The sequence below is a fragment of the Notamacropus eugenii genome, chromosome 2 (assembly GCF_028372415.1).
Source record: "Notamacropus eugenii isolate mMacEug1 chromosome 2, mMacEug1.pri_v2, whole genome shotgun sequence".
NCBI lineage: Eukaryota > Metazoa > Chordata > Mammalia > Diprotodontia > Macropodidae > Notamacropus > Notamacropus eugenii.
Window position 1 is genome coordinate 258,201,446 of NC_092873.1, and position 125,906 is coordinate 258,327,351.

A 125,906-nucleotide genomic window follows, 5' to 3' on the forward strand; every position below is an offset into this window, starting at 1 on the left:
GTTTGGTCATGTAAAGAGTCAAATGAAGTTTAGAATTTTTGAGGGTAAATAAAAAAAGTTTTTTTTTCCAGGTCTTAAATTCAGGAATTCTGTGATATATCATTAAAGCACCAGTCCCTGAGTCAGGATACCTGTGTTCTAGCTCTACAAGTAGCTAGTTGTCTGGGCTTCAGCATCTCCATCTGGGAAAGGGGAAAGAGATGTTTGACTAGATTACTTCAAGATTCCTTTTACCTCTAGTATTTGTAAAATAATATTTGTAATGGGCTTAGCATAGTGCCTGGCACATAGCAGTTGCTTAATAATTGCTTTTCCCCTATCCTCCCCTTCCCTCACCCTTCCATTTCTGCCTTTATTCTATGATATTAGAAAATTACACATTGACTCCTTTTTGCAGGTGATAGGTGGTGCAGTGGATAGAGCACCAGTGCAGAGTCAGGAGGACCTGAGTTCAAATATCACCTCAGGCACTTGACACTCACTAGCTGTGTGACCTTGGGCAAATCACTTAACCCCAATTATCTCATCCTGGGTCATCTCCAGTCATCCTGATAAATATCTAGTCACTGGATTCAGATGGCTCTGGAGGAGAAGAGAGGCTGGTGACCTGCACAGCCCTCCCTCACTCAAAACAAAGTCAAGTGCAAGTCATGTCATCATTTCTCTGATGACATGGTCTTCTTTGGCAATGAAGGATGAACATGCACTATATCTTCATATTATTACAAATGAGATCTATGTTAACTAAAGAGCATTTAGATATAGGTAGGTGTGTATACATATACATGTGTGTATACATATATATTTATATACATAAAATCACACATGTGTGGATATACACATATATACTATTTATATATGCACATAGACACATGCATACAATATATATGTACATGTGTACACATATGTGTGTATATGTGTAATTATGTACACATCGGTGTATGTACATAGCCCCATCTAGGATAGTTAATTGACATGGAGTTTGTACATCAGTACACATATCTAGAATTGTCAGAATAGACAATCAGTGGGGAGCAGAACTGAAAAGAAAGAAGAAAGTCAGCTGACCTAGCATTCATGAAATTGTAGAGAATTTAAATAAACTCACACTGCTTTCTCTCTCTCTCTCTCTCTCTCTCTCTCTCTCTCTCTCTCTCTCTCTCTCTCTCTCCCTCTCTCTCTCTCACACACACACACAGAGATTCATCTTCTTTCTACTCATTTGGGTGGGAAAGCCATCCCAGTGTCATGGATAGAATGGTGTTCTTGAAATAAGGGAGACCTAGCTGAAAGCCTGCCTTTGGCACTGTGGAAAAACCATTTAATTTCTCTGAGCCCCCGGCACCTCTGTAAGAGAGTTATTTGCTAAATTTTCCATGTGCTGCACATATCTGTTAGTGGAGGGAATTTCCATGTCAATCAACAATTCATCAATAAACAACCATTTATGTAGTTCCTATGATACACTCAGTACACTATATTTTGAACCAGGGATACAAAGATCAAAACTGGAACAATTCCTACTCATAAGGACCTTTCTATTGGAGGAGAAAATGTACATATTTGAGTGTATACAGAAAAATACAAATAAGTACAAAGTAATTAAATATAAGGTCCTTAAAGGGAGAGGACACTAGCAGGTATGGAATGGGAGATCAGAATAAGTTTTCATGTATGATGAGAATAACAGACACTTGATTTATTGCCTCACTTCTTTAAGTGATGTTGTGTGATTGTAAATATTGAAACGTTATAATCTAAAGAATCCGAGTTGTGGGTGACCCAAAGGATTAAAAAGATGCATGATTTGTGTAAGTAAGGCACAAATATTTCTAACAATGATGTACATTAAACATGGGTCATGAGGGAGATTATAGAAGAAAGCATAATCAGAAGAGGTGGGCCAGTCATATAATGAAAGTGAGGGATAGCAGGTAGGTAGCCCAATTGCTCAGCTTCCCATGAAATGCGAAGAAGACTTAGAGGAAAGCCCTTTTGCATATTAAAGAGGATCTATAGAAGCATGTGGTTAAGAGTCACATGAGATAAGAACACACACTTGGATTGCAGTCTATATCAATGGAGGGTACACCCACATCAATAAATGGAAAAAACTCTTTGGAGGAAGTTAGCTATTATATCAGTCACAATGGGGAGTCAAATAGAAAATCAGCAGAAATACAGGTCATCAACATGGTCTCATTCTGGCTTCCATTTTCCTAACCATTTTTGATCATCCAGTTAAGGGAAAGTTCCTAGAGGTTGCTTTCTAAGAGGCATTAAAAACCAAGCATATGGTCGAAATCAGTAGTTCAGCTGGTTTGTTAGGAGGAAATACCAAAGCTGGAACTGAATTTCTTTGGAAAATTTTAACACTTGAGATTAGCTCCATAAAACAGATTTGAAAATGTACCTCTTTCCTTTCTTTGCAGAGATGGGGGACTATACATGTACAACATTGTCTTATACTATCATACTTGGTTGATATGTTGATCACGGCTCTAACACCTACCAGAGAAAACAGAAGTACTACCTTCTGTCACCATGGAGTACTTATGGATTTGTTGTATTCAAAGACCTCCTCACCCCAGAACTCTGCTGCCACATGTGGAGGCACTATCCACCTTATTCTAATTAACTAAACCATCTGAGACTGACAATAATGCCTCAGCCTTCTACTGCTATCAAGTGCCTAAATGCCAGGTCTCTTGTCACTAGGAGCCTACCCAAGAGCCAAAGCATTGGATACCAGGCCTCTAGCTCTCAGGATCTCATCCAGGACCAGGGTCTCAGACACCAAGTTGAATTAGGAGCTAAGTAGTTCTTGAATGTGCTTTTCTGGTCATCTTAGGAGGAAGAGATTGTAAATGAATGCTTGTTGAACTGAACTGAATTTTATTGAAATTGAAGAGTTTTGAGATTTACAAAGTGCTTTCCTGACAAGTCACAAAGTAGGTAGTACAAATGGTCTTATCTCCATTTTTATACAAAGGAAACCTAGGTCTAGAAAGAGGAAATGCCTTGCAAATAACCTCACATAGGTAGTAAGCATTAGAGCCAATGTTTGAATATAAGTCTCCTGACTTTTTTATAACAATAGAATGAAGCAAAAAATCCTCACAAACAACAACAATGCATTTTTTGTGACTCCCCATTTTAGAGACAGAGAGGAGCTACTTAACATCAGATTTAATTCCTGTTATGAACACCACAATGTACTAGAAACCTTGTAAAAACCTATAGTCTCATGAGGTGATGAGTTCTAAAGGACCTGACTCATTTTGAACTCATGCAGCACCTTTGCACATTGTAACCTATAATGTTAATTATGTTAATGAGAGTTACAGATCTTCCCCACCCATTAATGGGTCTGCCCATTAAGGGAAGTTTGGTTAGGGGAGATTTGTTTTGTAGGAAAGTCCATATCTTTTGTTAATTTCTAATGAGGCTCTGGGTCATGAGGGTCCAGATGCCTTCTGGCTCTAAAAAGTGTATATGTACTCTTAGGTGAGGTTTCGTTTTGGGGCTTACTCATTGGAAGTACTTACTGTTTGGCCAGATGAGACTCTGGGTAGCCACTAAGGAGCCCCCTGACTTTGAAAACCCAGATGCTGATGCTTCTTTCTCTGGTAACTACATATGTATGTAATGGTCAGAGAGTTCGATCTTTCTGTTGATCTGTGATTTATATATTGGTTATGGTCAGACAGTTGGAATCCTTGTCTTTTGGTCTTTATTTCTCTGTGTTTTCTCTGAAGTTCAGGATTTTGAGTTTTTTTCCCCTGAACTAAGTGAATGAAATATGTGCTTGATTAAAGTATATTGTTGACCTCTCAAAAGTTGCTTTCCTTTTAGAAAAGCAGATCTAAGAACATTTACAGCAGGCTCTGCTGTGAATGCCAGAGTCCTTGATATTATAGAACCCTATTCATTCTATACCGGGAAGTGGGAGATCTCCTAGACTCTAAGGAATTACTTATGTCTTTCAAAAGCATGAAAATATCTCTAGTATACTTCAATGAAATACACGTCAGTTTTTGAAAAGGTTCTTCCAGACTAGTGAAATCAATCCTTCACAAGTTTGCTTTATTGACCAGTGACCAGCCTCAGTATACAACATGTTACTGAGCTAGCAGAGAGCTTTTGACACAACAGAATCAGCTCTATCTTATAGATTACTTCATATTATAAAGAAGGAAAGGCAGATTGATTGAGTACAGATTGAATTGTCTTGGGAGGTTGAACACTGGGGTATTAGACTTTCTTCTACAATATGCTTTCATTTTGATCAAATTTCTTTATCTCTTTTGGTTTTCTCATTTGTAAAATGAAGGGGTTGTACTATCAGACCTTCATCTGGGTCCATAAATGTTTTTTTAACTGTGCTTTGATAATTGTATTTCAACATAATTGGTCTGCTTTGTCCTTGGGATACCCTCCCTGTGAAACTCCAACAAACATTCTGAATAGTGAAAAGGGGTCACAGGTGGAAAAAGGTTAAGAAACCTTGATCTAGACCAACTGTCATTTCACTGAAATAACAAGAGACTAAGGAACAGAGAGGCTGAGAGACTTGCCTAAGGTTACACATGCAACACCTGGCATAGTCAGGATTTGAACTCAGATCCTCTGACTCTGTACTAGTGAGGAAGCATGACATTGTGTTAAGGTCAGATAACATGTTGGACTTGAAGTCAGGAAGCCTTGGAATCAAATCCAGCTTTGGACTTGTGTACTCATAAGTCATGTGAACCTGTGCAAATCACCACCTCTGTTTGCCTCAGTTTGCTCATCTGTAAAGTGAGAATAATAATAGCCTCTACCTCCCATGATTTTTGTGAGTATTAAACCAATTTCTAACACTAATAAAGGGATAAGTTACTTATCTCCTCTGAGTCTGGGCTTCCTTATCTGTAAAATGGAGATAATACCTGTATGATCTACTTCAGAGGGTGTGGAGAGATTCAAATGACAGTGTGGTTGTAAAGTGCCTTGTCAACTTTAAAATGCTATATAAATATTCATTATTACTATGATCTTTCAAAGTAAGGAATAAAAAGCTTCTGAAAACTGCTGCATGTTACATACGGAAGATAGAAATTGGACAGCTGAACGCTAATCAATCAAGCAAGCAATATTTATCAAGTACTTTTTATGTGCCAGGCATTGTGCTAAGTGATAAGGATACAAAGAAAAAGCAAAAACAAAAAACAAAAAACAAAACAAAAACAAAAAACAGAAAAAAAAAAACCCAAACCCCAAAACCCAGCATTAGTGTAAAAGTAATCACCCTTCTAAAACTCCCCCCACCATCCATTTCAGTTTTCAATCAGATATAGTTTTTTTCTTATACGATGTCTAATGAGATGCCACTCCAGTTTGTTTTGTAGTTTCGTTCTTCATAGAAGGATCATAAAATGCTTTGCCTGATTTCAGACCTAGACTTTTTAAAATCAGAAGAAGGCTAATGAAAGCACGACAACTGATTCTCCTACGCAGCCCTCCAGACAGTTTTATAACCCTGTGGCTGATGATTCTTTCCACCATGTCAGCTCTGTTTGTTGGGCAGAAAATAAAAGTGCCTGCTTCCATTTCACAAACTCGTCCTGTTCTCCTCCCTTCCAGAGAAATACCAAATGACTGTATACATAGCCTTCTGTAGACAAATGCTCAGTGTGGCTGATTAAAATGCGGCCTTGTTTCATATAATGTGGCTTTAAGTGGGGCTGCTTCTAAATATATTCACATACCCATATAAGTGAATGCCTAATCATATACACTCATTTTTTTGCTGCTATTTGTAAATAGGAAATGAAGTTACATTTCTCAGAATTATAATGGCAGGCACACAAAGACACAGTTGCTGGCATGGAATTCAATTAACAGATAGCAATCACCCTTGGGTTACTGTGTGAGGTAGAAATATACAGGCATGCTAATAAGTAATATCTTAAAGCCAAAACGTTTATCAGCCAGCAGCCAGACATGGGCATGAGTGTGGGCAGACAGAGCTGCTCTGGGATATTTAATAAAAACCAGCTCTCTTCATTTAAGGATTTGTGTTTAATCATTTGGTAACATTTTAAAACATCCCGTCTGGCTGGTTTTTCAAATGGAACCGCTTAGGTCAGAACACGGAAAGTGTTTATTTCCCAATATGCAAATATCCAAAGTAACAGGGGCAGGAAAGGAGGCTGGTGGAGAGGGGAGGGTAAAGGTGGGAGTATGATGAAGTTTGGGGAAAGTTTATCTGAGTATGATTATTATCATGATTATGGTTTTTTTAGAAATTTCCTTTGCCATCTTTTTGACCTTTGAGCCTTTATGGTACATCTGTTCGATGAATCACAGCTTTATCTGAGGAAACATGCAGAAGGCACTCATTAATACTGGATAGCCAGATGACTGGATTTCTGTTAAATAACATTTTTACTGTTTTCAGCTCAGCATTGCCTATAGCAATCCCCGTCTTCCTTCCCTCCCTGCCCCACTTCCTGAACATTAGCTTAAAGACAAACTCTGGGTGTTCAAAAGCTGGAGGCAGACTGATGCTTTGATATGTTTCCAGTCATTCGTACATGAGGCCAATGGAGTTCTTTGAATGACCTTCAGGATACAGTCACATGTTTATACTTTACATGGAGGACAATAGAGAAGAAACAAAAGTCTACATCCAAAAATGGAAGGATTCTTAGAAGCAAGAGGAACTCAGTGCTATATAAACTAGATGATTGCCTTGAAGGGAATCTTAGGTGGGCTTCCATGATGGTGGTCAAAGAGATTTAAACATTCATCAAACAGAAATGGCTTGAGGGAAGACAAACTGAGGCCAATACACTTTCTAGTATCTGCATATAGACTTGTGATTTGCCTAGAGGTAGTATGTTAAAAGTTAACAACCATAGCAAAAGATGCCTGTGGGAATCTTAGTTAGCAGATGGCATCAGTGGGACAATGTCTCTCATAGTGTTGTTTCAGACCTGTCAGGCTCTCCGTGTTCTGGTAAGCTTAAAGAAAAGGGTAGAAAGGCAGAGAGACAAACAAATGTGTTTGCTCTAGTTCAAAGCTGGACAAAGTCAGAAAAAGAATTTCTATCGTAACTGCCATCCCAAAAGCTGAGGTCTTACTGAAAAAAAGTCTTTTGGCGCTAAACTCTATTTCCTTAAAAAAAAATTAAGTTGTTTTTGTATGGCTAGGAATTTGGATAAGTAGAAAGACAATCCATTTTGCAATTTAGAATTATCAGAATACTATGCATATTTTCCACTAAATTATGAAAACTATGTTGTTTTTAAGATTGTTTGCATGTTTCATGTTTTCATCATTAATTAAAAACCAAAGAGATACTGTATTTGGGGGTCCGTTTATGTAGTTGAGGAGTTCTGTGGCAGTCTCCTTTTCTTTTCTTTTAAATATTATTAATTTTTTTTGCGAGTGGAGGCAGAGAGGTGGAGAGGCGGCGGGCCCTGACCCTGAGGAGAAGTGGAGACTCCCAGGTGGCACTAGGGATCTTCCCTGGTCTGTGAGGCGGCCGCAGGCCCCTTATTTTGGCAGCCGTCAGCGCACAGGTGATCTAAGACAGGGCAGACGCCGGTGCCATCTTTTCCTCCTCTTCCTCTTCCTCCTGGGTCGGGCCAATCCCTTTCCCCAACAGCCTCCGAGGTGCCTCGTCTCCTCCCCATGCCATTCTTTCAGCCGTCTCAGCTAATCCTCTACATCCATCCTCATGCACCAGAGGCAGTAACAGGTTCCACGATGTCCAGCAGGGTAATCTGCGGGAAAGGCAGTCACACCTGGAGTTGGTACACAGCCTCAGGTCCTCAACTGAATGCACCATTAGAAGGCTGGCTTTCACAAGGACAATCCACAAAAAGGCCTGCTAGAGCCATTACTGCTCACCATGCAGGATATACTTACTGTGGGTCTGGCGCTGCTCCTGCTTACAAACAAGTGGATCCATTACCCTGACAATATTCATCCTTGGGGCCTTCTCATCATGTGCTGCTATCTCAATGTGCACTTTCCAGTGTGTGTGCGTGTGTGTGTATAATATATGTGTGTGTGTGTGTGTGTGTGTGTGCGTGTGTGTGTATAATATATGTGTGTGTGTGTGTGTGTGTGTGTGTGTGTGTGTGTGTGTATAAAACACCTCTGTATGACCTTCATATTCATCAAAAGATTTATGGAAAGCTATGGAGGACCGGAATTTTTAAGTGCATGTCTCTGCAGACAGATGAAGTTGAACACAATATTTTACAGGGTATTGAAATATATTGCCTTATGCTGCTTAAAACCATGGAAAGCCGTAAGGAGTTTACCATTATTCCTGTATTGTTTGGAGCTCTGAGTCAAAAGAACAGGAATTTGGAAAACTCTTCAGTAAATATCTAGTGCATCATAGTAGTCTCTTTGTGGTTTCTTTTGATTTCTGCCACTGGGGTCAAAGGTTCTATTACAGTTACTATGGTGAATCCCAGGGGGAGATTTATAGATCCATTGAACATCTAGATAAAATGGGCATGAGTATTATAGAACAACTAGATCCCGGATCTTTTAGCAATTAATTGAAGAAATATCCCCAATATGAGGAAGACATTCCATTTGGGGTGTTACTAAATGTTATCACAGAGCTCCAGAAGAATGCAATAAATATGAGCTTTTCATTTTTGAATTATGCCCAGTCAAGCCAGTGTAGAAACTGGCAAGAGAGTTCAGTGAGTTATGTAGCTGGAGCACTTACAGTCCACTGAAGTTCTGAATACTCAGGGATACCACCTGTATATGCTCATTGTCTAAATGAGGTCCTAGACTAACCCTTACAAAGATACAGTTCCTGGTCTTTGGGATACTGAAACCTCAAAATTAATAGAACTTTCTTCCCTTCTTGTTTAGTAGCTGTAGTCCTTTCTTAATTAAAACTCATTATAAAATGCTTTCTTGTTTAGGACAATAGAAGGAAGGAAGGAAGGCTAGCATCAAAATATTTTATGATTTTAAAAAGTGGTGATGGATGTAAAGTCATGGTGGCAGATGGTTTTTCAAATACATTCTCTTAAGCATTTACCATATTTTAAATTTACTCTCTTTGCAGACCTGTGCACATATATTTAGCATTCAGAATAATTTTGAAAACTGTAAACAAGCAAAAAAGGGTGGAACCTTTTTAATAATGAGAATTGCATTTATAAATGATATTTGTTAGAATATAATGAATCTCCAATATAGTCAACTACTTACTGTGCTATACAACAGATACCTTCTATTTTAGTTGCTAATAAAGGGCTATATAACAAAAAATTTATTAATTTTTATATCATTTTCATCTCAGAATACATCCTTTATATGTTTTCATGTAACAAAAATGTAGAAAAGAAAGGAGAAAAATCACTTCAGTAAAGTTAATCAACAAGTCAACCAAGTTGGATCATATATTCAATGTTCTATACCTTAAGTCTCCCTCCTCTAAAATGAAAAACAAGGAGGCTCATTTTCTCACATTGCTTTTGGGACCAAGCTCAATCATTGTAATTATACAATATTCAGTTTTGATTTTTCTACTATGTCTTTTAGTTATTGTTGTATATTGTTTTCCTTATTTTTATTACATTTTGTATCAGTGTTCTCTGACTTCTTAATATTCATTATTTCAGGTAATGTTATAATTTTCAATTATATTTATGTATGACAGTTTAGTCATTCTCTAATCAGTGTCCACCTTATTTATCAGTTGATGAATGGGCATTTATTGCTTATTCTGTTCCAGAATGACTGGGGATGCAAAGAAAGGGGAAAAATCTATCTGTCTGTCTGTCTGTCTGTCTCTCTCTCTCTCTATCATCTATCTATCTATCAACCCTCCCTCACTCAAAACAAAGTCAAATGCAAGTCATGTCATCTTTTCTTTGTTAGCATGGTCTTCTTCGGCAACAAAGGACAAACACAGCAATATCTATCTATCTATCTATCTATCTATCTATCTATCTATCTATCTATCTATCTATCTATCTATCTATCTATCCTTTTATCTACCTATCTATCCTTTTATCTACCTATCTATCTGTCTAAACTGTAACTTGAAGGAGGTCATATTCTAATGAAAGAGACAACATACAAATCTCTCTGTACATATAGGCTATCTATGATGCAAATACAATGTACTTCTGGAAGAAAGCATTTGGGAAAGGAGAAGGTAGAAAAAGACATCCTAAAGAAGACAGGATTTGACTTGAGTTTACAAAAAGAGAATGACATGAACTAACATGGCCATTCACATTAGAAGGCTGGGATTGCTGTCCTGAATCTCTGTCCAAGAAATAGACCCCAAACTTCTGCTGGGACTTTTCTTAATCTTGCATTTCATGCCTGTGACTATGCTAGTTGATTTGGAGGCATTGGAACTTCTAGAGTTTTTTCCCCAAGGTCATACCTTGCAATAAAATCTGGGGACAATTGATTGTATTTCAATGCATATTAGGGGCCAACATGGTACATCAGAAGGAGCACTGGATTTATAGTTAGAAGTTGTGAATAAATGTTGGCTTGGATACTTATGGACTTGTATGACCTTTGGCCTTACACAAGTTACATAATCACATTACATAATTACTTTAGGTCTCAGTTTTCTCAACTGTAAAAAATGAAGAGGCTATATGACATGATCTCATACATGTTGTATGAGGCAGTTTGGTGGTGCAAGGCATTAGGTTTTCTAGCTACAAAGAGTGTCTAACTATGTGACCCTAGGCAATGTCACTTACCCTCTGCTTGCCTCAGTTTCCTCATGTGTAAATGAGAATCATAATATCAGTCACTTCCCAGGATTGTTGTAAATATCAAGTGAGATAATTTTTGTAAAGCATTTAGCACAGTGCTTTGTACATAGTAGGCATTTATTAAATGCTTATTTTCTTTCTTCCTTTGAGTTCTGGTCCAGCACTAAACCTATGATTGTGTTACAGTGATATCATTCAGAATCCTTACAGCAAAATGTATATATATATATATATATGTATATATATATATATATACATATGTATATACATATACATATACATATATGTGTGTCCATAATATTAATGAATTTGTATGTTTCTGTACGTGAATCAGGAATTTAGAATATTTATAACAAATGAGTAAGAGGTTCCATCTGGCCTGTGTCCAATTTCTTCAAAGTTCAATTATATTAGTTACGTCAAGAAATGTGTGTTCTTTAAAAGTATTATTGTGGTACAGTGTTTATAAAACTCCCAATAGCTCTTCCAGGAAATAGCTACTCATGTGGTCTTCCTAGTATTTGAAATTACTTCTTAGGCCATTAAAATGAACATACAGTGTAGACACAATAAGTAACACGTGGATATCAGTGAATGAGTATGGTCACATTTCCTGATTTTAAGGGAGTAATATTTGCAAGCTTAGGTTTGCACCATCCCTTGTTTTTGAAACAGTGGTGTCTAATGTTTAAAATTTTGAACTATAGTTGAAATAAACTCATATTGATTTTTCTGTAGCTATTTAGGTTTTTCTTTTGCTGTAAACAGAGATTTGGAATATTATTGTATATGTCTGTATTAGTACCTTTTTCACATTGTTAATCGTACTTTGACCCATTGAGATCCATAGTGAAATATAGATGGGGAACAACATTTAATGCAGCATCATAATATGGTGAATGTAAATCTATCTATCTATCTATCTATCTATCTATCTATCTATCTATCTATCTATCTATCTATCTATCTATCTACTTATCTGAAATGCTAAATTTATCTAGACATTAGCAAAATATAACTATAGTTCCTATCTTCAAGGAGCTTATATTCTACTTGGGGAAGCAAAATTGTAGTTAGTTCTGGATGCCAGTTATTTATTTTTTTCCCTAAGACTGTGTATCCCATCTCATCCAGGTTGGAAGTACAGCAGCCTCTCACAGGGTCAATACCACGATTTACATGAAGACAGTAAGTAAGTAACTCATGGGTACTGATGAATGGATGTGATCACATGTCCTGATTTTAAGGGAATAATATTTGCAAGTTTGAAAGTATTGGTCAGTATGGAAGCTTTGACCTTTTCTGTTTCTGATCTAATCTGTTTCTGATCTGATCCTTAGGCAACCTAATGTCTCCCTCTAACATGCCCTCCTCTCCTCCTTCCCAACATATTGGTGTCAGAGAATGTGGAAAATCAATAGCCCTATTGAAATCCTAATTTTCTTAGCCCTATTGCAGCTCAGAACTCCAGAGTTCAAGAGATCCTCTAGTCTCAGTCTCTATGCAAGCAAAAATTAAAATCAGGCACCGCCATACCAAATTTGGATGCTACCTTTTAGATAAGACATGAAAGAACTGGTATATGAGCACCAAGCTTAAGAGGTAATTTGCAGTCATTCCATGTGACAATCAATTAAAGTAATGGATCCTCAAAATAGGAAACTTAGAGGCAACATAATAGTAATATTAAAATATTTGAAGGGTGATCATGTAGAAGAGATGTTAGACTCATTTGATTGGTCCCAGAGAGCAGGAAAAAAAAGAGAAATTGGTTAAGATTTTAGAAAGAAAGAATGATTTGGCTAGTCACTTGGCTGGTAGAATGAGCCCAGATCTAAACTCAACTGTAGGACTTTGGCTCAAAGAAAGTATTTAAAAAATGCTTGTTGACTGATTGACTTTCCAGTATTTCAAACTGTTTCATGCCAATCCCTTGCTCAAAGACCTTCCAGGTTTTCTCATTGACTACAAAGGTAGAATCCAAATTCATTAATTTGAAATTCAAAGTCTTCTATAGCATAGCTTTAATTTATCTTTCCAGCCTAATATCCTCTTCCACAAGTCCCATGTGTCATCCAAATTGGTTTACTCATTGTCCTCCAAATATGCTCTTTGCTTTTCTGTCTCATTCCCCACCATTTCTATGTATTATTTTCTTTCCTTCTCTCTACCTCAAAGACAGAAGTCCTTAAAATCTAGAGCAAATGTAACTTTCCCTTTAAATCTTACAAAACTTAAATGCCCTTTCTCTGCTTTCTTGTATCAATTACTGCTAGGAAAAATTATGTGGCAAATGAAAATGTACTACCTTGTGACAACTCTTCTGTGGTTTTCTTGAAATCTGATTTACATATCTTGTCCTTTAAATTGTCAGGTAATAAGATCATAGATTTAAGAGCTCAGAAGGACCATCAAATCTAACCCTGTCATTTTACAAATGAAGAAGCCAACACCAATGTGGCTAAGTGATTATCTCATGGTCACAAATATGGTCACACATGGAAGTGAGATTCCAACCCACGTTTTCTTGATTCCAAATCTAGAACTCTATTCTTCATATCATGCTTCCTTTTTATGAATTTGGGCCTTATTTCCTCAGCCTAGAATGAAAGCTCACTGAAGCCAGTGAGCTTGGCATAAATTCTTTTGAATTCTTCATAGGACCTTTAATGTAATAAACACCCACATGGTAGTTGTTGACTTGACTTGTAGACAAAATAGCTCCTTTAATGGCATTATCTTCAAAAATACCAAAAAATAAATAATGCATGTGCCTGTACAATGAAGAATCTCAAAATAGACAACTTGCATGGGCTGGAAAAAGAGTTAGTGGAATGTGATATAATATGACTTGGGTTTGAAAACTTAAAAAAAAATCAATTCAACTGCAACATACCTATCTTTATATATTTAACTGATAGTATGATGACTTGCCTATAGTAGATACCTCATAATATTTTGAGGATTTGATTAGAGTCTCTCAGTCGTTGAGAACAGCAAGTTCCTGGCACAAATGAGACCAGAACTTCCTTCTCCTGACCCTCAGCAGTTTGATCTTTCTACATTGCACAGTACAATTGTGGGAGTGATGCTGACCTATGGACTCATAGATGATGCTGAGAAAAATGTTCTTGAAGTTGGAAGTACCATCTATGTCAGACTCCTGCGACATAGCTCATCTTTATGCTAATGTGCCTCACTTTAAGTAAGTCCAATGTATGAAAATCTGTTTTGAAAGGATATAAATTATTCGAATGACAAAGTAATTTTGTCTTTACAAAATTATGCATGATAAAATTTCTTCAATATAAAATTTCCTCGGAACATTGAAAATATCATTTGATGAATTTGTAAAATGTCTCATCAAGAAATTCTGTGATAGAAAAAGGAGATAGGCTTGTCATGTGGCAAGAGTCAGGATTGACAGGCGGAATGTCTGAGCGCTGCCTCAACTGGTACACTTAGGAGGTCAGAAGAAATTGAGGGAAACCTCAAAAACCTTGGGTGCAACCCTTGTGGTGACCTTTTGAGAGGTCATGGACAAGAATTTCCTAGGATAGGCCACTAGACATGTCTAGATTGCTGTCTGCGTCATTGGAGGGAACCCTCAAATGAATGAGATCACAGACCCATCATAGCATCATAATGATTTATACCTAATATTTAAGTACACAATTATTACATAAAGAGACAACATGGCATAGTGGATAGAGGACTAACCTCAGAAGGACCTGGGTTCAGTTCTTCCCTTTGACATATACTAGCTGGACACATAATTCAACCAGGCAACTTTTTAAGACTATAAGTTGCAGGGAAGGTGCCCATCTGAATTGGCATTCTCATGCCAATTGAAATCAGAAAAGCCCTCAAAAAAGGAAATCTATCACATAAAGTGAACTATACTATACTTCAAGCAACCCTTCTTACATCTCCCATTACTACATAGTGATAGTCAAAAATATCTCATGTCAAATGAAAATAATAATGTGATTTGCCTGAATCTTAGTATCACAACCAAATAAATGCTTAAACCTCCTTAATAGTCATACACGTATTAGGTAGTATTTTGCTGCTTTTTAAATCTTTGATTATTTGAGTGACTCTTGAATAGTCTCCTATAGTTCTTGTTAGAAAAAAAAAAACATTTTCTTGAATAATTGCATGGGCATGGGATGGACTAGTATATTGTTAGGAGGGAAAGGTCATTTCTTGCATTTTTTAATATTGTTGTCAATACTGGAAATAGGTGAATGTATTTGCTGATCTCACTCCTATCTTCCATCTCTACTTACGGTCATTCATCCCATGGTGCAGAGAAGGTGTCAGGCATTTCTGAGACTAGCAGCAACATCAGCCTTCATTCACTGAATTAATTTCCTCCAGGCATTATCACTGGGGAATGTTGAGGTAAGTATCAAAGGTTAAGTGCATTTACAGAAAAATCAATGGAGAAACCTCCCACAGTAATGCCAATACCACAAAAATATTAGAATGAATGTCATTTGAACAAATATTTGATTGAAAGAGATTTTTGCCCCTCCCACTCAGATGGATTCCTTGCTATGCCATTGATAAGGACTTGTTACATTGCTTCTAATTAGGTCAGTGATATTAGATTAAACAGCTAGATGTCCAAGAGTAGTTGGGCATCAATTGACATAGGAGCAACTATCTAGATAGATATATTCTAGATTGTAATTACTGGCAGAAATCATAGGATCATAGACTGAAAGTTGAAGAAGACTATAGAAGCCATTGAGTCCAGCCTATTCATTATTTTATTTGAAGAAACCAAAGCCAAGAAAGGTGAAGTCAGATGATCAATTTGTTGTTATTGCTTAGTCATTTCAGTTTTTTTTGACTCTCGACCTCATTTTGAGGATTTCTTGGCAAAGATACTGGAATAGTTTGCCATTTCCTTCTCCAGCCTATTTTACACATGAGGCAAACAGGATTAAGTGATTTGCCCAGGATCACACAGCTAGCAAGTATCTGAGGCTAGATTTGAACTCATGAAAATGAATCTTCCTGATTGTAAGCTCAATGCTCTGTCCATTGTACCACTTAGCTGCCCGTATTCAATTTAGTGGGAGTTCATTAATAATCAAGATGGAAGATCAGAAAACAACAACAAAAAATATTTTGTATATGGCTTGTATTTCAGATTGGGCAAGTTCAAGGTTCAAGACAGGTTTTTGGAAGTGAAAGAGATGATGGGTGCTTGGCAGAGGAGGATGACACCATGGGTGAAACCAATAAGGACAACTTTCACAGACATTAATTTGAGGCAAAAAACTCTTTTAACTTGAGGCAGTCTAGCATAGTAGAAAGAAAACTACCTTGCAGTTAAATCTCTATTTTGACTCTAGCTTCAGTTCTCTCTGGAGAAGTCACTTAACCTCTCAGTACCAAATTTCAGAGAAAGCACTGTTCTGAATTGGTAGATGGGGTTCTGTCATTGGGTGTTGCTTTATATCATTTATGTCTGGTTTTACAAAAGCAAAAATATCTAATAACCTACTCAGGTGAAGCATATATTTTAAGAACTCAGACAGTGGTGGAGTGTATGTGTCTGTGTACGAAGTGGGCTGTGCAGTGGGGAGGGAGTGGTATCCATATTAGGTAGTTCCTATAAATAACAAAGGGCACTAACATCCAGAGGGAGTTGTCTCTAGATCTTGGAAATTTCGGAAGGCCACAAAACTTCTTTATCAGTTGGAAAGGTCCAAATTTCCCTTGCTCAGGCAGACCCTTCTTTAGCTGGAAACAGCCACAGCCTGGAAATGTCAAGTAAATGACTCATTTTCCGTGAGCTTTAGAAGGAAGGGTTTGAAGCCTTTGGAAATGCTGTGGGTGTGGCCTCTTATGAGTGATCCTCTCCATTCTGCTTTAAATTTCTAGGCCTGAGACATAAAATCCCTGAAATTTATTCTTTAAACATTCAACAATGTGCAGGTTTGTAGAAGTGAAGGAAAGAAAATCCTCTTACCCCATGTCTGCAGGATATTTTTCCTAATTTGGGCTCACACCTAGTTCCAATTTAAACACTGGCACTAGTAGTTTTTGAAATGGGTACTGCACCTTCCCTTCAACTTAAGTAGGAGGTCTAAAGTGAGGTTTATGGTTGGCCCTACCACTGCCTTTGTCCATATCCTTTCCCCAGAAATGACAAAGCTCAGCATATTCCCCAAACCCTACGGGATCTCTCTAGATGAAGGAGAGACATATAATTACTCTCCTAGCCTCTCTCAGCCTAGACATGCAGCTTACTTGGCTAATCTTCTCAGTTATGTAGGTTCCTTTGCTCTCTGCCCTGAAACCTATTTCCTCTTGGCCTTCCTGAAATGTGTATAACTCACAGTACAGTCACATATACATTCATAAGTTTTATTCTGCTATGTGACCTGTGATTATAAAACCCTTAGAAGATAGAGACCAGAGTTGTCTTTGAATGGTGCCTGCCTGGTACAATCATGCAATTTAGGTATTAGATGCAATTAAGAGCATCATCTTTTAAAATTCCTAATGATTATGAAAATGCTAAAGGAATAACCAGGCAAATGTAGTTTGAATATCTAATGAACTCACACATGTCAAGTGCTCTATAAATGCTAAGTTAGCTACCATTAGTGTGGAATAGGAATGCTTATTGGTACAAACCCATAGATGACTTTTCTCTATATGTTTATAGGAGCTCACAAATGGATTTGCAACTCAACCAGTCCCTCAACTTTCATGTCTTCTTTGATCCCCCTCCTGTAATTACCCTGTATATCTAATGTATTGGTAAGTCTCCTTATTTCTGTTTTTATGATATACTTTGTGTACCCCCTTCTTTCCAGTTACATAGCTACCATCTTGATATAGGCTTTCATCATCATAGTCAGGCCTAAACTATTGCAATAGCCTTTTGGCTGATCTCCCTTACTCAAGTATCTTTCCACTCTAATCCATTCTTCACTCAGATCCAAAAGTGATTTTCCTAATGCATGGGTATGACCATGTCTCTGCCCTTGACTTTTCTCCCTGCACTCCATTCAGTAATTCCCAATAGCTCCCTATTACATCCAGAATCAAATATAAAATTTTTGGTATTTGAAGTTCTTCACAACCTATCCCTTTCCCATATTTTCAGTCTTATGCTTAACTCCCCTCTATCCTCCTCTATGATTGGACCGTACTGAACTACTTGCTGTTATCTCTCTCATACAACATTCTCTCTACTATCTTTGTACCTTTTAATTAGTTCTCTGCCAAGCTTGGGAGGCCTATCACCCTCATCTCAATCTGCCTTTAAGATTTAGCTTAAATCTTATCTTCTGCAAGAGGCCTTTCTCAGTCTCAAATCCCACTGTCCCCCACCTCCCAATTATGCTGTATATAGCTAATATATCCATAATTGTTTACATATTATTTCTTCTATGAGATTAGGGACATTCTGAGGGCAAGGACACCATTTTGGTCTTTTTTTGCATCCTACAATGCCTGGAACATAGCAAGTACTTAATAAATGTTTGCTAATTGAATGGTGGAAAATCTGAATCAATAATAATTATTCTAACTTTTCTGTCCCTTTTTACGGTGTTTATGTAGAACAGAAGAGAGTGGTACAGTATCAGAAGCAAGTCTACTTATTAGAAGCAGGGCTAGAATGCCTCCAAACTCCCATTTAATTCTAAAATTTTATGTTTCTATAAAAAGAGTAAATCAGTTTATGAAATTTTAATGTCTCTATTTTCATTGCTTTTCAAGCACCTTGCTGTCTCAAGATTTTTGCTCTCAAGATTTATTCCTAGGCTTTTTGTTATTTTTCCTGAGAGCATGAATTACTTTACTTGCATCAATTTTTTATTTTTTAAAAATATGTTTTTATTTATTTATTTACATATTTTATTTATAGAAACAATCAATAACTTCATCCAAGAGAATGGTACTAATGAGACAACTACCTAAACTTATGGGTTGCACTAAAAGCCATTCTTAGGGAAAGTTTTATATCACTGAATACTTATATGAATAAAATAGAGAATGAGGAGACCAATGAATTGGGCATGCAACTGAAAAAGCTAGAGAAAGAACAGATTGAAAATCCCCAATTAAATAACAAGTTAGAAATACTGAAAACTAAAGGAGAGATTAATAAAATTGAAATTAAGAAAAGTATTGAACTAATAAATAAAACTAAGAGTTGGTTTTATGAAAAAAAACAATAAAATTGATAAATCTTTGGTTGATTTGATTTTTTTAAAAAAGAAGAAAACCAAATTACCAATATCAAAAATGAAAAGGGTGAACTTACCTTCAATGAAGAGGAAATTAAAACAAAAATTAGAAATTACTTTGCCCATAAATTTGACAATCTAAGTGAAATGGATGAATATTTAGAAAGATATAAATTACCCAGATTAACATAAGAAGAAGTAACATACTTAAATAACCCCATCTCAGAAAAGGAAATTGAGTAAGCCAACAATGAACTCCCTAGGAAAAAATCTTCAGGGTCAGATGGATTTAGAAGTGAATTCTATCAAACATTTAAAGAACAGTTAATTCCAATACTATGTAGACTATTTGGGAAAACTGGCAAATAAGGAGTCCTATGAAATTCTCTTTATGATACAAATATGGTTCTGATATCTAAACTGGGAACAACAAAAAGAGAGCAAGAAAATTATAGAGCAATTTCTCTAATGAATATGGATGCAAAAATTTTAGATAAGATATTATCAAAAAGATTACAGCAACTTATTATGAGAATACACCATGATCAAGTAGGAATTTGATCAACCAGGAATGCAAGGCTGGTTCAATATTAGGAAAACTATCAGGATTATTGATCATATCTACAATAAAACTAATGGAAACCATATGATTATGTAAATAGATTCAGAAAAAGCTTTTGACAAAGTACAATACCCATTCCTATTGAAAACACTGGAGAGCACAGGAATAAATGAAGTCTTCCTTAAAATAATAAGTAGTATCTACCTTAAACCATCATCTAGTTTTATATGTAATGGGGATAAGCTAGAAGTATTTCCAATAAGATCAGGGGTGAAACAAGGATGTCTGTTATCACCATTGTTATTTAATATGGTATAGAAATGTTAGCTTTAGCAAGAAGAGAAGAAAAAGAAATGGAAAGAATTAGAATAGGCAAAGTAGAAACTAAGTTAGCACTCTTTGAGATGATATGATGATATACTTAGAAAATCTTAGAGAATGAAGTAAAAAACTACTTGAAATAATAAACAACTTTGGAAAAGTTGCAGGATACAAAATAAACCCACATAAATCATCTGCATTTCTATATATTACTAACAAAGTCCAACAGCAAGAGATAGAAAGAGAAATTCCATTTAAAGCTACAGTAGACACTATAAAATATCTGAGAGTCTACCTGCCAAAACAAACCCAGGGACTATATGAAAACAATTACAAAATGCTTTTCATACAAATAAAGTCAGATCTAAGTAATTGGAAAAGCATCACTTGCTCATGGGTAGGCTGGGCTAATACAATAAAAATGACAATTCAGCCTAAATTAATTTACTTATTTAGTGCCATACAAATCAAACTACCAGAAAATAATTTTCTAGAGTTAGAGAAAATAATGTCAAAATTCATCTGAAGAACAAAAGATCCATAATACCAAGGGTATTAATGAAACGAAATGCTAGGGAAGGTGGCCTAGCTATACCAGATCTCCAATTCTATTACAAAGCAACAATCAACAAAACCTCTTGGCAGTGACTAAGAAATAGAGGAGTAGATTAGTGGATAGGTTAGGTACACAAGACACAGTAGTCAATGACTGTAGAAGTTTACTGTTTGATAAACCCAAGGACTTCAGTTTCTCAGATAGGAACTCACTGTTTGACAAAAATTGCTGGGAAAACTGGGTAACAGTGTGATGGAAACTAGGCATAGACACCGTACACCAGAATAAAGTCCAAATAGGTACATGATCTAAGTATAGAGGCTGATACTATAAACAAATTAGAGGAGCAAGGAATAGTTAATTTGTGAGATTTATGGAGAATGGATAAATTTATGAGTAAACAAGAGATAGAGAACATTATGAAATGCAAAATGGATAGTTTTGATTACATTAAACTGAAAAGTTTTTGCACAAACAAACCCAATGCAACCAAGATTATGAGAGAAGCAGAAAACTGGGAAAGAATTTTTATAACTAAAATCTATGAAAAAAGCCTCATTTCTCAAGTATATAAAAATTGAGTTAAATTTTCAAGAATACAAGCCATTTCCCAATTGATAAATGGTCAAAGAATATGAATACACAGTTTTCAGAGGAAGAAATAAAGTTATCTATGATTATATGAAAAAATGCTCTAAATCACTACTGATTAGAGAGATGCAAATCAAAACAACTCTGAGGTACCACATCACACCTATCAGATTGGCTAACATGACAAAATAGGAAGATGATAAATGTTGGAGAAGATGTGGGAGAGTGTGATGGCAAGCAAAATAGAACCTTTTGCTGTTTTTGTTTTAGTATAATCAAGTGCCTCTGATTGAACCTTGCCTTTATCAATCAAGTGTCTTTACTAGGAGTAAAGTACAGAAAGGAGTTTCTTTAACTGGAAACAGTATATGTATTTGTATTATTAATGTGATTAAAGATCTTCCCCACTCATTAATGAGCCTGTCCATTAAGGGGAGCTTGATTGGGGAAGATTTGTAGGAACACCCACAGCTTTTGTTAATGAAGCACTGGTTTTCAAGGGCTGGGATGCTCTCTGGCTCTAAAAAAGGTTTAAATACTCTGATGGTGAGGTTTTACTTTGGAGCTTAGTTTTTGGTAAGAAGGTTTGAGTGCAGATGAGGACTCTGGGAAGTTGCTAAGGAGCTTCCTTCTATCCACCCCTGGCTTTGAGAACCCAGATGTCATGTTTCCCTCTCTGGTAACAGTGATCAGACCTATCTGTTGAGTTATGGTCAGGCAGAGGAAACCATGTCTGTTGATTACCTTGGGGCTTACTGACTGTAAGTATTTGTTTGGCCAGATGAGGACTCTGGGAGGCTACTAAGGAGCACCCCAGCTTTGAGAATGCAGATGTCATGCTTCCCTCTCTGGTAATGATGGTCAGATAGTTGGGGTCCAATTGTCTGTTGAATTCAGGCAGAGGAAGCTATGTCTGTTGATCTTTTGACTTCTCTGTATTTTCTTTGAAATTCAGGGTGCTGACTCCCTGAACTAACTGAATGATATATGTACTTGGTTAAAGGAATGATACATGTGCTTGATTAAAGTGATTGTTAACCCCTCAAAAGTTGCCTTTCCTTTTATGAATGCAGATCTAAGAACCTGTGATAGCAGGCCCCCCCTGTGTATGTTGGGGTGCTTACTGATACAGAGAGTTGGAACACTAATTCATTGTTGGTGGAACTGTGAGCTGATCCATCCATTCTGGAGAAAAATTTGGAATTATGTGTAAAGAACTGTAAAAATGTGTATACCCTTTGACCCAGCAATGTTGCTTCTAGGGCTGTATCCCAAAGAGATCGTAAAAATGGGAAAAGGAGCCACATGTACAAAAGTATTTATAGCAGCTCTTTTTGTGGTGGCCAAGAACTGGAAATTGAGGAAATGCCCATTAATTGGGGAATGGCTGAACAAGTTGTGGTATATGAATGTAATAGAATACTATTGTGCTATAAGAAATGATGAAAAGGTGGACTTCAGAAGAAACCTGGAAAGGCTTATATGAACTGATGCTGAATGAAATGAGCAAAACCAGGAGAACATTATATATAGTAAGAGCCACAGTGTACAAGGACTATTTCTGATAGATTTAGCCCTTCACTGAGATGCAAGGACCCAAAACATTTCCAAAGGACTCTTGATGCAAAATGCCATACACATTCACAGAAAGAACTATAGAAACAGAACACAGAATGAAGCAGACTATTTTCTCTTTTGTTATGTTTTGTTTTGTTTTTTCTCATGATATCTCCAGTTTGTTTTAATTCTTTTATGCAACATGATTAACGTGAAAATGTGTTTAATAGGAATGTATGTGAAGAACCCATATAAGATTGGAAGTTATTGTTGAAAACTGAAAACAAATAAATTAATAAAAACAAAAATAAAAATATGTTATTTATTTAAACATTTCCTAATTATATTAAAAATAAACCTTCATTTTTTCAAGATTTTGAATATCAAATTCTCTTCCTCTGTCCTACCCATTCATCACCCCTTAAAAAGACCAGTAATGTCATGATTATACGTGTGAAGCTGTGTAAAACATATTTCCATATTAACCATGTTGCAAAAGAAACACATAAAATAAGTAAAAAATAAAAAGTGAGAAGGGTATGCCTCAATCTGCACTCAGAGTTCTTCAGTTCTCTCTGTGAAGGTGGATAATATTTTTCAACATAAGTCCTTCAGAATTGTCTTGAGTCACGTCTTGATTAGAGTAGCTAAATCTATTGCTGTAACTATGTACAATGTTATCCTGCTCTTCTTGTTTCACTTTGTATCAGTTCATATAAAAGTTCTCAGGTTTTTCTGAAACCATCCTGCTCAATAGTATTCCATCACAATCATATAACCCTACTTTTTCAGCCATTCCCTGATTGATGGCCCTCCTCTCAATTTCCAATTCTTTTTCACCAAAAAAAGAGCAACTATAAATATTTTTTGGTACAAATAGATCCTTTCCCTTTTTCTTTGATCTCTTTGTACTTCTCACATAGTGCCATAGAATTGCAAAATTATATCTTAAAGGATCTTAAGAACCATCTAGTCAAATCTCTCATATAACAGATGAACAACCTGAAACTCAGAAAGGTTAGCAGACTTACCCATATTTAGACAGTTAATAATATAAGGAGCTGGGTCAGGATTTGAATCCAGGTTCTCTGCCTTTAAATACAGTACTCTCTCCATTGTACCATGCTATTTCAAGGACATCTCTTTGATTCTACAAGTCTGAAAACTTTGATACCTGGTCCCAATCTAAACTTATTTTTTCCTCAAATTCCATAGTAGATGCTTAGTAAATACTGACTGAAAAGTGTCTGCTATTGAAATAGAATATAATACGATGATGAGATGACTTCAAACCACTTTATGAAGCAAAGAGAAAACCAGCAAGTCTAGGACTGCCCTGGAATTCTAGGTTTCCTAGACGAAATTATTTGTATCAGATATAAGATGTGATCGATTTTCCTTTCATGTAAAAGTTGTAGATAACACTGTGCCAAAGTTCCTACTTTGAACCAGCTACCTGGGGAATAATTTTGGAATCACTCGTAGCTCAAACATTTTTGCTGGAAGGATGATAATGTGGAACTAACTCTGAAATAGAGATGCACTAGAAATAAGAGAAGGAAAACTCAGAGGAATATTACAAGCTTGTTTTTCTGTAGTGTTTCCTTAAATGGGCAGATGGGAGGCTTGTGTGTATTTAATTTCAGGGCCCTAAGCTTTGTGCTTACTGCCCACAGGCCCAATGTCCCATCCAATTATTACATACTTACTGGCTTTCAGCAAAATTTGGAAATGTACACCACTTTTCACTGTTTCTAATTAATTGGGATTCTCAAAAGTACCAGCCTTTTTAAGAAATTGATTTAGAAGAAAATAGGATTACTACAGTTTCCTTCCATAATGTACAAAGAAGCTAATGAGGCTTTTTAGACCTGATGCCACAGAATGTACCCATTTTTAGTTAATTATGCTTTGCATGAGAGGACCACAGGGCCTTAAGACAATGCCATTAAGAGATTAAGGAGGAAAATGTTATGTCCTCTTGGTAGGCAATTACCTTTTATTTTAAATGACAAATATTGACGGGTTGTAATCAATCAACTGCGTATTTATTAAGGACTTATTTATGTATTAGGCTGTCTGCTAGGTACTGGTGATACAAGTACAAAGAGTGAAACAAATATTATTCACAGTGAGCTTATATTCTAATAATAAGTTCTCTCTCTCGCTCTCCCTCTCACTCTCTCTCCCCTACCCCACCTTCTCTCTGTATCTACCTTTTTCTGTCTCTTGGTCTCTTTTTCTCTGTTTCTCTCTCACACAATATGTCACAAATATAAAGGTAATGCTTATACATACACCGAAAATAGTTCTGTGCAAGTAGAGGCAATACTCATATCAATGAGATTAGAGTTATGGATGTGTTATACTTAAATAAGTGATTTAAATGACTTCTTTTATAGTATGTAGAAAATCAGCAGTCATGAATGAGAAGAAATGAAGAATCTTGTATCCATTTCTAATCTTACTATTTTAATATTATATCAAATATAGAAGTATATCTATATCCTTTCTATAGTGATGCTTTATAGTATCATAGACACTGAAAGAATCCTAAAAGCTGGAATACAACTTTCTTACTTTACAGATGAAGGAACTAAAGAGAAATTAAGTCACTTGTTCAGGGATACAGAGTATTTACATGTCTGAGTTGGGATTAAAATCTTCATACTGTATTCATCTAAATTTTTTCTCTTGTTGATTTAATTTTTTTTTTTTTTGCTCATGTTCACATAGACCTCAGTAGCAAACCTCAGTGTCTGTCCTTGGGTAATTCAAAATGTCTGGTTCTCAAGAATACATTATCTGCTAATTAGTCTCTGCTTTTATTTTTCCTCCAGATCACAAATATTAGCCCAGACTTCCTTGTTAAAATAATAAAGCTTAGAGAAAAAAAGAGTTATAAACTGTGACCAGCTTTGAAACATGCCTGGTCCTGAAGCACTGCTCAGCAATGGCAGAGTTCTGTGTGATACAGAATGTTTATAGTGAGGTTGCTTATTCAGCATTATTGATGAAGGGAAAAGGGAGGGAAAGGTGAACGAGAAAAGAAATTATTCTAATTCTAGTTAGTGTGGTTGATAGAAGAGTTGTCTCTTCTCTCTATGCTGTGAAAAGCTCAGCTTCTCTCCTCCCTTTGTTTCAAATGTATTCATGTCCTATTCTATCTTCAAAGCAGTGGATACCCTCTGCCAACTCTCTGTGGGTGTATAGTCCTTCCTTGGGAACATGTCATTGCTTCCCAGTTCCTGTGCTTGTGATATCATAGTACTTTTGCTCTGTAAGGCCATGAATGGAGTCTTTGTAAAGGGCTGCTAGATACTTAAGATGCTAAGAGGGCCACACTGCAAAAAAAAAAAAAAGTTCTTAAAGAGGAAAATTAAATGACCAATAAAAAAAGGGAATTTTCACAAGTTTCTATTGTATCTTTTGAAAAAAAGAAATGCTGATGTATTTAGGTCTAACTCTTCAAGGCCTTTAGGATCCTGCCAAGGATTTTTCATCTCTCCTCCCCCTCCCACCCCCACTCCCTTCTTCCATGGGAGCTGAAGCTGAAATCTAAGTCCCAGTTAATGAAGCTGCTGCAGAGTTGAGAAAGGAAGTAAGTAGAATCACAGCTGTGAGTCTCAGACCACTGGGGACTTGTGCTGTAAACCCAGCAAGTATGGAATCTCTGGAATTATTTGATTTGGGAGCAGGATAAAAACCGATACTCTGATTTGCAGATTAGCCATGGGGAGAAAAATTAAAGAAATGCTAATTTCAAACATCATTCATCTCTCTTTTAAAAAAAATCTCCTTTTTTCAAGTTGTAATGAAATTAATTGAAAACTGAATCCAGTTTGGAGAACACTCAAGAGAGATTACACATTGACTGGCAAATTAATCTGTAAATGGACTACAGTTCAGCACTTACTCTGTTTTGTCAATATTCAGGGAACAATGAAGGTTAAGAATGCTTTTTTCATTTTTTCATTAAAAATTTTCAATCAAGATAGCACTTTAAGTTTGTTTTTCATTCCCAAAATAGTGACCATCCAGCCTAGTTGTTTTTTGTGTGTGTTGTTTCTGAAACCCAAACTATTTGAGAAAAGGTATTTATAGGTTAAATTTAAGCAAGACATATTTGGAAAGAGAATTAGAAGAGGATTTAGGAGATGAGAGAGCAGCTGACCCTATCTCAGTGTGGTAGTCTATCATGAAATAATTTTTTATGGAATTATATAGTATGGGACATGCAATAAGTTGTAAGGGAGGCTCTTTTTTAACATATACATTAAAAAATTTGGTTTTGTATGTGTAGATTGATATACATGAATATGTCTATATGTAGATATATAAACGTATATATGGGGGAGAGAGAGAGAGGAATTAAAAGAGACGAAGATGAGGGGTGGGGAAAACTATGTTATTAAATGGAAACTCCCTTCATTCCTGAAGGTCAGCAATTCATGCAATCAAAAAAAAAAGCATATATTACGATGTACCAGGCACTGTAATTCATAGTCTGAATATTGCCTGGGGGTACTGAAAGGTTACATAAGTGATTTGCCCCCAACACACTGGAGTATTGTGGAGCTCAAATGAGATAATGTATCTAAAACAATGTGCAAACCTTGAAGCACTAAATAAATGCCAATTATCATCATCATCATCATCAGTATTATTATTATTAAGCCTCCAGTCACTTCTAGTCTTGTGATGACTTCATTCCATAAGCTTTCCACTGTGCTCCTGCCTAGCTCAAGTCAGTTTATAGAGCAAAATGGGGATGTGGTTAGCCTGCTGTCTGTCTCTCCACTGTAAAAATACGTATGGACAAAATATATAATTATAAAACTTGGAGTACATCTATTTCACATACATAGTTATTTGCACACAGCAGCAAATTATTAATTTGTCAAATGATCTAACACTCCTGTGAGATCAGTGGAAGTTATCGTCATCAAAGACAGAGTAATCCTTTCCCTCATTTTCCCAATGGGCAAATACTGCCTGCAACTGTACTAACAATTTATATTTTTATAGCACATTAACCTTTGCAAAGGGTTTTACATATATCATCTCATTTGAACTTCATAAAAGCCCTATGGTAAAGGTCTTTCAGGTATTCACAGATTAAGAAAATGAACCTTAGGTTAAGTGACTTGCCCAGAGTCACACAATTTGTCAATATCTGAGGCCGTTTTGATCAAAAGACTTCCTGACTCCCAAGTCAAGTATCTATCCACTATACCATGCTGCCTTCTTTCTTGAGACTTTATAACCAAGAGAAAGGACCAGCTAATGAGCTAATGGGAAGAAGAAAGAACAATGAGTATCTTAATTTGATAGTGGTGTGAATTCCTGCTCAGGAGAGGCCTAATTTCAGGGTTGTGCTACAGCCAGTTCTAACTAGTTCCTCAGATAGTCTATTGTTAAATTTTCAGTGTAGTTATACCTCAGAATTTGAAAGCACTACAAATCAGGACTTGATTTACTGTTTTGTAGATCATCTAGACTTAAAGTGAAGAAAAAAATGCAGATTAAACTTAAAAGTGTGTCCTGGATCCATTTCCCCTCTCCCCAGAGTCAGTTGTTAAACATTTATCAGCATATTCCTGCCTAATTAAGAAGGAAAAGGCACCTAATGGGATATAAATAGTTGTGAAATTAAAAGCATCAGCATGGGAGGTAGGTAATAGAAAAGATGGTTGAATTTTCAGGGGATAATGAAGAAATGTTTCAAAGAAATGAAGAGAGTAGATGTTTCAGGACAAGGATCATTGCTTTAGGTTTAAAAGGGATCTCAGCAGTCATCCAGTCTGACCCTCTCGTTTTTAAATATGAGGAAAATGAAGCCCAGAGAAGTTAAACAAAAAGTCATGACAGGCAAGTGAGTGGCCCAACCTGAATTTGAACATTTTCTGGCTCCAAGTCTACATCCTTCCCAGTAATGCTATGCAACTTTTATATTTGAGAAACAGTTTTTTTGACGAGTTGAACAATAAACCCAGGACCTCACAAGATGTTTTTTTGCAACAAAATTTTTTGTGTTACATTTATAATAAATCACACCATTAATGCCACACTTCTCTGCGATAGCCAACAAAATGCATCTCCTAAATTGTTCTGCTATGCTTTTTTTTTTTCTTTTCCTAGGATCTGTTTCTTAGAGATGTTAAATTCGAGAATTGGTTAAGCATCTTTCAAAGTGACCCTGACCTTTGGTCTTAATTCTAATTAGGGTTGCTGGTTCCTGTGGTGTGATTTGGAGAAGCCCTTGAAACTTCCCTCTTCCCCCACTGTTTTTTTTTTTTTTTAATAAGTACCCCTATGATGAATCAGGAATAGCAGGGGAGAGCAGGGGTCAGGTGATGCACTTATTCTTATATCCTTTTAGGAGCTTCATAAAAATTCTCTTCCATGTTCCTGGGTGTTGTTTGGAACTCAGTAACACCCAGGTCAGAACTCTTCTAATTATAGTAAGCAAAGAGTGCCCTCTACAGCCTTTGCTTTTACTTCTCTAGGGAGCATCTGACCAGAAAAGATGTCAGAAAACAGTGAACTTCAGGAGTCTGAATTTGGGACCTGCCACAGGACAAAATGAAACTGGCTGTTCACCCACTTAGACTCTCAAGAATAACCATTTCACAGCTAAGGCCTATAGACCTGCTCTTGCTCCCAGACAAGGAAGTCTTTCCCCTCCTCCAATTGCCTAAGCATGTCAACCTGTGTTGAAAGAAGATTGAGAAAGGGAAAGTTGCATCCTGTCTCTTAGAAATGATGAGCGTTCTTTCCCACTGTGGCTTACAGTTGGCAGTGGGTCTTAGAGCTGATGAAGGAAAAATCAGGGAGGGAGTCACTGGGCAATGACTCCCCAAACCCCCATCTGTAAATTCCAAGTCAGTGTTAAATCTCTGCTGTAGTGTACAATCTTCCTATGTTAGCTCCCCAATGTACAGTTGGCACCAAGAATGACACTGGCTCGTGGGACTGACTTTCCCCAGAAGGTTCATGGTTGCAATTTTTTATTGTTGTTGTTGCCATCTGGATGTAATTTTAGAGCGTGACACAAGTCTGCAAATGGAGACATTCACTTGTTCCCCTTTGGAAGAAATGGATTCTTTTTGTCTTGTTCACTTTTTTAGCATTTTCTTAATTCTTTATTACTTTTAGAAATTATATATCAATTTTGATTATTCTTTTTGTGAATCTGAGGCTTTGAGAATTGTGACTAAAAGGACTAAAAATAATATCTATGCTTTACTGTATTTTTATTTATTTTCTTACACATTTTCCAATTACAGTTTAATCTATTGAGACTAAAGATTGCCCAATCCATAAGTGGGATACTTCTGGTGTAGGGATTAGAAGAAAATTGCATTTGGATTTTTTAAAAGGCCTTTTAAGGTAACTTGAGAAACTCATTCATTCCAGGCCAGCATATACTCTTTCTACTTTCTGAGGGAAAAAAAAAATGGCAGCGATTTTGTGATTTGTTAGGCTTAACCGGCTTTGGCTTTTATTGGCCTCCTGTTCATAGAATGCACTTTTCTGTGAGTAGATACAGTGCGAAAGTAGCACAAATGAGGTGAAAACGTATTTATGAGAGACCTTTATAGCTAGAGTAAGTCTCTGACCAATGGCATTATTTTTCTGTCCTTTAATTTGAATGATGTAATTGACTTTTTGTTGTTGTTGTTCAGGGTTGATGAGCAGGAAAATACACCGAGCAAGTAGATTCTTTGAAATATGCTTAACTCACAGGTTTGTTAATCTATGAATTTTTGAAGCAGGCATAATGTGCGGAAGCCATAGAATCAAACCACTTAATCAACAGATATTTAGACGGTAATTTATCAAATCCTTCCCTTCCTTTGAGTGCCACTTCAAATGCATGTCCATGAGAAAGCATTTTCTGTTCTCCAACTATAAGTAGTGGCATGGAATCATTAGACCAAAGGATTCAAGTGAGGAAGGGACCTTCTAGCCTCATCCATCCTCCTCTATTTTTGTAAGAGTAAAATAAGACCAAGAAAAGTTAGGTGACTTTTTTCAGTCACCTAGTAAACCAAGGTTCAAACTTATAGATCCTCATGACCTCTTCTATGCACTTATCACCCTCTTCCTTGTTTTTAGGTTTTGCATATATATATCCTATTTTCTTACAGATTGTAAACTCCATGAGGGCAGGGATCATATCTAAGTTAACCTTTGTATCTGCTTTAGGATTTCACACAATGGTCTGCCTGTAGTAGGCACTTAACAAATGCTTGTTTAATTTGATCAAATTGAAGCAGCTACCATATTTGTTCATACATATATATGTGTATATATATATACATATACACACATACATATGCACATATATATATACATATACACATACATTTATATTATGCGTGTGTATTTAGCACTTTGTTCAAATCAATGTATCTCCTTGTCAATGTACTTGGTAGATGCTGTCCTTTCACAATATGACAGATCACATATAATGTTTTATATTGCTAGACTTCCCAAAATTGACACTTACTCTCTATGTGACTTGGTACAAATCATTTCATTTCTCTTACAGTTTCCTTAACTATAAAATTGAGACAGTAAGTTTTAGCGTCTAGGGTAGTTGTGAGGAAAGAGTCTCCAAAAGCATAAATTCATGTAGAAATAAGAACTGTTATTGTTGTTTTATCATGGCCTACAGTAGTTGGATCTCCAGATTGGAGTGATCCCTAGTTGTTATCCCTTATCGCAGCAGCCTTAGAAACACTAGCATCCTCATTATGTTCAAGCCACCCATGAAGGTTGCCCTAATCTAGCATAATTCTTATGGTAAAGTGGAAAGCAAAACAGCTGACACTTTGTAGAAAGAGGAAAACCATTATCTGTCAGGTACGTATGTCATACACAGATGACCAAAACAGTTGTCCTTTTATACCTCAGCCTACCCTGAAGCAGAAACCTAATCAAGGGTAATGACCTGAAGTTACAGAGAGGCCAATTTCTTTTTTATCCTTTCTAAAAATCAGTGATTTCCAACCTCTTACTGACAATCCCTTTTTAACATTAAAAACAACAATAATAACAAAAACTCCAAGTCCTACATAACACTAGTTCTAAAATTAGCATCTATTGATAAAGAAAACATAATGAAAGACAAAGAGAAAAGTTAGCAAGAAGTTAACAATGTTTTCAAATCAGTTTGAGTAATCATTATAGCATTTACATATGTCTGAAAAAATTGTATGTGTATATGTAAGATATTAAGTCTATAGAAGATATATTTGCTTATTTATATATTCACAGACCATTTGCAACAATTACTTCCTGACCTTTACCACTTCCATTCAACCCATGAGTGAAGAACCACTGAATTAGAGGGTTTGATAATGGAATAGCCCTCAGTGAGCTAAAAATACCTAAAAATATTTATGTAGATTCTGGATGGTCACCCACTGGGAATGTTGCAGGGAAAATTTCTCTTTGGTCAGAAAGTTGGAATGAGTGATAGCCCTTTTCCTAGATCCCTTACAATTCCAAGATTCTATGTTCTAATAAACTGGGGACTCTTGAAGAATAAAAAGATGATATGGCACTATAGTTAGTAACATAGAAAACATAGATACACCAGTCACCTATGTTATATTCTTTTCTTGTGGGTTGGTTGCAAATGGTTAATCTCTGATATCACTGGATCTTGAAGATTTAAAATAAATATATGTATATGTATATGTATATATACAGGCACATTTGGACATATACATATGTCCATGTAGGTATATATTGGTATATATGTATATATTTGTACATCTCTCTCTCTCTCTCTCTCTCTCTATATATATATATATATATACATATACATATATAATTTAATAGAAGCATGGTGTAGCATTAGAATAGGAAATATTGAATCAAAGACATGAGTTTGAATCCTAGCTCTATCACTTTTGGCTCTATTGAGCTGTGAGGTTCAAATAAGATATGGTATATAAAATATTTTGCAGATCTTGAAACTCTGCATAAATGTGTTATAATTATTCCTAATAATAATAATACTGATAATTGGATTAGAGGTAACATAGAGAAATGGGTAGAGAACCGGCCTCAGGAGAAGGAAGACCTGTTTTCAAGAAGAACTTTGATTTATATTCCCTGTGTGACCTTAGGAACTCACTTAACCTCTTGGTTTCCTAGGCAACACTCTAGGATTATAAATAGAAGAGAAAGTGCCTATCTCTACGAATACAGGGAGTTTCTTATCTGGGAGTCCATTATTCCAAAGAAATCATAGGTCCAGGCCTCAGCCACTACTATCTGAAGTTGGAAAAGTCATTTCCCAATCTGAACATCAAGTTTTCCCATGTGTAAAATAGGGATGACAGTTTCGGTGTGTGTAACCTGCCTCATAGAGTTATTTAGCCATTTTTCAGTTGTGTCTGACTCTTCGTGACCCCTTTAGGGGTTTTCTTGGCAAAGATACTGGGGCAGTTTGCCACTTCCTTTTCCAGTTCATTTTACAGATGAGGAACTGAGGCAAACAGGGTTAAGTGACTAGCCCAGGGTCACACAGATAGTAAAATGTCTGAGGCCAGATTTGAACTCAGGAAGATGAGTCTTCTTGACTCTAGGCCTAGACCTCTACCTATTGTACCTCCTAGCTGCTTCACTTCACAGTGTTGATGTAAGGTAAATATAGGTATCCCAGAAGTGTTAGTGTAGTAGACTGCACTATTGCACTATGACTTTTGGGATGCCCTTCACTGTATAACTGTTAATCTTTATGGAAAATTAGCTATCCTGAATGGCTTCTTTTCTGGCACCGTCACTTCATATTTATACAGGTTGCCTCCTAATTGGAATAATTCTGACCCTTTCCCAGCAAATACAACATGTAATCTGAAGGTCTTTTCTTATCAGCAGGAAAGACATAAGGCTTTGGCTATAGTACAAGATGCATAGTTTGACCACAATATGCTCAGATCCTGATCTCAAAGGACTTCCCCTAAGAGTCGCAAAGGAAATGATGACCTGGTGACTCTCCCATCTTTGTTAGCTGTTCTTGCTAAGAAGACTATGTATGATGTTGATAGAATATTTATCTCTCCTTCCCCCTGAAATTGTTCTCTGTTTTCAAATCTGAAAAATGTTTCAGGCACTGATCTAAACATGCCCTGTTTGTTGTCTTTCTTCTCAAGGACATGAGCTATGGGTCATTTGTTCTGCCTAGGAAATTTTTCTTGCTGCTAGTTTGAAGTCTTGGACACTGGTTTTCCTGATTTCTATATATCCAGGAAAGGCAACAACAAAAATAACCCAAAATAACGCTTATCTCTTTAATTTCTTGGTAAAAAAAACCAAACTGGAAATAAGCCTGCTATGAGTTAGTTCACTAATATCTTCAGATTTACATACTTAATAGCCTCGCGAATAGGTGGTAATTTTCAAGTTTCTGAAAAATAACTTGATTAATAATTGCCTGCTTATAGAAATGAGGATCAAGTTTCTTTGAACCAAAATTACGTTGTCCTCTGTTACTCCAAAGAGTTGACGACAGAGTTAATTGTGGGTGTGGATGTTCTCCCAGTAATCTCAGAAACAAGAAAACTAATGGAAAAACTCTGAAGTAAATTCTGAATGAATGTTTATAATTCCATTGACTTGGCTTTCCAGACAAGAGCTGAGCCCCACCTAGGACATTCCACAGCATTCAAAAATGTCTGTATGTACTGTGCAGTTCCCTGGGCATGGCCCTAGGAATATTGTTTGCATGACAACTTCACCAAATTAGAATGAAGTGTTATTCTTTGAAGAATTAGTACTAGTAATAACTAGAGCAACATTAATAAGTGTTGTAATTATTATTAATTTTGAAGTAACACAACTGAGCGACTCATCAGGAAGTTTCAATGAATAGAAGCAGAGAATTCTGAGGAGAGACTTGCTTTTAAGGCCCCTAAAATACACCATGTAACAAGCTGGACAGCCTACAAGGTTTCTATGGGTGAACACCCAGCCCTTCGCTGCTGGTTAGTTTATGTATAATCATTGACCCCAATCTGAGGATAGACCTCTCTAACACAATCAATACAGGTGCAATCAGATAAGAACATTCCACTGTTTTATTAAAGTGCATTTAATTCAAAACTCAATAACCCTCAAAAATCCTTAATCAGAGAAGACATCCTGGGAGGTATTTAGATGAGTGATCTTCAAAATGCTGGCTTTCAGCTTGTTAGTAGGGTATTTGACGAAAAAACGCGTTTCAGGATCTTATTTTCTCCTTTCCTGTGAGATTTTGGACAGTACTGCTTCTGTTAAGAATCATTCCCCAGCCCCACTTTCCTCTCTCCTTTATTTTTGCCTTTTTGTTTATCTTCCTTCCTATTCTTCCCTCTATTTCTTTTTCTCTCCTTTTCTTTTTCCCCTGTCTTTTCTTCCTGCCTTCCTGCCTTCCTTTCTCTTTTTTTCTCTTTCTCTCCTACCCTTCCTCATCCCTCTCCTCCCTGAGGTTAAACATTCTCTGGAGTCCCCATTGTCAGGATCACACTTGGAAAAGCTAGTCTTTTCCTGAGGACTTCTGCATGCAGAACTGAGGACATGAGTAGGAATTTGGAAGTGTGGTATGCCAGGGACGCCTCTTTTTTTCCCTCCACAAAAAGGGTAATCCTGGGTGCTGTGTGCACAATCTCCTTATCTAGGGCATTTGGAACAGATGAAGAGGAAAGACACCGAGGATAAAGAAATGATCTAGTTTCCAGACTTTATTTAGAATTTAACCAATAGCTACTGAACAAGTAGGGGATACTTTACCAGCTGTTGATGCCTAGGTAGTTAGGTTCTTTCTCAGGTGATCCTTATCAGGCAATGTTGAGAAATTGTAATTTGGAGCAGTTGAGTGGAGCCCCTGATTTAGAGTCATTTCAGTTCAAGTGAAGCTTGTTGACAACATGAGGCTTAGGGTTTAAGTACACCTCCAGGTATTTCTTGGCTCACTGTTTTATGGGCTCTATTCCCTGGACACGGACTGTTCCTTTAACCTTGGAGAGGTTATCCTGGAAATATATGCCGCTGTGGGGGTAGGGAGACAGGAGACAAGATAAGGGTGAGCATTTCTGACTCAAATCTATCACCATTACTACTATAGAACCCCAGAGGCTGTCTAATCTAACCATCTTATTTTACAGGTGAGGAAACTGAGGGCTAGAGAGTTCAAATGACTTTTCCCAATGTTCAGATTGGCAATGTTGGAGACAGGATTCAAACCCTGGTTCTCTGACTCCAGAGTCAATGTTCTTTGCATCGTACCATGGTGCCTCTACTAATCAAAAGAGACAGGAAATATGTGTATTGGAAAAAGCACTACCCTTAAAGTTAGAAACACTAGACACCTATTTTTTAAAAAAAATATAGAATTCCCCATCTGTCGCTCTCTCAGGCTTTTTGGGAAGACCAAATGGGATGATGTATGTGAAAGTAATTATTTATAACATGCTATACTTTTGTCATTATCATCTTTGCAGCTAAGCAATATTGTATACTTATAATTATTCTTCCATCAAGCAAGTGCTCTGTTTTCCAGACCTAAGAGTTATTCCATTGATTTTTTTTCTTAAGCATAAAATAATCTCCTATTTAATGGTGAAAAGACCCCCATCAGTGTCTCTTTAGAATCCTCTCTTGGTTTATATAAACTGATTTCATTCAAGGAATAGCCTTTATTATTATTTGCTGGGTGGGTGGGGGGGGTTGCTTTGCAGTGTTTTGGGGGTTTTTTGGCCAGAGCGTTGTGGTTTGGCCACTTTTACTTTGATTAGAAATAGCTTAAAAGCACTGATTTATATTCCTTATTCATATTATGTGAGTTATTTCCATTTTAATTTTATTCATTAAGTAGTTCTATAGAGAAAGCACATTAATTGTCCAAGATTATTCCACAAAGAAGTTAGATAACTGAAAACTGATAGGAACTACTGATTCTTTAAAATGTATACATACACACAGTAGGTGCTCATTAATTAGTATCCTGATAGACATGCAAGGGATGAGGTGCTATGCAATAGAAAAAGTCATTTAAAATATATGCTGTCTATTCTCAGGGAGTCTAAATATCTAGGAAGACAACATATGATGGAATTCCATTCCACAGAATATGTATTTCTTGAGCACAGAGTAGAGAAAGATGCTTCTTCTCCTTCTTCTTGAGCGACCCACCCACCCATCTACCGACCTTACCTAGTAATTGTCATTTTGAGTAACAAAGAGAATTACCGTAATAGAGGGAGAAGAGAGTGACAGCTAAGCTTCTAGAATAGCCTTAGGAGCAAGGCGACAAGATTGCAAGGGCATCCTCAGGTGGGTTCAGGACTGAGACTAGGTTAAATCACAGAGTGGGGCTCTCTCGGACACCCCTTCTCCCACTGAATGTATATGGGTGGAGTCTGATTAACAGTGACTATTAAGAACATCCTGAAAAGGGAAGAAATTGTCAAAACGAAGGGACATAGTATGACAGATGTAAAAGAAGGAAGGAAGTTAGAATGGAAGGCTGAGGCTGTTCTTTACCAACAGGTAGATCTAATTTCTCCTTTTTCTGCTGATTATATGCATATGAGCCTCCTGCTTTTCCTTATTCCCCTAGCACCAGCTGTTCACTTACACCATCTCCTTCTTCCCATATGCTCCCTCTCTGGAGCACTAGAAACTTGTTGTTCTCAGCAACAGTCAGGGGGCTTCGTCTAGAAGGATATATTGGAGTTCACAGTCTGAACCCAAAGGAAATATGGGGGAAGGGTGATGGCACCATGGAGCCAAGGAGGACAAAACAAAACAAAACAAAAATAACTTCTTTGTCTGGTACACAGGTTTTCATGAGTCCAGTCTCTGTGACTAGCAATTTATTCATCCATCCATTTATCTAAACAACATTTATTAAATATTTACCACACAGAGAATTGTATCTCCACCATCAAATCCTGGACTATGAGAGTTCCAAGGGAACTGGGTAGTTATCTAGTCCAGGATTTATACAAAGGGAATCCCTGGTATAATACACCTGATGATTGGCCATCCAAACTCTGTTCTAAATCTTCCCAGGAGAGGGAGTTTTTCCTGGCATCAAGACCAAACTGTTCTTTCTACACCCACCCGCTACTTCTGGGGCTGAGCAGGACAAGGCTAATGACTAGTTCTTTCAACAGATCCTTGAATGTCATGAACTGAAGGCCCTTGGCTATCCTTGTTGCTCCTCTATGTTCACTCTTTACAATATCCCTCCATGATCAACTGCTCAACTGCTTCATCTCCATCATCCTATATGTCCCCCCTCCACCTGCAGCTCCAGCAACTTAGTCATCTCACTAACAGTCAAAGGGCACAAAGCAAAAAATAAAGTAGTCCTTGTTCTTGAGGAGCTTACAGTGTAGGAGAGGAGTTTGGAGAAAATGAAATATGTAATGAACTACGTCTGAAACCCTTCTCTTAAGTTTCATAGTTAGACCATGGCCAACAAAGCCAGTCACATGTTACTCGTGTTAGGCTGCTTGCAGAGAGACACACCCTGGATCTAAAGGAGAGAACTGGAGCACGAGGCAAAATGGGCAGAAATGCCAGAGCTGTGTTCTAATTTTAGCATAAAGAATCCAGTGTTTGAGTACTGGGTGGGGCTGGAATGCCTCTCCTCATTAGCTAGAGCACCACTGAGGCTTCCCCCTGCCAATGTTTAAAAAAAAAAAAAAGAAAAATAAGAAAATGGTAATACTGCCATCTATTCCTCTGGAACCCTGTCTTTACAACAATAAAGTCATTTTTTCCCCAACAAAAAGCTTTTAACAATCCACTCAAATACCTTCTAGTGACCAAAAATTGTTCTTCATAAACACCGCTCCCTGAAATCCTTTTCCAAAACTGTGCTGATAGATATAGAGGAGCACAGGTAGAGACATTAACTTAGCTGAAGAGCACTTTGGCAGCTGGGTGACAGGGTTCACCAAAGGAAATGGGAAAACACAGGTGCATAGTCTTAGTTTAGCCCAATAGCGAATTAAAATCTATTTTTAATCAGGGCTATAGCATTAAACTATGGAGTGCATGCTTACTATGAACAGTTGTAGCTGACTGGGGCCTGGCAGCTTTTTTTTTTTTTAATCCTGTACTGTTCTCTGGTTTAAAAAGAATTTTTTAAAAAAATAATCCTTAAGTCCTCATAGCTCAAAATAACCTGAAGGCAGCATGTCAAACTCTTTAACATTCTCAAAATAGGAATTTCTCTATCTTAGGTGGGGACATACCTTCAGAGATGTGATTGAATCCTCTGTGGAGTCAGTCCCAGAGGAAAAACAGACTAGCAAAGGTAGCTAGAAATTTGGAAATTAGAGAACATGAACTCGTATAGAACTGGGACCTCTGCCTTTACAAGAGGCATCCTTTTAGCAAGGCAGACAGCATATGAGTTTCTTTGATAGTACAATCCACCATAAAGTTATCTCTCAATGAAAGGGGGCCCGTTTCTTACCTCAGCACCATTCCGGGAAAACATTAGCTTAGAGCAGTATGTTACAGTGAAGGGAGAATTGAATAAATTAAGGAGAAAAAGCCCAAGTTTCTAGTGAAGGGGAAAAGGGACAAGCAAATAACGATCAAAATGAAGTTCCAGAAATTCATATGAAATACATAAACTGAATGTAGGGAGTACCAAGGTCTGAATGTTTTTTTTTTTTCCCATTTCATCCCCATGTATGTGCATTTATGTGTCTATTCACATATATGTCCAGAGCTGTAACTACCACAGGCAGAGAGATTATTAAATCCTTGCTACATGCTGGGCACTGTGCTAAGTGCTGGTAACACAAATATAAGCAAACAAGATAGAACTTGTCCTTGAGGAGTAAATATGCTAATGGGGAAAGGTGAATTATAACAGTGGGGGATGGGTCACAGTGAGGAGTGACTAGAAGACCTGGGCTCTAGGGAAAAATCGTATCGAAAAAGGTTTCGGTGGAAGGAAGGTGAGTATAGTAAGCTTTTTTCCTCTATGGTGTCATGTGGGAAGGAGCTTCCTCAGTATGGGTGCTGTTTTTCCCTTTAATCACCTCTCCTCTCCTCTCAGCTCATGCACCCATACTGTACAATTAGCCCTAGGCCACTGTGCCTTGGAGTCCTACCACCTTCTGTATGGCTTGTCTCCTACCCCATCTTTCAACCCTTGTAAGAGTGAGAGGTCAGCTAAAACTAGGAATATTTGCACCTGGGAAAAATCAGCAGGAAGGGGATGAAGACATGGGGAGGCAGCAGTACTAGAGGCCAGTCTGACCATAGGTATACGCCACGGTAAATGTTATTCCACAGTAATCTATCGTTATATTGTTGTTATTCAGTTGTTTTTCCAATCATGTCTGCCTCTGTGACCCCTTTTTGGGGTTGTCTTGGAAAAGATACTGGACTGACTTGCCATTTCCTTCTCCAGCTCATTTTACAGAGAAGAAAACTGAGACAAGCAGGGTTAAGTGACTTGCCCAGGGTCACACAGCTAGAAAGGGTCTGAGGCCAGATTTTAATTCATATCCTCCTGACTCCAGGCCTGGTGGGCCACACCATGGTTGGACTGGCATCTGGTTCTGTTGCACCTCTATGTCTCTATCCTAGCACCCCTCCCTTACCGCCCCCATCCCCTTGATTCTTTCCTAGGTGCAAATATTCTTAGTTTTAGCTCTGTATGCATAAGTGTGATTGTGTGTGTGCACATGTTAAATGCTTCATATGTGGCTCATGTGAAATCCAATAAACAAAAGCAGATTTAAATCCCTTAGCCTCTGGTTGCTGTCAATTAACTGCTTTCTCCTAATAGGAATCACCTGCTTTTCAGGTTTCAGTGGTTACTTTCTTGGCATGCCTACAATCTGTACCACCTGGAACAACAACTATGTTGTTATGGATACGACTAGCAGCTTCCCTCCCTCTGCTAGGGCATTCCCTTTCTTTTCAGGGAACTTTTGGAGGTCAGGCATGTGTGTTTTAAGAGAACTAGCCTTTAAACCAAATGCATCATTAGTCCTACCTGCAACCTGCAAAAGATAGAGAATGCTTTGTTTCCTGGAGGCTAGAGGCTTGGTCTAATGGCATTCTGAGCATCCCTAGGCCTTGCAGTTCTATACAAGAAAGAAAGTTTTGAAGTACCAGTTTCGATATTTCTCAATGGTATAGCTATCAGCAAGGCCAATGATGGCTCAGTCTGTTCCCCTATCTTTAAAACAGAGAGAATAACACCTAGACTTCCTACTTTGAAGGGTTGTTACAGGAGGCAAAAAGCAACAGAGAGTAGTAAAATGATGGACCAGTAGTTGGGAAACTTTGAGTTCAGACACTTACTAGCTACGTGCCCTGGGAATGTCTCTTTAACTTCTGTCTGCCTCAGTTTCCTCATCTTTAAAATGGGGATAATAATAGCACCTTACCTCCCAGGGTTACAGGGAGGATAAAATGAAAGACCATTTATGAAGTGCCTTTTCAACTTTAAATGCTACATAAATGCCTGCTTTCATTAAAAAAGCACTTGTAAATCTTAAGGCACTTTGTGGAAGCTTTCAATTTGTTGTTAATAACATATGGCAGCTGTGACCATTCATGCCCTTGACTTAGAACCCTTACCCTAGTCATCCTCCCAGGACACAGAAGGTGGGAGCTGCTGCTGGCTAAGAGATAAGGCACTTCTATAATTTCCATTAATCCTTGCCTGAAGGCAAAGGCTAACTATGAGGTTGTGGGGGAGATATTTGGGTTCACTTTGTGGAGAATGTTACCATAGGAAATTTATACCATTTTCAGAGCAGATGCTGGAGGGTGGTTGTATAAAAATGACTCACTCCTCTCCAGAAAGGGAATATCCAGCGTTGCTGGGGAAGGGGGTGCAAAGGAGAGATACAAAAGAAAGATAAAACATAATTCTGTTCTTGAGATTACTATCTCTATTATCTAGTTTGAAAGAAAAAAAAACTATAATCATTAATAGCTTGCATTTAGATAGTCTACAATGTGCCAGGCTATGCTTTGCAAGTATCTCATTTTGATCCTCACAACAACCCTGGTATATAGGTTGTTGTTATCCCCATTTTACAGATGGGGAAAATGAGGCCAACAGAGGTTTAAGTGACCTGCCCAGGGTCACACAGATAGCAAGTGTCTGAGGCTGGATTTGAACTTGAGTCTTCCTGAATTCAGGCCTAATGTTCTACTTAACACCTAGTTGCCTCATATATAAAATATATAAATGTATGAATATATAATATATAAGAATGATAAATAATTCAAAAAATATGAACATTCATGTGGTATAATACAAAGTATTCAAAAGCTCCACAGAAATCAAGTGCTTCACTTCAAATCCTTCCTGTCTTGGAAAGTTTTCACAATATAGGGGATATAGAGCTGGACTTGAGAGTTGAAAAGACACTGATTCAAATGCTGCCTCAAATGCTTTCTGGCTGAATAACCTTAGATAAGTCATTTAACCCTTTCTGAATCTCAGTTTCTGGATCTGTATAATGGAAATAAAAACAGCCCACCTCTTAACTGTTGAGAGAAGCAAAAACATCCTGCCTATAAGGCCCTTTGCCAACTTTAAGGTACTGTGTAAAAGTCAGATATCAATACTATTACCCAGTCTGCTGAGATCTTTCTTCTTTTTGGATCGGACACATGATTTGTATTCCTAAGGTAATTTTTTCATGTTATAAATTATTTGTGTTCAGCACAATGTTATTCACAAACATAAGTCTCTGAAGGACCTCATCTGCAAGGTATGCTTCCTCAATTTGAACCCACTTTGGTCCACAATGATGGTGAATTTCATTGGTGAACCTTCTTGTTTGTTTTTTGTGTTCAGGAGGGAGCGAACACAGTCATCTCTATTGTACTGGTTATCAAGGAATCTTGTATATGTTTGACATATTGAAAGAGAGGTTTTGGGGGTGGGGTAGGATTTGTTTTAATTTTTTTTAACTCTCTTTTTAATAGTCCTTCCAAAAAAAAAGGATATACCTTCTATACCTTTCAGTAAGTAGTGTCATGGTAAGGATATGATGCATTGTGAATTATCACCTACAAAAGACTACATGTTCCCTAATGATATCCAAATTATCCTTATAAAAAATCTATATCTGTATGAAAGTAAGAATGTGGGCTGGTAATTATTTATATCCTCTTGGTTACCTTTTGGGGCAACTAGGTGGTACTGTGCTGGACTTGGAGTCAGGAAGACCTGAATACAAATTCAGAAATATCTCTCTGTGCCTCAGTTTCCTCATCTATAAAACTGGGATAATAATAATACCTATCTCGCAGTGTTGTGAAAATCAAATGAAATAATGCATATGATGCTTTGTAAACCTTAGAGCTATATAAATGCTATCTCTTAATAATGAGGTCCATATTCCCCCTATGACCTTAATATTTCATCTTCTCTTAGCACTTTGAGATTCTGTCCCTTCATGGACTGGGTCATCACCATCCTGAAGCTCTTCCTAATCATCAAGCATTTATTAAGGATCAACTGTGTACTAGACATTGTAATAAATACTGGGAATACAAAGGTAAAAAAGAAAACAATTCCTATTCTCAAGAAGTTTACAGTCTAGAGACATGCTCATATGTAGGTGTATAAAATTTATGGAAAATACAAGTATGGTACAGTGTGATTTTGAGGGGAAGACACTAGTGATTGGAGGCAATGGACAAGGCCTCTAATAGAAGATGGTGCTTACACTAAGCCTCAAGGTTAAGCTAGAGATTCTAAAGATGGAGAGAAGAAAAGAATTCTAGATATGTAGGGGACAACAAATTTAAAAGCATACAGGCAGAAGAAGATGAAGTTCTGGGTATGAAGAACTGTAAGAAAGTCAGTTCTACTGCTGTAGGGGTGGGGAACCTACAGGCTTGAGGCCACATGTGGCCCTCTAGGTCCTCAAGTGCAGCCCTTTGACTGAATCCAAACTTCACAGAAGAAATCACCTTAATAAAAGGATTTTTTTTGTAAAACTTGGACTTGGTCAAAAGCCTTGTTCTCAAGGACCTAGAAGGCCACTTGTGGTCTTGACCAATGTCAACATTGGAAAGGTAAGTTGAGAACAGGTTGCAAAAGGTTCTCCAGCTGCTTTCTCTAGCTCTGTTTCCCAGTTGTCATGTAATGAGGGTGAGCAATGATTGATTGATGACTCATATGTCCTACTGGCATTCTTACAATGTAAAGAGAACTGGAGGATGGCTACCATCAGCGTGTTGTGTGAACCAACTGTAGCAAACTTAGGGGAGGATGTGGGGAAATGTAACATAGGAAGGCATGGTAGGTTGTAATCTCTGTCATGAAAGAGCAGAGTATCTACACCAATGAGATCATTGATCAACTGGAATACTATAGAACTGGAGTCATGTGAGCATGTGTCCCTACTCTCCATTTTATTCAGTCATTTCAATCATGTCCGACTCTTCATGACCCCACTTGGGGTCTTCTTGGCAAAGATACTGGAGTGGTTTGCCTTCAACTCATTTTACAGATGAGGAAACTGACGCAAATGGGGTTAAGTGACCTGTCCAGAATCACACAGCTAGTAAGTGTCTGAGACCAGGTTTGAACTCAAGTCTTCCTGACTCCAGGCCTCTATCCACTGTACCACCTAGCTTCCCCCTTTCTCTCTAGTTTAACTACAGACTTCATATAGATAGGGACTGTCCATTATCTATATTTTTTGTCTCCTCACTCAGCACTCTGGACATAGTAAGGATTTAACAAACATTTGTTAAATTGAAATGAATTATATCAATTTGTTCTCTTTTGACCAAAACAGAAAATAGACAATGCTGTCATCGGATCACAATCAGATCCTTTGTAGATAGAAGGACTTAGTTCATTTATTTGTGGAATAATGTGATACATGACTGTGAAGAATGTGAATGTTAGATATCAAGAAGTAACATTAAAACTATTGTGCAGAAATCACTATATTTTGTATTTCTGATGTGTGTTGGTAGTGCTAAGACTTTGACAACAAGAATTTCTTCCATCAAACTCTCTGTGGCTACTTGGCTAAATATATTATCATTGAGACAGTAATTGGATATTATCCAGGAAATTAGCCAAGTCAAAGGATTTGGGTGGATGTCATCCAGACACATTGCATGTCAAGGGCAGTGGAATGAGAAGAGGGCTTGATGAGACCGTCCTCAGTTTTATCCTTACTCTCATCTCCTGTTTAACCTTGGCTTATGCTCACGACTTGAGTCAAGCACACTTTTATACTGTTCCCCTTATGTAACCCAATGCTGCTCATCTACTTTCTCTTTTCATAACTAATTTTTTCAGAAATTTTAGAATTTAAGAACTGTGGAAGAAATAGATATAAAGGAGCCAAGTAATTTGTTTGAAGTCAGATAGTAGGGGAAAGTGGGGTGGTAGCAGACTGGATAGAGTGCTGGCCCTGGAGTCAAGAGGACCTGAGTTCAAATCCAGCCTCAGATATTTACTAGCTGCATGACCCTGGGCAAGTTGCTTAACTGTGATTGCCTCTAAAAAGTAAAAATAAAGGTAGTGACTAAATAGTGGAAGCAGAATTTGAACTCAGGTTTTCTGATACCACAATCCGATTTTCTTTCCAGATAGGTGGTACAGTGGATAGAGACAAGACTGTGACCCCTGTACAAGCCATTTAGCCTCTGTTTTCCTTAGTTTCCTCACCTGTAAAATGGGGAAAATAATAGAGCCTACCTCCCAGGGTTGTTGTGAGGATCACATGACATAATATTTGTAAGATGTTTGGCACATAGTAAGCACTATATAAATATCATTGTCATCAATCATCATCTCCACCATTCATCATCATCATCATCCATTATGCCATGATGTTTCATGACATACCTTTCCCCATTTTCTCTGCCAGCTTTTATTCCTTGACTCTTTCACAGTTCGCTTTGTGGTCTACCAAATGGGACATTTTTGTTGGTAGACACTACCTACAATCCTACCAGCATGTTAAAATCCGAGAACATGGGCATCTGTATTAAAAAAGACCATGGATTTGGTGGATCAAGATGATTTATTGAGTCTTTATCACCAATTGCCTCTTGGACATCTCAAACTCATTGCATTCAAATCAAAACTCGTGATCTTTCCCCCTAAACCCTTCCTTTTAAACTTCTCTCTTATTGTCAAGGAGCATGTTGGTCACTCCAGGTACTAACCTCAGTGTTGTCTTCCAATCTCCCTATCTCTAATCCATTGCCAAATCTCTTCATTTCTACTTTTACAATGCTTGATATACATATCATCTTCTCTCCACATATACCACCACTTAGTAAGTGCTTACTGAATGCTTCTTGACTGAGTCAGATAAATGGTCAGTTCTCTGGCATTCCCTTCATTTAGTTTCATAATCTGATCTCAGGGCAGCTAGGTGGTGCAGTGGACAGAGAGATGGGCCTAGGGTCAGGAAGACCTAAATTCAAATCTGTCCTTAGATACTTGCTAGCTGTGTGAACCTGGGCAAGTAGTTTAATTGCCATTTGCCTCAGTTTCCTCATTGGTAAAATGAACTATGGCAAACTACTTCAGTATCTTTGCCAGGAAAACCCCAAATGGGCTCATGAGAGTTGGACATGACTGAAAACAACATATGTGCCAGGAGCTGTGCCAAGTATTGAGGATGTAAAGAAAGGAAAAAACCCAACAGTCCTTATTCTGTGGAACTCACAGTCTAATGGGGGCAACAACAGTTTACCAATTATGTACAAAGAAGATATATACAGGAAAAATTGGAAGTAGTCTCAGAGAGAATGCACTAAGGACAAAGAAGACTAGGAAAGGCTTCTTGTGGAAGGTGAGATTTTAGCTAAGACTTAAAGGAAGCCATGGAAGTGAGGAGGGAAAATGTTCCAGGCACTGGTCAAGACTCAGTAAATAAATGTGCCCAGAATTGGGAGATTGGAGTTTCTAGTTTAGGGAACCACAAAATGGCCAGCTTATCTGGATCACAGAGTACGTCATAGAGAACAAAGTGTAAGAAGAAAGGAAAGATAGGAAAGGACCAAATTATGGAGGAATTTCTATTTCATCCTGGAGGTAATAGGGAGCCATTGAAATTTATTGAATAGAGGGATGATGTAGTCAGACGTTTGTTTCAGGAAAATCAATTTTTTAAAAAAATTTTATTTTTCATTTTTAACACAGTTTATAACAGATAAAACAATTCAAACTTTTGGTCAGGTAATACTTCTTTTTAAACCATTTACAATATGGACCACAAAAGAATTCTTTTTTTTTAAACATTAACCAATTGAGACACAAATAATATTTATGTTGCTAACTTCACAAGCTCTTGACCTAATTGTCTCCACAGTATTACTAAGAATTAACAAGAATTAAATTATTGTTGTTGGTCTAAAGTTCTACGCCTAATAGCTTAATTTTAGACTTAACCTCGGATGTTCCCCTACCAATAATCTGTAATTTAATACATCTGGTATTAAGCTTATAAACCTTTTGACTATAGGAAATTGCCACCAAGAGTAGGGACATTGCAGGGATACAATATCTCCCCAATTTCATGTCAGTTCCAGGCAGGATTAGATTGCCCACTTGCATTCAGTCAGGCTTAAAGTCTGTCAGGTGTTGCCAAGCCTAGAGGCCTGTATTGGGCTACCCGAGTCTTCCTTACCTCACCTCCCGAGGTCTTCGGCTGGCCACGCCGGATGCACGTATGAGAGAAAGGACGTTCCAGAGTCAAACAGGGGTTGAGCTTTATTACAGGGTTTCGGTTACAAGTGCAGGGGGTCTTCTTTCTTAGGACGAAGAGGGGGAGATTTCCTAAGAAGGCTAAGCTTAAGGGATTGGAAGTAGAAGTACAAGCGGGGAGAGAGGGGGAGGGGAGAGAGGAAAGAAAAGAAGCGGAGCCCTACTTTTCTCTTTGGCTCCACACGTGCTAAGAGAGCTTTTAGGCTTCCTCAATCCTACTTAATCTTCAGCTACACAGTTTGCATCTCAATACCATGCTGTTAGGTAACTAGGTGTGCTCCAATCCGGGATGACCTCGAGCGCAGGGAGACTCCACCCATCAGGTATCTCCGGGGGAGAGGCGGAAATACCCGAGCTAGCTAGCTAGGTCTGACCTTCTCGAACCCCCGCTGTTCATGGAGGGCCTCGTAAGACTCTAAGATTTAGAAGTCCCACTTTTACCTGCCCGAGACTGTCCACACGGAATTGAGCTTCCAGTCCCAACAAGGTGTCAGTGGGGAAATAGAGTCAGGAGAATCCTACCTCAGCCCAGGCTGAACAGCCGCTCTTACTCCCTTCCCATGAGATCACCTTTTGCAGTTCATACCAGCATCTCACAGGCTTATTGGCATCATGGATTGGAGGCTCAGACCGAGTTTCTTGCTATCCATACCTGGAGCTAGACTCAGAAGAATAGTCATTTACTAGTCCCATAGCATCTAAAAATGGCAAATTCCAATAACCAGGTTTCAAATATGATTATAATTTCACTTTGACTAAGGAACATCTTTTGAGGCAAGTCGTAAGTGGCTTACACACCTTTCTATACATGTTCTAGTTCCTGATTAAATAGCAATCATAAAATCAAATTTACCTTTAAAACCTTAACTTTTCCATCAATGCCAAATTTTATCTGAGGTTACCTTCCTCTAGGAAATTTAGACTAAAATTCTTTTCCCCAAACTAAAGTTGTCATTGATTTGTTCTCAGTAATTAATTCAGTCAATTGTTTTAATACTAATTGCTTTCACCTCACTTTGTAACATATCCAGTTTTTCTCCCCATCATTCCCCTCTCGCTGCTTCCTAATATCTTGCATTCTGATTGTTCCTTCCCTCAGTGTACCCTCCCTTCTATCACACCCCACCTTTCCCGTATCCATATCTTGTCTCTTTTCTTGTAGGGCAAGATAAATTTATATACCCCATTTCCTGTAGTTCTTATTTCCTGATTATATGCAAAAAAAATTCTCAACATTCATTGCTAATACTTTGAATTCCAACTTCTCTCCCTCCTCCCTCCCCCCCTCCCCAGCCCCACTGAGAAGGCAAGCAATTCAATGCAGACTAAATATGTGTCATTTTGCGAAAGACTTCCATAATAATCATGTTGTGTAATACTACTTATATTGCCCTCTGTCCTACTCTATTCCCCCTTATTTTTTTCCCTACAATTGACCTTGTCCCTTCTCAAAATTGTTTATTTCTAGTGATTCCCTTCTCCCATTTTCCCTGCCTTCTACCATTCCCCTCACCCCACTTGTCACCTCCTCTCCTACTTTCCTGTGGTGTGATATAAATTTTCATATCAAATTTAGTGAGCATGTTATTCCCTCCTTCAGCCACATGTGGAGAGAGTAGCTTCATTTTTCCCCTCTCCCGTTCTCCCTTTTCTCCTCCATTGAACAAGATTTTTCTTATCTCTTTTATGAGTTATAGCCTGCCCTGTTCCATTTCTCCCTTTCTCTTCCCACTATTTTCCTCCCTCACCCTTAAATTTTTATTTTATTTTATTTTTTGTGTGGATATCATCTCTTCTGATTCAACACACCCTGTACTCTCTATTTATATGTGTGTGTGTACATGTGTGTGTGTGTATGTATGTATGTACAATCTCTCCATCTACCCAAATACTGAGAAAAGATTCAAGAGTTATAAATATTTTCTTTCCATGTAGTAATGTAAACAGTTCAGCTTTAGAGAGTCTTTTATGATTTTTCTTTCCTGTTTATCTTTTCATGCTTCTCTTGATTCTTGTCTTGAGAAGTCAAATTTTCAATACAGATCTGGTCTTTCCCTCAATATGAATGATTGAAAGTCCTCTATATCATTGAATGACCATTTATTTCCTTGAAGTATTATACTCAGATTTGCTGGGTAGGTGATTCCTGGTTTCAATCCCAGTTTCATTAACCTCTGAAATATCCCATTCCAAGCCCTTTGATCCCCCAAAGTTGAAGCTGCCGGATCCTGTGTTACCCTGATTGTACTTCCACAATACTCGAAATTGTTTCTTTCTAGCTGCCTGTAGTATTTTCTCCTTGATCTGGGAACTCTGAAATTTGGCCACAATATTCCTAGGAGTTTCTCTCTTTGAGTCTCTTTCAGGAGGTGATTGGTGGACTCCCCCAACATTTACTTTGTCCTCTGTTTGTAGAATATTACAGCAACCTTCCCCGATAATCCCATGGAAGGTAATGTCCAGGCTCCTTTTCTGATCATGCCTTTCAGGTAGTCCCACAATTTTTAAATTGTTTCTCCTAGATCTATTTTTCAGATCAGTTGTTCTTCCAAGGAGATGTTTCACATTATCTTCTATTTTTTCAAACTTTTGGTTTTGTTTACTAACTGCTTGGTTTAACTCATAGTCATTCATTTCCCTGAACTCAGTTCTCTCTTTCAATGAATTATTTTGTTCAGTGACCTTTTGGACCTTCTCCTCCATTTGGCTAATTCTGCTTTTTAAAGCCTCTTTCTTCTCATTGGCTTTTTGGACCTCTTTTCCAATTGAGTTAGCCTCTTTTAATTTTCTATTTATTTATTTTCTATTTATTTATTTTCTATTTATTTATTTTCTTCAGCATTTTTTTGGTTCTCCTAAATTTAATAAGCTGCTAACTTATTTTTTAAGATCTTCTATTGCCTGAGCCCAGTTTAAGTTCCCTTTGGAGGCCCTGGAGGCAGAGGTCTTGACTTCTTCTGACAGTATGCCTTGTTCTTCCTCATCTGGAAGAATGGGAGAAGACACCTGTTCCCCCAGAAAGTAACCTTCTATGGTCTTATTTTTTTTCCCCTTTTTTGGGCATTTTCCCAGCTAGTTACTTGATTTCTAAGTTTCCTTTCCACAACTATCTCGCCTCCAGTTCTGCCAAGCCAGCACTGGGGCTGAGATTCAGATGAGCTGCTCCAAACCCTCAGGGGCTTTAGGCTGGGGCAGGGCTGCTATTCAGTGTGAGATTAAGATCAGCTGCTCAAGTGGGGGCAGGGCCACCACACAAGGCTCAGATCCCTCCAGGGCTTTTGCCTCCACTGCTGCTACCTGAGGAAGCCCGAGTTATGGGGACACCCTGCTCCCTTCTCAGCCAGCTGAAAAGACCCTCTCACTGACCTTTGGCACCTGTGAGTTGAGGGATCTGTGATGCCACTGGATATTCTGTCCCTGAAGCCTGCTTGGATCTGCTCCTCTCAGTGCCCTGTGCCCAAGGCTGGGCTGGGATCTACTCTGGGTCTGGTGGGACAAACCTTTCCTATCAGTCTTTCAGGTCACTCTGGGCTAGAAATCTCCTCCACTCTGTTGTTGTGTGGCTTCTGCTGCTCTAGAACTTCTTTATAGGTATTTTATGGGCTGTGGGGTAAGAGTTAGTGTATGTGCATCTTTCTACTCTGCCACCTTGGCTCCGCCTCCCAGGAAAATCAATTTAAAAAGTGAATAGAGGATGGATTAGAGTAGGGTAGACTTGTGGCAGGGAGACTAACCATCAGGGTATTGCAATAGTCCAGGTATGTAGTAATGAGCGTCAGCACCAGGGTGATTTCAGTATCAGTCCCAGCTGATTCTTCAAAAGGCCAAATTTCACCAGTGCCTTCAAATGATCTTTGTATAGCATAGTTTCCAGTCACTTCATCATCCTATATCTCATGAACACTACATTGTTTTTAAGGAGAAAAATTGTCTTCTTAAAACCCTGTCAGTGTTAGACAAGTCATCTTTTATGACCTATGTGAAATTCCTTTGGATGTCAAATCCTGTGGAGATATACTTATTTTCTTCTTTATTTTAATATCCTTCAAGGTTCATTTCAGGCATGACCTCTTCCATGAAGTTTTCTCTGATCCTCCCAACCAGAGGTAATCTATCTTTCCTTATCTCAAAACACTTTGTTTTTCCCCTATGTACTTATTATTTCTATATTTATTGTTACTTATGCTGCCATTTTGTCTTTCCTATTAGACTGCAAATTCCTTAAGAATAAGGAGCATGCCTTAGTCATTTTTGTATTACCATTATCTAGTACAGTGCCTTGAAAAAGGTAGCTGCTTATTGTGGGAGCTGTAACCTAAGTCCTGCCCTGTGACAGCTAGGATCAGCCTATTCACATCATTTCCTTATCACTCAGATAAGCATATAAGAGCCATGAGAAACTCCACACCTGCTCTGTAGCTAGGTTGGTAGACCATGATGGGGCAACTCTAGAAGTGGGGGAGCTTTGCTAGACTGAATCAACTCCAGGTATCCTCAATGCCTATTATTATTGAGTATCTCCCACTATGGCTATGCAAATTTGTTAACTGTTGAATGACTTATGAGTGTCTCCTCTCATTTCCATACTGAACATAAAATACAAGGGGACTGTCCTCAGTCAGGCCCAGTTTAGAACAGTGTTTACCATAAATATTTGTAAAATTGAACTGAATAGCTTAAACATTCAAAGGATTGGAGATGAAATGAAAATTGTTACAGGAAAGTTTAATAGTGATAGTTATTAATAATAATAGTTAGCATTTATAGAGCACCTTAAGGTTTGTAAAGTGCTTTACAAATACTATCTAGTTTGATCCTTACAACCAACCTGGGAAGTAGGTGCTATTATTATCCTCATTTTACAAATGAGTAAACTGAGGCAGACAGAGGTTAAGTGACTTGCACAGGGTCAAACAGCTAGATAGCATTTAAGATAAGATTTGAGCTCATGACTTCTTGACTCCAGCTCCAGGGCTCTATTTGCTGTGCCACCTAGTTGTCTCAATAGTATGGAAGTAGAGGTCCTTCTATCCAGTGGAAAAAAAGGAAAAATGTGTGTGTGTACATGTACACACACACAAACACACACACATATATGGGGAGAGAGAGAGAAATATTTGTAATGGAACAGACATTTTAAAAAATACAAACAATTCCAAATCTTTCCTCTTTCTTCAATCCCATGCATCATTATAAAGTTCTCTTCAAACAAACTAGTAATCATGTTCTGTTCTAAGGCCAAACGGGGATTTCCAAAGGATTTCCACACTCATTTGATATTAAAGCTGCCAAAGATCTAAATACTCATAACATTTTGAGCTTGAGATTTGCAACAACAAGGCTTTAAATTCTTTTGACATTTAACGGAATTTGCTGTAGTGATAGAAGAGCATTTCCCCCCTGTCATTTTAACACATGATACATTATGGAACATTTGATTTTTTTCTTTACCCCCTGTGGAAAAGAAGATAGTAATAATGAACCCTTGAAAAGGGAAAACCAGTTCAATTGGACTTAAAATGTGCATATTAAAAATAGACTGTGTATGCATGAAATGTTGGATGATACTTAATCACGAATAATTGTGTTTTCAGCAACGTATGCCCTTTCAATTCAGTGCTTGACAGTTCTTAACACTAGCCTAGGATGTGTCTTGAATGGGGATTCTGATATCTCTGAAAAGCCAGTCTTAAGCTTCTCTTACACTCTTTGGAGTGAAAGGTCATGCCACAAGCCATTAGAAAGGTTATTTTCCTTGGTTGTCAATAAACTCTGTTGTGATTTATTACTTTGATGTCAGGTGTTAATTGGTTCACAGATGAACTTGAATAGGTATTCTTTCCTTTATCTTATTCCTGACAGACAGAAATGGAGATAATATTGAATGAAAGAAAGGAAATAGTTTTACCCTCCAGTGGAAGACTGGTTTTCTTTAATTGTTCAGGCTTTGCAGTTTTTTTTCCCAGAATTTGGTTGGTTCAGAGATGGAAAAATAATCTCATATTGTATCAGAAACATCTTTGTTTTGTCTGTAATTGTTACCATAATACTATTGTAATTGGGCTTCTTTAGTAAGGTGTGTGTGTGTGTGTGTGTGTGTGTGTGTGTGTGTGTGTGTGTGTGTGTGTGTGTGTGTGTGTGTGTGTGTGTGTGAAGAAGTGAAAGGCAAGCCACACCCCAGGCATAACTGAAGAAAGGTGAAGTTAGGTTTCATTACCTACAGCCTCCTCATTAAGAATTTTTCTTCCTCCAGTAGTATCTAGTTACTTCCCTTGGGGGGGAATTATTGCCTTAATCCAAGCTTTCATATGCATTAAGGTATAAATGACTTATAAAAATTAATCAGTTATTGCTTCCAGGGATATCCATCTTAGTCCGATAGAACTTAAACTTAAACAAATTGCTAAATGTAAAAATCCAGGAATCAAGTTATTAGTTGATCAAGCATTTATTAATCATCTATTATATGCAGAGCAAAATGTTTGGCTCTGAGGATACAAAGACAGAAGTAAACCAGTCTCTCTCTTCTAGGACTTAACATATTAATGGAGAAGACTGCAAGTACATATGTAGTTGCTGACAAAATACACATATAGGTATACTCAAAACACATATGAAGGATATACAAAGTCACCTTAGATTAGAAAGTACTAACAGGTAGAGAAAGAGCAGTGGTGTTTAGAAAAGGTTTGAAGAAAGCTCTTGAGGTGAGAGTTGAAGGGAAAATGGGATTCTTAGAGGTAAAATTGAGGGGGAGAGCTTTCCAACGATGGTGGAGGACACAGAGAGAAAGAGATACAGATGGACACAGAGACAGAGAAACACAAGAACAAATTGGAGCTCAAGTCAACACAATTCAAAAATCACTCAGTAATTGGTTTTTTAAGTTATCTTTAAAAAAGGGAAGACCTAAAAAATAAAAATATCTCAGGTACTCCTTTTTTTTTTTTTTAAAAGAGACATTCGTCACATTTCAACTTCATACTACTTCTATATCATTTTATGAGGCTTGTCTATGGTATCATAGTCCAGAATACAGTTGATGAAAAAGAGAGGTTATTTTATAAAGTAAACATTATCTCCCCAGTCAAAAAATGGTGGTACATCTGCATAAATGTATAGAGAGTCTAAGATAAGTTTTTCATTGATTTCATAAAAGTGTTTTGGACAAATTAAAGACTCTTCTCCCAAAAGCTATCTCCTATACATTTCAAAATTATGTAAGATTCTATGAGATGTGTTCATGCATGTAACTTTGTCCAACAAGTCTTTCAGTATCAAAATTAAACCAGTTATAAACAAGGAGACATACATAAGTATTTACTAGAATCATGGTGGATATCCTGTGTAGAAGCAAATAAAAGCAATATTTTCTTTCTTTGGCAAGGTTCTTCAGGTGTTTCTACTTGTAAATCTGTGCTTATTCTACCAAGCCCTCAGATTATAACAGGGCCCCAACAAAGTAAGCTATGGTTATTCAAAAAGGATCATCATGTCCATCTCCAGAGAGAAAACAAAATAAATAAGAAATGTATATTGTCCATATTATATCATGCAATTAGATAGTCCATTGAATTAGCCATTATTATACATATCTTGGATAGGCATAGTCAATAGATAGTGAACTGAATTATGAATTGATTAGGGGAATGAATTTGGGTTGCATTCCTTTTGGAAAACTTCATAACGAATTCAGTGATACCCAGGGACTTGCTGCATCTAAAGCTTTGCAGTAAAGGCCAGATGTTATCTAGTGATATATAAAAACTTAAAGGAGAGCAGAGATTCAAAGCTATGTATAAATGTTAGTCATTTTCTTGGCTGGGGGCTTTGCACTGTTGTGATTACATTAGTAACTTTTTAGCTTGTCAAGACAGTAATGAAAAAGACTATATAGATCTAAGGGCCATTATATTGCACTTAGGCTACAAATAAGCTATTTGTTGTGAGATAGTGTGGCTGGTTAAAATCTGAGGGAGGATTAAAGGAGAAGAAGGTGGTGGCCAAAAATAGAAGTATACACTGAATTACTCCACAGGGGAAAAAAAAGTCAAGAGCTCATCCTCTGTCATCAAGGAGGATAAAGAAGAAAGGATTAAATTCTGGCTGATCAAATCCAGTGATACCCACTGATGTTATGGAAGGAAAAAGGGGATTTGTCAAAAGGGATTAATATAGATTCACAGGATGATCATCAACCACATTATTGTAGATAGAAGATACAAGCAAGGCCAGATGATGGCAGATGAATAGCAAAACATGCCAATGTCCTATGTAGATAGGGTCTTGAGTGTTAAATCTCAGGATGAGCTGAGGGTGGAGATAAAAGCTAAGGACAACAAAATGATTTTTTAGAAAAAACTTTATTGGAGAAAAAAAGGGGATCAAAGAAGGAATAGAACCCCTGTTTAGGCTAGATAAGAAAATGATAACTAACAATAAATAGAAGAAAAAGCTACACAATCCTTATTTTAATATCTGTGCTAAGGATTATTAGGGCAGAAAAAGTGGCTAATAGGGAATTGATATACATTAAAAGCAGGTTGATAGTAAGAAAGTATCTAACTGTTCTTGATGAGTTTCTCATCAGGTCCAGGTGAACAGCATGAATCAACTGATGAAATATTTTATTAAGTGACTGTTATGAGCCAGTCACATTGTTAAGTACAAGTGATAGAGATACAAAAGTGACAGCAGCTGACCTCAAGTAACTTACATTTCATTAGGACAGGGTTTCTGAACCTCAGGGTTGTAAACTTTTTTAAAGATATTTTGATAACTGCATTGTAATATAACTGGTTTCCTTGGTAATCCTATGAATTCAATTTTATTCATTTTAAAACATAATTCTGAGAATGTGTTCATAAGTTTCACCAGATTGCCAAAGTGATCCATGAGAAAAATTGAGCACCTCTGTACTAGGCAACGTACAGGATGTATCCCTATACATATGATACAAATGATTTTACAATTAAATTTATAACACAAACTTATAATAAAATACAAAATTCTTGCATTTGCAATACAATATTTTCAAGGAAGAGTGAAGGCAGCAAAGGTCTCTTTAGCTGAGCCTTATTGGATATAAGAGTGCTAAAGGGGAGGTGAGGAGAGGAATGTCAGAATTTTAGGTATTGGAAGCTAACTAGGGAAAAGAGGCAGGAGATGAAATTATGGGGACATGAAAGGCCAGTGTGCTTAAAATGTAGCATTTGTGAGGGAGAGTAATGAGAAATTAACCTGAAAAATTAAGATGAAACTAGATTTTGAAGGATGTTGAATTCCAAACCAAGGAGGTTATATTTACTTCTGAGAGTGATAGAGGGTCATTAGAGCTGTTTGAATGGGGGAGTGACCAGGCCAGACTTTTACTTTGGCAAGAACAATTTGATAATTATGTGACCTGGAGAGAGTAGAATTGGATTTAGACAAGCCAATTAGGAAGCTATTCCAGTAAATGAGGCAAGAGGTGATAAGGGCCTGAGTTGTGGTGGTTCTTGTACTTCCATTTTAGGATGCTCCAATAACTTGCAGAAAAGATCCCTAAACCACTGTCACTAAGCTTTGAAAGATCATCAGTGCAAAACTAGAGAGGAAGCAAAAGATTCGAGAAGGGCTCACTTTATTCTGTTTAGTAAAAGAAAAGACAAAAGGGGAGAGAATGGTTCCTGTAAACTATATGCCAATGAGCTTCAATTTCTGGAAAAAAAAAAGAATTTGAAGATGGGCTGGTTAGTAAGACTCTAGATAAGTTCATTGTTTTCATGGGGCACAATAAACTGGCATGATTTCATTAAGAACATTTCATGGTGGACAAATTGTATTTACTTTTTGGATAGGATTAGCAACCTGGTAAACTAAATTATGACTATAATTTATGTAGATTTTTATTTTGTTGACACATTTTATTTTGATACAGTAATTGCTTCCCCAAAAATGTCTCCAATAGTAACTTTCCTTAAAAAAACCCATAAAGTCAAACTGCTCAATGTAGAAGTTATGGTTAATAGTATATTCAACTTTGAATTTGACAGTTTATCATTTCTTAACAAAGAGGAAGAAGTGTGCTTTAAAATCAGTCATCTAAATGAACATTGACCATTGCAGATAATGTAAACATTTCATCTTTTACTACTGCCTTCATTTACAATACTCTAGGTATATTGATTTTTTTTCTCTATTTTTTCCCTTAAGGATCAATTTATAGAAGTTTCTTCATATTTTTCTGAATTCTCCATATTTATTTCTGAAACATAATATTCTGTTAAAATCATACATTACTTGTTTAATCATTCATAAACCAATGAACACAAATCTGTTTCCAACTTTTTGTTAATGTGAATAGTGTTGTTACTCATATTTTCTTATACCTGGTGAATTTTCTCATTGAATTCCATGAAATATAAAACCAAAACCCAAGATTACTAGATTAGAAGAGTATAATGAATTTAGTAACTTTTGTTTAAAATACCTTAATTATTGACTGTATCAGTAACAAGACATCAAAATTCACACTATTTTCTCAATATATGCAGAAAAAAAACCTTTTGACAAAATACAGCCTTCATTCCTATTAAAAGAATGAGCAAGCATAGGAATAAATGGAGCTTTCCTTAAAATGATAAGTATTATCGTATCCAAATCAAGATCAAGCAACTGCAATTTGGATAAACTAGAAGCTTTCCCACAAAGGTCAGGGTTGAAGCAGGAATGTTCATTATTCCCACTATTATTCAATATTGTACAAAAACACTATCAATAAGACAAGAAAAACTGAAGGAATTAAAACAGGTAATGAGGAAATAAAACTATCACTCTTTGTAGATGATATGACGTTATACTTAGAAAATCATAGCGAATCACCTAAAATGCAAGTAGATACAGAATTAGAAATTTAGAAGATACCCATCAACTGTGGAATGCCTGAGCTAGTTGTGGTATATAATTAAGGTGGAATAATATTGTGTTATGAGAAATCTACCATTGCTATAAGCAAGATGGTTTCAGAAAAAACCTGAGAAGACTTACATGAACTGATGCGAAGTGAAGTGAACAGAACCAAAAGCACATTGTACATAGTATCATAAATATTATACAATGAACAACTCGGAATGATTTAACTATTTTAGTGAATATAATCATTCAAGACAATTCTGAAGGACTGAAAAATGCTATCTGGCTCCAGCAAGAGAATTGATAGAGTCAGAGTGCAGATTGAAGCATAATTTTTTTTACTTTCTTTTTTTATTTTTTGCAACATGGCTAACATGGAAATGTTTTGCAAGATTTCGCATATGTAATTAATATCACATTTCTTGCTTTCTCAGTGGGTAAAAAAGGGTGGGAGGGAGAGAATTTGAAACTCAAAATTTAAAAAAAAATGAAATTTAAAGAGAAATAAATAATAAATTTAGAAAAATAACAACAACAACAAAAAAACCCCATAAAGTCAACCTGACATCCCATTTCAAATTTATGGCATTCCCAAAGATGAAAATATAATTCTAAAATGACAGTTGTTAAAGCCCCCGTGGAGAAGATGGGGCACACTAATGCATTGTTGGTAGAGCTGTGGTTTTGTTCAGGCATTTTGGGAAGTAATTTGGAATTACTTCAAATAAATAGTACAATGTGTATAGCCTTTAATACCATAACTATTGGGACCAATAGAGACTAAACAAACAGGAAGAGATCCCAAATATTTATCATCATTTATAGTAGTATATTTTTATTGCAAAGACATGGAAATGTAGTTGTTATAAATCTTTAGGGGAACAACTCAAAAAATATAAGTGAAATGTAATGGAAAATTATTGCTCCATGAGAAATCACAAGCAAAATGGATTCAGAGTAACCTAGGAAAACTTGTGTGAACTAATATGGTACAAAGCAAGCAGAACCAGCAGCATGATTTATACAGTGACTAAAACAGTATAAAGGGGAAAAAGTTATGAAATATTTCAGAACTATGATCAAAATAATGACCAATCAGAACTCCAGGAGACTAATGAATCGTGCTATCCACATCTTGGCAGAGATATGATTGACTAGAGGTGCAGAACAAGGCATGCATTTCCAGACATGACCAACGTGTGGATTTGTTTCAAGTGGAGACTTTTATAGGGGCAGGTGGGTTGCAGAGATGGAGATGTATGTGGGTGATTTATGATAGTGATACTAAAAAAAAGAAAAGAAAAGAAATAGCATCAATGAATCATTGAAAAATAAACCAATGAGAGAAGGATATTCAGAAGAGAACACTAAAAAGCAGAGCAGTGTTGGAAATGCCACATTAAATATGCAAAAAATCCTAAGCTATACATAGTGGAAGATTCATGGTTTCACATGTAATCCTCTTTTTCTGTTCTTGGTATAGGGAAATGTTCATGTTTGCTGCCTTGTCAAGTTCAGAGTGACAGAAAGGAAGCATTTTTTTTTTTTTTACAGAATTTGATAAGATATCCAACTAAGTAAAGTTATGCCAAAGGGTATTGAAGTATGAAAGTGAAAGAAGAACAATGAAAAAAACAGAAAAAGTGAGGAACATTTGTCCTTAATATAGGACAGTAGAACCACTATACTTATATTTTTGATATGCTTTTAGGGTAAGTGGAAATGGCAGTATAAAGAGAATAGTGGCAGGAAAACAGGAAAAATAGTGACAGTAAGTAGAGAAGATCCATGCTGGAATGATACAATTGTGGGGGTGGTGAGGGATTGATAATACAATATATCTGAAAGGGGAGAAGATACTGAAGTTATAGAAACAAAATCTCATTATGTATTTTTACCACAAAAAGGCAAGCAAGAGAATATCAATAGCTATTGATCCATTTTTCTACTCTTTGATTTATTCAAAATCTTTGTATCATCTATACACAGATGATCTATACGCAATCAATTTTCAATTTAGGTATGGATAGAGCAAATGCTATTTGACAATGAACCAATTGACTGAAAGAAAGCATGCACTATGCTTATTGTTTCTTGATTATGAAAAATCACTTAATTGAGTAACCCAAAACATTACCTTAAAGCTCCTTCTTAGTAAGGTGTCTCTTAAAATAATTTAAGAGTCCTGGAAAGGACAGAACCAAATATGTTCAATGAACCTTTGATCATTAACACCAGCACGTAAAACAAGATGTATGTTTACCTCTGTGTTCTAGGAGATTCAACATAGAGTCCAAGTTTAAAAGGAATTCTCTATTAATGGTAAGGTTCTCAGTATTTTCCTGTATGCAGAAGACATTGTAGAGCTTCCTGGAAGACATGTATTATCCCTCCAAAGATTTTGCCCGAACTACCATCACAAGAAAAATCAAGTGGTCTATTGTCCAAATTACAACATGCATTTAAATGAGAAATCTACAGAGCTTGTCCATCTACTGATACATGTGGATGGATAATAGAGATATGCAATGAATTGGGTCCAACTTTGTACACAAGGAGAATAGCCAGTTAGATTGCCTTCAAGGAATTGCAAAGTTCTTTAACAACTCCAACTTTTCCATGAAAGCAAAGGCTCATATTTTAAACATTCTACTAGTATTGCTGCATCGCAATAGAACATGGAATGTGACAGATTCTGAAGAAACAAAAATGAATCTCACAGAAGAAAATGGAAAGGGGAATGGTGGGTGTGAATAAGGTGCAACGTGTTTCCAATGAGGAGCTTTTGAAAAAAAGAGAATTTTTTTTAAAAATCAAGAAATTGTATGATAGGAACATAATGTGAGTTGAGAACATGCTAAGGGCAAAGAATAGCAGGTGAATACACTGTGCATAGACACTCTGATAGCCTAACTATGTTAGGTGAAAGCAAGAAAATTCCTAAGCAAATTGGGTGGATAACCTGGGTTCTTCCACAGGAAGGCATGGGCAAGTGTTACCAAGAATGGGCACGCATGGAGGTTTGTTTTCTGTAGTGTTAACCTCAAAACTGATGAGATCATATATCCATGTGAGTATTTTAAGAGGAACTTTGGTAACAGGGTCAGCTTTTTGTTTGGAGATTATTGTGAAATATAGTATAAGATCCTCAACCAAACCTATTTTCTATCAAATTGATCTTATCTTCCTTGCAGTTCTTATCTTTTTCCTAGTAGTTTTGGTTTGGGGATTTGTTGAATTCTAAATTGTTGTTTTTGTTTGCGGACATCTGGGTATTACTTAATCTCTTTAATCTTTATTTCAATTTTTGATGAATACTAAATATTTATATTGATTACTGTTTTATGATTTAATCTGATATCTGATCAAGCTAAGTTCTCTTCCTTTATATTTTTATTTTAATTATTTCTCTTGAATGGAATTTTTTTTTTTTGTCAAATGAGTTTTGCTATTTAGTTTCATAAAGTAGTTCTTTGGTAGTCTTATTGAAATAGTATTAAACTATAAATTTATTTAGGTCACCATATCATTTTAGTTATATTAGCATAACTATGAGCAAGAAATACCTCCTTTTTTAAAGGTATTTGGTAGATATATTTAGGTAGTTCTTATGTGTATCTTGGTAGATTTGCTACTGGATATTTTATGATTTTGGATGAAATTTCTCTTTCTTTCTGTTCTTCCTGGGTTTTATTAACACTATGTAGAAATATTGATGATATTTAATAAGGTATTTTATGTTGTGCTACTTTGTTGAAGCTATTAGTCATCTCATTTTCTTTACCTATTCTTGGTACTCTCATAAGTGACATTATGTAGTCTTTGGATAGGGATAATTTTTCATTTCTTTAACTAGCATTTCTAGTACTAGGTAAAATAATAAAGGGAAATAATTGCATCTTTGCTTTTTCCCTGGATTTTCCTGGAAAGTTTCTAGTGTTTCTCCATTAAAGAGACATACTATCAATCAATATAAATAATAAATGTAATAATTAGCAAAATAATTAATAATCCTAGCTATTAGTTTTAGATAAATAGTTTTGATCACATTCATGAGACACTGAAGCCATTTAAATTTAAAGTGAGTGTTTTATTTTGTCAAAGACCATTTCTGCATCTATTGACGTAGTAATGTGGTTTTTAATTATATAATTATTAGTATGTTAAGTATTTTAGTGGTTTACTAAAATGTCATTAATTCTATGCTGTTTTAAAATAAAAGCATTTTCTGTTGAACTTTTTGCTAATGTGTGATAAAAGAAAATATCAAATGTTTTCAATAACCACTCACAATGGGATTTTTAAAATCAAAAGATATTTAAGAAATCTCAGTCCAAATCATTTCTATGTCAGTAAATAAAATATTGATTAAGTGAATGTATAATTAACTATACAAAGTCTTAGACTTAATATTGGTGATTTAGTCTAGAATGATTTCATCTAGTTTTCAATTCAAGAACTCATTACTTTCAAAGATTTAGGGTAATTATAAAAGTTTTGCAGAAGAAACTTTCATTATGAACTTCATTAATATTTTATTTTTAGAAGTTCAACAGTGAATTCAAAGACCTAGTCTCTCCCTTAAGTCAGATAATGGGAAACTATCCAATATAAGGGGGATCAAGGACTCAATTTGCATTTCTCTTTCTTCCCGCTAATTCACTTCTTCACTTAAAGGGATAATATGTTGATTAAGCTCCTGAGCAGAGAAGATCTCTACATTAGATTTTCATTGGAATAAAACTTTACCTGGGTGTTAAGTTGTTCTTTAATCATGAGTCTATTCCTTCAGCAAATATAGAACAGCAACAAAGGATCAGTTACCACTCCTACCTTTGTAACTAACCAGAATTTAATATGGATAAGAGAGATGGCAGATATGTGATGGCCTCTACTTGGAAAAACATTTGGTTTGTTCCAAAGCAAAAGGCATTTACCATCTGTATTCACTGAGTTCAGCAGCACTTAATTACATGCTGTTTTGTTGTTTAATCATTTTCCTTTGTATGTCATGCTCTTTTCCATTATACTATATTTATGTACATGAAATGCAAATCAATATCAATATTTCAAAGCAGAATATAGTAACTGACATTAGAAAATTGGAACAAAGTGCTTTGGGAGTTCAGAGGAGGGAGCAATCACGTTTGACTGGATAGATCAGTGAAGTCATCATGGAAGTACATTTGAGCTAGTACCTTAAAGGATGAATAGGATTTCAACAGGTAGAAATTAGTGCAGAGGTGGTACAGTCATTGTATGTAGAGGGAACAGGATTACCGAAGAACAGATCAGAGAACTCTAATATGCTTTTGGGGGATGGAAAGTAATCTTGTTTGATGGGAACAAATGGTATGAGAAGTTCAGTATTTTGAGGAAAAAAAAAAACAAACCTCAGCTGGTAGATCAAGACCAGGTTGTTGGTGGAATAGAGTATGAAATCCCAACTGTAGGATCCTCCAGATTTCTACCTGAGCCTGTTTCACTTTATACACATTTATTCTTTCAGTGACATTTTCAGCTCCCATGGATGATGTCATGTTATGTTATGTTGTGTTGTGTTGCGTTATATCATCATATCAGATCATTGCAGATCATGCACAGTTCTACATATTCAGACCAGGTCTCTCTTCTAAGCTCCAGTCTCATGTCACCAACTGCCCATGAGACATTTCAAACTGAGATTGTGAGAGACATCTTAAACTTAACTTATGTTTCTTCCGCAAGCTCCACCTCCCCTAAACCTTCTTATTTTAGTCGTGTATTACCATTCTTATAGTTTCCCAAATTTATAACCTTCAGAACCAAGTTCAATGCTTGGCCCCCACTCAACTTCATACCACATATCCAACCAGTTGCTAAATCTTTCCATTTCTGTCTCCTCAAAACCTTTTACATGTATCCACTCTTCTTTACTCACACAGACAGATTTAGTTCAGATCATTGTTACCTTTCCTCTTGATTACTATAGCAGTCTCCCTATTACATCACTTCCCTGTCTGCTTCAAGTCTCTTCTCTCTCTGATGCATCTTCAAAACAGCTGCCAAAGTCATTTCCCTTGAACATAGATCTCACCATGTTATTCCTGTTGCCTCTAGGAAAAAATAGAAACTCCTTTCTTAAAGGGCTTCAGAGCCCTTTAAACTTGGCCCTGACCTATCTTTCCAATTTCATTATATGTTATCCCATCCCCTCTTTCATCATTCTAAAATCCAGTCCAACTAGACATTTCTCTGTTCTCACATATAGAATTTCATATCCCAACACCGTGCCTTTGTAATGACCATCTTCCATGAACTTTTCTCTCACAAAATCTCTAATTTTTTTCAAGACATCTCAAACATTGTTTTCTACCTGAATCCTTTCCTTACCCCACAAATGTTAGTGCCCTCCTTTACCTTCTTTTTAACTGCCATGTACATGTATATACATATACACACTATTATATATAAATACACATATGTGTGTAAATATATGCACACATTTATACATATACCTACATATATATCTACCTATCTATATCTATATAATTTATTTATAACAAATATACATATGTATATATATATATATATATATATATATATATATATATATATATATATATATATATATATATATATACATGTAGAGAGACAGAGACAGACAGAGAGACATAAAGATTGAGTGATTTGTTCAGAGTCATATAGCTACTAAGTGTCTGAGGTTGAATCTGAATTCTGGTCCTTCTGACTCCAGGATCAGTGCTCTATTCACTGCATCACCTAACTGCCCTAACTACCTTATATTTCAAAAAAAAAGTTGTTCTTTATATATTACATATTATTCCCCTTAATAGGATAAAAATTCCTTAAAACTACCTGCATATGTTTCATTTTTGTCTTTATTTCCCCAGAAACTAGTATAACATAATCATTAATGGATAGAGTCCCTGTGCTGATGCCAAGAAGACCTGCATTCAAATTTCTCTTCAGATACTAGCTGTGTAGTCCTGGGCAAGTCACTTAACCCATTTGCCTCAGTTTCCTTATCTGTAAAATGGAGATAATAATAATAGCACCTACCTCCTAAGGTTGTTATGAAGATCAAATGGGATAATATATGTGAAGTGCTTAGCACAGTACCTGGCACATCTTAAATTCTACATAAATATTAGCTACTATTAATATTATTATTATCAACTGCTTGAGTGATTGATAGTCATCTAGAGTTCTTTTGAAAACTTCTGATGATGAGAGTGTCTACCATCTTTCAAGACAGTCCACACTATCTTGGTGGATGGACTTAGCCAATTTCCCTTGATTTAACTTGATTCCTTGATTTGACTATTTGAATGCATCTATGGGCTCAAATATGTAGGGGCTCTCTCTATTAGTGTTGAATGCAGCTGATCCTTTCCTTCTTATTCTGTGAGATTCAATAGTTACCAGCCTCTTTCATAAAATTTTGCAATGCTGTCACTTAAATAAATTTCCTGATAGTCTGACTCCTATAAAATTGATGTATGTATAAATTATATATAAATTTGAGATATCTATATTAATTATGTATACACACCTAATTATATAATTCTGTAATTGCTTCATTACCATTTGTTTCAAATCTGCAATAAAAACATAAATTTCTTATAGGAAATCTAACCTATGCCTTCCCTACAATGCGTAGTTTGATCAGGATGCGAATTGCTTTTTCAATAAATGTAACCATTTTGAACCATCTTCAGAAAGATAGTTTAATTTTACCATAGAGAATGACTTAAAAACAAAGTTGTCAGCATATATTCTTTACACAGATTTGGCAGAGTGGAAGGTATGTTCTACTTTGTTCTTTTTGAAAAGCCACAGATGATATTAATTGCATTGTCAATGCAACCTGACTTATACAATTGACATTCCTGAATCATTTTCCGCAAATGACATTATGGTTCAGATGCACAAGGAGAGCTTTGTCTGAAATGAATCCTTCTGTGAAGTGGATAATCTTGTAATATGAACAACTATTCCCTCAACTAATTGTCTTATAAAATTAGCCAGAGTACTGTGCTATCAACCTCATCTACCAAGATAAAACCAAGGTGAAGAACTTTTCTTGTCTATGTATATTCATAGTTTCACAAAATTCTTGGAGTTTGGAGGTGATGAAACACATTTTTAAGGAATGTTTCGTAAGAGGAAAGGTGCCAATTCTATTGTTAGTTACCTGCATCCTTCTCTCTATTTAAACTTTTGTCTTATACGTTTTTGGGACCAAGTTTCATCATTAATGACCAAATAGTGCTGGCTGATTCAGCTGAAGAGAAACTCTTCTCACCTGGCTTAATACACTTAAAACAAATGGCTTTTCCCAGTAAAACCTTGTGTGTTTCTGTGAACACAAATAGGCCAAATGCAAATTTATCTCTCTGAATCTCAATTTCTTTAGACGCAAATAAGGAGGCTAGAATAGATGGCTTCTAATGTCCCCTTCTAGCTCTAAATCCAATAATCAATGATTTGAGGTCAGAAGAAAGATTGTACAGGAGGATGGGGGAGGAACTTCTACAAATGAGTTCTTAACTTGGAGCCTGTGATTTGGTTTGATTGATATCTGTATTTCAATAAATTGGTTTCTTTCTAATCCTATGTATTTTATTTTATTTTTTTAAAAAGCATTATTCTGAGAAGAGTTTCACCAGACTGCCAAGGGACTTCACAATACAAAAAAGGTTGAGAGGCCCTAACCTATTAGTTCTTCACTGATATTTAGGACATATCCTTATTGACTCAAAGATATACCCAGGGGATATGTAAAAATCTGTACTCCACCGGATTAGTGTGTAGAAATATGTTAAAGTGCTAAACTGTTTACAGATTATATTAGCAAATCCTACCCAGGGTAGAAAGGGAGGCTGTGTTTTTTGGTTGGGAGAGTCTGAGACTCTAAAAGTGGGGCACTGAATTGTCCTACTAGAGCTATCCCAAAATGGAATTTTCTGACTTAGTTTGTTAATTTCCCATTTCTGCAGTTGTTGTTGCAAAAGCTAGATGATTGTTTGTTGTAAATATTGTGGAGTGGATTTCTGCATGGGTACTGGTTGTATTGGGCTGCCTTTTGAGGTCCCTTCCAATTATGAGATTCTTTGAACACCTTCACCAGAACCAATGGACTACTCTGTCAACCAGTTTGCTTCTTAGAATTTTTTTGGGTGCACTAGTCAAATGATAAATAGCATGAAGTTTTCTGGATTTTCACCTGGTGTTTTCCCAGTGTTGATTTTGACTATTCTATTTTTTTTGGTATGCTGTATGTTGCTATTAGAAATCCCATTATCTTTGTCAAATTGTCTTTGAGGGCAGAAAGTTACCTTTGATTATGTAACCTATAGTCCAGCACTCCAAATTCTGGAATGGAATGAGTTTAGTCTTATAGGTCTTTGAAAAGGCTTCTCCTTGGTTTATTTTTTGTAGTATTTAGAATTTCTTCTTGGAGCCCTGAAATCTAACTTGTCTTTAGATGCAGGTAAAATGGTCCCCAAATCACATGCAAGAATTTATAGTTACATTTCCCATCAAATACAGGACAGCAAAAGGAGAAATGCAAGGTTGCCCTCTCTTAAGAAAAATAGATCCTTGGGTATATTGCTGGTTCCAATCATGAACAAGATTTCTTCAAGGCAGATAGGTGGGGGGAGAAAAACCCAATTTAACTCCTCCCCCAAACTTGTCTTTCAGTAATAGATAAAACCCCAACCTGAATAATATGGTGTGGCTGGAAGAATCTCTTGGTGCCCTCCTTAAATGGAAATTCTGGGAGGAACTCTCTACCCTCCAATCAGATGGAGGGGCCCCAGAGGCAGAGAGTATTGGTAGAAAAGATCTTCTAGTATAAAGAGGTTCTTGGGGTCTTTTTGGAGAAGTCCAGAGGAATGAGTCTTGAATGGGTCAAAAAAAGTGCCCAGCACCAGGAAATGTCTATAATTCTCTTAAGGTAATGGATGTCCATATCCTCTATAGCACGTATAATCACACTTCACAAGGCCCATGTCCATCAGGATAGTTACACCTCTCATTAAAATAGGCTCACCTGACCAGACCTCTACAGTAAAGTCAAAAGTTTACTGATGATTTGAACCCTCTGTGGTTGGTAAGAGAAGTATTTCATCTCTCCCCAGGGTAACCTGAGGAAGCTAAACCTAAGAGTTGGAAGTAGTTTAAAAGTGATCTAATTTAGATCCTTCAGTTTATAAATAAGAAAACTGAGGTTCAGTGAAATTCAAATGGCTTAACTAAAGGCACACATGAAATAAATGGCAGAACTTCGAATTGGTCCCACATCTCAGAATCACAGAATCTCGGGACTGTAAGGAATCCACGATCTGAATTCAAATCCTGCTTCTGGCCCTTAACAATTGTATGACTTTGGGAAATCATTTGATTCTCAGCCTCAGTTTCCCCATGCAAAAAATGAGGATAATAATCACACATACTTAGCAGGGTTGTTATGAGAATTCATTGAGATAACATACACAAATCGCTTTGTAAACCTTAAAGTAGCTATTACAATGATTATTGCTTATTATTATTAAAGATCTTTACAATATATCTGATAAATGGACTATCTGACCTTTGCTTTGATGATCTTTAGTGAAAGGTAATGTATGAAGTAGAGGAATATTTGGGATGACTAATTGTTGCCAGTTTCTGCACCCCTTACTTTTAGCCTAAATCTGCTTCTTAATAACTTCTATTTATGGCTCCCAGTTATTCCAGTGGAGGTTAAGAATAGGAATAAGGGACTGCATCTGTGATTTTATTGCTATAGGGAACTCCCCAGTGAGGACAAGTTCCTCCACCAGTGAAGGTCAACACTTTCTCTATAAATTATAGTCATAGGTTGGGCCCCAGAGCACTGAAGCTAAGCATCTTGCCCAGGGCCACATAGCCACTATGTGTGAGGGAAAGAATTTGAACGCAAGTCCTTCTGAGTTCTAGCCAAACTCTATTTACTGTGTTGCTAGTGTCAAACTCAAGTTGAAATAGGGGCAACTAAACAGTATATAAGGATCCCTTTGAGAGCATATTGACTTAGAAAACCAAATATTAGCATTATCTATATTTTATTATATTTTTTTGTTAATGTTATTAAATATTTCCCAGTTACATTTTAATCTGGTTTGGGTCACACTCAGGAGTGTTGAGGGCTGCCATGATACTTCTGCACTGTGCCATATCATCTTTGAATAACAATTATAATTCCTCTTCTATTTGATAATCCCTCTTCTATATGATAAACCTTCAAAGAATTAGAGACGTTTACCATATCTTTCTTAAGTCTTCTTTCCTTTCCTGAGTTCAAATCCAATTCTACCATACAGTGCTATTTAAGTATGAATATGGGAGGGAGGGATGGAGGAGAGGGAGAGAGTATGAGAACATGAACACAGCACGCGCACACACACAGATCATTTTTGGGGGTGTGTGGGGTACATTAGCTGAGCCTTAAAGGAAAAGGTTATTCAGATGGAGTAAGGAAATCCAACACTGTCTCCAAGACTGGATTTTTGCATCCACTCGATGTATCTATAGCTGCCTAACTAATAAATAGCTTAGGACTCTCCTGTCTTAACTGTCTGGAACAAAGTAATTAGTTGTTACTGCATTCTCTAAGACTTGTCTGGGTGTGTGGCTCTGTGGGATGACTTACTATGAGTCACAGGGTGGGGAGTGGAGGGGGGGTAGGGTTGGCGATTGAGAGCTTCGTTCCCAAGGAGATTAGAGGAGGAGGGAGTTTTATGTTGCCAAGGCCCAGCTGCAAAGCATGTGGGGGGGGGGGGGGGGGGGGAGAGGAGAGAGGACAACCAGCCAGCTGCCACACAATAGGCGTATAGTATAGTTAGACTTTATTTTTTGGTCAAACCCAGGCTACAAGTAATAATCAAAGATGCCACGATTTTAGAAGGTAACCAAGTGTCCAAAAATATGTATTTAATGCAGTCTTTCTGTGCAATATAATCAGGGAGTCTGAGGAACATTTTTTCTACTATTAGTCAACAATCAAAGCTGGTTAAAGACAGTCAAATTGTTTTACCCCACGTAACTGTTCAGACTTGGTGAAATCTTCTGAAAGGATGTGTGTGAATTTAATGACTCAGAGAGTTTATTACCTGCCCAACAGGTATTTTAAAGTGTTCTTGCTTTTCCTTTCATGTCAAATGTGGAGTGAAATAAATGGCTTTGAAAGTCATTAGTGGGGGGAGGGTAAGAAAAAGCAGTGATGTCAGCCTTTAAATTGGTCTAAAGAGATACTGAAGGCAAACACAGGAACTTCCAAAAATCCCAGGAGAACAAAAAGGAATGAGGCTGTAGGACAAATGTCATTCCATGTAGGACAGAATTCAGATTACAGGGCAAGGTGCTGGATGAGCAAGTAATCGCACTCTCATTCTTTATCAGGAAGTTGAATGGTGGCCTTTAAAAGTGTAGTCTTTTTAATGGGTTCCCAAGAGAAATTCTTCTGGGTTGACTAAAAGCTAAAGGTAGTGTGAATCCTCTCGGGACTTTGTTTAATCTCCCTGTGTGATGCAGAGAAATCCATAGCCATCACCAGGGAAACCAAGATATTTGCAAGTTTCTAGAGACAGCTGGATTTGGGAGAAAACTAATTGGCATTTCTGAATAAGGTTGAGGGAAGAGAACAATCCTGAGGAATGTGGTGAATTTCTTTGTCAAAGCAAACGTCAAAGCCTGGAGAAAGTTGATATTTCATTTTCAGCATTGATTAAAAACTCCAAACTCCTCTTTGAAGAAAGGGAATGGAAACCCTAGGGAGGCATTCCAGTTTCTATTAAGAGTGCTTGCAGGACATATTATTACCATAATAATAATAATTACCATAAAAACTCACCTGTGCATTTGTGTAGGTCCTTGCCATCCCCAAACCCATTATAAAATTTGAAAATATGGAATGACTCCATGCAAGGCTGAAAGGCAGGCCCTTCAGGTGGAAAAAAAAAAAAAAGGAGATAACTTCGGTTTAAGTGTTCAATAATGCTGAATGGCAGCCTAGGACACAGAGGAGAATGAGTGGAAGAGGGAGGTGAATTTCAGGTCATTGAAGGCAATTAGCTAAAATAGAATGTAGACAAGGCATCGGGGCTAAACCTGCCATCTCTTATGAAAAATGCCAAGGGATCTTTAATAATCACAAATAACCAGAACTTCAGTATGCAAGGTGAATTTCAAATGTTTCCTTTATTCCTTTGGCATCACTGTACTGTCCTTTTATGCTCTGAAAGAGTAATTCAGGGTTGATTTGAGTAGTGAGACCTTTGCTGAATAAACTGATCTGGTTCTATAAAATCCCAAGTGTTCTCCTGCTATTCACATCTACCTGTCCTTAGACAGATCGGGATGGATTCACTTCCCATTTGTAATAATGGCTTAAGCTGTCATAGCTGTATGTTAATCAGATGGAGCAAGGTTTTCAGGTGGGAGACTACTTGTATTTGAGATCAAAAGAAAACACACACCAAAAATGCATTGACTTTTGGTAGAGTTTACTCTAAAGCAAAGCTGAGGGGTTTGCTTAAACCCAGAAAAGGCAGGAACACTGAAATATGACTTTGGCTCACATCCACTTTTACAGATTAACTCAGGATCTGATAATGATCTTGACATCCTTCATATCATTTTAATAGAATCTCTCTGTACTGATAAAGCTAGATGAGGAGTTTAAGGTTAAAATGGGCCAAAATCCCATAGTAAACTTTGTTATGACACATCAAAAGCTTCAACAGTCCCTTGATAGCCTGTAAGTAAGGGGAAATTGAAACTGTAAAGACCCAGGGGTTTATCTCCTGCTTTCTAGAATGACAGATGGGCATTTTAAAGTGGGGGAAATATATCTTACAGTAGAATCCATAAGATAGGAAAAATAGGAAAAATTTAGTCACTAAGATTCTCATAGGTGAAGAGTTCAATGTCATTCCCAGGCAGGAACTCATCAATTGGAGGAAAGAACTCTCTGGAAGAAGGTATTTCCAGGATGAACAAGCTACTAATGTAGAAGCAGAAAAGTCTGGAGATTCAGAAGCAGAGAGGAGAGAAGTAAGGCTTATCTATCAACAGGTGGGAGGGGAAAACAAGACATAAAATGAATCAGGAAAGAAAAGGGAGGGTGGAGGGGCAAAATAGGAAAAGCCCAGAGTCAGAGGTGGATCTGAGAGAGAAGTGAGTATAGTTGGCCTGGATACTTCCTTGATGTTGTATTCCATGCTTTTATACTTCTGGTATAAATCCTGTGACTCCCTGCATCTTCAATCATCCAAGAATAGATCTTGGCCTAAAGGCGTCAAGGTCTCCTAGTGCATCCTGGGTCATCTCCAGTCATCCTGATGAATATCTGGTCACTGGATTCAGATGGCTCTGGAGGAGAAGTGAGGCTGATGACCTTGCACAGCCCTCCTTCACTCAAACAAAATCAAATGCTAGTCATGTCATCATTTCTCTGATGGCATCGTTTTCTTTGGTAATGGAGGATGAATACAACACAACCAGGAGGGTAGAAGGGTTTCTGGCAACTACTATTAGTCTTGGCAATAGACTGTATGGGAGACCTGAACTGTCAGACAGTCAGTCAACAAGCATTTATTAAATACTTCATATATGCCAGGGATTCAATTGCTATAGAAACTGCAGCTGCTACTACTTTGGCTGATTCAAGTATGCTTGACAAGTGTCTAGTGATTTGTGTCCTTCCATCACACTGTAGGCAGAAAGTTGTATGAGGAACCAGCCATAACTCGGGATTGCTGACCTCAATTTTTGGGAGAAATAGGAATTATGTTTCAAATAAAGGAAATTGGCAAGGGTAAAGAAGACTGATATTTGTGAAATCTCAGCTAGAAGAGAGATGCTAGAAATCTCAGCTAGAAGAGAGGGCTTAAAAGGGAAAGTCAAAATCTTAAAACCAATCTGATATGTTATTCATGGCAGGTTATTGAATGGAAAATTGCAGTGACATAATCTTTATCATTCACAGGGTTCTGATACTAGGTTTATAGCTAGGAAAACTTCAGAAAATGATGGCTAATGATACGCTTCTGTATTCCCTTCTTGGACTTCATTTCCTCTGCCCAGTTCATCACCTAAAGCCTTAATTTTGACTTTGTCATGACCAGATATACATACCTTGTGGGTTGGTTTGATTCTGATATTCCTCATGTTATCACCTCCCCCCCCCATTTCTCTCTCTCTCTCTCTCTGTCCCCTCTCTCCCTCTACCCTCCCCTCTCTCTTTCTTTCTTTCCCTCTCTCTCTCTCCCTCTCATGATTCGTTCTCTCTCTTACCTACTTCTTGTAGGTGACCTCCAGACCCTCTAGCTGAGACTGCATTGGAGTTCTCATCCTCCTTCTGTAGGACTGGTCCTGCCTCATTGCCTCTAATCTTCATGAATGTTTTCACTTTACTTCAGTCAAATGAACCTTTTCTTGACTTGTTGTTTCTCCTTTGCCTGATTTTGAACTAATATTTGTGACCTAGAAAAAATAAGTCTTTTTATTCCTACTAATGCATTTCCCTCTTATCATTACATCAAAACCCATACAGTCCAAGTCACTTTCCTTGTTTAAGAAACAAACATTTTTGAAAGAAAAGTATGTTCTCTTTCCTAGCTCATCCTTTTTAAGTCCCAAACCAAGGATTACCTTCTCTAAAGGACCTTTTTTGATGCCCCAAATAAATCATGACCTTCCCCTTTTGATTTCATATGGCCCTTGTTTTGCAACTAGCTAATGCACTATCACATAATATTTTGCATTATAATCATATATACACACATATACACATGGACACATATATACATACATATATACAATACATGTACCTGTATATATGTGTACACATGTGTATAACAGTGTGGGTATATAGATAGATGCACATACACACTCACTATTAAGATTATAAGCTCAATGAGGTCAATGACTTGGTCTTATTCAAACTTTCTATCAACCCTAGTGTCTAGACAGTGTTCTGCTCACAGGAGGCACTTAAAAAATGTTTGTTAAATGAATTCCTTAAGATGTGAGTTCTCACTGTAGAGCTCTTGTTTCTTTTCTGTACAATGCCAAGAATATTTGTCCAAAAAAGTAATAAGCCATAATCACACAAAAGTGTTGATTGACACAAATAGGTCACCAAAAAACATTCGTGATACACTTACTACATGCTAGACATTGTATAAGGGCTATAGATACAGAGTAAAGAAAAAGACAGTTCCTGCCCCTAAGGGGCTAGCCATCTAATGGTGAAGATAATATTTAAACAACTATGTACAAGCAATGTACAAGATAAATTAGAGATAATTAATAGAGGGAAGGAACTAATATCATGGGTGATCAAGAAAGACTTTTAGCTCGGCGTTTTAGGGTGGGGGGAGGGGAGAAAGGGGAGAAAATTTGGAACCCAAAATTTTGTGGAAATGAATGTTGAAAAGTTAAATAAAAAAGTAAATGCAAAAGAAAGAAAGAAAGAGAGAAAGAAAGAAAGAGAGAAAGAAAGAAAGAGAGAAAGAGAGAGAGAAAGAAAGAAAGAAAGAAAGAAAGAAAGAAAGAAAGAAAGAAAGAAAGAAAGAAAGAAAGACTTCTATAGAAGGTAGAATTTTAGCTGAGACTTAAAAAAAGAAGCCAGGAAAGCTAAGAGGCAGAGATGAGGAGGGAGAGTATTCCAGGCATGGAGATAGTAAATACACCCAGAGTAGGGAGATGGAGTATCTAGTTTGAGGACCTGGCACAGGATCACAGAACACTTGGCAGTGAGGGGTGTAAGTTGGGAGGAGGCAAAGTGTAAGGAGTTTGAAAAAACAGGAATGTGCCAGGCTATGAAGAGCCTTAAAAGCCAAACAGAAAATTTTATATGAAATATGTAAAAGAAATATGACTCTTGAAACTGGAAGCTGGTTTGAATGTAACGAGGTGAACATATCATTGACTACAGCTGGCAAATGTACTTGTTAAATCTCAAGATAAATGAGATTATTAGGTAATCTTGGTACTTTCAGTCCCCTTTTTGGGAATGTGGAAAAGAAGTGGATCTCCATGGGATAGTGTGAAAAAAGTCCATTACTGTCACAAGAAGTGCAATCCATAACTTGAAGGAAATGAATCAGCCAAGAAACGAGAGCATGCAGGTGAGCCAGGATTTTTCTACATGCTCTTTTCATGGAAATTGTTTCCTAGCACAGTTTCTCCTCTTATATCAACTTTGGCTAAGTTAAGTCATGTTTTTAGTTTTTTTTTTTTTAATGCTGTTTGCCACCATATTTATTAAAACTCTATTTTAAAACTCTGGAGGAGGAGGAAACTTTTGGTTGTCTATTTTGACCAAAGTTCATGAATTGGTCCAGGTAAATTTCTATATGTGTCTATTGGAAGCTTTACTTTTACTTCATCAATATAGGTAAGGAGGGTGGGGGAGAAGATCCAAATATTACATACCTAATGTTGGGGAAGAGAAAGATAAGGAATGAAGATCCTATTCAGTTGTCCTTAGCTACATCACAGGATGCTGAACTGATATTGTGTGTGAGGATTATAGGTGTGAAGGTTAGTTGTTTTGGCCTGGTCATTAATTTTGTTTAAAGTGTCTGATTGGCTGTTAGCATTTAGTATTTTTAACTTATTTCTCAGATGAAGTTTCTGCATTACTGATGCCCCGCCTCTCATTTAGTGCTAACAACTCAATGTGTCTTACAAGATAGACTGTAGACAAAAGCTTCATTACTTTGAGAATCTGGGGTTGATTCAAAAGTGCACTTTTCCTAAGTATTTTTTTTCCATAAAAAAAGTTGAAAAGTTGCTTTTAAGAGATGAAAATAAAAAGAAAATAAATTCATGTAGGATCGTTTTACTATTGACATATTCATAGTAAATTTTTCCCATAGTCAATAAGTAGATTGTAAACAGAATTTTATTTTTTAAGGTTTCTGTCACCAAAAGTTATTAGAAATAGAAAACTGAGATACTGTTAAGTAATATTTGTAGGCTTCAAGAAAAGTGGAATTCTGGAAGAAAAATCAATTATATTTCTGATTTTCTGCATTGTTGGACAGAGTTGCTTAAAGGGCCATGAGTCTGTTTTTTTTTCTTCCTAATTGACAGACAAGATATCCCCAAAGAAATGTCTTAATATCTTAGACAGGAACTGTAGCCAGAGAAGCCCAACTAAAAATAAGAAACACAAAGTCAAAGTTCTTTGGGGAACTACACCCAGCAGAATATTATGAGCTCACTTGTTAGAGAAAATGGAGATCTGGGATATAGGATGAAAAGTACTTAGGATAAAATAGATATAAAAAAAGCTGCAGAGGTGTTGCAAAGGGTTTTGATATACTCTTGTCTTGAACTTTTGGCTGAAGTCATAATAGAAGCAGGAAAAAATTGGGGGCATATAAATTCAATTAAGAGGTTCACTCACGATTTGTGGGACTTTGTTATCTTTGACTCCTCAAATATTCTCACCTCTCATTTTCATTTCAATAGACAGTTCTGAAGTACCTACTATGTGTAGGACATTATGCTAAGCAAAGACAAAATGAAAAATAATCCATGCTCTCAAGGGAGCACCAAGATCCCCTGAAGTTCCCAACTAATAGACCTCCCCCCATATCCTTTATCACTGTGAGTAGAGGTTTTTTGCTGACATTTGTTCAGGTTTTTTGGAATGAATCTTGCCATCTGCATTATCTCCACCATTTAAACAATTTGTCACATCTATCTTTGTCAGGCATAGCCCTGAATGTATTGTTTCTATGCTCAAAATTCTTCACAGCCTCTCCATTTCCAGTAAACTCAGTAAAGTTCAAACTCATTCCTGCATTACTGATGTGGTTAAGGTTTTCCTCAATTTGGTGTCACTTTATTTTTTTCTCCAAAAAACATAATTGATTTTTTTCAATTAACAAGAATTTCTCTCTCCCTCTTGTTCCTCCACACCCAAGCCAAAATAGATTGTTCACTTTCTCCCATCATCCCAAATCCTTATATAACCTGTACCTTTTTTTTTGTCTTCTCATCTTTGTTTTCCCTATGTGTAGAATTTCCCCCATTTTCTTCTTCTTCTGCCCACACTCTAAAATCCAGCTTGTATCATCTGTTTCAGGGAATAGTTCTTGTACCTCTTAGTCAAGATGACCTTTCTCCTTTTAGCCATTATTTACTTTTTTTGATCTTTATACAATGTCCCAAATGTCTGGGTCACCCTACATGCTTATATACCTAAATATGCAAAGATTCTGTGATTTTATCAGTCTAGGGAATTCCCACTGTGGGAGTTTCATCCACCCAGGACAGTGCAAATTCCAATTTACTGTATAAGTCCAAGGGAGTTTCTAGAACCACACAGAAGCAGTCAGATAGGCAGCAAGCACTTACTATCTATTCTATTTATGAAGTACTTACTACATGCCAGGCACTAAGTACTTGGGACACAAATACAAGCAAATAAACAGTCCCTGACCTCAAGGGGCTTATATTTTAATGATAAAAGGAAGAATGACCAAAGGTACATTTTGTGTCTTGTACCCAGGCAGGGGGTAGGGAGTGGTGGATGGGGGCAAAATCCAGAGATTAAGAAGCACCTCTGGGGAAAGGAAGGAAATATGGCTGGTCTCACCCTTTCTGCAAAATGGCAGCATTGGAAGGAACTCATCAGTGGAAGAAAGGGAACTAAGCAACTCCCCTAGGGTCACTCACTTCATAAGTGTAAGAGATAGAATTTTAACTCAGACTTCTCTGAATTCAAGTATAACCCTCAATGCTCTGCTGCTTCCCAAATACTTAGATGAACATATCATTGTAATAGGGTACAAGCCCAAGCCAAGACCTTTTCCCGTTGGATCAGGAGGGCTTTTGTCCCATTGTTCTGAAGGGCCCCTGGAAAGTGTGGGCTTTGGGGGACTCCTTGGATTCCCCTTCCATTTCTCCCAGGCCAGATACTCCCTATCTTCTATTTAGCATTCTTTTGATATTCCTCCCTTTGATCCTATTAAGAGCCAATCCCATCAGGATCTTCCCTGGGTTTGATCTATAGAGACAATTCCTGGGACCCCAGACTATCTGGTGACACCTGTTTCCCTCCCAAGCCCTCCATTGTCTGATATCTCCTGATTGCCTCCAGCTGTGACCAAACCTTGACCAGTCACCCCAGTCCCACTGAGGTTCTCCTTGGGGATACCCTCCCTGAACCCCTTCTCCCATCACCCTAGCCCTTCCAGATCACCCCCAAATCCCTCCTATAGTCTTTTCTATATTTAAGTGCCATCTTGCCTCCATGAAGGCGCTCAGATTCAGTCCAGCTCATACTTTGTCTAGCTGAGATTCTATCTGGCCTGCTTGTTAACACAAGCGTTACAAATGTTTAGGCTCCATAAGAGTCAACCCAATATGGCAAATCTTTAATAAACTTTGCCTTTCTTTGGCTTTAAGAAAGTTTGTGTCAAATTCATTCGAGTAGGACCCAGCTTGTTGGTATTTCTAGGTCCCCCAGTGCCCAACCCTCAACAATTGTGCTTGGGTCACATCTCTTTACTAACTTGAAATGTCCATGAAAACATGGAGTGCATCTTCTCTAAACTGTGCATCACCCCCAAATGCCTAGCATGATGTTTTGTATCCAACAGAATAAATACTTTTAGATTATTTACTGTAATAATTCTTTATTTATGCATTAATTTAAGGGAGCCCAGAAGCTTGTTTTTTTAATTAAAAAAATTTTGTAGATAAATACTAAAACTCTGTCAGAAACTCATTTAAAAACAAAATGAAGATCACAGCAAAACCAATCAAGTCTACAAAATTTGAACATCTTGTCAGGACTTGACAAGGTCCTGGCTTTCTTTGCTTCCATTACTAGTAATAATAAATATTAATTAATAGATAATTAAGTATAATTAAATTAATTATAATTAATATAAAAATTAAATATTAAATGCAGAATATGTTGAAGAGACTTAGTTGGGTCAGGAAGTGAAGACAGCTTACTTCATCCATCTGATTTATTTTACTAACCCAATTGTGGATTCTGAAAGTTGGAAAGATACTTCTAGTAAGAATGACAAAAGGCTGAGGACCTTGTTTCTGTTCTTACTTCCTTATAATAGAGGACAAAAATACTTTTCTTTTGAGATGTATGTGTACATCTATACATCATGGATATTCATAGATTTTTAAAATATAATCTGATAAAACAGTGGAGCTGAAACCTTTATTAAAACCCTTTGCAAGATGGGATGTATTTTATTTTTCTCTCCTCTGTGACAGCTTTTATTACTACTGTATACTCGGAGAATAAACTATAGGAAAAGTTCAGGCATTGAAACATTCTTACCCAGAAAGCTTGAAACTGATAATGCCTGTACTTTTCCTGGCCTTCTTTGAGGACTTCATTATAAGTGGTATTAAGTAAATTATGCCACTTGCTAGACCTCTTTGGCTGAATAAACCCTGTGTGATCAGTCACTGTTGTCAAGCCCTCTTAGAAAGAAGGATATGTTTACCTGATCTTGGCAATTACACTTTCTGTCAGCCAGATGCCACCAAACATTACAAATCTAAAAAAAGACTTTTCAAAAACAATCTCTGTCTAGCTGAGAGGACTCATAGCTTCAATACACACAAGTCCAGTGTATTGGTATCATCATGTGTTGGTATGGGCTACATTGTCTGAGGTCCCCAGAATTCTTACCTGGTACCTTTTTAGACCTTTCCTTTCCTAAGGAAAATTAAAAGTTCCTGACAAGATTTACCTTTCCAGTTCATAAGCTCATTGAGTTACTGTGATGGTGATCCAGGCTTTGTGCCAAGATTAGGTTCAATATACTGTAGAGTTCAGAGTTCCTAATGAGGTCCATGTTTTCAATCTTCAGACATCTTCACAGCATTGCAGTTGGTCAAATATCCTCAATGCATCATTGCTAATGTTTTGTCAGGTGACCTTCCATGAGAGACAGCCAATGCTAGCCCAGGTGGATCACTCACCCAGGTGGACTTCAGTTTCAATTAGCCTACTTGGTTTTTGCATTCCACTTCTTAACAGACTTAGAAGCCTAAAGGTGCTCAATGACAGCAGATGTGATCAAGTGTTTTAAATAGGGAGTTTTTTCCTGAAAAAGAAAGAAGCTTCCATTGTAGGTTTCAGAAACACTTCCCAAGAGCACGGAAGTTTTGAGGAATTAGAGACAATAGTGGGAAAAGGATGGGTAGAATTGTTCATCACTTTGAACTGCAACCCTCTTGTTTAGGAACTCATGTGAAATGCTGATGTAGTATTTCATTTTAAAGGAATAAATTAACTGAAGAAGAGAAAGTGTTTCCTGTTTAAGAAAGAGAATCTGGGTCTGATTTTACTGAACGAAAATTTCCATTTGTTAAATAATAGTGAAGAAAAAGGCAAGAATGAGTTTGAAACTGAGCACACAGAAAGAAGTGGGGTTTGTAAGTAGGATATTTACTAAGTTCAGGCTAAACTGCAGTTCTTTGATGCTTAATTTCCTGTGTCAGAGAATTATGTGAAATCAGAAACAGAGTTCTTCAGAAGGTGACCAGTTTCAATATAGAGATTACCTCACCAACATTTCTGACAAGTTTTTATATGACCTGCACTTAAAGCCCTCAAGTGATGAGGAACTCTCCCTCCAAAAGCTTCCTATTCCCCTTTCAGACAACTCTAATTCTTAGCTCTTAAATCAAGAGTGAAGTGAAATAAAGTCAAGGAAGTACTGGAAAAGGGGGAAATGAGCTGGGTAAAAGATATAATTGGAGCATATCTTGTTTATTACAGAGAATTTCACCATGCTAATCTTGCAGAAAGAAAGGCCTGAGACAAGTTTCTGCTTCCATTAGAATGGGCAGAAAAGTGATAATAACCAATCAGGAGAATTAATATTGTTGAATTGAGTAGGAAGTCCTTGATCAATAGGGTACATTAAGACCTGAGCCCCTAGTACAGCAAATAGGTAAGACTTGTTCTGTTTGACACCACCGGGTATAATAAAAAACATGTAGCAGCTCTAGGGATATTTGACTTAAGAGAAAACTTCTTAACATTTAGAGCTATCTGAAAGGTCCAAAGTTGACTGGACTGCTTTGGGAAAGAGCCAGTTACCTTTCTTTGGCAGTTTTCAAGTTGATTGTTATTGTATATTATTTGCCTTTGCACACCCTGTACTATGGTCCAGTCAAATTCACTATTTTTCACATGTGATGTTCATTTCCTGTCTCTGAAGCTGTTCCTCAAGCCTGGAATACATTTTCTCCAGAACTCTAACTTTTTAAGATCTGAGATTTACCTCAAAATATAGCTCATCACCCACCTTCTACATATTTTTCCTGATCTCCACCAAAATTATCTTGAGTTTATGTTGTGAATGTTTGTATATGCTTACACACGTATTTGTCATGTTCTCCTCATAAACACACTGACAGAATTTAAGTTTCTTGAGGGGAAGGACTTTCATTTTTGTGTTTATATCATTAACCTCTAACACAATACTTAGCACATAGTAGGTAATTAATAAATGTTTGTTGTTATTAATCAAGGTTTGTGAAAGCAAGCACCCTGACACATCAAGGAGGGCTTGGTATCACAGGTTCTTTGATCTGCTTTACTAAAAGGAAAGGCAACTTTTGAGTGGTCACCAATCACTTTAATCAAGTATATGTGTCATTCACTTAGTTCAGGAGAAAATGTCAGCGCTGTGAACTTCAGTTTAAATACAAAGAAATAATAATCAACAGACAACAAATACAAAGAAATAATAATCAACAGACAAGGCTTCCAGCTGTCTGACTATAGGCAACACGTACATCACAGATCAATACAGATCCAACTGTCTGACCATACATACATAGTTACCAGATAGATAAACACTAACATCTGAGTTTTCAAAGCTGGGAGGCTTCTTAGCAGCTGCCCAGAGTCTCATCTGACAAAACAAATACTTCCAATGAGTAAGCTCCAAAAACTTGACCTCAGAGTATTTATACATTTTTCAGAGCCAGAGGGAATCACAACCAGTGCATTGAGAACCAGTGCATTAGAAATTAACAAAAGGTAAGGGCATCCTTAATCAAGTTTCCCTTAATGGGCATGCCCATTAATTGGTGGGGAAAATCTTTAATCTCATTAGTATTACAAAGTTCCATAACCATATGTCTAAGAAGGTGTAGAAAGTAACATTTTTTTTTTCATTTTTTTGAGTTGGGCAAGATGACTCCTAAAATACATTTCAACACTATTATTTCATGATTCTATAAATATATCTCAATATCTTTCTGGTTGGTAGAGAAACACATAATGCTTTAAAGGGTCCATGACCTCATCCATATGGGTATTCCTTTCATTGGCACAGATCACAACACACACTTGCCCTCTCTGTTTGGTTTTTGTCCTGGAATTTTCACAAATTTTGCAATGATCACAGGTCCAAGATATCTTCTTCTGGACTTTTTCATACTTTTTGATCACAAAGTAACATTTGGGGTGTCCATCTACTTTACCTCATTCTTGAAGCATGCTGATTCTCCTCCTTTTCTGCTCCTGCTTATCCTTGATGACATCTTTTATGCTATTCCTTCTGAGTAAGTCATCATTGTTAATGTTATAGCCAATATACATCTCTTCATTTTCTGTATTTCATGACTTGTTTAAACAAATTGTAAGTTTGACTCTTTGGGGTACTTACTGATTTGCAGTCATATGGCACAACCATGCAGTCATTGGTATTTTTTTTTTAAGGGAGGAGGCTTTGAACAAAAGTGAGCAGCTTGGTATTAATGAAAGTATTATGCAAATTCTCTCTCCAGTCTTTCCCCTATCCATTGAGAAAGCAAACAATACCCGTTATACATGTGAAGTCATGAAATATATATATATATTAACGTTATTAGCCACATTAAAAAAAAAAAAAGAAAAATAAAGTAAAAAAAACCTATACCTCAGACTGAACTCAGAATTTATTGGTACTCTCTCAGGAAGAAGATAATATTTTTCATCATGAGTTCTTTGGAATTGTTTTAGATATTTGTATTCATCAAAGTAGCTAAGTCTTTCAAGTTGATCATCATTATAATAGGCTATTACTATGCACAGTACAATGTTTTCCTGGTTCTGCCTATTGCATCACATTGTATTAGTTCATATGAGTCTTCTCAGTTTTTTTTTTTCTGATATCATTCTGCTTGTCATTTTATATAGAACAACAGTATTTCCATCACAACCATATATCACAACTGTTCAGTCATTCCCACGATGGTGGGCATCCCCTCAGTTTTCAATTCTTTGCCATTACAAAAAGAGTTGCTACAAAATGTTTTGTACATGTAGGTCTTTTCCTCTTCTCTTTGATTTCTGATGATATGGACCTAGTAGTGGTTTGCTGGGGCAAAGAATATACACAATTTTATAGCCTTTCGGGTATAATTTCAAATGTTTTCCAGAATGATTGAACCAGTTCACAGTACCTGAGTGTACCTATTTTTCTACAATCCCTCCAACATTTGCTTGCTTTTTTGTCATTTTAACCAATTTGATAGGTGTGAGGTGATATCTCACAATTGTTTTAATTTTCATTTCTCTAATTATTAGTGTGATTTCCAGTTTTTTCCTATGACTAATGATAGCTTTATTTTTTTCTTCTGAAAACTGCCTGTTCTTATCATTGACCATTTGTCAATTACGGGATATGTCTTATTTTTATAAATTTGACTTAGTTCCCTATATATTTGAGTAGTGATGCCATTACCAGAGAAACTTTTTCCCTCAGTTTCTTCCTTTCCTTCTAATTTTGATTCCGTTGGTTTTATTTGTACAAAAGTTTCTTAATTTCATATAAAATGCTCATTTTATTTCCCATGATCCTCTCTCTCTATTTTTTTGGCCATAAATTCTTTCCTAATCCATAGATCTGACATCTGAAGTTTTCCATGTTCTCATAATTTGACTATTATCCATCATGTCTAAATCATGTATTCCTTTTTACCCTGTCTTTGTATATGGTGTGAGAATATAGGTCTCTGCCTAGTTTCTACCAGTTTGTTTTCCAGTTTTCCCAGAAATTTTTGTCAAAGAGTGAATTCTTGACCTCAAAGTTTGGATCTTTGGGTTTATCAAAGCTAGATTACTATAGTCATTTACTACTGTGCACCTAATTCATTCTACTGCTCCACCACTCTCAACCAGTACTAAATTATTTTGATAACTACTGCTTTCAATTATTGATTGAAATATACTACCAGGTCACCTTCCTACACATTTAAAAAAAAATAGATTCTATTGATAATCTTGACCTTTTATTCTTTCAGATGAATTTTATCATTTTTTCTAGCTCTATCAAATAATTCTTTTATAGTTGTATTGGTATGGCATTAAATAAGTAAATTAATTTAGGTAGAATTGTCATTTAGATTGTACGGTCTCAGCCTACCTATGAGTAATTAATATTTCTCCGGTTGTTTAGATACAATTTTATTTGTGTCAAATGTGTTTTTGTAATTGTTTTCACATAGTTCCTTGGTTTGTCTTGCCAGGTAGACTCTCAAAGATTTTAGATCATCTGCAATTACTTTAAATGAAATTTCCAGATCTCTTCCTACTGAGTTTTGTTGGTAATATATGCAAAAGCCAATAATTTATATGGAGTAATTTATTTATTTATTTACTAACAACTTTGTTAAAGTTGTTAATTGTTTCAACTAGTTTTTTGGTTGGTTGGCTGGGATTCTCTAAGAATACAATCATATTGCATTTAATGAGTTATGATTTTGTCTTCTTATTGCTTATTCTGTTAATTTCTTTTTCTTTTCTTATTGCCATAGGTAGTATTTCTAGTCTGATGTTAAATAATAGTGGCAATAATGGACATAGTTTCTCCCTGACCTTATGAAGCCTTCTGGTTTATCCTCATTACAGACAATGCTTGCTCTTGATATTAGATAGCTACTACCATTCATTTTAAGAAAAGCTCTATTTAGTTTATGTTTCCTAGAGTTTTTCTTAGGAATGGGTGTAGTATTTTGTCAAAGCTTTTTCTGTGTCTATTGATGTAATTACATGATTTTTGCTGTTTTTCTTATTGACATGGTCAATTATACTTTTAATTTTCCTCATAAAAAGCACTAAATTCCTGGAATAAATCCCACCTGGTCATAGTATATATGCTTTGTGATATATTGCTGTAACCTCTTTGTTAGTATGCTATTTTAGATTTTTTGCATTGATATTTATTAGGGAAATTGGTCTATAGTTATCTTTCTCTGTTTTTGCTTTCCCTGGTTTAAGGGTCAAAACTATATTTGTGTCACAGAAGAGTTTGGTCTATTTTTTCAAACAATTTATGTTGTATTAGAATTGTTATTTAAATGTTTTCTAGAATTCACTTGTAAATGCAACTGATCCTAGGGAATTTTTTCTTAGGGATCTCATTTCCATCGCTCAACTTCTTTTTTCTAAGATAGGACTTTAAATATTTTGTTTCCTATTTTGTTAATCTGAGAAATTTATATTTTTAAAATATTCATCTATTTCACTGAGATTTGTCTGCTTTATTGTTATATAACTAGGAAAAAAGCTACTAAATTTTTTTAAATTTCATTTTACTTGGTGGTACATTTACCTTTTTCATTTTTAATTCTGGTAATTTGGTTTTCTTCTTTCTTTTTTTAAATTGAGTTAACCAATGGTTTACAAATTTTATTTTTTTCTCATAGAACCAGCTTCTAATTTTATTTATCAATTGATTAATTTTTGTTTTTCCATTTTTATTAATCTCTCCCTTTATTTTTAGGATTTCTTTTTTGGTGCTTAATTGGAGATTTTTAATTTTTTCTTTTTCTAGTTATTTTTGAAGTTAAATTCCCAATTCATTAATCTCCTCTTTTCCTGTTTTATTGATGTTGAATGTTTACAAATATGAATTTTCCCAAAGTACTTCTTTTCTGTAAGTACTTCCCTAAATGTTGATGCATCCCATGAATTTGATATACTATTCATTGTTGTCATGATTTTTAATGAAATTATTCATTTTTTTCTATGATTTGTTCTTAGATCCATTCATTCTCTAGAATTAGATTAGTTTCTAATAATTTTTAATTTGTGCTTCCAAGGCCCTTCATTGAATTTAATTTTTTACTGCATTATGGTCCCAGAATTGGTGCATTTAATAGTTCTGCTTTTCTGCATTTCTTGTGAGGTTTTTATGTTCTAATATATAAGGAATTTTTTGAAGTTGCCATGTACTGTTAAGAAAAGGGTATACTTCTTTCTGCTCTCATTCACTTCTCTCAAGAGGTCTATCATGTGTAACTTTTTAAATCTATTCGTCTATTTAACTTCTTTCTTGTTTATTTCATCTAGCACTGAGAGAAGAAAATTGAGGTCCTCTACTAGTATAGTATACTGTCTAGTTCCTCCTATAACTCATTTAACTTTTCCTTTAAGAATTTGGATGCTATGACATTTCGTGAATATATGTTTTATATTGATATTATTTCTCTATGTTATCTGTCAGCAAAATGCAATTTCTGTCATTCATTTTTCCTCTCTCTCTTTCTCTCTCTCTCTTCCCCTCTCTCCAAGATGGAGGAAACATTTGGGGTTAAGTGACTTGCCCAGGGTCACACAGTTACTAAGTGTCTGAGGCCAGATTTGAATTCAGGTCCTCCTAACTCCAGGGCCAGTTCTCTATCTTCTGTAGCACCTAGATACAGCTGATTATCTCTTTAATTAGCTCTATTTTCTCTTTTGCTTTGACTTAGATAATGACTGCTAATGCCTATTTTTTTTTCTTTTTTACTTCAGCAGAAGAATAATACATTCTGCTCCAGCCTTCTATTTCAACTCAGTGTGTGTCTTTCTCCTTCTAGTTTCTTTTATTATAAACAACAAATAGTTGGGTTCTAATTTCTAATCCATTCTGCAATCACTTCAGTTTTATGGGTGAGTTCATCCCATTTATATTTATTTCTATGATCACTGTGTAATTCTCTCCATCCTATTTTCTTATGTTTATCTTTCCCTCTCTTTTTCTTGCTTTATTTTACTTTTTACTTACCCTTTACAAAATTTTGTTTTGACTCTGACTACTACTTCCATTAATCTATCCTCCTTTTGATCACTCTCCCCTTCTCTTATTCCCTTCCTCTCGTACTTCCTTATTGGGTAAGCTATATTTCTATATCCAACTGAGTGTGTGTGTGTGTGTGTATGTATGTATGTATGTATGTATGTATACACTTTAACCTTATTAAGCGTCATGATTTGCTATGTTTGTTTACATTTTTATGCTTCTCTTGAGTCTATTCAGTTCTGATCTTTTCATCAGAAATTCTTAAAAGTTCTCTATTTTATTGTCTCCATTTTCCCCCTGAAGAATTATGCTTATTTTCTCTTGTTTGGTTATTCTTGTTTGTAATCCTAGCTCCTTTGCCCTCCAGAATATCATATTCTAAACTCACTGCTTAATGTAGTAGCTGCTAAATCTTCTGTGATCCTGGATGTGGCTCTACTGTATTTGAATGCTTTCTTCCTGGCTACTTGCAGTATGACATTCTTCACCTGGGAGCTCTGGAATTTGGTCATAATATTCTTGGGAGTTTTCACTTTGGGATCTCTTTCAGTATGTGACTGATTGACCTTTTCAATTTCTATTTTACCCATACATTCTAAAATATTATGATTGTTTACATGTATAATTTCTTGAAATATGATGTCTAAGCTCTTTTTTATTTTGATCCTGGCTTCTGTATAGTCCAGTAATTCTTAAATTATATTTTCTTGATCTATTTTCCGTATCAGTTGTTCTTCCAATGAAATATTTCACATTTTCTTCTATTTTTCATTCTTTTGACTTTGATTGATTGTTTTTTAATGTTTCATGTCATCATTAACTTCAACTTGCCCAATTATAATTTTTATGAAATTGATTTCTTCATTGAGCTTTTGTACTTTTTCCCTGTTTGACCAATTCTGCTTTTCATGATGTTCTTTTCTACAGTGAGGTTTTGGCTAATCTTGTTTTTAAGGTACTATTTTCTTCAGTATTTCTTTTTGCCTCTTTTACCAATCTGCTATTTTTCTTTTCATAATTTTCTTATTTTGCTGCCATTTCTTTTGATAACTTTCCTTACCTCTCATAATTTATTTTTTAAGTCTTTTTTTTTTTTTGCTTTTCCTTTACCTCTTCCAGGAAATCATGTTGGTTTTGTGTGTCTAATCTGCATTTTTCTTTGAAAGTCTGCTTTCATGTTGTTGTCTTCTTCTGCGTTAGTATCTTTATCTTTCTTCTCTGTCATCATATTAGCTTTTTATGATCAGGTTCTCTTTTTGTTGTTTGCTCCTTTTCCCACTCTATTTTTTTACTTCCAACTTTATGTTAAATATTGGGTTCAGATCCAAGGGAAGGGTGAAAATGGCACTGTCACCCCATCAGGTTTTTTGGCCCTGCTATTTTTATGGGTATCTACATTTTCAGTGCTTTCAAGGTGATGTGATCTGGGAAGAGGGGTAGTCACTACTCTTTCAGGTTGGTGCTCTGATCATTATCAAGTAAAGCACCTGCTTTTTTTTTTTTTATATATATATATATATCCATGTACTGGTACTCCTCTCTGCCCTGAAAATATGATCAATGCCCCTGCTTCCTTATGACCATAAGCACTTTTCTCTGCCCTAGAACCATTACCTGGGCCTGGGTATGGGCAATGGAATTGCCAAACAGCACGTGGTTCTAGGCTCAGTGCTAGTACAGGGTCCCTTGTAATTTCTTTTTGATCAGTTGTCCAATCCCTTTACTGTTTCTGGGCTGAGAATTCCTGAAGCTGCTGTTGCTCTTGTAGCTACCTGCAAGGCCCACAGCTGGTGTTGCCACAGTGTGTGCTCTGGGTTAGTCTACACCCCAGTGTCACGGACATCTCTTTCTGACATTTTAAGTTGCCTTTGGCTGGAAAAATTTCATAGTTCAACCTTTTGTTGGTTCTGTCATTCCAGAATTCAATTTGTTATGTTACTTTAAAATTGTTAGGAGGGGTATGTTGGGATAGGTCGAATGAAATGCTGTCTCTACTCCACCATCTTAACTCTATTTCAAAATAAGCTCTTTATATGTCTTTTGAAGGAGAACCTTTGAGTCATTCTCACATTTAGCTTTAATTTCTTTATGTCTTCTAATTTCACTCAAAATGGGAACGTCACTTTGGTTGTGATTCCTCTAGTAAGATGTTAATTAACTTATAGGTAATTGAACAGGTCAGATTTATAATAATAGTGCATTTAATATGCCTAGTTGGTCTAAGAACTCTGCCCATTTTCTGCCAGTCTATACCATCATCAATGTGGAAGCACAGGGGGCCACAGTAATGAGAATTGTTTTGTATTTCTTCTGTTGGGCTTTATCAAAAATCAGTTACTTTTTGGACAATTGCCATTGACTAAGCTGATAATCAGACAGCAAATAAATTCTCCTAGGAATATATTCAAGAGTTTCCTTATTGGTAAAAACAACTAGAGCTCGTGCTGTACTTAAATAGTCTTTGAGCATCTAGGGTCATTTCTATACTTCACTGAAGCACTGGAATATAACAGTTAGTAGAGAATATTGACAAAATAGAAGTTGAATTGTTTTGTCTTTTCTTGGTGATCTATCATCAAGTTCCTATTCACATAAAGTAGTAGCACTATTCCTTCTTAGATTTTCCATTTTATATCTATTGTTCTTCCTCTGAAGGTATCTGGAGCATAATTCTAATAACTGTTTTAAAGATTATTTGGGATGTTTTTCCTATCATTATTTGTTATTTTATACAATATACTTTCCTGTTATTTTTGCAAGAGTATGCCATACAAAAGCATTTAAGCAGGCAATGTTACATATAGTGTAAAATTGTTATAGATGTAATCATTATACAGAATTTTATTCAAATATTTGATTGTTAACAATGCAGTTAATATTTATTTACCTGTTTTACATGATGCTGAAAAAAGTGATCCTATTGTATTTGTCTTTGAACCAATCTAGAAATAGAAAAGAAATCAAAGTGTCAAATGATAAAAGACCAGCTGCCAAAAAATAAAGAACCAGCTGTTAGTCCCTATTTTTCATTTAGACTGATGGCTATATTGAATTTCTCATTTTGAAGTGATTTTCTATCGTGTCAGTTCATACAATTTGCACTGAAAGAACTCAGAATTCATGCCAAGAAATATCTAAGGCAAGGAGTGTTATAATCAATTATACAAAATTAAATGGCTTGAAATTATATTTGGTTTGCTCCTAGATGATTCTACCTACCAAATTTCATTTTATAAGTCTTGAGGATTAACTCTTTTCTAAAATTTTATCTAGTAAATTGGTTTCCCTTCCTATCCATTTCAAGTCTCTCAGGTTTAATTTTACCTACATCTTCTTCAATCAACCAATCAACCAACAAGTATTAATCAAGGACCTACTATGTGCCAGGTACCTTGCTAGCTCTGGGAATACAAAAGCCACATTGAAGGTGTTTGCCCCTGTATAGCTGATAGTCTTACTAGAAAAGATAATTTATATACATGTAGTTATATATGCACATGTATGAATGTATATGGGTTACTACATGTGTCTGTGTACACATACACAAGTTTGGGGTAAGGAGAAAGGCATTAGAAACTAGAAATATGAGGAAGGAAGAAGTCTGCATTTATTAAGTGCCTACTATATACCAGGAAATATGCTAAGTGCTTTACAAATATTATGTCATTTGATTCTCATAGCAAGCCTGGGAGGGAAATGCTATTATTAATAATAATAATTATTATTATTATCCTTCTTTTGTAGAAAACAGAAGGAAATAGATGTTAAGTGACTTGTCCAGGGTTACACAGTGTCTGAGGTTAAATATGAAGGTAGGTCTCCTTGACTTCAGGTCTAGAACTCTATCTGCTATGCAATCTTTGCTATGCAAAGGTTTCATACAGGGAAATTTTCATGTAGAAGTTGGCATTTGAGATGAGCATTGAAAGAAATTGTGAGACACAACCTTGGAATAATGAATAGAATCTGGCCTTGTATCTAGGAAGACCTGGGTTCAAATCCTGCCTCTCATGCATACTGGATATGTCAACATAGTCAAATCATTTAACTTAAGAGATCTCAATCATTTTCTGAGTTACAGAGAAAGTGATTACCTGCCCAGCTAGAGGGAGTTTTTTAATCTGTAGATTCCCTATTCCAATTCAAAAACAGGTGCAGTCCCTACCCCTTTTCTTGAAGGAAACTAGGGATTCTGATAAATGGAGGAAGAAAGAATTCACTTCAGACTTGAAGAACAGCTAGTAGAAAGGCATAGAAATGGGAGATGAGACATCATTGATGACAGATAGTTAGGAGGCTACTTTTTGTTGATCTCAGCATGGATAGAGAGGAATAATGCATAATAAGGCTGGAAAATAAGGTTAGGAACATGAGTATATATGATAATGCCCCCTAGTATAAAGAAAAGAAGGAGCTGGGGTAGAGAGGATGACTGTGAGCTAGGCAATAGACTCCTTGAGATATGAGTGAATGAAATGTTTAAAAAGGGTTCACTAGGTACAAAACACCATGCTAAGTTCTGGGAATATGCAGAAAATTCGGATAGTCCCTGCTTTCAAGAAGCTTACATTCTAATGGGGGAGAAGACACATGGAAGATTCAGCTGCAAGTCAGATGGAAAGGTCTCACGGTCCTTAGAGTACAGCAACAAAACAAATAATAATGCCTCTTCTTCGATGTCATTTCTGCTGATAAAATCATATCAGTTTTCTGATGCTGAACCATTTGATAGAGTCAAACACTTTGGTGACAGCAACAACTTTAATAGTTGTGGCTGTGGTACCTGTAGAGATAGTTGCCAAGCTGCATCTCTACAGGGGTTGCTTCCCAGGATGTTTGCTGAAGGACAATGGATATTGCAATTTCCATAGCTGTTGGATTCAGGGTCCTGGATCGTTTCTGTCATCATCTGAGGAAATATATTCAAGGTTTGACCTGCCTGGCACATGGTTCAGAACAACAACAACAACAAAAAAACCACAACTATTTTCTCTCTCAATACTATTTCTTAAAAGGAGAGGGAACCCCAAGCTTATACCCACTGTTTTAGCCTCTTTACATCAAATTCTGATTTACATAAAAGGCCATCAACAATAGTGACTAGTGAGTAAAACCATTTATCCAAGACAGTCAACTAAAATCAAGTGCCTACTATATACCAGGCACTGTGCTAAGCCCTGAGAATAAGACAAGCAAAAGATACACACTGTCATCAAGAATTTCACAATTTAATGGGAGAAACAATAACCAAATAGCTATAAACAAGTTATATGCCACATAAACAGGAAATAAAGAAGCTATGGAAGGTGCTAGAGTTAAGAGAGAGTTGGAAAGGGAAAAGGATCTATATGTACAAAAATATTTATAGCAGCTCTTTTTGTAGTGGTGTAGCATTAAGCATCTCTGCATACATAGGAGGACCTGCTGCACAGGTTCTTAGATCTGCTTTTCTAAAAGGAAAGCAACTTTTGAGGAATCAACAATCTTCTTTAATCATATATACCAAGACAGACATATACAAGCAGAGAAATAAAGACCAACAGTCAGGGCTTCTTACTGTCTGACCGTAAGCAATATAAGCATTAGAGATCAACTGACTGATCCAACTGTCTGACCATTACCTACATACATAGTTATCGGAGAGAGAAACCCCAACATTTGAGGTTTCAAAGCAGATGGGGGGGCTCCTTAACAGCAATCTGGAGTGTCATCTGGCACACAAACCGTCTTCCAAAAGTAAACCCCTGAAGCAAAACCTCACCTCAGAGTATATATACACTTTTCAGAGTCAGAGGACAGAACCCTTGTGACCCAGTGCCTCATTAATTAACTAAATGTGTGGACTTTCCTACAAAACAAGTCTCCCCTAATCAAACTTCCCTTAATGGGCCCCACCTGAGGCTTATTAAGGGTGGAAGATCTTTAACCAAATGACAGGTGGCTAAGATTTGGAAATCAAAGGGATGCCCATCAATTTAGGAATGGCTAAACAAGCTGTGGTATATGATTCTAATGAAATATTATTGTGCAATAAGAAATGAAAAGCAGGGTGATTTCAGAAAAACCTGGAAAGATTTACATGAACTGATGCGTAGTGAAGTGAACAGACCCAGGACAGTGTTGTACATATTAACAGCAATATTTTTTGATGAGGAACTATGAATGGCTTAGCTATTCCCAGCAATACAATGATCCAAGACAATCTCAAAAGACTAATGATGAAACATATTTTCATTTCTTTTATTTTTAAAGATTTGCCTTCTTGTATAAAATGAATAACATTGAAATGTTTTACATAATTGCACATGTGTAACCTATATTGTTTACCATCTCAGGGAAAATGGAGGGGAGTGAAGGAGGGAGGAAGAGAATTTGGAACTCAAAACTTTAAGTAAAATGTTTTTAAATTTGGAAAAAAAATAAAAGCACATTTTTCTTAAAAACAAAAAGCAGAAGGAGTTGGGAAAGACTTCCTATAGAAGACAGGATTTTAATTGGAACTAAGAGGAAGCCAGTAGGCAGAGATGAAAGAGGGAGAACATTCTATGTATAGAGGATATTTAGAAAAAAATGCTTGGAACAAAAGAGAGGGAATGTCTTGTTGATGAGACCTCAAGGAGGACAGTGTCACCAGATCAAAAATTATTTGACAATGAGTAAGATGTAAGAAAAGTGGAAAAAAATAAGAAGGGACTAGGTTATTAAGGGCTTTTAATGCCAAAGGATTTTGTATTTGGTCCTGGAGGTGATAAATAAGCCAGTTTATTCAGTAAAGGGGTGGTGGTGGTGGTATGTGACACGATCAGACTTCTGTTTTAGGAGAACCACTTTTGTGTGTGGATGAATGGCAGACTAGATTGGGAAAAGACTTGAGGAAGGTAGACCCATCTACAGGTTATTGTAATAGCCTAGAGTGAATTGATGAAGAGCTGAATCAGAGGGGTGACAGTGAAAGAGAAGAGGGCATAATTGAGAGATGTTCCAACTAAAGAGCAAATCAAAAATTGGAGAAGGTAGACAGAATATAACAGAAAATGCATGGAGTGAAGAGCTCTTCAAGTAGGAAGATGATGAGCTTTCATTCAACCAAAAGAGAAGCCCTAATCTCACCCAAGAGGAAATTTCTTCAAAGGAAGGCAAGCTGGAAATCAGGGACATGTTGAGGAGCTGGCTTCCCTCATGTTTGCAAGACAGTCTTTTCTTATCTTGAGGTTTTCAAAGAAAGTTGGGAACCCCATGTGTTGCTCTCAGAGTAAAAATGAAGACTGTTAACCCCTTTACATCTCACACTCCAACAATCACACAATCACACAGGGTCATATCGGAATTCTCTTCACCAATTGGGAGAGTTTCATGCAAAATAATTCAAAGTTATCTAGAAACCTGGATTGTACTCTGAATCCTCATATTTGTTATTTTTATTATGCAAATAAAATCATTTCATTCATAGACACATTTTTTTTAGTTCTTTCATAGTCTATGGGAATATACTATTTTCTTTTTTTCCCCTAATAAGTAATCTTTTCATTCACTTTTATGTAGTTGAGAATATGGAAATTTTTTTTTTCATTCATAGTTCTTCATGACTAAAATTTTTCAGAAGTTATGAATTCAGCCTTTATGTTCTAGGAACAAGGAGATAAGGGGTGTATGCATGGGTGAAGAGGATGGAGGAATTTGAAACATTGTACTTTGATGATTCATGTTCAAAGGCCAGTCTATTGCAGAGCTTTGCAAGTGGACTATGTCTAAAAGATATCTTAGGTAGTGTTAATCTTCTTCTATTGCTGCTTTACAATTTGCAATTTCAGCTGGTTATATTGATTTCTTGATCTTGAGGGCACCTCATACAGAGCAGATCTATCTAATGAAGTTCTCATTTCAATGGTTAGTTCTTTGGGAAATTCAATGTAAAATGAGGATTAGGAAGAATGTGTACATAAGTTCTTTGTTAGTCATTGGTTGCTACCAAAGTATATGTGTTAAAAGACTATCTGAATAGGTTCACGATCTGAAACAAAAGTGATTGTCACATATTTCTATTTCAAATAAAGCATTGGTGGTGAACAAAAAAGATTTACTCCAAATGAGAGAGAAACAACAGTAAGATCCTCAATGATAGCATCAAGGATGCTTAGTTTTTAATTTTTACATTCACAGAGCATAATGTACTGCTTTGTATGGAGTAGATGCTTACATAGGTTTGCTAAATTCATCAGAAACAATTAAGAAAGGATTTAATATTTAGGAAAACAAAGTTTTTGTCACAAAAATTTACTAGAATATCTCATTTTGTAAAACAGAAAAAAAATCACTCCTGCTACTTTCTAAGTATATCAATGTCTTTCACAATTTTTAATTACTTTGATGAAATTTTATGCCTATAGGTTTGTAGAAAAGTGTTAAAGAACAAAGACATAAATAATTTGTAAAGTTTCAAAGTCAGTTACTATAAGAGGACAGACTTTTAGCCCATCATCATCATCATCATCAACATTTTTTTTTACAAAGCACATTACAATTAGTATCTTATTTTATTATTCCATGACCACACAACCAATGAATAAAAAGCAATAAGAATAAAATTGTTCAATTTTTGGAAAGTAAAAGAACATATCTGTAAAAATTTACCCTCATGGGATAATAATAATAATAGAATAATATTTATAATAGAGTAACATTCATATGACACTTAAAAAGTTTGCAAAACCCTTTGAAATATCTGATTTGATACTCTCAACAAACCTATTACAGATGAAGGTGTGAGGCTCAAAGTCCTGCAAAGTATCTCACATACACACAAACATTTAACTGTATCTCTCATCAGTCCAGTCTGGTCCCAACCTATCTTTTCAGTCTCATTAGATATTTTAGTCTGTGATCCTGCTAAACTGGACTTCTTTCTGTTCCTTACATTTGACCTTCCATCCTGCAACACCATGCCTTTGCTGTGGCTGTTGCACATGTTTCTAATGTACTCCTTTCTTGTCTCTGCCTTATACAATCTTTCTCTCCCTTTAATACATAGTTCAACCATGACCTTCTACATAAAGCTTTTCATGATGCCCCAAAGTCCTTGTAGCATCCCTCAGACTACTTTGCATTTAAGGTTTTTGCACATATTTGTATTTATTAACTTTATTTTTATGCTGTATATATTTTTACATGTACTTGTCTCTTCCATTGGAATATAGACTTCTTGGGAGTAAAGATTATCTTATTCTTTTTACTTGTATCCCCAGTGTTAAGCACAGTTCTTGACACTTAATAGGCACCTAATAGATGCTTATTGGTTAATTATGATAGGATTCAGATCCACTTTTTCCTCACTCTTTACCTAGTACTGTTATTATTTATACCATGCTACCTATAAATGAGAAAGCCATTCCCCATTTACGCCTGTGTTCCTGGGTTCTCTGTGTTTTTGTACTCCCACAATGTTTAAAGGTAGCCCTGAGCGTAAAGCAGATTCAATCAAGACAAAATTGCAAAGAGAGTTAGGTTTATCTTTGCTCTTTGACTAGTCATGAAGGTCATACATCAAGCTTTGAATATTCACATTGCATAATAATAGTATCAACAATAGCATATTCAGGTATGAAGTACCTTCATATATAGATCAAAGGAATTACATTTTTTCATAATGTCAAACATAAATTGGCTGCATTTGGCATTATTTTTAAGAAGCATTTATCATAAGGTAGTAATATCCATTAGCTTTTCTGACACAATTAATGCCAATATATAAAGTCACTTTCCCAACACAAATTCAATAATGAAGAGACTCTTAGCTTGGAGTGCCTCCATAGATTTATTACTGCAAATGGGTGAGTGCAAGACTTCTACTGGAAAGCTCCCATAATCTATCAAGTTTTGGCTTGCTAAAAGAATGGTAATTACCTTTCTTATGTTGATTCAATATGTGAAAGGATGAAGTCACTGGGGACAAGACAAATAATTGACCTTCTCTTACCCTGAGTTAGTAAACTTTAGGGGCAATTTGTTGAGTGTGCTTTTTAACTGATGGTGTGTATAGAATATGTAAATGGTCTACCAGAATTTCTATATTCTTGTCTTTCCTTTTTATTTTATATTTGTGGAAGTCCTGCAGTAAATGATATTTCTCCTAGGAAAGAAGAATTTTCTATAAACCTAATGATTCTTATATTCTGTTTCTCACTGCTCTATCCCACCCAAAGGAGAGAAATTCTTTATCATTTGAAGGAACTGGATATGTTTAGCCTAGAGAAGAGTAGACCTAGGGGGATAGCTGTCTTCAACTGTTTAAAGAACTGCCACCTGTAAAGTGGAATATATTTGTTTGGTTTGGTCCCAGAGGATAGAATCAGAAGCAATTGGTGGAAGGTATAAAGAGGCCAAGTTTGGCTCAAGATTGGAAAATAGAATGTGTTGCTGTTGAGGTTAGGGGTGCTCAGCACCCCAAAGTACTGACACACTGGGTCCTACCTGAATGAATTTGACTCAAGCCTTCTTTCAGCAAAAGAGAAAAACAAAGTTTATAAAAGATCAGCCATATAGGGTAGATTCTTAAGGAATCTCACCATTGGCTAGACTCTTAAGGAATTTGAGCACCTTCATGGCAATGGGATGGGCCTTATATATAGAAAGACTGTAGGAGAGATCTAGAGGTGGTCTAGTAGTCTGGCCCCTGTTTCACTCCATTGGTGACTGGGAAGGCATGAGAGCTTTGTCCATTATCTAGAACCTGGGCAAATCTGTCATCATGAAATTGATTTACAATATTGATGAACTTCTCCAGGCAACCAAAATTTGACATAATTTTCTATAAGCCCTCATGCCTAACAGTATCAAAGGCCTTGACCAGATCTACAAATGTTGTGTACAGACCTCTGTTCTGCTCCTGGCATTTCTCCTGGAGTTGTCGGGCAGCAAACACCATATCAACTGTTCCTTGACCCTTTCTGAAGCTACATTGGCTCTCGGGTATATGCCCATCTTCCAGGTGAAAGATCAGCCTCTTAAGGAGGATTTTAGCAAGAATTTTGCCATCAATGACTAAGAGAGAGATATCTCTGTGATTGTCACAGGACAATCTATTCCCTTTACCCTTATAGAGATAGACAACAGAGGCATCCTTAAACTCCTGAGGAATAACCTCCTCTTGCCATATAACCTGGAAAATTTCAGTCAGCTTTTGTATGAGCAATGGTCCCCCTACCTTATACATCTCAGCTGGAATAGAATCAGCACCAGCTACTTTGCCACATGAAAGGAGGCTAATGGCCCTCAAAACTCTTCTTCAGTTGGAACTTCAGCTAAGGAGGGATTGACTTCAATCTGAGGTAAATGGTCAATGGTCATCAATCAACATTGATTGATGATGGTCTGTTGAGAACACTATGGAAGTATTCAGAGTGTCTCTCTAGGATCATGTCCTCATCACTAATCAATATGGCTCCATCAGCACTGAGTAATTGTAATCCACCATAGGTTTTTGGTTCATAAATAGCTTTCAGAGAATCATAAAAGTGCTTTGGATTGTTACTATCAGCATAAAATTGAATTTCATCTGCCTTCTTACTGAACCAGGAATCCTGCATCTCTCTAAGCTTTGCTTGTACTTTGCTTTTGATGGAATTAAATGCTGCCTTCTTAAAGGTGGATGAACTATCATGCTGGTAAATTCTATGGAGTTCTCATTTTTCATTTAGCAGCTTCTGAATTTCCTCATCATTTTCATCAATGTTTGTGAGTGTTCTTACTCAGATGAGGAAATGTAGCTCTGTACACTAGATGAGAGCTGCCCACTCCTTTTCTGTTCCACTGTTGTCAACTGTGTGTTAGCTCAACTTTCCATCCAAGTCAGCAGCAAACTGTTGACACTCAGAGAACAGCTCTAATTTGTTGACATTAATTCTTTTGGTAGTCATTTTGCCTTGGGGGCAGCACTTTTGATGAATGCAAATATTTAGCTTGGAAAGGAGTGAAACAGGGCTGTGTGCTTGTTCCCATGCTTTTTAGCATGATGTTTTCAGCCATGTTGACAAACGCTTTCAATGAGGATGAACATGGCATCAAGGTCAGCTACCATACTGATGGTAAGTTCTTCAATTTGAAAAGATTACAAGCCAAGACCAAAGTGGAGGGAGTGTTGGTGCATCCGTTTGCACATGATTGTGCACTCAATGCATCCTCTGAAGCTGAGATGCAACAAAGTATGGATTAGTTCTCTGCTGCCTGTGCTAATTTTGGCCTAATAATTAACACCAAAAAACCCCAGGTGCTCCATCAGCCACCACCACACCATCCATATGTGGAATCATCAGTTACAACAAATGGAGTTTTGAATGCTGTGGATAAGATCACTTACCTTGGTAGAGTACTTTCCACGGATATTCACATTGACAATGAGGTTGATGCATATATTGCCAGAGCTAGCTCAGTGTTTGGGAGGTTCTGAAGAAAGGTTTGGGAGAGAAGAGATATTAGACTGACTACCAAATTGAAGGTCCACAGGGCCATTGTGCTGATCTCATTATTATATGCTTGTGAAACATGGACAGTCTGTCAGCACCACGCCAGGAAACTGAATTGCTTCCATTTGAACTGTCTTAGGAAGATTCTGAGAATTACCTGGCAGAATAAGGTACCAGACACTGAAGTCCTTGCTTGAGCTGAACTGCCAAGTATTCAAACTATGCTTCAGAGAACGCAACCCCAATGGACTAGCCACATTGTTCAAATGCAAAATGTATGCCTGCCCAAAAGACTATTTTATGGAGAACTTTCATGGGTCAGGCGATCATATGGTGGCCTGAAGAAACAATACAAGGACACTTTCAAGGTCTCTTTCTTAAGAACTTTGGATATGACTGTGCAACATGGGAGACACTGGCACAGGACCACTCAGCATGGCATGCCCACATAAGAAAAGGTTGTGTGCTCTTTGAGTAAAACAGAATTGAGATAGCACAAAGTAAATGCAGGATGCACAAATTTGGAATATTCACCCCAAATGTTCACAGGGACTATCTATGTCCAACCTGTGGTAGAGCATTTCAAGCTCGTATTGGTCTGATCAGCCACAGTAGGACACACTGAAATTTCACTTTACAATGGTGATGCCATTTTGGTCCTCTGAAGAGGAAGGACAACAACCACTAGTCTTTGAGAAGGGATTCAGAGGGGGGTCTTGATGGGACTGGGGTGACTAGAGGTCAGACTCCAGGAACCAGAAGAATGGGATTAAGGGTGGGAAGCAGTTGAAGGCTACCTGCAGATGATAGACAATGGAGGGTAAGGATAACAGACTTGGGCATAGATGTTTTGATAGGATCAAGGGTGAAAGTAGGAGGCAACAATCTGGAGGTGTGTGCATCCAATAATGACATGACTTGCACTTGACTTTGTTTTGAGTGAGGGAGGGCTGTGCAGGTCACTAGCCTCACTTCTCCTCCAGAACCATCTGAATTCAGACCAGATATTCATCAGGACTGGAGATGATCTAGGATAAGGCAATTGGTGTCAAGTGACTTGGCCAAGGTCACATAGTTAGTGAGTGTCAAGTGTCTGAGGTGAGATTTGAACTCAGGTCCTCCTGACTCCTGCACTGGTGCTCTATCCACTGCACTACATAGCTGCCCCAATCTGGAGGTAACAGGCAATGGAGGGCTAGGCTAGGTATTTTGATAGGATCAGGGATAGGAAGTATCCAGAGGCAATTGGACAAAGAGATAATGAAAGGTTTATGACCTCAGAGGAACCCCAGTTCAAATGGGAAGGTTCAAGGGAGTTCCCAGAACCTTACCCCATCATTGCCTTGCACTTAGCACAGTACCTGGTATGTAGTAATTAATGAATGAATGATTGTTGACTTGACTAGAGATGTGATTCCACCCCATACCCTTTCAGAGGTTGAATAGCCACTTATCATATATATCATAAGGCATGCATAATTTTGTGTTTGAATTAGACTAATTGGTCTATAAGGTTTTTGTCTTTCAAATTCTATAGGCCTATATATACATGTATATGTAAGTTTGTATATTTGTGTGAGTATGTATACGTACACGCATACATACACATATACATGTATACACAATTCTTTTCTCATTTGCTCTTTCATCCCCTTCACAATTAAATACCTTATACCCACTCTTTCTGAAATTTTGGCTTCCCAACCTTATCCTTAGTACAAATCTCCTACTTTTACCACCACAGATTATTGTTCTTACTCTGTCTCTAAATATTTTACTGAGTCACCTTGACTATAAATTCAAGCTGTTTTCTTAATGTGAACAATTAGCAAGCAGCTCCATAAATCTAACACTGTTTTAGATACTATGGATTATACAAAAATAATATAGAACATGACCTCAGGTCCTAGTCTGATTAAGGAGGCAAGCTTTACACTTGTGAAGCAATTAGGGAAGGAGTATGTATGATTAAGTGACTTCCCCTGAAAGTCTCTGTTGCTTCATCTTGGCATGGAGATGACTTCAAGTTTCCTGAAGGTACAATCCTGCCAGGATAGAAAGGCTTCAGGTATAGGCCAACTGACAAAATACATGTCTTCTTATATAATCACCAACCTTAGTCCTAAGAGATTTATTACTTGAATGATTAATGTTTTAGCCATGGCAACTCATGAAGAGTATTTTAGTAGTCTTTGAATTGGTCATTCTACCCCAGGTCTCTCTCCATTATAATCCACTCTCTACACATCCACCAAAGTGATTTTCTAAAATCTCTTTTCTATATTATCTCACTTAGTAATCACATAAGTTCTCTTGGGTTCAATTATTATCCCTGTACTGATTATTTCCAGATTGAAATATATTGCTCTAAACTCTCTCTTGAGCACCAATCTTATATTAACAATACCTTTTGGACATTTTAAGCTGGATATTTTAAAGGCATCTTAGCATGCCCCAAACAGAACTTAATATTTTTTCCCCCAAAATTCATTTTCCAAACTTCTTTCTTATTGTAAAAGATACTACTATACTCTCAGTTACCCAGGTTCTCAACTTTGATGATATCTCTGTCTACTAATACTCATTCATCCATGTACCTAATATATATTTTTTCAAATCACATCATTTCTAACTTCAAGACAACTTTTATATATGTCTTCTTCCCCCCATTTACCACTCTGGTATAGCTCTCCTCATCAAAATCATGGCTAGACTATTGTTATAACCTTCTGGTTGGTCTCCCCGCCATACAACTTCCTCCACTGTCTCCACTCAGCTGCCTTCCTAAGCACAGGTATAATCATATCAATTTCTACCCCTTTCCCAAGTAGATAATCTCTAGTAGCACCCTATTAACTCCAGAATCAAATATGAAGTCCCTCGTTGGACATTTAAAACTGTTCCTAACCTGGTCTTTCCCTAATTTTCTTATCTTCTTATCCTTTAGTCCTCTTCATACACTCTGATTCAGTCTTCTTGAACTACTTGCTGTCCTCACCTAGCACTCTACCTCCTGTTTTTGTGACTTTGCACTAGCTGTGTCTCATGCCTAGAATGATCTTTCTCTTCCCTTTGATCTCTTAGAATTCTGGATTTCCCTCAAGAATCACTTCAACTATCGTCTTCTGTAGGAGATTTTTTTTATCAGTTTTTTCTGTTGCTACAACCTACCTCTCTGAGATTACTTTCCATGTCCTCTGTTATGTATCTTGTATCTAATTACTTATCTACATGTTCTCTCCTCCAATAAAATGCAAATTTCTTGAGAACATGAGCTCCTTTTGCCTTTCATTGTATTCCTACCACTTATCACTATACATGAGCATATAATAAAGTCTTAATAAATTTAATTGATTGGTTTTATAACTTGGTATTTATAAAGTAGTTTCAAATTGTTTTAATGGAAGTAGTACCCATATTGAAGAAATCATGGTTCATTGATATATTCAATGACGATTAAATAATGAAATGTTTCAGGAATGACCTCCATAGTTGGTATAAGGGGGAGATGAGACAGGTTGGGGTTGGGCAAATGTGGGTAAGCCAAGCAGACTGAGTCTGAACTTCATTAAAATCAGTGAGTGAGTCTTTATTTATGAGTGAGTCTTTAACAAGTGAATGCAATTGTCTTCATTGTAATGGTGAAGAGATAATGGAGCCATTTCATAGGAAGAACAATGAAAGTAATTGGAAATGTTATAAAGAAGAAAAGATGTGAGTACAAGTGAGAATAAGAGAAGGACATGATAACAACCTTCCAGAATTTAAAGGAGCAATGCAAAAGAATGATTAGAGTTATTCAAAGAGTTATTAAGATGAATAGGCAGAGAAACAGATTTTTAAAAACATGATCATACCTTTAAATGTCACTCAGTGCTACAGTTAATAGTGCTCATCTAAACTCCTGGTTCATTACAACTACTTAATAAATGATTAGTAATTGATTGACTACAAATTACATGGTATACACTAGCTTCACAACAATTCTGGAAGGTAGTGAGGGAAGTGTTACTCTCCTCATATCATAGCCAGGATCTAAGAGTTTGAGTGACTAACCAAATAGACTAATCAAACAGTTTTAAAATGGCAGACAAACTTTTATGCCATTTTTGAAATGTAAGAAATAGGGAAAAGATGGTGGAAATGGCTTCTAGAAACTGTCCCTACTTCTGGTCAATTAATATTTTAAGTACTGGAAAGCCTTGTGATCCATCATCATATTCTTCTTGCGTCATTAGAGCATTTTAAGCCCCACATTTCAAATGTTTACTATCTGTAGGATCATAGATGTGGTTTGAAGTTTTACCTAGACTGGCATTCTCAAATATGGCTAGATGGTTGTGATTCTATTTGTATATTTTTAGCTACCATTCACAAATTGTTGTGGATGAGTTTTGAATCCCTTTCTGAGAGCAGATTTTGACTTTTTAAAAAATTCAGTGGATGAAGGATTTGGATTTTTGAGATGGTGCCATCTTCCTGTATTAGTAAGCACCCTGACATACACGCGGGGGGGGGGGGGGGGTGGTGCGGGAGGGGGGCTGCTATCACAAGTTCTTTGATCTGCTTTTCTAAAAGGATAAGCAACTTTTGAGGGGTTAACCATCTCCTTTAGTCAAGTACATATATCATTCCCTTAGTTCAGAAAATCAACAGACACCACTTCTAAACTGTCTGACATAAGCAATACATATATCTATCACAAATCAACAGACAGGTCTAGCTGTCTGATCATCATTGCCAGAGTGGAAAACATCAACATCTGGGTTTTCAAAGCTGGGGGGCCTGCTTAGTGACCTCCCAGAGTCTCTCATCTGGCACACAAACCTTCTTCCAAAAACTAAACCCCAAAGCAAAACCTCACCCTCAGAGTATTTATACCTGTTTTAGAGCCAGAGGGCATCACAACCCTTGAGAACCAGTGCCTCATTAACAAAAGGTGTTGTCAATCAAACTCCCTTTAATGGGCAGGCCCATTAATGGGTGGGGAAGATCTTTAATCACATTAACAATACAAATACATATAATGCTTCTAGTTAAAAAAACTCATTTCTGTACTTTACTCCTACTAAAGACTCTTGGTTGATAAAGGCAAGATTCAATCAGAGTCACTTGATTATACTAAAACACAAACAGCAAAAGATCCTACTTTGCTTGCTCTTCCACTAACTCACTCTTTCCCTACTATTTCCCTAATTATTTTCCCTAGGGCTTTCCATAGGTGAATAAAGATATCCCACTGAACTATTCCCTAACATCACAGAATGATAGATTCTTAGTGTTGGAATGACTTCAGAGATCATTTGAACCAGCTCCCACCTTAATCCCTTTTACATCATTAGCATATATTCATCCAGCCTCTATTTAATGGCTTGTGGGAAGGCAAATTCAATATCTGCATTTTACTTTAAGATGGATTCAACTATTAGAAATTTTGTAGTTGTATCAAGCCCCTTACCTCCACTCTTTGTTTCTAGTTGTACTCTCTAGGAGCCAGCAGAACAAGACTATTTCAATTTTGACATGTGATTACTGCAAATACTTTCAAATACCTGAAGAAAGTTGTCACCCTCCATACCCTTCCCCCACCCCTTGCACATATACATGTTTAATTTTTTGTTTCCATATCATAGATTCTTTCAACCAGTCTTAACTGAATTTTCTTAAATTTCTTGGTTACTCTCCTAAGTATGCACTTCATCTGACCAGTGTCCTTTGTATTATGTGCTGTCTAAAATTGAATATGGTACTCCAGATGTAATTTGACCAAGATAGACTTAAACAGGATTCTATCCCCTCTCATTTTTGACAGTATACCTCTACCAAGATAGCTGAAGATAACATTAACTTATTTTTTGCTGCTTTGTCACATTTGATTCACAAAGAGTTAAAAACTCTAAAATCTCCCATTTGATTCACGTGGAGCTAAAAAGTAAAAAAAAAAAAATCAGCCTTTTCATAAGAATAGTGGCCTTGTTATGACTCTTGGTAAAGGGTAGGGCCTGGCTCAGACTGGTATTCTGGCAGTTTGTGGGAGTAAAATGGAGTCTGATAATGGAATAAAACGAGACACCCATAGCATATTTAACAGTAAACAAAAGGATGTTTACTTAGCCATGACCTTTAAAGAGTACTCAAAGATACAGAACTTAATACAGGTAGAACTGACTTGTTTCAGTTCTGTACTAAAATTAATCTGGTCAGCAGGATAAAGTATGGTGATTCTTGGTGGACTTGGAACATCTGTTAAATATGAAGATTCCCCATTTCCACATGGACCGGAACTTAAGGTGACCAGGGAGCAAACAATACCAACATGGCCTGAAGTTACTGTAAAACTGATTAAAGGTGATGGTTTTGAACCGATGTCTCCTTGACCAATCCAGTCTTGGGGATAACTTCCTTGCCTTTTAGGAAAAGAAATATTGTAACTCTAAATGTAGGTTGGATGTGAAAACTTGACAGATACCAATTCTGTCACACCTTCCCATCCTGTATTTGTGACATTTGGAGGCAGAGGGGCTTGAGTATAAGATTTTGCTTTAGCCTTATTAAATTTCCTTTTCTTCTATTCAGGTCATGATCCTTGTTCAGCCTGTGACAATGCCTACTTTATTAACATTGGAGCAAGGTTCTTATTGTGACCAAGTATTGAAGTCTATGCAAGAAACACAGTTTGGCCAAACAAAAGGCAAATTTATTAAAAAGTTATGTAAACTATTCTGAAGGTGAAAATAAGATTAATTTATTTGGAGTAAAGGTGTAGGTCAGTCCCTGTTTGATCCAAATCTCGTTGCTCAAGTTTTGTTTTATGATTATTGAGAAACTAATTATCAGACCCCAGTAATATCTACAGGGCTGTTGTTGCAGCACACTTATTTATTGAATTATAGCTTGTTTTACCCTGAACTGTTTCACCAATATTAAAAGATAACATTGACATATTTTTACCTGACTAGATTTAATTTGCTTGATTATTGCTCCCTCAGGAAATATTACAGTGATTATAATTATTATTTCCCCAAATTATCTGATAGAATTGTCTAAGAATTGCTTAGTTGTGGGCCTGGAACAGAAAATGATTATTTGGAGAAAATCTACTTATAATACAGTTTGCAACTACATTGTGCCATTTGCTTTAGGAGAACATAGATAAACTGATTTGCAAGTAAAATATCTTATAATACTAATATTAGTGCCATTTTTTTATGACTTGTAACATTCTAATATTATTTTAGGGACCACTTGAATTGTAAAATTACTCAGGTTATCTAGTAAAGCAATCTTGAAAAAAATTGCATGAGCTGAGGGAAAAGCATAAGCAAAGATGTTAATAATGGCATGTTACTATTATATTTTTAATTTGCGTAACCACTGCTACTTAGTATAACTTATGGCAATGGTATACTTGTAAATGCAAATATTAAAATATTTTATAATTTTATACTTTATATACTTGCATATTCACATACTGTGTATGTAGATTTCATCTCTTCTTGTTTCTCATGTTGACATTTGGGAATAAATTGATCTAAGCTGTGAAAGTGAATTTTTAATCCATGTATGTCTTAAATGAATCATGCTCACAGTAACCCTGATCCATTGTAATTAGAACTATAAGATTGATACATTCCTTGTAAGTGGTTCTCATTCATGACATTCATCTTTGACTATGCCTATTTTGCTTCTGATGAAGCATTTTTTATTTTGAGAATTCAATCTTATTTTCATTTTGTCTTTCTTTTAGCAAATACTGCTACTACTTCCCCACCCCTGCATGATGCATAAGAAGCCCAAGGTGAGGACTTGAATAGAAACTTTTAGCCATGTTTAACTTAGAAGACTTTTGTCCAAATCAAAGTCATTAACACTCAAGACTGTTAAAAAAATGGCACTGTAGATGTGAGATGGAAACTTATTCTCCACTTTAAGTGAGGACAAGGCCATTATATGTCTAATATGTTAAATATTCTGATTAAGGAATAAACTTAACTTAATTTGATAGCAATTTAGAAATTTATAGGTATTTTTTCTAGAATGGGTTTATATATTTGTATGAGTCTATGTACTCAAACATATGCTTAATAAATACTCTATCTCCTTCTGTAGACTATGTTATATGAGAGTTATATTTTATATCTATGAGAATAAGTTACAAGGAAGGTGTTGACCTGCATTGGTAGATAGAATATTGTGTAATAGGAACTTGGAGTTAGTTTGTGAAGGAAACCTTCAAATGCCAAATAGAGGAGTTTTTGTTTGTTCCTAGTGGTAATTGAAAGTTACTGATGTTAATTCAGTAAGTTATTGCTAATAGCAGACCAGAACTTTGATACCATCCCATTGGTAGCTGTGTGGGGGATTGCAGTGTGACACTTGATAGTGATGATAGTCTGAAGAAAAGTGTAGTGTATATGGGTGGAAAGAAGGGAACAGAAACATCAAATGTAGAAGTAGAAATAAGAACATTTTGCAAACCAATTGGATTTGTGTGATAAGTGACATTCAGGTTGTTGCTCAGTGTGATTAGATGTTTGGTGGTATCTTTGATAGTTCAGAAGATTTCTGCCTGGCGAGGGAGTAGGTGTGGGGAGAATGATGAAGAATTTGCTGAAAAATATGCTTTAGGATAAGGAAATTAAAAAGGATGAAAGTTCATCCTAAGAATACTTAGAATTAAAATTGTAAAGAAAAAGAAAACAAAAACCAAATAGGCATGAAATTGAATAGATCTATTGGATTTTCTATAGTACTTTATAATTATTATTTCTAGACTGTAGTACCTCACTAATTAATATATGGAAGTAAAAAATGGTTTCTTCTAGCTAACATGTACTGAAATCCAACTGGAGTCAATATAATTTTAAAGGCACTTGGGGAACAATTTTGAATTTATCTCAAAGAGTGGAGAATTTCAGAAAAATTGGAAGATGAGAGCAAAACAGGCTTTTTTTGCCATTAAATTTCTATATATTTACAGATATATAATTTCCCATTTTTAATTGATTCTTGATTATAAAAATATTGACACAACAGAACAAAATATAGCCTTGTGAGATTTCCTCCAACAATGTAGATCTCTAATGTAAAATTATTATCACATAGGAATACATGAATAATATCCAAGTGTGGAATCAGAACCATTCACTCCATTTAGCTTTAATATATTTATCAGGTCAAAATATATCTCAGTTGCTCATTAGGTATGAACACAGTCTGGACACTTCTCTAGGTGCAATGAAAGTCTGTTCAGGATTAGATAAAGGATTTGGTGGTGCTATATAAATGATTGAAATAGAATCAAAGATTTAAGTGAATAGTAAACCATGAGAGAGAGTGTTAGCCACATTCCTAAGAAGAAATCACTTGGAGGGGAGGATAGTTTTTCTGACTTTTCCAGGCATCCCCTTGGCCTTGTTAATTAACTTCAGATGTCCAGAAGATTTTGGACTTTCTATTTTCTCATTGGTGTGTCTTCAGGGGATTTTAAGCACAGAATGGAAGGAAACTGGATTCTGGACTCTACACCCAGCATTAAAAAAAACAAAAAAAAAAAACAAAAAAAGAAAAACAAAAACAAAAAAACCCAGATGAATGAAATCATACTATACCTAATGGGAACATCTTGAGTACTTCAGTAAAAGAATTTCCAGAAGCTGTTACCCCCTTTGCCACATGAGCTCTCTAAGTCTGAGTCCGTTCTCCTGGACTTTCTGTATATATTTGTGAAATTGTGTCATAGACTATGGGGAAGGGTGGGGGCAGTGCGTGTGTGTGTGTGTGTGTGTGTGTGTGTGTGTGTGTGTGTGTTTTATGCCAATTGTTCCGAGTAGTAAAATTGTGGTTTTGATATACTTCTTTCTAAAATCTAACTCTGGCTGACATGAATATCAACTGATATTCATGGTGGGAAAAACAAATCAGTTGAAGCTTATGAGTGATAGCATTAGAAAAACACCCTGATCCCCAGTCTCTCAGAGTTAACCTTATAATATTGAGGAGATTTATTTAGTTTTGCTCTGGGGACCAAGCCTGCCTCTGTGAGTTAGAGGTTTCGAGCTTACATGGGCTACAGAAACAATCACAAAAAAACCCCAAAACAAAACAAAACAAAAACCTTTGTTCAATGATCCTCAGAGTATCTATATCAACAAAGGCATTAGAGGAAAAATATACTTTCCAAAACTGTTGGCAGCTTCTATGGAGGATATCTTCCTTGGGTAATACCCAATTGGCAGGTGGATTCTCTTCTGATAGTGCAGTTCTCTAGATGGCAGATGATACAGTATTCATTTCATCAAGAACCAGAATTCTATGGAGATTTACCAACGATATCCAAGATCTCTTTAAGAAATTGATAATCGGGAATGAGTAAAACAAGTTGCTAAAGCACATATTGAGCAGATTGTGATAGGCTTTAGTGTTTACACTCTATTTACTTAATCTAACAGTACACAGAGCTTGGAAAAGTTAGCCATGGACAATAATAATAACTAAAATATATAGAAGGGGTAGTGATAAGCATTTATTAAACACTTTACATGTGTTTTGCATTTGCAACATTTTACATATATTTTCTCATTTGATTCTCACAACAACCCTATGAAGTAATTATTATTATCACTATCTTACAGATTAGGAAACTGAGGTTCAATGAAGTTTACCCAAATAGGTGTTAGAATCAGAATTTCAATGTAGGTCTTTTTATGCATTATACCACTCTTTTCTCTGATGAGTAATGAGATAGGCACAGGATTGAATACATAAGGGAAGTCAAACCTAATTCCATTTGGGAAATTGGGTAGCATTGCTTACTACTATAAAAGCCCATCTTGGAGATAGTATGCTTGTAAATCATGAAATATCATGATATTAAAATAAGTCCCTTTATCAGATGCAAGATCAGGGCATGGATCCAAGTGAATGAGATGGGTTGCTACCATGTTACTCAGAAATGTTAAATGAAGTAGAGGAACACCTCCAACACATTGGAGGTGTCTGAGGAAGATTAATGAGGAAATACTGGCAGGGAATCCTACACAACAAGATGTGGGTGGGTTGCCCTCTGTACCAGAGAACAGAGAATGCATGCCATGAAAATACTGATCCCTGAATTATGTCAAAGTATGAATTCTTAGGCCCTTAGTCATATCTGTGTTTTAAGCTATCAATCATTTGCTAGATTTTAAAGTGGTTGAATTCAGTTTAATATTTTGTTACCTTAGTGTTATGAGAGTATTATTGCACTCAACAGTAATCAATTAATGATATTTTATACAGCTGATGTACTTTTCTTCTCTCTTTTTAATGACTCCATTTCTTTAAATCCTATACTTTCAGACAATGATCCTATTCAAAATTATCCCTGAGGAAAAAAGATAAATTCCTCTTATATTTCTGTTTTATTTCATGTATTCAACTATATCATGCCATTTAAAAATCCACATACATACTGTCAATTTAAGCTTTTTTGAGAGCAACATTGAAAATCCTCTTCTTAATTTTTAAATCCTCTTCTTATATTTTAAAAAGATGCAATACTAGAAATAAAACATTCTCTCAAATAGGAATACTTTCTAGGTGACAAGAGAAACACTGTCTTTTTTATGGATGATTTGAAGAATTTTTAATTTGTGGTATCCAGAATAAGACAGAGATTCAGAGAATAGGCAATCTACTAGTCCAGCTTTAATGGAGAAAGCTGTCCCCTTGGTTCTGGCTGGAAAGGTTGGCTAGGGCTACTGCATAACTTGGTTGGTTTTATAAGGAATAGAATTTATGGCAAAATTATATCCCTATTTTCTTAGTTGGTTTGTTACCTGGAAGAAACAAAAATTTGTTAAGTATCACATCGTTATCCTGAAAAATATCTCCATCAAAGCATCAGTCCACCTGTGTGTACGGTTTTATAGTAAGCATTTTTATTGCACAAAGCAACATGTCAGTGCGGCCCCTGCTTTCTAGTGACTCTTAGTCTAAGACACAAAAACTAATGTATTCCATATAGGCCACACTATGCAAAGGATTGGCAGGATCCATCCTGGCTTTTGCAATATTTCAGATATGACTGCTGCAGTCAAAAGTAAAATTGTATCCCATTGAATGTTTCTTATTCACATCTCCTCCTTTTCTTTCTCCTCTCTTCTCTTCCTTTTCTTTGCTTCCTTTTATCCTTTCATTTTCTTCTTCCTTCTCCTTTTCCTTCTTATCTTCTCCTTTGCCTTTTTTCTGCTCTTCCTTTCCATCTCTTCTCCTCTAACTTTTCCTTCTCCTTCTTCTAACTTATTCTTATCCTCCCCTCTCCTCCTTCCCCTTATTATCTCCATCTACGCTTGTCTTTATCCTCTTTGCTTCTTTATCTTCCTCCTTCTCTTCAAAAAAAAACATTAAACAGATGTGATATTTTCTACATATGTTTACAGATATTAAATAGACATATTTAGACCTATGTATAGACATATAATATATATTTCTATATGTATATGCATATGTAAAATAAATACATAAACATATAGACAAAAAATAAACAATACAGACAGACAAACAAATGTGGTGGAATGTATAAGGTATCCCAAAGCAAACCAAGATGATTAAAGTTAGATTTTTAAGAAATATACAGGAACAAAGTGTGGTGTTTGGGACTGAATTTCAAGATGATGATGATGATAGTTGAGGCATATAAATAACCCTTTAAGGTTTACGAAATGCTTTATACATCAATTAATCCATCGGTCAATAAGCATTTATTAAGTGACTATGCTATGCCCAGAACTGTTCTAGTACTAGAAAACAAAGGAGACAATCCCTACTCTGGTGAAGCTTACTGTTTTAAAAAAAGTATTTATTTTATTTATGGAATAAAACAATCATTTCCCTAACATAGTATAATGAAAAAGGTAATTGCTCATTAAATTTCAAATCTATTGTGTACAACTTGCTATTCCTTTGAAATATATAATAAAGTTGTTGGATAAATTTCTGTTTTTAAATTTTCACCACCCCATCCCACCTCACCTTGTAGAGGGCTACCATTAGACGTAAATATGTATGTATGTGTGTGTGTGTGTGTGTGTGTGTGTATGTATATATATATATGTACAATCATTCTATTTATACTTCTATTTATCTGTTCTTTCTCTGGATGCAGGTAATGTCTTCCTTTATATATCCTTATTCATTCAAAGTTGTTCTTAAAACAATTTTGCAGTTACTATGTACAATGTTCTGGTTCTGCTCATTTCTCATTTCACTATTTAGTGCATGTCTGTTTCTCTAAGATTACTCAGCTTACCATTTCTTATATCATTGAATCTTATTTTTATAGGGAAGAGTATACAAAAATATATACAAGTGTAGCTATACATACATGCACATATAATACGTATATGTATATACACATATGTGTGCATTTATAATATGCACATGCACATATGAAGACAGGGCCTCAGTTAATAAAGAATAGAAAGAAAGAATGCATTACAGTTCTCCCTGATGGTCAATGTAAAAATGTGGAGGTAGGAAAGGGTGTATCATGTGTGAAAGAGAGACTTGAATCCAAGTCTTCCAATTCCACAATAAGTACTTTTTCTACCAACTCACCATAAAGAGAGTCTGGGTAACCACACTGCCAGGTACACATGAACAACACTACTGGGCTCAAAGTGAGAGTTTAATTAATGCTTTTTGACCAATTTGAGCGTTTTTGACCCAAATAGATGTTTCAGCTTAACAGCTTTGAACCCAAAGAGATTCACTCTGGGACCATATAGCACATCTTGCATTCAATTATAGGTTTACATTGACCAATATTGTTGCGTGTTTTTGTTGCGTATTGCATTGGTTTGGTTTGTGTTATTTTAAAAGTTATACAGTTGAGTAATTTAGAAAAGGGTACATTCAGTTATGTAGTCTTAAATGTCATGAAAGCAACAAATCCTCCTAGGAAGAAATTTCCCTCCATGGTATAGTATTGCCCAATTAGGTGTATTATCGCCATCATTCATGGCCTTAAACTCCTCAGGGCAGAGATTTTGTTATTGGCTTGGCACAACTTTATTTATCATACTGCACTGGATACATTTATGGTGCCAAATAAATGTTAAATAATAATTACAGGAATTTTATGTCTTCCTCTGAAGCATCCTTCATAGACTACTATAGGAGATAGCATACTAGACTTGTGGCCATCCCATTTTGTTACTGGTGTTCTCTATTCAAAAACATAGATATTATCTGATTTGATAATAATCTAAATGTGTCATAGTTATAGCAACATACATTTTCGAAACTGGTGGCGTGTCAGTTATAAGACCCTGTAGGCGCCAAGCAGTTTCCTCATAGAGGTTGCTCACTAAGTCATACTCTTTTTGCCTTCTCTTTGGAGTGCAACAAGTTGCTGTACTAATCAATCATCTAATAAACTCAGAGAATATGTTTCATATTCTTTAAGCCCTCTATGAAATTGGTTGAGGTTTTCCTTTGGTCCTTTCTCTTTCTCTCTCATTTCTTTTTTTTTTTTTTCTACTTTTTCATACTAGGTATTCACTATGAAAGTCTGAATTATATGATGATGTAATCTTGAATGGCTGAGAAATAATCTTTTAAACAGAGACTAAACAGAGAAATGACATCATTTCCTCACTTCCTTTCCCTAAAAATTATAACAGCCGTAAAACAACCTCAATTCATTTCACTTGACTAGACATTCATTGGAGGCACTATGCTGGAGGATAGGGATAAAAAGACAGTGAATCAGTCCCTGCCCTGAAGGAGTTTACATTCTAGGAGGGGATGAGCAGATGAGAAAACATAAGATAACTTGAGGAAGAAGAAAAGATTACAAACTAGGATGATTCAGGAAAGACTTCCTGTAATATATGGTCACATATATGGACATAGGAGGGAAAGAAAGATATACAAGTGAGGTTAGAATGCATTGCAGGTCTGTGTGAAAACATAGAGGACTGAGATTGAATTCCATGTGGTGGAAGGATTTGAGGGGGTTAAAGAGAGGGTAAAAGGAAGGGTTTAGCTTGACTGAAATTTAAACTGACTGAATAAGAGTAATGTGAAATAAGCCATAGAAGGCTGAAGCCAGATTATTCAGGACATTAACTATCCAACTGAAGATTTTATATTTTATCCCAGAAACAAAAAGAAAACACTGAAAGCTTTTGAGTGGGGGTGGGTGGGATGTGGAGGTTGACATGGTCAGACTAGCTATTTGGAAGATGGATCAGAGAGGGGAGCAGTCAGCCAAAAGGGAACCAATTAGGAGACTATTAAGATGATCCAGGAGGGAAGAGATGAGGGCCTAAACTAAGGTGCTGGCATTTGAGTGGAGAGAAAGGGATGGATGTAAGATTGTGTGATAATAAAACTGACAAGACTTAGTAGCTAATTGGATAAGGGGGTAAGGGAGAACAAAGGGTCAAGAATACAGAAAGGACTGAAAGTTGTGTTTTATAGAAAAAAGGGAAATAGGAGGGTGGTAGATTCAAGAAGAAATATATTAAGTTCTGGTTTAGACATAACGAGTTTGAAATGCCAATGGGACTTTCTGATGATGATGATGATGCCCACAAATGGTGATAAAGAATTTGAGTTTAAAGATTTGAGATCAGTTGTGTGATGAGGAATTTGAGCTTAAAGATTTGAGATCAAAAAGAGTGCAGGCGAACTCCAGCAGTTTATTTAGCACAGTACCTGGCAAATATTGGGTGGGAAGAGAGAGGAAAGTATGGAATTAAGAATATTAATTAGAGGGCTGACTTTGCCAAAGATATCTTCATCAAAGACCAGAGCAAAGGAAGAAAGAATGGGGGAGAGGGTGATGGGGTAGAAGAATTGGGTAGAGGGAACTTGTGTAGGGCAGATTTTATTTTCCTAGTGAAAAAAAGGCTAGGTTTTCTGCTGAGATGAGGAAAGGGAGGTATAAAAGGAATGAGAGGAAAAAGGAAAATTTGGAGCAATAGTTGTGGGCAGCATAATAGAGAGTTAGAGACACAAAATGATTGCTACACAGAAGTGCAGACCTGACTGAGATTTGATAACAACCATTGGTACTCAACAATGCAGTTGAAGTTGTCCTACTTGTTCCATCATATTCATAAGAAACACTAATGGTAACCCAGGGTTGGGATTTTGGAAGTATTGATTAACAATAGAACAAGGGCCTAAAGGCTTCAATACTAAAGGATTATGTATCCAAGTTGTATCCAGTAATTTGGCTATAAGTAGAATATATTAATATATGTTCATTTCATGTACTGTTCTTTTTTTTCAGGCTTGTTGGTCCAAATAAACATAAGCAGTTTTTTGAGTTCTTCTGGTTCTGCTTACCTTACTCCTATCAGTTCACCCAAGTCTTCCCAGGTATCTCTGAAAACATTCATTTCATCTCTTATAGTACAATAGTAGTCCATCACAATCATATGCCGTAAATTGTTTAGCCATTTCCCACCTCATGGTACCTCTCACATTTCAGTTATTTAACTCTATAAAAAGAACTGTTATAAAAAAAATTTGTACATATGGGCCCTTTTCTTTTCTGATGATTTCTTTGGGGTTATAGACCTAGTAATGATATCACTGGTTCAAAGGGTATAGGCATTTTAATAACTTTTGGACATAGTTTCAAATTGCTTTGTAGAATTCTTGTATCAGTTTACAGTTTCACCAGTAGCTGTAGAAAAATTCTTAACTTCATATAGGAATAACAGAGAAAAAAAAAGGCACTTAGTAATGAAAAGTAAACTCATGCTTCCTTTAGTTCCTTAAGACAACATTTTCTTGGGTTGTCTCAATTGAAGGCCTATTAATGGCAGACTTCTAGAAGCTTCTCCACTTTGACAGTATTTATAGATTCATTTTCTAATTCTCTGAAAAAGGAGAGTTGAGTTGTTTTAAGAAGACAGTACTCATGAGAGGGAGAAAAATTAGTGAACTGGAGAGAGGGAGAAAAGGAAAGAGGGAAAGAAGGAAGAGGAGCGAGGGAGAGGGAGAGGAAGAGGAGCGAGGGAGAGGGAGAGGGAGAGGGAGAGAGAGAAAGGAGAGAGGAAGGAGACTTCTGTTTGGATGATGGAAAAACCTTGAACACATTCACAGATGGTCTGTCTATCAGGGGAGCCCCATCATCTAGTTACAGCAATTCATGCACTAATGTGAACAGAGCTTTTGATTTCATGGTTTAAAATAAAATGACCCAAATATAATTACTAAGGCTTATTAATTTATTTGTTCTGGGTCAGTAAGCCTTCATTGGCTGTAGGTACTTTTTATAGAAGGGCAATGAGGATGAGAGTTTTCCATTTATTATAGCTTGAATCCTCTATGAAAATTGGATGAAACAACCCCTAAACTGACTCAGTGTCTTAGTGATTATGCCTTATTAAGGAATATTTAATATCCAATTTCAAAGCATTAGTTTAATTTTGCAGAAAAAATATCAAAGCCATATTACACAATTCATTGCCATTATAATTCATTAGTTGACATGTGAGAAACAGATCCATGATCTTAATCTAGTTGGTAATAGACAGATATGCACAACACATGAAAGAACCCCATAAGCCTTTGCACTTTTGGCTGTAGTACATGAGACAGAAGTGAACGAATGAAAGGAGAAAGGTCTTTAAGATCTGGACCATTGTAAACAGAGAAAAGTTTTGAGAAGACACCATGAGCCTCCATCTTAAGCCAAGTCTAGAAAGGTACTTTGGGCTAGAATTAAAATTTTACTTCCAAGTTATAGCTAAGAATTATTGGTAAGAAAAATATTGCTGCAAAGTATGTGCCTAAGTAGATTTTCTTTAAATCTAAAGACGGTGAATTGCAGTAAGAGGGGTAGGTGTATCAGCTAATGGGCTTTATATTCTCCTAATTGTGGCCTTTCTTATCATTAAAATAGACAATCCCATTAAATTTAAAAGTTGAAGGAGAACCAATCTAAGATGGACACTACCTAACTTGCATTTGGGCACTTTAAGCCTGTGATACTGATGAAGTTTCTAATTATAAAACCATTTTCCTTCCCTATACCCTTTATCCCTGAGGAATTAATATTATTACAATTTTCAACTCAACCTTAGGATGATTTTTTTTTTTGCCCCAAGAGGCATAATTTAAACATGCTTCAGAAGTATTTGTGATAAAATGAAATGGTTAGCAATATTTAAGTATGGGAGAACATCACTGATTAAAACCTTCAGTAAGATATGTGCATAGAGCAGTTTTGACCAGAAAAAAGAGAAAGCACGTTAAGGTTTAGAAAAAAATATGAATATATTTGATTCTTTGATAACTATATGATTTTGTTTCCCTCATTCAAGCCCTGAATACTTTCTCACCCACTGCAATTCTTGTCTGTCTAACCACAAATCTTCAGTTAAGTTCTCCACCAAGCATACTGGATTCCTTCACCTCATTATTTAATGTCCCAGGAGTGTCGCTGCTCCACTTCGGTTGTCCAGCTGTTTCATTCTTGCTATATAAGCAATCTACTCCTTTTCCCACTCATACATTCAACTTCATTCTAGTCAACAAATATTCATCAAGTTCCTATTATATGTAAGGTCCCATACTAGTCATGCAGGTAGCTGAACTGGGATTTGTACCCACCCACATTCTCTAAGTTCAGATCCAGCCATCTTATCCACCATACTGTGCTAGTATTTCATGAGTGAGATACCATCTCGAGGAATTTATTTAGAATAAAGAGTCAGTCTGCTTTTATGGTGTCATTGAAAGTCCTTCAAAATTTCCCCAAAATAGATTCAGACTGACCTTGACCTTGTATTCTATTCTGATTTTGTTCTAAAATATGAGGCTTTTTCTTTCTTTTGTTCAGAATCTCTATAATCAATGATATTCTTCCATACTACTTAGCTGCAATGCCTATTGAGTCAGATTAATCTTCTCTCTCAAACTTGCATTGCAGTTGCCCTGGTCTCCCTTGCCTATATATGTATAATCTGTCCATTGGTTTTAAAGTCTAATTTTCCCTTTGCACTGCCAATCTCCTCCTCCCATAGGACTAACATCATTATAGCCTTCAACTCTACTTTAGAATCATTTTTTTACCCCAAGGAGAATAATTTAAGTATGCCTTAGAAATATACGTGCCTCTTGGCAGTCAGGAAAGGATGGTCAAGAGGTGTAGAGTGGGACATATATCTTCAGTAAAAGCCAATGTGTGAATTTCCTTAGTTTAGATATTTATTGGTTACAAAAAAGAGGGGCGAGGGATAGAGAGCTGTATGGGAAGAATGGGTAGGTTTTAATAGTAATGACAAAGAAAGAAAAGAACATTCATTAAACATTAAAATGGACAAAAATGTATAGAAGGAAAGTAGAAAGAGGACACAGAAAAACAGTTGCATGGAAAATATTGTTTTAAATTTAATATGTGCTTAAAAAAACAAATTCTACAGGATAGAAGCTCATTGTTTCATATACACTCCTCTTTTTTTTTATCTGTAGACTTGTTTATGTGTGTGTTGGATCTAGAGTCAGTAAGATCTGGAGTTCAAGCTGGATCTCAGACAGTAGTTAACTGACACTACCTACCTTAACCTCTCTCTACCTCTGTTCTTCCTATAAAAAGAGAGTAATAATAGCCCCTACCTCTCAAGGTTGTTGTAAGGATTAAATGGGAGAAGATGTACAAAGTGCCTTTGTAAATCTTAAAGAACTTTATAAATACCATTATTACTATTTATTTTTGTGGTAAAGAGAAATGACTAGCAACATATAAGTGTGAAAGAACATCAATGATTAGAAATACTTAAGTTAAAAAAATGCACATAGCAGAAAAGATGTCTAGAGTTATAGAGATGTAGCTATTTTTGTATCTACATCTGTCTATGTCTATATATTCATATATAGCCTATATGCATTTTTCTATCATCTATTTATTGATCTATCTATATTTTTACACAAAAAAATCTGACTTGAATAGGAATTTCAAGTTATATATGTATGTATACGCATGTGCATATATGCCAAAATACATATAAGCACACACATGATATATGTATCATATACACATATGTGTGCACACATATGTAATACTTGAATTTGAATATATATAATATTTGAAATCAATGGTTTACAGAATTTGAGAAGAAGAAAGGACCTTAGTTTCTTGGTAGTCCAATCTATACATTCAAGGAATCCCTATTATAACATACTAGACCAAAGGTGCTCTAAGTAGGCAATTACCCTTCTAAGATATGTCATAGACTGGGCAATATCCATACTTTGTTTTGCCAGTGTGGATAACCAACCAATCTCTTTTCCTTTTCTATGGATTTCATTAAGGAAGCTTTGTTTTTATGTTTAGGGACCCTCTGTTAATCAGTACAGTGTCATTTATGGACAGGAACATTTGAAGAGTCCCGTTATCAATAGAGAATTATTTTTTTGGGTTGTTCTATCTAGGATACCTTCTGTTATAACTTCTCTTATGAGGGTAGTTAAGTGATGCAATAGATAGCATGCAGGATGATGAAGACATCAGGCAGATGTGAGTTCAAATACTGTCTCAATATACTTCTTAGATTTATGATCTTGGACAAGTCTCTCTGTCTCTCTGTTTCCTCACCTATAGAATGGGGATGATAAAAGCTCCTATCTCATAGACTAGCAAGAATCAAATGAGATAGCATATACAAAGTTTTTGTAAACTTTAGAGCACTATATAAAGTCTGTCTATTTTTGTTTTTATTATTATCCTGATAAACACTTGACCTCAAGGATTCTTAATCTTTTTTTTTCCTTTTGTGCCATGGACACCTTTTGCAATCTAATGATCATATTCCCTTTCTCAAAGTAATGTTTTTAAAGGCATAAAATAATTATATAGGATTATAAAGAAAACCAGTTATATTGAAAGTCATGAAAATCATATATTCTAAATTTCATTAATCCCTGCCTTAGTGTATATCTCATTTGCATAAATATTTTGTTCTATTGCTTGCTTCATCATAGAGTGGTGTTAATCTCTTATCTTCATGCAGGTTCTAACAGGATTTGCAAAGCTTCTGAGACCTTGAATGTGAACGTAGCAGCAAACTATGTGTTAGGCATATTGGACTATGCTAACTGTGCAGGAAGAGGTTAATCACCAGAAGTTTGAGAACCAAGTGGCAACTGTTGTTGTTTTTGGCAATGATGCTTTCTGAAATAGAACAGTAAAACAAAGCAAAACAAAACTTGAGTACTTTATTTTAGGTATACATACTTTGGAGACTCTTTCTGCTGTGGTACATTAATTGACCTCTTTCTGACATAGCACTATCTCCAATACTGGGCTGTCTCTCCAAGCCTCAGTTTCCAGATCTGTAAAATGAGAATAATAAAACAAACACTGTGAGCTTCACAGGGTTGTTGTGAGAAAAGTCCTTTCGTAAATTATCAAGTGCAACATAGATGTGTCTGATTACTATTATCAATTGCTTGGATTTTTATAAAAGTTTCTCTGTGCTGTATGTTTCAATAAATTCAATCAAAGTTCCCCCAGAGTGAACATTCTAGAAGCCAAATTTCTTTTTTTGTTTGTTTGTTTATTTATTTATTTATTTAATTTATTTAACATTCATTTTAACAAAATTTTGGGTTCCAAATTTTCTCCTCTTTTATCCCCTCCCCCCCAGACACCAAGCATTCTAATTGCTCCTATCACCAATCTGCCCTCTCTTCTATCATCCCTCTCTGCCCTTGTCTCCATCTTCTCTTTTGTCCTGTAGGGCCAGATAACTTTCTGTACCCCTTTACCTGTATTTCTTATTTCCTAGTGGCAAGAACATTACTCAACAGTTGTTCCTAACACTTTGAGTTCTAGCTTCTTTACCTCCCTCCCTCCCCACCCCTTCCCTTTGGAAGGCAAGCAATTCAACATATGCCAAATCTGTGTAGTTTTGCAAATGACTAGAAGTCAAATTTCTGAAGACAATTTTCTTTTCCTCTAAACCAACCGCTAGGGTATGAATGTCAGAAAAAATGATTGACAACTTTCAGTCATGTGCAAGATTATTTATTGAAACTTTTCTACTCTATACCATAGTTAACAAAAAAAAAATGGTGAGGTACATAGGTTTGAGAAAGGAAGAAAGTTTTTCTATTAGTTTAAATGACTATTTTACTCTTTTTACAGGATTTGGATCATTACGCACAGCAGTAACACTTTCTTTATATTGGAATAAAGATGACCCATTTGTCTTATGTAGTAAAAATGAACCTTGTGGATTATTCTCATATTTCAACCCATAGGGTCATAGCATCCTGGACACTTTAAAAGGCTAGGTAACCAATGCTATGAAAAGAACAAGGGAAGCTTAGGAAGTGTTAGGCTTAGAGCAATTTGGCTCATGTTCTCAACCCTTTTCTTTACATTGACTTTATATTAGTTGGTATAAAGAGCATGTTTCAAATCTTCTTCCCACCTTTAAAACTTGGATATATCAGCTTGTCTCTTGGTTAGTGTAATATGCTACCTTCTTAAACCTTCATTTAAGCTCCAGCAATTTGCAGTTTTATTGGCAGCATATTCTTCTATCTTTAAAAGTTGATTGGATTATTCAGCTCTCATTGATGTAGACCTTACAATATATGGACTAAATTTCTCATTCTGGGATATTAAGGACAGGTTGTCATGACTGACCATTTGCAGGTCAATGGCAAAATGATGAATTCATTGGGAAAAATGAATTGACCAATTTTTGGCTGGATTCTGTGTACTTTATTTTTGCTCATATCATCCTTATGAAAAAGGAAGAAAAATAAAAGGCTTTTTCCCCCTTGCTTCCCCCCTGCCCTTCCGGAATGGCAAAAAACAAACCTTTTCATGATTTTAAGAGAAATTCCATTAGGTTATAGGTATTCACAATCATGTTACATAAACAAACAATAAAGCAGACACTACAACTTTTAAGAGATTTATTAGTCATTTTTAGATTCTCTTAGAATTCTTAAGATTCTCTTAAAACCAAATGGTGGGGAGAATGGTAAACAAGGAATCAAACCAAAGAAAGTAGTTGATTTCAAAGAACGTGCATAATACATTCTGGATAAAGATGGGTCAAGTCTGCTGGGACTGCTGGAATTCCAAAAGTAATTGGTTACTGTTGGTATCTTTGGTGCAGTGGTATGACTGACAGCAAAGCAGAGATGCCCAAGTGGTGTTGGGATCAGAATGGCTATGTTAATTCAGTGCTGTACAGAACTAGAGGTTAATTGGGAACGTGTGATCAAGGACAGATGAAGAGTCAGGAGTTCAAGACTAAGACTCAGAAGCAAACTATTCTCATTCATAGAGCAGGATTCTGGAACCTTGTTAAGTTATGTTTTAAAGAGTCTACTAGTTGCCAGACACTCAACTAAACATAGAGGATAGGCAAAAGCCTATCCCTGACCTCAAGTAACTAGTAATCTAATGGAGGATGATATGCAAACAACTATGTGCAAAGAATATATATACAGGGCATATTGGAGGTGATCTCAGAGAGAAGAGATCAGAGTTAACAGGGACTAAGAAAGGTTTCTTGCAGAAAGTTGAATTTTAACTGAGATTTGAAAAAAGCAATAGGTGATTACATTTTTGATCATAGTAATGTGTGTAATAACTTCCTCTGTGAGTAGGGAAGAAAAAGCTCCATTGGTGGATAAAGTACCATGAGCAGTAAAATCATGAAACCTTGAAACCATCCTTAAAGATGGCTTAGGAAAGTACTGTAGGTCATTTCAACCCTGTCATTTTACAGGTGAGGAAATGAAGCCTCAGCGAGATCAAGAGATCTACCTGTTTGTCAAAGGTAGCAACAATGTTATGAAATAGAAGGAGTACAGTGGAACCATATGTTTGAATTCATCTCTAGTCTTGAAGTCATATATGATCCTTTGCAAGTCACTTGAACCTGATTGTGCTAGATGGGGATAGGGCTAGATAGGGGATGGGACAGAGGGGTTGGCTGATTTCTAGGGTAATTTTATCCTCTACCCACAGGACTGTATAACTCTCCTTGAATCTGAAAGGCAGAGGCCTTTTTTTTTTTTTTTTTAATTGCGTAGATCTTATCCTGAAAATTTTGGCTAGGTTAGTGTACAGACAGAAAGAAACCTGCATAGGAGTTTGGGTCATATCTGTGTGAGTTGTGGGGAGAGAAGGGAGGATGGCAGGTATACACTAAAGGCATCAGTCACTGCCTTGGGACCAAACTACTCCTTCTTTAAAGGCTTTTTTCTAAGATTTTTTCCCCCTCTTCTGTAAAATGGTGATGACAGCACCTGCCTGCACACCTTACATAGTCATTGTGAGGTCCCAAAGAGAGTGTCTGTCTTTAGAAATGTATGAAAGATATAAATTCTTGTTGATTGGTTGAACTTCACTGGTTCCCTCCATTCCTCCCTCTCTCCCTCTGCCACCACAGCCAAATCCCCTTTGAGAACAATTTAGGTAGGTTGCATGTAGATGAAGTGCATTTTCTGCTGTTGGAAATTGTGGGAGGAAAAAAGAGGCTAATTTCTCCTTATTAAATCTACAGGAGGTTCCTCCCTGCAGACTTTAGACAACCCACATCCCTTGCTTAGGGAAAGGGGAGCGTATCTTGTTTAGTATAGCCATATTGTTTAGAGTTATACCCAAAAGGAAGTTACATGTGGAGAATAGATCCCATTGCCATAATACAGTTATATCTGCTTTTACTCTGTAAGATTTTTGACTCATTTATACCAAACTCCATCTCTTTTTAGCTTTTCATTACTGACTTTCCTATTTTGATCCTGACTATGCTTGGATAACTGATGAATCCTGAGTACCCTGTGACCAAACATTTCAGACTCAGTCATTAAGTTGCTTGATTGTACTGCATGTAGGTCTAGTTAATAGGTTAACTCAGAGGGTGGGTACATCTGGTTGTATACATTTACTGTATACTGGTTGTATACATTTGCTAATTTGTTGAGCCCTCCAAGTACCAGTAAGCTCTGTGGATAACCTAAGAAAGGAACAAGTATTAGAAGATATATCTAAATGATGGTCTCCAAAGATTTTGAGAGAAGATATTCCTGTACAAATGGTTATGAGTGGCAGAAGCCAAAATAACTCTTTTAAGGCAACATTTTCTCTAGAACAGTTCATTCTTACAGGCTGAGAAGTTCTTTGCCACATAAAAAGCAGTCAATCTCAACAAGTACTTTTTAAGCACGTGCTGCATACACACTACAAAAGCAGTCACAGGGGAGCATACGAGGAAAATTCCAAGACCCTTTCTATTCCCCTCAAAGAGAAAGATGCAGGATAAATTAGAGGAATATAAGGCAGTGAAGCAAGGCAGCCAGTTGTTGCAGCAATCCTGTGTGAAGTGAAGGAGAACTTGAAAAACTAGGATAATAATAGGAAATGTAGAGGAAGGAATAAATAGAAGAGAGGGAGACCATGCTATTTGGTGAAGATTTCTTCAGAAAGGCAAATAATTTGCTTTCTAAGTTTGAAGTTTTTTAAGTGAGTTCTTTTTTATAAAACAGAATTCATCCATAAAGTTAAATAAAATAATCACAGCAAAAATAACTCCTATTTGAAATATGTTACAATTTATTGATTGTTTTTCTTTCAACAATTTTGTAGATTAGGTTTGACTGCAAGTGCTTGGGCAAAGTGAGTGAGAGAATGGTGGTACCATTAACAGGGAATTTTAGTGGAGCGAGCTGCTTGGGGGGCAGGGCAAGATGAGCTTAGTTTGGGACATGTTGATTCCCAAATAATGGTATAGATGCTTGGTACTTATCTGAAGATGTGGGGCTTAAGCAACACAATAGGACTGGAGTTGAATAAAAATGTAATAATAAGGTGGGAAACCAGAGCCCAGAGAATTGTACAGCAAAAGTAACTCTTCTCCACCCTCTGCCCCACATATAAATAAATACTGGTTTTTGTTTGTTTTTAGATGAAAACTCAAATCCCCAGACGCTTTGTGGGAAACAGATGCTAAATAAAGCACATATGTCTGTCCTCATACTGACAAGATCAATTTTAGTCTTTAGTTTTAACTAATTTTCCAGTATTGGTGTCCCAGCAAATTTCAAGCCCCATTACAGAGAGAAGTAAGGCTGCAGTTACACAACAGTTTCTCAGAC

The 125,906-nt window shown here is 36.4% G+C and overlaps 2 long non-coding RNA genes and 1 pseudogene across 2 annotated transcripts; all 3 read left to right on the forward strand.

The window, feature by feature from the left end:
• The first annotated feature begins 7,755 nt into the window (after positions 1–7,755).
• On the forward strand, positions 7,756–8,772 carry LOC140523869 (protein MEMO1-like; annotated as a pseudogene).
• A 5,078-nt stretch (positions 8,773–13,850) lies between these two features.
• LOC140523870 (uncharacterized) lies at positions 13,851–17,697 on the forward strand. Its single transcript, XR_011973496.1, has 3 exons — positions 13,851–13,977; positions 15,087–15,179; positions 17,464–17,697. It is a non-coding gene; the product is annotated as an uncharacterized lncRNA (long non-coding RNA).
• Positions 17,698–35,471: 17,774 nt separating this feature from the next.
• Positions 35,472–121,297, forward strand: LOC140527143 (uncharacterized). The gene is made up of 4 exons (XR_011974695.1): positions 35,472–35,662; positions 107,524–107,574; positions 116,062–116,150; positions 120,794–121,297. It is a non-coding gene; the product is annotated as an uncharacterized lncRNA (long non-coding RNA).
• Positions 121,298–125,906: the final 4,609 nt, after the last annotated feature.